Here is a 139,022-nt window from a genome sequence, read left to right on the forward strand (position 1 = left end):
ACCCTGCCCAATGGGCTGGGGGACACAGCACCCACAGGATCCACAGACGAGCCCTCCTCCTGATCCCACAGGAGCCCCCTTGGCCACCACCCTCCCACTAACTGCCCTTGGTGTCTCATCTCCCAACTTGAGCCCTAAGGGCTAGATTAGACTTGGAATGCACCTCTAAAGATCTTATATTCAAGATCACAGGCACCTCACTCCCTGTTGGACTCAAGCAGCCTGATTCATGGGCCTCTAGTGCCCACCCCAAGAGCCAGCACCCTCCTTTCTTCTCCAGGCGCTGGCTTAGAGTGACATGTCCTGATGAAGCTCTAGGAACCGCTCTCAGCTCCAAGATGCTCCATCAGCTGGTAGGCCCGGGTCCCTGTAAGGGTCACATACCACCTGTGGACACAGGACAATCACCATAGCAGGCTGAGATGTGGCCTGGGCTCAGAAGCTGCTGTCACTTCTGACTGCATGTGAGATATGTCCCTCTGTCCCTGCAGTTATCAGCGGGGCAAACATGGGTGCTACAAACAGGAATCAGCTCTCTGTCCCTTTTTTAAAAAAACTTTTTTATTGGCGTATAATTGCTTTACAATGGTGTGTTATTTTCTGCTGTATAGCAAAGTGAATCAGCCATATGTTTATATATATCCCTTATTTTTTTAGATTTCCCTGTCCCTTCTGAGGAACCAGATTTCTTAGGCAGTGGTTCCCAAATGTCAGCTTATGAATCAGCTACATCAGAATCACATCTCAAAAATAGAGCTTCTCAGACCCCACTCACAGATCAAGGAGAAGGCCCAGGAATTGGAATTTGAAAAGCCTCTTGTTCCCACTTAGCTTACTCTGGGCAGTGAGCTTAGGAACCACTGCTCAGGACACTTCATTCACAAAGGGTCAAACATGAAGGCATCTTAAGGACCCTCTAGTCCAGCCCACCCATTGTACAGACGGGAAAACTGAGGCTCATGGAGCTTGTCCTGGGTCACAGACTGACTCAGTGATGGTGCTCTGACTCAGACCCAGGTGTCCTGCCTTCCAGACTAGGATGCTTGCCCTTCTAGGCCATCTGCAGAAATAGCAGGAAAGTCCTTCTAGCTCAGGGCTGGAGGCCATGCTTGGCATGGAGCAAAACCGTCATGGAGAACTATTGGATGGAAATTGAAGAGCATTGAATTGGAGACAGACAGTGCCTGTTTGCTCATCTGTCCCCCTTCTATGTGGTCCTAATGAAGCTTATTCACAACGCTCTGTGAAGCACAACCACACATCACATCACACACACACACATCACACCACACATACACATCACACCACACACACACACTGGAGAGTGTGTGACTGGACCAGGCTGCCCAGAGTTCTTATCCCCCTACTCACTGTGCCCCCTTCTCTTGTATCTGTGAGTAACTGTTTTCAATGGCAAATGCCTCATGATCTCTTGGTCTCAACACACCTAAATAATGATACAACTATACTTTTAAAGGAAATCAACCTTGAATATTCATTGGAAGGACTGATGCTGAAGCTGAAGCTCCAATACTTTGGCCACCTGATTTGAAGAGCTGGTTCATTGAAAAAGACCCTGATGCTGGGAAAGACTGAGGACAGGAGGAGAAGGGGGCAACGGAGGATGAGATGGTTGGATGGCATCACTGACTCAATGGACATGGGTTTGAGCAAATTCTGAGAGATGATGTTGGACTGGGAAGCCTGGCATGCTGTAGTCTAATTTCCACCCAACAATTCTCCATGGGGTCATCATAAAGAGTCAGACATAACTTAGCGACTGAACAATGAAATACTTTCAAACACTCTCTGAGCCTCAGCTTCCCTGTTTATAAGCTGGGGATGCATCCATCCACCCTGCCTCACAGGATCTCAGCAGGAACCAGATGTGATAATGCTGTCAAGAGCCTGGAAACTATAGAGGGCTCAGCAAACAAGAGGAGGCAGGTCCAAACCCAAAGGCAGTCCTTTGAGGATGCACCATCAGCTTGCCTCTGCATGATACCGCTTTGGAATAGGTTGGGCCAGAATGATCAGCCCCCTCTCCAGATAGGTACACTGAGGCACAGTGAGGTCAAGGACTCACCCAAGGACAGGCTGCTGGTTCTTCAAAGATTCAAACTTGAAATTGAGAAAGGGGAGGAAGAGTAATCCAGGCCAGCTGGAGTTAACCAAGGAGAGGGTCTTGAAGGAGGTGGAGCATCATGTAGAGAGACACATGGTGCCCATGTGCACAAGCATACACACACACAGGTATGCACACACATGTTCATACCTGCTCTTGCTGCCAGCCCAGGCAGAATTAAGAATGTAAGCAGTCTCTAAGCAGTCTCTATATGTGGACTTTAGAAAAATGGTACAGATGAGCCTACTTGCAGAGCAGGAATAGAGACACAGATATAGAGAACCAATGTGAAGACACAGTGGGGGAAGGGGAGGGTGGAACGAACTGGGAGATTAGGATTGACATAGATATACTCCCATGTGTAAAAGAGACAGCTAGTGGGAACTTGCTATATAGCATAGGGAGCTCAGCTCAGTGCTCTGTGATGACCTAGATGGGTAGAATTTGGAGGCTGGAGGGGGATCCAAGAAGGAGGGGATATACGCACACATAACTTTGGGCTTCCCAGGTAATGCTAGTGGTAAAAAACCCACCTACCAATGCAGGAGACGTAAGAGATGCAAGTTCAATCCCTGGGTTGAAAAGATCCCCTGGAGGAGGAAATGGCACTCCAATATTCTTGCCTGGAGAATCCCATGGACAGAGAAGCCTGGTGGGCTTCAGTCCATAGGGTTGAAAGGAGTTGGACATGAGTGAAGCGACTTAACACACATAGCTGATCCACCTCACTATACAACAAAAACTAACACAGCATTGTAAAGCAATTATACTAAAAAAAAAAAAAGAGTGTATACTTGAGGACTAGCTAGACAATTATCCTGTCAATCCCACTTCTAATGTCTTCCTCCTTGTCCTTGGACAAAACTAGGAATCTCTTTTATTTTTTATTTTTGGGGGAAGCTCTTTTAGGTTCACAATTCAGCCCCTTCTCCAGCTGGCACTGTTTCCATGCCTTCCGTATGGCCCCTCCTCACCCCATGAGTTTCTGTCACAGCCTTCTCAGCCCAGTGAAGCCTGACAAATCCTTCTTGCAAACTTGTATGTCTCAGGCTCAGCATAACCTCCCAAAATAAAACAAAAACAAGTTTAAAGTGCCTCTGGATAACTCAAAGTGTTCCGCTCATAGCAGCGTTAACAGCATCTGCTTTCTCCCCAACAGCACAAACGCTTCTTGTCTGCAGTAACCGTTCAGGCCCAGTCCAAGGACAGCCAGAGAAGTCTGTTGCCCCAAAGACCCCAGATAACTGGACCACAATGAATAGACTCCCCCTACCTTCCCACCCAGAGGGTGTTGGGAGTCAGAAGAAGGAAGGCAGCTGTTCTCTTGTGCAGACAGAGCATGACAAGAACAATCATAGGAACTGTCAGTGTCACTTACTATGGGCCAGGCACTGTTCTAAGCACTTTGCCTACATTAGTTCATTTAGTCCTCATTCCAACTCTGTGACACAGATATTACTATTGTGCCATTTTACAGATGGGGACACTTGCAGAGACTGAGACCATCTAACAACCCAGGATCAGCCTCATGGCAATCACCACTGGAGCATAAAAATGGCTGCCCCTCGAGGTGGGTGTGCACACTCCACTTTGCCACAGTCCTCACCACCCCTTGTTGTATCACACTTTGTCTGCCTGGCTCATTTAAGTCACTTTCTCCACCCCTGCATGTGTCTGGGTTTCAACTCCGACACTGTACTGTCTCCTCTCCTGTGCTTCCTCCACGCTCATCCAAAGAGTCAGGATCTGAGACCTGAAGATCGGAAAAAAGTTCCACCCTTCCCCTTCCTTTAGACTGACTCCTCCAGGAAGCCTTCTTTGTTTCATCAATTCTGCAGGTACCTGAGGTGAAAGGATTCCTGCAGGTCATCTTTTGGCTTCCCTGGGGGCTCTGTGGTAAATTATCCATCTGCCAATGCAGGAGACATGGATTCAATCCCTGGGTCAGGAAGATCCCCTGGAGGAGGGCATGTCAACCCACTCTGGTATTCTTGCCTGGGAAATCCCCTGGACAGAGGAGTCTGGTGGCCACAGTCCATGGGGTTAGCAACTAAACAATGACAACCCATCAGTTATATATGAGAGACTGGATAGAAAAGAGCCATGAAATGCTGCTCCCTGCCTGCCCCTTCACCCAGCCCCGTCCCACCAACACGGTCTCAACTCCCATTCCTCCCCTTGGCAGGGGAAAAGGGCTGGTGCTGCTCGCAGGCTTATTTTACAAATGAAGGAACTGAGGCAAGACTCTGGGTCCCTCTTTGTAACATACGAGGCAGCTCTTAGGTCCCAGGTCTCCCTTGCCACCCAGCAAAGGCTGTTTTCTCCCTCATCACTCTTCCCCTTCTGACTCTTTTGATAGTTCCTCAGCTCTAGGATCGGGTCTGGGTCCCCCTGGCATTCTCCTGGGCACAGGCCTCCGGGGGCCCAAGCCTGGAGCTCCCACTGAGCCTCTCCCCTGATACTCAGGCCCTCTATTCTGCTTCCTCCATTTACAGTCATCCCAGCCCCTCTTTTCCCATGTTCCCCTCTCCCTTCTGCACGGCCCTCCACAGGAGCCGAGGAGGGACTCTAGGACATCACTGCAATCATCCTCCTGGCTGGGCCTCCTTCCCAGGGCCCCAACCACTTGAGAGACACCCCCTTTTCTGGGGTTGGCAGTGGAGTCTCTGGCCCACCCAGGATCATCATTTCTTCAGAGCCTTTGAAGCACAAGCCCTGGCAGATCACTGAGCTCCTGCTCTCTCTTTCTCCCCTGGATGCTGCCTGTCTCTGGAGCCCCCCAGCATCTCCCAGACAGCTGTGCAGGTTGCGCACAGCAACCCCTGCCCCGAGCAGCCACATGCTGCAGTCCTAATTGTCACTCACTAGGCATCACGGCACGTCCCTCACGTCCTGCCCTGTGCAGCTGCCAACTGGAGAGAGTGCTGCCACGGTCTGTCACTCCTGCAGATGGGGTGGGGGGGTGTAGGGGGGCCTCTCCCCGCCCCCACTGAGCACCCCCACTGCCACCACCAGGCCTCTAAATGCCCTCAAGCAACTGGGGGTGGACCTCAGGGACTGGGAGAAAAGGTCCCCCCAGCTGGGGAAATCTTACTTGGCTGTAATTAAACTCCGCCACCATGCTGGCAGCAGACAAAAAGGAACACATAATGGGATTAGAATTGTCATAAATTAAAATCATAAATTCAATAAACGCCTTATCGGCCTCCCTCTGGAAATGGCTGGCCTACAGCGGCCGGCTCTGATAGGCATAATGGAGACGCTGCGGGAAGACGGGTCAGTGCAACCAGGCGGGCAGCAGGCAGGAAGACTCTGGCCCAGCTGCCAGCCCAAGCTGATGGGGCCTGGCCAGGGGGCCCTTCTCCATAGAACCTCCCAAGAGGGCAGACCACAGCACCTGGTAGTGCTTCAGAACCAGCCGTGGCTCCCTTTTACCCCCACAACATAATGCAGCCTGGCACTTCACCAGCTTTCTGCTTTAAAATCTGCTGACACATGCCTCTGCCACCCACCGCATGGGCATCCATAAAATGACCTCTGACCTCAAATGTGTGGTGTGATAGAAGGACATGTTTTTATGCTTTTTTACTGTGGTAAAAAGTCACCTAATACAAAACATGGTATTTTAACCACATTTCACTGTGCAGTTCAGTGGCACTAAGAACACTCACATAGTGCAACTCTCACCATCATCAACTCCTAAATTTTTCACCTTCCTTAACTGAAACTGTCCCCATTAAACACTAATGCCCATCCCCCCAATCCCAGTCCCTTGAATCTACCAGTTCTCTTTCTGATTCTATGAATCTGACTATTAGAAGGGCATGCTTTGACACAGTCAAGTTCTGGGTTCTGAATCCCAGCTCCAGCACAGGCCAGTGGCATGCTCTCTGAAAGATATCTGCATTCAGGATCATCGAGCTGCACGTAGTTACAGAGTTCTGAATGAGCGCCAGCTTCTGTGCTCACCGTTGGGGAAAACAGCAGTGAGCAAGACACACAGGTCACGGATCTGGCATCTAGTGGGAAAGAGACACATGCTGGTTTCCCGTGTGTCAATCATCAGTTCTGCAGGTGCCTGAGGTGAAAGGATCCTGACATTGCTGTGATTGTCCTTGTCAACAATTTCAGGAACTGTTGTTTTGTCACTAAGTCATGTCTGATTCTTCGCGATCCCATGGACCTTAGCCCACTAGGCTCCTCTGCTAGGCAGTTTTTTTTGTTAACTGCCTAGCACCTCTATAACAGTTTCTTACATTTTTGGCTACATACTGTTGGATTCCCCCTTCACATGTCAAGACTTTGGAATCTCATTTTCAAGAGAGAAGACAGAAAGATAATTCTTTCAGCATGGTTGAATAAAATGCACACACACATATATATTAATCTATACACTTAATAAAGTTTGTTATATGGAATGCATAAAACACAAGCTTCACATACAGACACACTCTTTGTCTGTAGAGCTGATACAGGTTTATGTCCTACTGTTATCTACAGAAAATGCCCCCCCACAAGGATGTCTATGCCCTAATCCCCACAACCAGTGAACGTTTGGTTACATGGCAAATGGGAACTAAGGTTGCAGATGGAATTAAGGTTGCTGATCAGCTGACCTAAAATAGGGAGACTGTCCTGGATTATCCAGATGGGCCCAATGTAATCCCAAGGGTATTAGAGGTGGAAGAGGGAGACAGAAGAGAGAACCAGAGAGATGGCAGCGTGAGAAGAACTCGGCCCAGCATAGCTGGAGGAGGGGGTCACAAGCCAAGGGATGCAGGCATCCCCTAGGAGCTGGAAAAGCAAGGAGACAGATGTTTCTCTGAAACCATAAAGGAATGCAGCCCTGCCCATACCTGGATTTTAGCCCTTGATTCAATCCCTGGTCCGGGAACTAAGATCCCATATGCTGTGTGGTGTAGCCAAAAAAAAAAAGAATCCCAGGAAGAGGACATGGAGGCTTGGGAGTTGGGGAGGATGGGGAGGATGTTATATAAGTAGGACAGATTGAAGGTGGGGCTTGAGGAAGGGGCAATATTAGGAAGATGCCAAGCTTCTGGCTCAAAGACAGGAGGATTCAAAGAGGCAGCGGTGAGTGTGGGGGCTCCAAGAGAGGAACCCTGTGTGCCCACCTCCCCATCCCATCCCCCCGCCCATAGGAGAGAGAAGGGAAATCACTCCTGACTTCCCCTGCAGCCTCCCAAACCCCACATTCAAAAGAGACTGAGAACTTCCCTCTGTACTAACGCTGCCAAGCGACCCAGTGCCTCAGCCCAGGAGGCAGAGCAGAAATCTTGCAAAAACAGAAACGGGGCTCTCTCCTCATGAACCAAGCAGCTTCTCAGGCTCGCTCAGGAGCCCACCCATTCCTGAGCCCAGTGCTCACCCCCCACCTCTCAAGCCCCCGCCCTCTAACCCTCTTGGGGTCTTCATTCCCCAACCTCAACTCTCAAACCAAGCCCAGAGTCATTGCTAGTGCTTATTAAGCCACTAATTAATTGAATTTTTCCCCCTCATTGCATGCTGTTAATTAGTTTCTTGTAGTAACAGAGACTATTATTCTTGGAAGTAATAACTTGGTTCAGGAGGCAGTTTTAATGTTACTTATAATTGCTGGAGGGGTGGGGTCTTGGGCTCAGGTGGGCGGGACTAATTCAGGAAAGGAAGGGAGTAAAACAGACACACTTCTCTTGCCTAAAAGATGACTTTTTCATTTGTCTTAATAGTGTCCTGCCTTTTCCAGTTTTCTCCAAAGAAACACATTATTTTTATAATATCAAAAGAGAAAAACTTAAGGTAGGGAAGGCCTTAGAGTGTCTAGAAAAATTGGGCCTGGGAGAACAAAGCCACAGAGTGCTGGCCTGGAGGGGCCAGAGGGCAGTGGGTTCCCTTCGCTCCCACAGCCTCCGTTCCAGGCTGTCCTTTCTATTCCCTCCCCATGAGCCCGCAGTGAGTCAGCGCCAAAACCAGGGTGCAAACTCAGGGCTCTGCCTCGGAGCCCAAGGACCTAGCACTGATTCAAGCTGAGCTACAAAGAGAAAATAGCTGGGAGCCATGTGTGCCCCAGATCAGGAATCATGAGGCCACAGTGAGGAGATGACAAATAAAACCAACCAAAGGGACTTCCCTGGTGGTGCAAGCTTAAGGCTCTGCCTTCCAATGCGGGGGAAACGGGTTCAATTCCTGGTTGGGAACTAAGATCCCACATGCCACAGGGCAACTAAGCCCATGCACCACAGCAAGAGAAGTCTGAGCTTCTAGATAAAGAAGCCCACATGTCATAATGAAGAGCCTGTATGTGCCACAATGAAGACCCAGAGCAGCCAATTTTTTTTAATATAAAAAATTAAATAAATAAAAGCGTCCAAAATCGCAAAGTCCCTCCATCTTTGTGGAGCTTGGATTTTAGCAAAAGAAACAAAGAAAGAAGAAAAACAGAAAATAAAAGAGAAGATCATGGGTGCAGAGAAACATACTGGAGATAGGATGGCTGGGGTCTCCTAGAGGAGATGCCATTTAAGCTGCAAACAGAAGGATGAGGTGGGGGAAAACCCAATCATAAAAAAAGGTTTTCTAGAGAACGTGTCTGTGTTTATCCCTGAGGAGGGGCCTCAGTGCACTCCCCTCACCACCAGATTCCTGCTTGTCCGCAGAGCCCTGCAAAAAGCTATCACTCACACCAATAAAAGCACCCGTTAACCTTGAGTCAGCCCTCAATTAGCCACAAGGTCTTAACTCCATCATTAGCCTGGGGGTTAGAGGGAAGGGCAGTGAGAACCACATCTGATTCCCGAAATGACCTGTGATGTTGCGAAGCGGCCAAACAGAGGCTGACAACTCCTTACTTCTCAACAGGAATTCATTTTGCTCTTCCTCAGTTCTCCCAGGATGAAGAGGCCACTTACCGGCAGGAGGAACATCCTTGGCAGCTCCAATATGATGCCCATCCTTTGCTACTGTGGCAGGGGACAGTATTGGGCAAGGCGCCTAGGGGCACTGGTGTGCAGATAAATGCTTAACAACCAGCTCTCCAAAGGGGAAAAGCCCTGATTTGCAGCATTTGTCAATTTCCATGTTGTCAATACCCTAGCCAATTTCAAACTACCAAGCTGAGCATCTCTGAACGGAGATGCAGACTGGGGTGAGTCTGCCTGGCACGCCACTGCTTTAGGCATGACCCCTCGGCAAGTCTCCCCATCTGCAAAATGAAGATTAAATGAGATCATGGTAAATAACCATCACCCTCGAGAAGCGTCAACAGAGGTTGGTGCTGATAAAGCAGGGGTTCCCTTCTTCCACCCAAGGAAAGCAGAGGAGTCCTGGCACAAAGTTGAGAAATATCACCTGAGCATTTAGGGATTGAATAACTTGTTGAACCATCTGGGTAGAGATGAGGTGGGGTGGGTTTTCAGGGGAGGGGGCAGGAAAGAGAACATAGAATCAGTTCCCACCCCCTGCCAAGCTCAGTGCAGCGTTTCACCAGCTGAGTGGTAGCAGAGGGAAGGAAAATGTAGCACAACTTAGGGTGCCCAGGACAGGGACTAGGCTTGGCTGGTTTATGCTTAGGGGCAGTCCCCAGTCCAGGGCATAGCAGGAAACACGGCTGTTCAATAAATGTTTGCCAGATGAGCTAATGAATGAATCCCACCATTCTCTCCAAGTGGGGGATGGAAACCTTTCCCCCCTCTCTCTCAGTCCAAGCACATGCACAGCAGGCAGCCTGAATTGTGGTTGGAGCTCTGGAATGGATCACCAGGCAAGCCCCCCACCCCTACCCAGGACTCTGGGGTCTGTGGATGGGCCTGTGGTGCTGCATGAGAGCAGGTTAGAGACAGCCTGTGATTCATTGCAGCAAATGCCCAGAAAATAAATATCACACTGCCCTAGCCCTTCCCACTGCAGCCTCTAATATCGTCTCCGCGGGAAGAGGCCTTATTATTCAGTGCCTGTGGTGACAGCCAACGAGTAAATCAGTGACCTGGAGATTGCTTCCTGGGGAAATTGGATGTGGCTTCTGGTGATGGCCGCTCTGCAGGTGCTGCGTGGGAGGAGGAGGGGTCATTTGGGGGCAGGAGTCAGGGCGGGGTTTTCACGTGGAGAGAAAGTCCCTGCCCATCTTCCTGCTTCCCACGAAGCTCACCTGATTGGGAACTCTGCCCTACCCTGTGCGGTCACTTCCCAGGTTCTCACTGGATCGGGAGTACCCCCATCACACCCCCGTGCTGTCACTTGCCTTCCTGGGACAGAACCAGCTCACAGACAGAGGCACAACTCAAAGGCAACATCCTGTGGTCTTCTGGGCACTAGTCCTTCCCAGAGCCTGTCCCCCAAGCCCTAAACCCTATACCAGTATCCACTCTTCCACACTGGAGTGGGTGGGAACCCAATCCACCAGTTACAATGATGAGAGATCATATCTGTTTCCCGTGTTGACACCTAATTCTTTACTGTTTGCCTGGCACATAATAGCCCCTCAGTAAATATTTGTTGAATGAATAGATGAATAAATGAAGGCCCAAAGAAATGGTTACAGAACAGAACAGGCATGTGTGTGCATTTTTCATCTATTTCTCTGCCTTGTTATGTTCCTAATCTTTTCAAGGACGCACCACCACTTTTCATCACAGCAGCTGTATAATGTACCAGGTCACACTCATTTCTAGTCTCTGGCTTTAAACCCTTCTTAGTTTTTCTTCCTTTCCTCCAACTATCATAATGACACTACTCTGCAGGCCTCCTCCCCCATCCAGATGGTGGGCGTCATGAGCATGGCCCTGTGTCCACTGACCTCCAGCATCATGTCTTCCTACATCCCAGCAGGCTCCCGCGGGACAGACTTCATGGTCAGTCAGATGCTAAGCTAGTCAAGGAACTACTTTGGGGGCAGAGGGCTTTCCTGTTGCCTTGACATTTCAGTGGAGAAGTAAAAGTTCTGGGCACAGTACCCGCAGAGCCACGAACTTGGTGAAGATTAAAGGCCCAGTTCCAAGCTCTCGCCAAGGTCAGCAGGATACAACAGAGCCAGCTCCACTACCTGCCACTCTGGCAAATCTTTCTCCTAATTATACCTGAATTATGCAAATCAATACCAATGCCGATATAGGATTTCCTCTAACAAGTCAAGAACATGCAAGACGTAAAGACCTGGGGAGACAGAAATCCATCTAATTAGGAGTGAGTTTCTCTCTTTTTCTCTTGGCTGTGCTAATAAATGGTTGCACGACAACCCCGGAGAAGAGGTCAGCGGGTAGAGCAAAGCAGGGCAGAGGGCAGACAGAACGTGAAGATGGGGTGTGAGCCAGAGGGGAGAGGACTGGGAGACTGGGGTCACACTGAGAGCATGTTGGATGCAGCATCAGTCACAAACCAAAATGGGATTTTGCAGTCTCTCTTTCCATCAAGCAGTTTAAAATCCGCCAAAGCTGGAAGCTGGGGGCCCAAGGACACAGAGAAGGCACAGTCTCTTACCTCTGGAGACATGGACTAAGAAAGAAAGAGAGAGATAGAGAGAGAGGGAAGAAAGGAGGCAAGGGGGACAGAAAGAAAGAGGGAGGGAGGCAGGGCTTTCATACTGTGAACTTTTGCTGTGTGCCTCTGAGAAGCATTGTACCACCAGGCTCTCATTTAACCCTCAGCACTTTGAGTTAGGTACTGTTATGACCCATTTCAAAGATGCAGACTGTGAGCTCAGAGAGGTGAAATGTCCTGCTAAGTTTCCACGGCTGTAAGCAGAATAATGAGTTTAAGTGCTCAGTCGTGTCCGACTCTGTGCAGCCCCATGGACTGTAGCCCATCAGGCTCCTCTGTCTATGGGATTTTCCAGGCGAGAATACTAGTTCAGTTCAGTTCAGTTCAGTCGCTCAGTGGTGTCCGACTCTTTGAGACCCCATGAATCGCAGCACGCCAGGCCTCCCTGTCCATCACCAACTCCCAAAGTTCACTCAGATTCATGTCCATCGAGTCAGTGATGCCATCCAGCCATCTCATCCTCTGTCGTGCCCTTCTCCTCCTGCCCCCAGTCCCTCCCAGCATCAGAGTCTTTTCCAATGAGTTGTTATTTCCTCCTCCAGGGGGTCTTCCTGACCCAGAGATCGAACCCATGTCTCCTGCATTGCAGGTAGTTTCTTTACCCACTGAGACATTGGGGAAGCCTGTAAGCAAAAGGCCAGAGCATCAGTTCTTCTTGTCCCATCGCACTTATTGCTTCATTATATGCAGCTGGGGCTCAAAGGCAGAATGTGGGCAGGCGGAGAGCTGCCTTTGGAGGGGTGGAAGATAGGACAAGCACACCTATCTTGAAGCTGAAGAAGCCTTAGGCCTAGGCACCCCCTCCAGCAGACCCCTCCGGCAAGGAAGACGCAACAAGGCCTGAGTTTATCATGAGGGCTGGCTTAACTCCCTTTGCACTTTATGCTCAATCATTTTACTATAGCTTGTCTTCCCCAGGTAGACTGGAACACACCTGACAAGTAATTTATGTACTCCATGCTCAAACATCCTCCAAGCTGATGGCCCAGCATGAGGCATTATAGTATAGTGGCTAAGATCTTGGCCTCTGGAAGCAGACTGTGTCTATCCACTGGCTTATAATAAGTTACTCTCCAAACCTCAGTTTTTCCATCTCTAAAATGGGGCTGATGACAGTGCTTCATACATACGAGAAACTATGTTAGCTGTTTTTATTGCTCAAGGCAGGGCACCAGGCCTCAAGATGACCGAGGCACCATCTCTGTCCTTGAGGAACTCCTAATATAAGAAGAACAGGAAAAAGACAGTGCTGTGGTAAGTCAACTATAGCAGTAAGCAAAGGGGCCATGGGAGACCAGGAAGGAAGCCCTTAACTCTGCCTGGCTTTGTCCTTTAGGGAGGCATGTTATAGTCAGGGAAGGCTTCCTGGGAGTGGTGACACTAGGTGGTGGTGGTTTAGTCACTACTTGCAACCAATTTAGTCCAATTCTTGCAATCCCATGGACTGTAGCCTGCCAGTCCCCTCTGTCCATAAGATTTTCCAGGCAAGAATATTGGAGTGGGTTGCCATTTCCTTCTCCAGGGGATCTTCCCGACCCAGGGATCGAACGTGGGTCTCTTACACTGCAGGTGGATTCTTTACCGACTGAGCCATGGTGTTTGCAAGCAGAGGGCTCAGCCTGTCCAAAGGCCTGGAGGCATTCAGAAAGTCTGCAGCAGGCAGCAGCAGCAGCTGAAGCTGGAGAAGTGGGCGGGGCCTTGCCTCCCAGAGATCATGACCACCCATCTAAGAGGTTGAGATTTCATCCCAAAGTGCCAGGGAGACCCTGAAGAGAGGCAGGATGAGCCTTGAACTTTGGAAGGGATGCCATGCATTTGAGTGAAGGCTGGAGAAGAGGTGTAGAGGAGGCGAGGCAGGAAGCTGAATCGTAGCGCCCAAGCCCCCAGCTCCTAGCTCTCAGCCAGACTTCCCTCTGAGGGGGGCCCCTGTGGGAGCCTGGGCTCAGCGGGACTGGGGAAGTTATTAATCGCTCCACGATGCCGCAGGCCATGGTCCATTTGCTGCTTTTCTCGGTCTGTTTTAAAACTGTGAAATGAGCTCCAGTCTTCAAGGCGGCCGTAATAACCACCCCGATTCTGACATTTAAATTACAGATGGCATTTTCAATTAAACAGGCACTCTCAGCAGGTTTAATTTAGCTATCAGTTCTGGTCTGTTCTTTAAGTGCTAAAAAAAAAAAAAAAAAAAAAGCCAGCAGTGAATTCTAGGTCTCTTTCCAGGAGGAGGGAGGGTCTCTGAAATGTGACATAACTCTCATCTTCTGGCTCTCACGGGGACTCGTGAAGCCTCCTGTAGACAGTCACACTCCACTGAATTCACCCTTGTGCACTCCCAAAGGCACTCACAAAACTACACACACACACACAGACTCCCAGCTACAAATCCAGTGGCTTTGAGGGCATCATTGAAATAAGTGTGGAGGGGCTTGTGGCCTGTCTTATCCGATTTAAAAAAAAAAAAAAACAAAACAGCAAGAGATTCAGGAACCAGACAAACTTGGACTGAGATCTTTGCTCCACCACTAACCTGCTGTGAGACCTGGAGCAACTTACTTAACTTTGCTGAGTCTCTGTTTTCTCAGTTGTAAAACGAGGAGGAGGTGGAGGAGGAGAAGGGGACGACCGAGGATGAGATGGCTGGATGGCATCACGGACTCGATGGACGTGAGTCTGAGTGAACTCCAGGAGATGGTGATGGACAGGGAGGCCTGGCGTGCTGTGATTCATGGGGTTGCAAAGAGTCGGACACGACTGAGCGACTGAACTGAATTGAACTGAAAATGAGAATAAAGATGAGACCAAGTTGGAATAAATATTAAAGTGTCCAAAGCTGGTGCTGGCTGACATAAGTGCCAATAATCCTGTGCCTCTCCTTTCTTCTTCCCTTGCTTACGCTGTCACCCATAACTTGGAGCTCTCCCAGGTAAGATTTCCATCTCCTGGGTCTTGGGTCCTAGATGGTGGCAGGTCGCTGTCTGCGGTGCTGAACCACCCTATTGCTTACTTTCAGTTCCTCATGAGTTATCTCCTCCCTCCTGCCTGGTTGGTCTGCTCTGAGAATCTCCCTCAACCCAGGTTGCTACTGCAGGTGAGTTGGGAGGCAAAGGTCCAAATTTTCTCCTAAGGTTCTGCCTCCCCATATTCCAAAGTCACTAAAATCCAGGCTGAGGAGCAGTGGAACTCAAAGAAACAACATGCCTGGACCCTGTCCTCCAACCCTTATTGACACAGAAAATTCTCAGTTTCAGTCAAGAAAAGTCCAGCTGCTGGGCTCCATCAGGTTGTATCTGAGGTTTTTATTGTCCCAAGTTGATCCCTGCTCTATTTTGGGGTTCTGAATAGGATGTAGACAGGCTGCCTTCTCTGAGCATGTGCTGGTTCAAGTACCAGGGAGAAGCTGATTCTGGAGAAGCTGCAAGTGGCCAATTATAGCATATTTGCATGCACTGCCTGTCCCCTCACCCTAGAACACTTGTAATCATGTGGAATTAGGGCTGAGGGAAGGACCAGACAGAGATTATCACCCCTACTTTACAGACCAGCTACCAAAGACCCAGAGAAAACCAGAAATCTACCCAGTGTGAAAGAAGGCAATGGCACCCAACTCCAGTACTCTTGCCTGAAAAATCCCATGGGCGGAGGAGCCTGGTAGGCTGCAGTCCATGGGGTCGCTAGGAGTCGGACACGACTGAAGCAACTTAGCAGCAGCAGCAGCAGCTACCCAGTGTATCAGGTCAGATCTAATTTCCCAGTCAAGCCCAGTCAGCAGACCAGGTGAATGTTCGCCCAAAGAATTAGAAATTGGGGGGTCAGGAGGCTGCAGCCCAGAATCTGGTTAAAACAGTGTTCCCATGGCTGTGTGTTTGGGGCATGGCTGGCTCTCCAAGGGAGAGTTTTATATGAGAGAAAGCTCTTTGGCTCCGGTAGAAACTTATTTGCAGTTCACAAAGCACTTTCTCAACCACTCACCTCCTTGGCTCTGGCAGCAGGCCTGTGCCCTAAGTACTATTATCCCATTTCAAAGGGAAGGAAGCTGAGGTTTACAGAAGTGAAGTAACTTGTCCAAGGCCATCCTGAGAGAAAGCAACAGCATATGGACTTGAGCTCTGGACATGAGAAGCTCCATTCTCCTTGTACTAATGCCCCAGGCCACTTTACTCGGAAGGGAAGGGGAGCTGGCAGGAGCCAGGGGGCCAGATGCCCTCTTAGGAAAAAAATATGGGGACCTGAGATTGAAACTATGGGTATTCAAACCAGACTCAAGAAGGTACATGGGTGCATATTTACCCATATGCTGCTCTCTTCCAGAGGCCTGGAGTCACCTATATGTCTTAGGGGAAAAAAATAATAAAACCTGATATTTGTTTTGAGTACCAACTGTGCCCAGAGTTGCACTGAATGCTTTATGTACAGCATCCAATTTCATTCTTACGACTGCCCAACAAGCTGACCCAACATTTCTTCCTATCTGACAGATAAGTTCAGAGAGGGCCCAGCATCACACCACCAAGAAGAGATGAGCTGGTCACTCTGCAGCAGGACCTGAGCTGGGAATCTTGTGCTCTGCCACTTCTCAGAACCTGACATGAAGTCCATTGCTGTGCTTATCACCACCTACCTTCTGGCTCCTGAGATCCCTTGTCCCTGGTGGACAGGGGCCAGGAAGTCCAATCAGGCACTTGAGGACCTCTGAAAACCAGGTCTCTGCCAGCTCTGCCCACTGTCCTCCCCATTTCCTTCCTGACTCCAGAACCTTCCCAATGTTTCCACACTCCCTCCCCAGCCTAGGTTCTCCTCCTCCAAGCCCTTCCTCTCCACCCAAAGGAAACCAGGGCAGGGATGCTGACCTCCCTCCCCACACCTATGCATACAGCTGATCCCAGAACCGAGATCCGGAGTTGGCAGAATCAGACTGACCCTCAAGAGAGGTGCACATCTGTCCCCTCCCCCAACATGGCCTCAGTTTCCTCACCTGTAACTGGAAAGGTGTGGGGTCAGGGCTAGGGAGTGACTCGAGTGCATACCCCTTAGACAGAAAGAGCCAGCACTCAGGTGGGTGTAAAACAGGACTCTCCTCTCCATCCTCTTCCTCCTCCTTCTTCCTTGATCCCTGGGGGCAGTTGTTTGATTGACAGGGTAGATCTTTCTGGTGTGGTTGGGGGTGGGGAGTATAACATAGAAAGGCAGCTGCAGTATTAAAACACAACTTTACATTGGGGGGAAATAAAACAATACCCAGTGTTCTCACCGTGCAGGATGGAGATAATCCAGCTTGGCAAAATTATCTTGGTCACAGGTGGATCAGACTGTGGTGGGGCAGGAGGTGGGCAGGATTAACTGAGGAGTTGGCAGAACTACTGCGGGGTGAGAGCCACCATCGTGCCCCTCCCCAGGTTCCTGCTCCTCTCTCCTTAGTCAGGCCTCCAACCCCTCAGGAACCCCAGCCTGGATCGGACATGCCCCCTCCCCCTCCCAGCAGCTCCCTTGGCCCCAGCTCATTAGCCCTGAAAAACCTGCTCAAATCCAGGGGGAGGGTTTTTCAGCTAAAATATCTCCATCTCAGGCTAGGTTTTTTCTCTCTTCCCCACATCATTAGTGAAAGTGCAGTCTCTGCAGCTCCCAGGCTGTGTGGTGAAGAATGCCCCCCTCCACTGCTCCCTGGGGACCCCTGGCCAGACAGAGGGCTACATGCTGGGATCTGGCCTAGGGGTGGGCTGGGGGAGTAGATGGCTCTGGAGACCAAAAGGGAGGCAGAGGGAGTCCCGGCAGAGCCCCTTGTATCCTGCCCAAGAGAATGCCGAGGCCCCAGAAAACTGGAAGCAACTGCTATCAGCAAGGTGGTGGCCAACTGAATGCTTGTCCTGCACCAAACACTGAGCCAAACACCCACTCATCCCTGCCCGAGGCTGTGTGGGGTGGGACTCTATGTTAAACTTTCGTTGCACTGCCCAGCCTTCTCCTCTCAGCCCTGTGGCTCTCAGTGACTCCATTCCAAGCCTTTCGCATTAGAATGCCACTCCTCTCACCACAATAATTAGCTCAGAAGTGGGCCTATGAACCCCCTGGACTTGACGCCAGGAAGACACGGGCCTGGGGGTGCTCAAGTCCCTTCTGGGATGAAGCCACACAGAACTGAGAGACAAAGGGAAAAACCCAAGCTCTGGATATACTGTTGGAGTTCCCGGATCCAGCTTTACCTGAAGGAAAGCTATACTGGACTTCTCTGTTATGTGAGCCCCAAAATCTACTTTTTACTTAAACCACTTTGAATTGCATTTCTGTCATTCATAGCTGACAGACTCGCAACCAACACAAACATTTTAGCACACTTCATTTTTTCCATCAGGAAACTGAGGCCCAGAGAGGTTACACTACTTGCCCCAGGTCACACAGCTATCAATCTGTGTGTATCAAGCCAGTGATCTAGAGCTGGGGTGGAGGAGTGGGGTATCTCCCAACTGGAACTTGTTCCCCCTGAGGTTCTGAGAGGAAGGGGGCTGGGGGAGGCTCTGAAGCCATTTTCAGCAGGACAAGGGACAAAAAGGTAACAGGTTGCCATGGTTACTGGCTCACTGTGTGGTCCCAGACAAACAACCTCACCTCTCTGAGCCTCAAGCTGGCAACAAAATGTCTCACCCTGCAGAGTGCAGGTGGCCCTCAGGCAGGCGGGATGACTGCTCTTGTCCCCCACCCCAGAGGTCTGTGAGCTGGTGGCTTCCCCAGCCAGGCAGTGGAGGTTCCCCCCACCCTGAGGTCAGGCACTCCCAACCATACACACACTCCACCTGGCTTTAAATGTCTCTCAAATACCAGATTCAATTTCGCATAACTCCACCAGTTCTGCAGTGCAGAATTCATCGGATGAGGAGCCTGCTTTTCGGGGAATAATTCATTTTTCCGGTGTTGGAGAGGAGAGTAATTGATCCAGGGGGCTGACGCTTCCCTCCCTTTCTCCCTCCTCGGGACCATCTGATTCCAAATGCAGCTCTGAGACTGCTAGGTCAGAGTCAGGGGGCTTCTGCTTTAATATATTGGATTATTCCACTCGGCGGTGACGAAAAACAAGATTTAATTCCCCGAGAAACGCCAGCAGAGAAAATCATTTCCCTGCCTGCTTCTCCCCTCCTTTTTTTTTTTTTTTTCCAGAGACATCTTTGTCTTTGTACAGGCTTTACAGCCTTGCTACAACCCTACACCAGAGACTTCCTGAACCTGCCTACCCCGTCTAGAGTCCTCTTTTCCTGTCTTGAAGAAGATTCAAAACGCTCTCTGCCCACCCCTCCTCAATCAAGGGTCCCTGAGGGCAGGTGTTTCTATTCAAATTTGGGCAACATTATGGTGCTTGTTCAGTCTCTAAGCCATGTCCGACTCTTCGCAACTCCATGGACTGCAGCATGCCAGGCTCCCCTGTCCTTCACTATGTCCCAGAGTTTGCTCAGATTTCTGTCCTTTGACATGATGCTTAGCACGTTGATAAATTACAACAAGCCTGGGGAAAAGACCGCTTAGTACCACAGCTCTAACTGATGGGACAGGAAGCTAAGCTGGCCAAGGAAGTAATTTACTTTCCTACCACCTCTCAGATCAAGAGTCCACTCATTGCCTCCTCCAGGAAGCCTCCCATGATTAAGGTCCAAGTTAGCTATCCACCTGGGGCTCCCAAAATGCAATGGGCTCCCCTCTCACAGCGTTTTTACTATCTGATGATAGTTGCCAGACTTTTATGTATGTAACAAACTGGTCATAGCACTTGCTATGTGCAGGCCCTGATCCACGTGCTTTCCAAATATTAATTCATTTGAATCCTCCTAACAACCAGGAACTATGATCAGCCCCATTTTACACACAAGGAAACTAAAGCACCGACTAATTATGTGACTTGGCCAAGGTCACATAGGTAGGGATGGCGAGAACTGGGGATCCAGGTGTCTCCTCCTTTAGTCTGTGAGCTCCCAAGGGACAGGGACCCTGTCAGTTTGCGAAACACAGAGTCCGCCATCCTCCAACAATCCCACTTCCAGGACAGAAAACCCCGTAACAGTCACATGGGAAAGCCCCTTAATGTAGAGCAAATTCCAGCTCTGGAGTGAGACAGTCATCAGCTAGATTCCAACTGTGCATCCTTGGGTGGGACTGCGCTGCTCTGAGCCTTAATTCTGTCACAGTCTCTCAGACAGGAGTGAAAACAGTGCACAGTGCACTAGGAGGATGAGATAAAGCCATGCACCGATAGGGTTTCGAACACACCTAGCATGTAGTGAGCACTCAGTAGGTGTGAAAGATCCTGGACTCGAAAATGGAGGCTTTGGGGATACACTTGCCACGCTCAGAAAAATAACAAAACCTTATCAATCCAAGTCAATGAAGCAAGCTCTTAAATCTGAGTGGAAGGGTGGATTTTTCTTATTAGTGGCAGTAAGATGGGTGAGTTGCCAAGAACTACCAAGAAGAATTTTGCAAAGCACATGCAATCCATTACTTCTGGGAGTTACTGAGATGTGTGAGAGTCTGAAACAGGGGCTCACTGGACCAGAAACAGCACTTGAGGGGTGTTCCAGGCATCCAGCAAGTGTGTATCCAGTGCCTTGGAGTCATGTGGAGGTGAGAGGGCCACGAGCATTGGGGGCCCTTTGGACCCAGCTAGCTCTGCTGCTGACTGCTTTGTGACCTTGACCGTGAGACCCACCCTCAGAACCGCAGCTTCCTTGTCCATAAATTGGGATGACAAAATGAAGCTTCCCCAGGGACTGCTGTGGGGAGCCAATCACGTAACCAGGGTAGCAGATAGAGAGGGAGTCGTTCCTTCCCATTTCTCAATAACAGCAGCAGCAGTCAGCCCAATCCCATCAACCTCCTATCTTGTGCAGAAAACCTCAGAGGCACAGGGAGCTGGACCTGGAACCTGACTCCTTAGAGCAGCAAAGCAGTGGGCAGGTGGGGTCGCAGGTCCCATTTTATAGATAAGGAGCAAAGGGCTTCCCACGTGGCACTAGTGGTAAAGCCCACCATTGCAGGAGACATAAGAAATGCGGGCTTGATTCCTGGGTCAGGAGGATACCTTGGAGGAGGGCATGGCAACCCACTCCAGTATTCTTGCCTGGAGAATCCCCATGGACATAGGAGCTTGGAGGGTTACAGTCCTTGGGGTTGCAAAAAGTCGGACATGACTGAAGCAATTGAGCAAGCATGTATAAGGGGCACAGCCAAGTGTTTCTGTTCCATGCACTTGACCCTGGACGAGCAGCCTCCCTGATTCCTGGGAGAAGAAGGGAAGACGGAGATCAGGGCTGGGAGGAGGCTGGGGACCCCTGTGTGCAGGTTCACTTATCAAAGGTGACCCCAGAATGGAGTCCATGAGGCTGAGACAGGTCACAGAGAGATCCCCTATGGGAGGAAAAGTAGGGGAGAGTGCCAGGCAGCCTGGGATGGAGACGGGTGAGTGATCAGAGAGCACTGGAGCCTCACAGAGCAAATGCCTGGTGTGTGCAGGGGTCCCTGGATTCCCATGGAGCCTCCCTCTGTGTCTTACAAACATCACCTGGGTGGCTGAGTCCATGCTCTTCATCTCCCTTCTTTGGCTCCAGCCCCTCCCCTGATCCAGGCAGTTCTTCCTTACAGCTAACTGAAACCTTTCATGCTACATCACCAACAGACAGACCCTCACTGAGGCACCAGAAGATGTCCCCAGCCCTGCCTATGCCATCTGCGAGCTGGTGGCGCTCCTGGCTCAGGGCGGTTATCTTGCTGACAATTAATAGGCTTTTGTTAGAGGAGAATGAATACCATCTCATCTTAATCTTCCTCATTATTCTCCTTGTTCAGCAGAGTCAACACAAGATTAGGTTTAATTTATGGGGGAAAAAATAGCAAAGTCATTACTCACCAGGAGATCAGGATTGGATCTGCCTGGGTGTTCTGTGTTCACTGTAAGCGAGGGGCCACGAGGAAGGCCTGGAGTTCTGCTGAGGTAAGGACAGGCTAGGGAGACCTTGGCCCCCAGATCCATTTGGGGCTGGAACCCTGGAGACCACCAGCCCTTTCCAGTCTTACAGGACTCAGGCCTCAGAAGACCCAGTCTCCTACATATTTCTCAGGAGCCTTTGCCATAAGACCAGTCCCAACGGAGGGCAGGGAGCTCAGCCTCTGAGGACCCAGACTCAACCCAAGTCCACGGAAAGAAATCAGGATTTGGATTCAGATTCTGACTTCTGAGACCACTTCCTCTGCAGAGAACTGGCCAGAACCGACCCCGCCTGGGGACTCCCTTGACAATGCTGACACCTAGCGGTGCTTAGAGGAACTGGTCCTTCCTTCCATCTTCCCTCTACATCCCCAAGCAAACCATCAGTTCAGTTCAGTCGCTCAGCCGTGTCCGACTCTTTGCGACCCCATGAACTGCAGCACGCCAGGCCTCCCTGTCCATCACCAACTCCCGGAGTTCACTCAGACTCACGTCCATCGAGTCGGTGATGCCATCCAGCCATCTCATCTTCGGTCATCCCCTTCTCCTCCTGCCCCCAGTCCCTCCCAGCATCAGAGTCTTTTCCAATGAGTCAACTATTCGCATGAGGTGGCCAAAGTACTGGAGTTTCACCTTTAGCATCATTCCTTCCAAAGAAATTCCAAGGCTGATCTCCTTCAGAATGGACTGGTTGGATCTCCTTGCAGTCCAAGGGACTCTCAAGAGTCTGCTCCAGCACCACAGTTCAAAAGCATCAATTCTTCGGCACTCAGCCTTCTTCACAGTCCAACTCTCACATCCATACATGACCACAGGAAAAACCATAGCCTTGACTAGACGGACCTTAGATGGCAAAGTAATGTCTCTGCTTTTGAATATACTATCTAGGTTGGTCATAACTTTTCTTCCAAGGAGTAAGCGTCTTTTAATTTCATGGCTGCAGTCACCATCTGCAGTGATTTTGGAGCCCAAAAAAATAAAGTCTGACACTGTTTCCACTGTTTCCCTATCTATTTCCCATGAACTGATGGGACCGGATGCCATGATCTTCGTTTTCTGAATGTTGAGCTTTAGGCCAACTTTTTCACTCTCCACTTTCACTTTCATCAAGAGGCTTTTTAGCTCCTCTTCACTTTCTGCCATAAGGGTGGTGTCATCTGCATATCTGAGGTATTGATATTTCTCCCGGCATACCATGTACAAAAAAAAAAAAAAAACAGATTTACAAAGTAAATCAGAAAGAGAAAGAGGGACTTTTAGCCATTTCAAAATGGTTAAATAAATGTCCACCAAGAAGTCTAAAAGAAAATTCATCTTATCTTCCCTGACCCCTTCACCAAAATGGCCCAGGCCCCTTAGAAGCCCCTCTTTCTGCCTGGGGCGATAATAAGCAGAGAAGCCCAGAAACCTCACAGTCCTTGTCATTTCCAACTCTTTCCACTTCTCCTGCCCCAACTCTGTTCTCTGGCACATACTCATCTTGGACCCTGTACCACAGTGGAGTAGCTAGGACCAGGTCAACTACTTACTCGTCATATGACCCTAGGCTAGTTACCCAACATCTGAGTCTTATCTCTTTCATTCATAAAATGGGAGTGCCTGTATCTACCAGAGAGGGCCACTGAGCAGATTAAACAAGCCTGTGTGCTTAGCACAGGAACTGGCAGCAGAAAGTCCTTAGCAAATGCCTGTCACCCTCACCACCATCATCACTATCATCCTCTTCATCCTGCTTCTCTGAAAATTTGGTTTCATCCACTAAACTGTAAGCTTCTAAAGGTGGCTCAGTGGTAAAGAATTCCCCTGCCAGTGCAGGAGACACAGGTTCAATCCCTAGGTTGGGAAGATCCCCTGGAGGAGGAAATGGCAACCCACTCCAGTATTCTTGCCTGGGAAATCCCATGGACAGAGGAGCCTGGCAGGCTACAGTCCATGAGGTCACCAAAGAGTCAGACACAACTGAGCACACATGCTCACACCTCTAGCTCCTCATCCCCAGCTCCTGCTAGACAGAAGAGATTTTTTTTCCTTAAGGGACACTGATATTATCTCTGCTTCTTGCAGCATTTATAGCTTATTAGACAGAGCACACGGTAGATGCTTGGGAAACTCTCAGGATCACCTGCCAACGTCTCCAACTTCATGTCAAACCACTTCCCCACTTGTTCACTGAGCTCCAGTCACACTGGTTGCCTTTTAATCTGTGAGTAAGTTCATTCCCAACCCTGGGGCTTTGCATGTACAACTCCTGCAATGTTCTTCCCCCCAGATATCTGGTTTCTCATCACCATTCGAATGTCACTTTCTCAGAGAGATCCTCCCTGATCACCTTGAATGTGCACAGCAGCACTCCCATGCTCACTCTCGACTTTGTTTACTATGCTATAGAGGTCAAGTGCCTAAGTGGCTGGGTAGAACTCCAGTTCTACCACTTACTAGCTGTGTGGCTTCAGACAACTTGCTTTACCTCTCTGTGCTTCAGTTCTCGTAAAAATGGAAATATTAATAATAATGGTTCCTACTTCATAAAGGTATTATGATGAATCAATATATGTAAATCTCTTGGAGTAATGCCTGTTGTCTCTAAGTGTTATATCATGTTGGTGATTATCCTATTTATTTAACTGCATGTATTTATGTTTCTCCATCTAGACTGGCAGAGAGCAAGTGCTTAAAAATACCGGTTGATTAAAAAGAAATCTTAGGGCCAGGCAGGCCTCTCCTTAATCACGTCCAGGTTGAGCTAAGTGGCCAACCAGTCCGCTGTCTCTGGCTTTCACACTCTCAGGGCCCTCGGGCTCCCCCTGCTGGACAGCAAATAGGTTTGTTTTTGTGATCGCAACCTGCGGTAGCGGTCAAATTTCCACGCCCGCGTAGGGGACAGTAAACCTGGCTCTTTGGAGTCAGAGCCACCTGGATCAGAACTTGTGCTTCTCCAGTTATTCTGCACGTCATACGGCAGGAAAGTCTCTCATTCAAGCCTCCTTATGGGCAGAAGGGGGGTAACGATGCGCTTGCCCCCTCCCCCACATCTAACTGGGTTATAGGCAGTGTGGTGTGAGGGTACCCTGTGCACAGGAAGACCTGCAGGCCCCCATACCCCCAGCTTCAGCCCTTGGATGATGCACGAGAAGCCGTCCTGTCTTCCAAAGTGAAACACCACCAGGTATCTGCTGTTTCTCCAGGGACAGACACACAGGGACAGTCTGGAGCACCCCATTATCTGAGCTCCTTGGGTCTCCTCTGTGGGCCCGGTGCCCTGGGAAAGAATCTGGCCTCTGTCCCTCTGGCTGCTTCCTCTGAGAGCTGGCAGTTGGCTGGAGAGTGCCTTCCTGGGCTTGCATCCTCCTATTCACTTGACCCCCACATCCCTGGCTGCTGTCTCCCCCAATGTGGCCTCAGAGGCCAAGGGTTCCCTGCCTCATTCCACACTTGTTTCCAGATCTCACAGTGCCCTTGGCTTTGGCTGAAGACCATAGACACTGCAACTCCTATATTTCCAGCCCAGACTCCTTTTGGCCCTCTTTCCCGAACACCCCCTGGGGGAGTTCTCCCTACCTACAGCATCTTTCATGCCCCCATACCCCTGCCCTGATACCTAGTCTTTTTGGACCCCTGGACTCAGATTCCTGGCCTCTCATACCCACTGCAACTCTCTGTCCAATCTCTTCCCAAACCCCCAGGGTGGTCTCTGGTCCCGACTCATCCCCATCTCGTTCCCCATGTGCCCATCCTATTCCCTCACCCCCAAAGTATCACCTTGCCCTTTACTCCTTTACTTAAAGCTGGGAGCTCAAGGGGTTACCCTCTTCCTTCATGGCTCCTCAGCAAACTGGGTCGCCAAGGTAAGGTATTGCTTACCCTGTCTGATTGACAACTCAGGTATGTGTGAACAACACCTTTCCCATTGGACTGTGAAATCCTCTAGAAAGGGCCAAGGGTGCTCATGGGACAGAGAGCTGTGGCTGCACCTTCAGACTAGGAGTTTTCAGGGATGTGTCTTCCCTATCTGACTGAGGATGCTCCCCGAGCAGGGAGCATATCTCCACCATTAGATTGGATATAGCCCTTCCCCAGATGCCTCATCCTTGATGTGGCCAGGCAGTTGACTTTTCCAGGGACAAAGAGTGTCTTTCTCAACCTTGTAACCTTAGGACCCTGCACTAGGCTAGGCCCCAGGTTGGGATTTCAGGAATCATGGATGAATAAATGAACCAAAGAACAAATGCAGGCAGGCTGCTGCTTAAACTCTGCAAGCCCACTGACCAGCAGGTGGCAACAAGGAAAGCTGGAGGGGCAGGGAGATTTTATTGGTCATCTTTTTGGAGAGAACAGATTTCTCAAGACCCTCAACCACCATCAAGACCAGCAGCTGAGAGTCCTGGGGAGAAGGCTGGGTTTGAGAGCTGCTGGGGAGGCCAGAAAAGGAGTTCCTGGCCCAGAGCCTGGTACACATCCTTCCCTCCACCTCTCCCTTTGAATCAGTGCCAGGGGCTGGCCTCTGGGCAGGGCTTGGAAAATGATCCATGAGACCAGATGTTAATGACTCCTGTCCAGTCCAATACTAGGCCAAGGAAGACAGCATGAAGTGGGTATGAACTGAAGAGGGACACCAAGCTGACCCTTCTTGTGCCTCCCACCTGGTCACCTCCCCACCCCAATCTCCCACCTTGAGCCACTAGCACTAATCATGGGCCCAAGAGAACTGGTACCTTAGGCTAGGTGCTGCCTCACTCACCATCCTGCCTTCAGAAAGGAACAGGGCAGGGGATCAAGAGAGGCCAGGAAGGGAGACCCCACACACGCCCTGTTCTGGCTTCTGGGCAGTTTGGGTGTCAGTCAGGCGCCAGGCTCAGCTCCCCATCCTTGGCCTCACAATCCCAGCCTTTGTCCCGCGGGTCCAGGCCCGGCTGGCTCTGCACCCGCCCAAGGGCCCCTGGAAACCAGAGCAGCTGGAACCCCACCAAGTGTTTTTCCAGACTGGGACAGAGGCCCTCAAGAGATAGAGACTAAGCGAAGGGAGGGCGGTTCATTCATCTGTTTGTTCATTCATTCCTTCCTCCGACAAATAATATTTATTGAATGCCCACAGTGGCAGGCACTGTGCTAGAGGACAAGTGCTAGGGGATTTAGTGGTCGGCCCAGTGCAGACCCACACTCTCACCCATCTTATTTTCTGGATGCAAATATATACCAACAAAACCTCTCTCTTCCTGTGTTGGGGCTGGGCTTAGAGTATGGGACCGAGAGGAGTGCGTGGGGGTGGGGAGGGTGAGGATGCTACTGAGGCCTATCTAACCCCGGGCCTCTGCCCCTCCAAGGCAGCTGGGAGAGGCTGGAGGACAGGTCACTCAGGGCTCCACCCACACACTGCTGTTGGTCACCCGGGCCCCGAACCAGCCCTTCCAGTAGACGCAGTCCTGTCCCCCGTGCTCGAAGCGGACGAAGCGGACGCCGGGGCCATAGTCGGTGAAGGTGTGGGAGATCTGGAGGTGGGGAGTTAGGGGAGGGTCAGACTCAGCGCCCTGGGGCCTCCCCCACCTACCCCCACCCCGGCGCCCTGACTCTCCTCTAGTCCCCTGGACTTTTCAGCGCAGCATCCCTCCTCCGGGTCTCTCCTACCGCCCAGGCTAGCCCCGCCCACAAGCCCCGCCCCTCGCGCCCAGGCCCCGCCGGCCGCCCTCCCGCCGCCCTCGGGCCTCCGAGCTCACCTCAATCCAGCCACCGTCGTCGCTGTCCGCCGGCACTGCCACCTGCCCGCTGCTGAACTCGGCCAGCACGTCCTCGTGCTCCGACAGCAGCTTCACCGTGAGCTCGTACAGGCAGCCGGCGTCTCTGCGGCCCGAGTACCTACCCAGAGGGAGAGAGCGAGCGCCCCGTCAGGCTTCAGCCCTGCTGAGCCGGTACTCTGGGCCCAGCTCTTAACGGAAATTAACCCTGCCGGCCGGTACTACCAATGACCCATTTTACAGATAAGGAAATCGAGGCCGGAGAGAGAAAATGACTCGCTCAAGGTCCGAACCCAAGAACTAAATCCCAGATGGGCCAGACCAAACCTTGGGAGCAAAACCAAACCTGCCGAGAAACTTCTTGTTTGGATCGCAGATGGATATTGAAAAACAAAACCAAAAGAGCTTGTCAACATTTAAAACTCAAGAGGGGAGGCAGATTTCCACCTTCTCCTGAAAACCCGTGGGCCATGTTGTCGCAGCCTCTAGAGTTGGGAGGCAGGGGTCCCTGAAGCGGGGTAGCCAGTTCCAATGGCCCTCGCCCCCACTCCTCTAGCCCCCTGGCCGCTCACCAGTCCTTCACCACGATGGCCGGCTGAGTGGTGTCCAGTAGCTCCTCCCAGTAGCCCTCAGCCTGCAGATCAATGATCTGCGCTTTGCGACACCACCTGGGAGACTGGGGGTTAGGATGGAGTGGAGGCTCTTCCCCTCCCCTCCCCTTCCCATCCGTCCCCCTTCTCCTTACTCGAAGGAGGAGGCGAAGTACTTCTTGACGCTCTCATCATGAATGAATTCCACCCCACAGTCTCCGGGCAGCTCCTCCACCCTCCAGCCGTCCCCACCGTGCTCCACGTCGCACCAGCCCTCCAGGTCCTCTGTAGGAACACAACAGCCCCACGCTGGCCACCCAGTCCCTGCGAGGGTGTGGGGGGACTGGCTCTTGCCCCCATCGTGGAGGGAGGGCGAACGTGGTCCTTGAACGTTGGGCGGAGGGTGGTGGAGGTAAACGGTGAGCGCTTCCTGGTTTTCCCCCGGATTTCCTCACGCTCTCGGGAGGGTCTTCCGCGGGATCTGTCTTGCCCCAGGTTCCCGGGAATGAAAGAACCCCCAGGGAGAGCGGAACCCCCCCCCCACACACACACAAACCTAACCCAGGGAGCAAGACAGAAAGATTACTACAGTATGTATTGGGGATACTCTTTGCTGGGCACAGCGCCAAGCACTTTATCTCATCTACCGCTCAAAGCAGGCTGGCCTCGTTACGGCCCATTGTATAGAAGGGGAAGCTGAGCTCCCAAGGCCAGGGTGACCGGGCGCGACCCCTCACCTTCTCCACACGGGTTGCGCAGCAGGTTGCGCCGCCTCTTGCTCAGGAAGTAGAACTGCTGCCACTGGTCGCGCTCGTCCTCGGGGCCGTCCTGGGGCACCAGCCCCTCCTGCTGGCACTTGAGCAGCCACAGAGGGGCGCCGTCCACCAGCTCCTTCCAGCGCAGGCACACTAGGCGGCAGGCCTGCACCAGCTGGGCGGCCGGCAGCTCGGCCAGCACACGCAGCAGCAGCGGCTCGGGCAGCTCGTCCAAGTATGCCGCCTCCTCCTCCCCCTCGTGCTCGGGCCGCTCCTCCCCGCCGCTCGTCTCCTCCGCGCACGCCTCCTCCTGCTGCTCCTCCGGGCTGGCCTCCTCCGGCTGGCCCACGGTCTCTGAGGGTGGGCGGGGAGGAGGTGCGGCTGAGATTCCCCACGACTGTCCCCCGCCGCGCCCCACAACCTCTATGTGAAGGGCATCGCCTCCACCCACGCTCCGACAGTCCGCAACTGGGGCCGGATTCCGTGACCCGAGAGTAGAGCCTTGTGGAGGAAGCCCAGCGGACCGGGGCCACCGACCAGGCCCAGGTCTGAAGAGTGGCCTCAGAGGACTGTTTCCCTTGCAGGGCCAGTACACCACATACATACCTGAGCCGAGAGCAATAACTGATATTTCTGACACATGGAAGTCCCTTATACCTCTGAACAGCCCTCTGAGATCTCTGTTCCAGTCACCTCCTCAAAGGAGCCCTCCTGGACCTCCCCTATTACAAAGTCTTCTCACCTCACCAATGGGAGTTCCGTCCTTTCTAGCTTTTATCCAAGAATGTGATGGTTTATAAACACCTTTCTTTGGACTAGACTGAGGGAATGAGGCGAAGAACAGGATCTGGGCAACTCACTGCTTCACCCCCAGTGCCTGGCATCTGACATCCTCCCCTGCCCACTGTCAGCAGCTATTGTCTATTGGGCTGGGTTTTCCTGATCGTTTAAACCATAAAGAATCTGTCTGCAATGCAGGAGACCTGGATTCGATTCCTGGGTTGGGAAGATTCCCTGGAGAAAGGAATGGCTACTTATTCCAGTATTCTTGCTTGGAGAATCCCATGGACTGAGGAGCCTTGAGGGCTACAGTCCGTGGGGTTGCAGAGTTGGACGTGACTGAGCAACTAACACTACCAAGAGTTAGGCCCTATTTCATTCTAAGCATTTTAATTGTATTTACTCTTTAAATCATCACAGCATCTCTTCAAGGTTGTTGGTATTATCATCCCATTCCGTTGATGAGGAAACTGAGGCACTGAAAGGTGAAACCACCCAGAATCACACTGCAAATGAGTGACTGGAGCCTGGATTTGAACTCAGGCAATGGAGCTTCCAAGATGATGCTCAGAAAAGAACCCACCTGCCAATGCAGGAGATACAAGAGATGTGAGTTCGATCCGTGGGTCAGGCATGACAACCATGGCATGGCATGGCAACCCACTCCAGTATTCTTGCCTGAAGAATCCCATGGACAGAGGAGCCTGGTCATATGGGGTCAAAAAGAATCAGACATGACTGAGGCAACTGAGCACACCGTCAGGCTCCAGAGCTGCCTTTAACCACCACAGCCTTGAGAAAATGATTCATGGAGTTGGGAGTTATAATTTTGATTTCACAGGTGAAAATGCTCAGGCTCAGAGGTGTGGAATGACTTGCCAAAGGTCACAATGCTGGTATTCAGGCAGGGGACACAGGGACCTGAGGCCTGAAGGGAAGAAGAAACAGGGGCTTGGGGATAGGGGAGGGAGGCTCCTTAAAAGACAATGTGTGTGTCAAACAGGGAGGTGTAATACGTACTTGGGAAGGAGGGTTTCTTCACTCCTTTTCCTATCCCTGGCCCTCAGCTTCCCTGTCTATAAAATAGGAATAATCCCTGCACCAAGGCATTCAGATGGTACTGATGATCACCTCCGCTGAGGAGTGGGCAAGGGCATTCTAAATTATGAGAGGGACCCATGTCAGGAGCTGTGGGCTGAACTCTTTTGGATCCTGGCTGGCCTCAGCTGGGCCATCCAAGCCTTGAATAAGCAGATACTGTGTGCCCAGTGTCCCTGGAGACAGTGAGGAGGAGATGGAGCCACTTTGAGTGATGGGGGAGGCCATTGCTCTCAGACCTAAGAAGGGGTGGGGAGGGTTCCCTAAGGGCTGGGCCCTGGAAAGCCAAGGCAGTGGCGGAGACAGGCCAGGCACCAGGGGAGGAACAGGTAGGGCCCAGACCCAAGGCTGGGGGTTGCCAGAACCTGGCCAGCCAGTCCTTCACCTCCTCACATGCAGCATTCCCCACCCCTAAACCCCAGTCAGACCCCTGAGAGCCGAATCAGGGTTTACCTCTTCAGAGCCCAGAGTACACAGGGAGTCCTCAGTATGTCTTATTCAGTGGATCTTATTAGTTAGCACAGTTCCCTTCATTATTAGCTTTTTGTATTATTATTTTTTGCCACATCTTTATGATATGGTGCTTTACCCACCCCTCTGGCCAGGAGGCAACTGAGGCCCAGAGAGGCTTACTGGCCTCTCCCAAGTCACACCATAGAACGGTGGAGATGGCGCAGAGGAAAATGCCTGCCCTGAAGCCATGTCACCTGCCTGCCCTGCTGCCCACAGCTCTCTGGGGAGCTGGGCCCAGTGTCCTCACCTCTCTACCCCTCCCCCTGCCCTGCCCTGCCCTGGCCCTGGTGGACACCTGATGCTCCCCAGAAAGGTGCACCACGCCCAGTCCCCTCTCCTGGCCCCAGGCCTGGCACTCAAGGCCCCAGATCTGATTACAGGCCCCCCACCCCCTCTGGAGCAAATACAACTCCCCACATTGTTGCCTTCGGAAAGTTATCTGGGTCCTGGAAACTGCCTCCGAGGCTTCTTCACTCACTTGGATTGGGCCCTTGAGTCCGGGGAATAGCTGGGCCCTGAGAAAAATCAGGAACCCATTCTGGGTCCTATGAAAGGTGTGGCAAGGGGGCCATGGATGGGGAGCAAGAGCTGAAGGAGGTAGGATTTTCAGGGCCAGAGGTGGGGGCAGGGCAACTCAGCCACCCTAGTGAGCCTCACTGTTACCCATTGTCTCCCCCAAGCAATGGCCTCTCAGATGGGCCTGATGACAAAGGGGTGAAGGGATCTGGGAGTGGGCAGGTCTTGTTCCCACCCTGACTCAGCAAGCAACACCTCCAGGCCCAGCAGGAATTCCTAGATATGAGGAGGGGGTCTTTGGTGCCAGACAAGATGACTGGGCAGTCTCAAAGGGCTCTAAGCATCAGCTAGAGCTGATGCCTGAACTCTCTCGCCACTGGCCTGGTGCCCACTGGGCATCCAGCCAACCAAATGAGGATAGCCCCTCCAGACAAGGGATCCCAGGAGGAAGGCTTGGATAAGGTGGGGAGAGGGCAGTAACCCCAAGAAATTCGTGGGGATTCAGACAGCTCACGGCCCAGAGTTGGCAAATGCAAGAAGCTGATAGAATAAAAAGGCTTGCGGCCTCTTCCATCGCAGATGGGTCCCAGATCCCGGTCATCAGACCCTTAGGAAGCCAAGAGGAGGAAGGAACGTGCTCCTGTGCTATCTGCGGATTAAATGGGACCCAGGACTCCTCCCTTTGCCTGTCATCTCTCAAGGCCTCCCACACATCAAGATACCAGACAGAAGGCTGTGCTCCTTAGAGACTCTCAAGGGCTCTGCTTGGGTGAAAGTTTGCCGCTCTGGGTCTGGGGGGCCCCCTCGCTCTCTGATGCGCCCTCTCCGTAGCATTCGCCCGCCTGCCCCGGTCACCCCTCCTAGACTGAGCGAGTGGATCCGGTGGCGGAGGCTACCTGGGTCACCGTCTCCGTCCATCGTTGCAGAGGAAGTTCGCGAGAGGAGGAGGACCCGGAGCGCTGCGGGGCTGTCCGAGTCCCGAGGCGGCGGCGGCGAGTCCAGGCGCTGCCCGCGTCTGGGTCGGGTCCCGGCCGACTGAGCCTTTTAAAGGCCCCCGCCTCCGCCCCCGCCCAGCGTTTGGCCCCGCGCCGGGACGCCCTGCAGTCCGGAGCGAGCGGCCAGAGGCCGGAGGCTCCCGGTTCCTTGGCGGACCCAGGAGGCCCGGAAAGGTCGGGTTTTGTTTTTGTTTTTTTAATGTAGGAGGAGGGGGAGCCCAATTCCGGGCGTCTCCCTGCGCCCTCCTGGGGTGACTGCTTGGAGGAGGCGGTGAGGGGGCGGGTAGAGTCTGGCTCACGCAGAGGGTGCGGGGTGCGCGGGCCAGTTGGAGGAAGAGGGCAGAAGCTCCTCCCGGCACCGCCCGCCCCACCCCCGCCACCCCAGGTAATTTTCCTACATCAGTGAGGGGCGCGTCCCAAGCCTAGTGCTCCCCAAGCAGCAGGGACCGGAGCGGGCCGCGGGGGCGGGGCCGGGGCGGGGCTTGGTCGGCCGCGTAGGCGAGGCCGCACCCACCGCGACTGCAGGTCCAGGCAGGCTCAGCCCCGGCTGCCAAACGGGATCGCATAGCGGCGGCCGATCGCAGGTGACTGGTGGGAGTTGGCGCGGGGAGAGCCGGGGCGAGGATGCGGGTTGCGGGGGTCGGGGGCCTCGGTGCTTCCGGGCCCCGCTGCAGTGTGCGGAGAGAGGCCCAGCGCGAACAAGGCCCAGGCGGCTGGGTTGCGCGGAGCGGCCTCGGGCGGCGGCGCGGGCAAGAGCCCCAACTGGGGTCGCCATCGATGGGCAGGGGTCCAAGCCTAGACTTTGAAAGCCACAAGGAGGGATGGGAAGTCGAAGACGCGCGAGGGCACCCGGGCCTGGAGCCCAGCCACGGGGATGGGGCTGGGGGTGTAGGAAAGACGGCTCGCCCTCGCCTACCGCTTCTCCAGTCTCACCCAGGCAGGACATCTCCTCCGTGGTCTCGGAAACGTGGCTTGAGCCCTTTGGACGTCGGTCGAAGACAATGACAATTATGCTTTCCCCTCCTCTGTTTTGAGGATGGGAGAGAGAATGAGAAGAAGGTGCCAGACAGGCTGCGGGGCTTTGCGTTCATATTTCCAGGCGAGACTGGCCTATTGAAAAAGGCTGGCTCTAGACTCAGAAAGGGCTCAGGCTCCTTTCCGTTGCTCCTATCCGTGTGGCCTCCAGCAGATCCCACCTCTTCTGCCTCCTTCGCCTCCCTTAGGGGCTATTGTGAGGTGCCTGTAAAAAAAAAACAGAGCTCACCTTTTACTGAGCTTCTCCTGAGAGAGGTCCTTGAACCCTTTCCAGGAGGTAAGTACTGTTCCTAGCCCCACTTTACAGAGCAGGAAACTGAGGCTCAGAGAAGCCCGGTAACTTTCCTGAGACAATCAGTGGCAGAGCTGGGAGGAGAACCTCCACCACAGGGTGCTGCGAGTACCTGGTCCTCGGGAGGGGGCCAGGTCTGCAGTGTAGCTTGCCAATGCCCACAGGAGAGCTATGGCGGTGGGGAACATCAACGAGCTGCCTGAGAACATCCTGCTCGAGTTGTTCACACACGTGCCTGCCCGCCAGCTGCTGCTGCGCTGCCGCCTGGTCTGCAGCCTCTGGCGTGACCTCATCGACCTCGTGACCCTCTGGAAGCGCAAGTGCCTGCTCGAGGGCTTCATCACCGAGGACTGGGACCAGCCTGTGGCCGACTGGAAGGTCTTCTACTTCCTCCGCAGCCTCCGCAGGAACCTCCTGCATAACCCATGTGCCGAAGGTGGGATGCTGACTGGATCTGACATGCCCCCAAACACAAATACTGTTGTGATGTCAGCTAACATTCATTAAGCACTTACAATGAGCCAGCCAGGCACTTTAGAGGGCTTAATACCTTTCATTCTCTCACAGTAATCCTAAGAGGTAAGTGCTGTTAGGCACCCATCTTTCAGATGGGAAAACTGAGGCCAACAGTGGCATTTCCTATTCCACTCTTAAGGTTATTTCCCCAGTGACCTTTCTGAGAAGGAATGTTGGCCAGTTGGGACTAATTGTGCCCAGGACACAAGACCCGGAAGTCAGAACCATATTTTCTTGGCCTGGTTCCCAGACTCCAGGATTAAGCCTACTAGGAGTGTCCCAGAAGACAAAGGTGACTTTGCTCATGAAAGAGGGAGTGATCTAATCTTTCCAACACATTCCAGCAGCAGGTGAAACATGACTTCTGTGGTTATCCAGAGGCCCCCCTTTCCGTTGCTGTGTTGTAACTGATTAATTAGACATTGGGATGGGATGAGAACCTCATTCTCCATTATGTGGTCAAATTCCGGAGTGAAATAATAAAACTACCCAAAGCTGTCCAGAGCTTTCAGATGCCTCCTCGCTTGACTCCCCAACAGCTATGTCCTGGACCAGCAGTTGACATACTAGTTCATAGGCCAAATCTGGCCCAGGAGCTAAGAAGAATTTCTAAGGTTTTATGTGATAGTCAATATGTAGCCCACAAAACTTGACACTTTGTGGAAAAAGTTTTCCAGTCTCTGTTCCTGACCCGTTTACAGAGGATGAAACCAAGGCTCAGAGAGAGAAAGCAGCTTGCATAAGGTCACAGAGTCCAGTATTGGTAGAGCTGGGACTAGATCCAGATCTGCCTGGCATCAGAGCATTCTCTAACAGAAGTCATCTGGTCATTCCCACCGTCAGGATTCCCAGTAGAAGTCAGTCATGGTGGTGCCTGGCACACCAGATGTGCAGGGGTCCCCAGCTGGAGGCTTGAGGGAAGCTGCTGAAATCCAGGGAGAGATGCTGGGAGCAAGGGGCGCTTGGGCGCTGACCACTAGGGGGCCTCCCTTTGATGTGAAATCTGCTTTCCCACCAGAGGGGTTTGAATTCTGGAGCCTGGACGTGAACGGAGGTGATGAGTGGAAGGTGGAAGATCTCTCCAAAGACCAGAGGAAGGAATTCCCCAATGACCAGGTCAAGAAATACTTCGTGACTTCTTATTAGTAAGATCCATGGGGTCTCCGGGAGGGGGGGAAGCCCAAGTCACTGCACCTTGAGGCCTCTCCTGCTCTGGGAAGGGCAGGCCTAGCCCTAGAGGGCCCTCCCTGGTGGCAAGCCCCAGCCCCTCCCACCCCTCCACCTACCCCCAGCACCTGCCTCAAGTCCCAGGTGGTGGATCTCAAGGCCGAAGGGTACTGGGAGGAGCTGATGGACACCACAAGGCCAGATATCGAGGTCAAAGACTGGTAAGTGCCTGGGGCGAGGGCATTAGGGGGGCCTGCCACTCAGGTGCCCCACCCCTACCCTGCCCTGCCCCCCATCTCCAAGGCCCTAATGGGCCCTCCCACTGCCTGCAGGTTCGCAGCCAGGCCAGACTGCGGGTCCAAGTACCAGCTGTGTGTTCAGCTCCTGTCGTCAGCACACGCACCTCTGGGGACCTTCCAGCCAGACCCAGCAATGATCCAGCAGAAGAGTGATGCCAAGTGGAGGGAGGTGTGTGAGTCGTGAAGGGGATGGGGGCATACTGTCCGAGGCTGAGACCGCAGTCACACCGACCTGGGTTCAGATCCCAGTTCCACTGCTTCTGACCTAGGCTTTGGCTGCTCTGACCTCTAAAAGACTTCAGTGAAATGATGCTTGGAAAGATGTGTTCAAAAAGGTTGACTACTACTAATTACTACCAGTTATAACTATTGTCTAGGTCAGGGTTCAGTGATCTTTTTCTTAAAAGGCCAGATACAAATAGTTTAAGCTTTGCAGGCTGTACTGTCTCTGTCTCAACTACTCAGCTCATCAGCTCTGCCATTGTCATGAAAGCAGCTTTAGCAAACGGGCATGCCTGTGTTCCAATAAAACTTTATTTATAAAACCAGGTAGTGGGCCCCTAGACCAGTTTCCTAACTCCTGATCTAGACCAGAGATTTCCAGAAGAACTTTCTGCAGTGACAGAAACAGTCTGTCTGCCCTGTCCAGTTTGATAGCCCAGAGCCACATGCAACAACTGAAAACTTAGTAAGAGCCAGTTTGTAGTGTAGCTGAGGAGCTGAATTTTTAATTTTATCTAATGTTAATTAATTTTAACTTAAATAGCCACATGTGCTCAGTGATGACTGGACATCTTTTGGCAGCTTGCAAAGTTTCTTTCAGTTCCTTTGAGCTGCACTTAGATAATCCCATGGAGTGGATCCAGCAAGATTTTGCTCCATTTTACAGATGAGGAAATTGAGGCATAGACAAGGGAGGCAGTCTGCCCAAAATCAGAGTAAGGACTCAAATTCCATTCTCCTGACACTGGGTCAAGCACTAAGGCCTCAGCCCATCCTGGCCCCATCACCCCCTCAGGCAGTGCCACCCTCAGGGTCAACTCCCCTGACCACTCTCCTTCCCTCCTCTGCCCCACCCCACCAGGTCTCCCACACTTTCTCCAACTATCCGCCCGGCGTCCGCTATATCTGGTTTCAGCACGGCGGTGTGGACACTCACTACTGGGCTGGCTGGTATGGCCCAAGGGTCACCAACAGTAGCATCACCATTGGGCCCCCACTGCCATGACACCCCCGAGCCCCCAGCCTCCTAATCCCAACTGAAAAACTGCTGTCAGAGAAGGGCTGGGCTTGGGAAAGGGAGGTGGAGGCCAGGCTCCTCCAGACCTCCTAGTTAATCTTTGCCCCCAGCTCCCCAATTGCCACTTTGTGGAGCCTCTTTGTTTGTGCAGCCTTCGTATGTTATGGGTAGCTAGTTCTCTGTCAGGGGTCTCAGTCTGAATGATGGGGCCCCTGAGGTTAGGGAGGTACAGGTCATTCCCCCAGGCTCCTCCCCCATCACCTCTGAGGGAGGGTCTCCAAGCTCTGCTGGTAACCCAGATCTGTGTGTCTACCTTCTCTCTCTGGGCCACTTTCTCACTGTCTTCTTTGAGGGCCCTCAGAGCAGGGACAGTCAGGACTTCCGGCAAGCCTGTGACTGCCCTACATAGTACAGATGCTGGGAGGTGACCGTGTAGCTCAGACAGGTCTAGGAGTGGAAAGAGGGTTCTGCTGGTCCATCCTCTGCCCCCTTCTCTACCACCCTCAAACTCTCTGACTCTGTGCCCCTACTCAGGGAGGTGGCTTTGGCCCAGAGGCTCAGGCCTGGTCTGAGATAGTCAGGCCCAGTGGGTGGGGTCCTGGCCAGGTCTAGACAGTCTTCACTGTCAGGGAAGCCCCAGAAGCCACATAGGTATTAAGTGGGGGCAGGGCTCTCCAAAAGACCCCTTGGAATTCTGTGCAGGGTAAGCCAGGGCAGGTGGGAGTGGGGGTAGTGCCAGGACTGGTCCCTGAGAACTGGGATATGTGAACCCTGAATGAGTAGGATAGGGGTTTTCAAGAACCACCTGTCTACCTCCATGCCTAGACCACACTCTCTGGAGCGTGGAGAGCATTCCAGGCCCCCACCCTACCCTCAGAACTACCATTCCCAGGACCTTCCCACCCTGTCTACTCACGTTCCCACCTCTCCCTCCTGCTGGAAAGAGAGCTGTGCTCTGGTCCTACCCCTGCTGCATGTGGCCAAATAAAAGGTATTCCCAGCCCAACATGTGCCCTGTGTTTTCTGGGGGAAAATGGCAAACTTCATGGGAGGTCCTGCCTCTGGCCTGCAGAAGGTACAACTTGTATGGCTCTGTCCAAGGTACAGAGAAGGGATGACATTTCAGGAGCCAGACTTCAAAGAATGAGGGTCCTGGGACAGACCGCTGGAAGAGCTGCTGACCCCCACAGCCCAGCAGCTTCCTCTGGAGGCTTGGCCACCAGCTGGGGAGTGAGGCATGCAGGTTTCTTGGGCAGCTCTTGCCTACACCTCTTGCTGGGTCAGCAGTACCACCACAGGCACTACTTACTGCTGTTTTTTTCACTGCCCAGAGCTTTACTGACACTGGATGAAGCCTAAGAATTTATAGTGGCTCAGCTGGTCAAGAATCCACCTGCAATGCAAAAGACCTAGGTTCGAACCCTGGGTTGGGAAGATTCCCTTGGAGATGCAAAAGGCTACCCACTCCAGTATTCTGGCCTGGAGAATTCCGTGGACTGTATAGTCCATGGGGTCACAAAGAGTCAGACACGACTGAGTGACTTTCACTTTCAAGAATTTATAAAGGTGCCTGGCACACAGTAGGTGTTCAATAAGTACTGTTAAGTTGCATTATCTTCACTCAACAGTTAGCTAAATTAGGGCCTCAACCAGGGCAGGGACTGTTACTGACCAGGGTTTTTGCCCTCCTTAGCAACAGAAATTGATAAGATGCCAGATAAGAAGTTCAAGTAAGCCTTTATTGAGACCTCCACTAGAGTAGGAAGGAAAGAAATCCAAATAACAGGTTTCCTTGCTCCCTGGCTAGCTCCAGGAGTGCAGGGGTGGGATCAGGGGTAGGGGTGGGGGGACTCAGCTTGGTGAGCTGGTTCCTTACATAGGGTGACGGTAGGGTTGTTAGGGGTGTGTTCCAGGGCTTGTGCTGGAGGGGTGGCCTAGGTAGTTTGCCCACCCCTTTGGTGATGTTGTCTGCAAAGGGGCATCTGTAGTATTTGCTTTTGCTCCCAGCTCTTCAGAAGTGACAACTGGGTTTTCGGTCTTTTGTATCTAGTCCATAATCTCCCCCAACTTAGCATGCAGGCACTTATTTTCAGTCTCTTATAGTTTCTTTGTATTTTGTTGCTCAAGGGGACTTCTGAGCAGGTGCAAGCCCTGCAGCAAAGAGTCCCTGGTCCCACCCAGCCTGTCTCAGAACCATCACCCAGTTAACTGTACGGCAAGTTAGCAAAGGACACTCTGTCTTGGAGGAGACACAGCCCTGAGTTAACAGCCTAGCCTGAGTCAGGCCCCCCCGGGCAGTGCGCGGCCTTTATGACCCTTTGTGATTACCTGAAGTGTTGTTCTTCAGTTGCTCGGTCATGTCCGACTCTTGAGACCCTGTGGACTGCAGCCCCTGGGCTCCTCTGTCCATGGGATTTCCCAGGCAAGAATACTGGAGTGGGTTGCCATGCCCTCCTTCAGGGGATCTTCCCAACCCAGGGATCTAACCCAGGTCTCCTGCTTGGCAGGGGGATTCTTTACCACTGAGCCACCTGGGAAGCCGAAGCAACAGTTAGAACTGGACATGGAACAACAGACTGGTTTCAAATAGGAAAAGGAGTACGTCAAGGCTGTATATTGTCACCCTGCTTATTTAACTTCTATGCAGAGTACATCATGAGAAATGCTGGACTGGAAGAAACACAAGCTGGAATCAAGATGGCCGGGAGAAATATCAATAACCTCACATATGCAGATGACACCACCTTTATGGCAGAAAGTGAAGAGGAACTTAAAAGCCTCTTGATGAAAGAGAAAGAGGAGAGTGAAAAAGTTGGCTTAAAGCTCAACATTCAGAAAACGAAGATCATGGCATCTGGTCCCATCACTCCATGGGAAATAGATGGGGAAACAGTGGAAACAGTGTCAGACTTTATTTTGGGGGGCTCCAAAATCATTGCAGATGGTGACTGCAGCCATGAAATTAAAAGACGCTTACTCCTTGGAAGAAAAGTTATGACCAACCTAGATAGCATATTCAAAACAGAGAAATTACTTTGCCGACTAAGATCCATCTAGTCAAGGCTATAGTTTTTCCAGTAGTCATGTATGGATGTGAGAGTTGGACTGTGAAGAAGGCTAAGCGCCGAAGAATTGATGCTTTTGAACTGTGGTGTTGGAGAAGACTCTTGAGAGTCCCTTGGACTGCAAGGAGATCCAACCACTCCATTCTGAAGGAGATCAACCCTGGGATTTCTTTGGAAGGAATGATGCTAAAGCTGAAACTCCAGTACTTTGGCCACCTCATGCGAAGAGTTGACTCATTGGAAAGGACTTTGATGCTGGGAGGGATTGGGGGCAGGAGAGGAAGGGGACGACCGAGGATGAGATGGCTGGATGGCATCACTGACTCGATGGACGCGAGTCTGGGTGAACTCCGGGAGTTGGTGATGGACAGGGAGGCCTGGCGTGCTGCGATTCAAGGGGCCGCAAAGAGTCGGACACGACTGAGCGACTGAACTGAACTGAGCCACCTGGGAAGCCCCTTTAGTAGGTGCTTGCTAATTATTTATTGAATAGAGAAAGTGAAAGTCGCTCAGTCGTGTCCGACTCTTTGCGACCCCATGGACTATACAGTCCATGGAATTCTCTAGACCGGAATACTGGCGTGCCTAGCCTTTCCCTTTTCCAGGGTATCTTCCCAACCCAGGGATCAAACCCAGGTCTCCCACATTGCAGGCGGGTTCTTTACCAGCTGAGCCATAAGGGAAGCCCTGAATAGAGAAAGGAATTAACTTAATCCTAACAAAAAAACACAGAGCGGATTACCTTTGAGTTAATTTAGGGCTACCCGAGAGATGGTAGGAGCCAAGCTCAAGGCCAGAGTTTCAGCAGTTTCCCTCCAGATCAACTTCGCTCCCGGGGTCCCGGGATTCCGGGTAGATGTCTGAGTGGCCCCAGAGGGGAGGAGCTGAGTCAGGAGGCGGCTCCGGCTTCCCCGGAAAAAGGAGAGAAGGTCGGTCCCCGCCGCTAAGCCGCCCGCCGCCTAGAAGGGAACGCTTGCGGTCTGGAGCTCCCCTGACGCGGCCCCAGCCCCGAGAACCCCAGACTCCCTGGCACACCGTCGGTGAAGGGGTTCCGGCGCTGCGTTGGCGAGGTCTAGGAGCGGCCCAGAGGGAGGCGGGCGGAGCGCGGCGCGGTGACGCAGGCGCGGGGCGGGGCGAGAGCGCACGGCACCTAGGAGGCCGCAGGCTCCATGCCGATCCCGAGCTCCGGTCCCGCGGAGCGCGCCGCCCGGTGCCCAGGTCTCAGCCCAGCTGGGGGACGGGTAGGGGGGCGACAGGCGCGGGAGGGGGCTTGGATGTCAGGCGCTGCGGGTCTCTGGGTCTCTCAACGTTGACCGAACCCGAGGACGCCGTCACTGGCGGGCCGACACCCGCGGCAGGCGGAGAGGGACAGAGGGAGCCGCTTGGGGGCGTGGCGGGGGCGGAGCCAATCGCCGGGGTCTGGTCGCCGCGGCGCTTAATCTTTCGCCTCCCGGCCTGGCTGTCCCGAAGCATCCTCGGCTTCCGGGGCCATTGCCGCCTCACCTCCAGAGCAGCGCCCTGGCCAGGAGAAAGTCTAGGGACTCTGGGCACCGTCACGCCCGCGGGGCCTGGGACGAGGCCAAACTGACCCAAGCCTCAGCTTCCGCTTTCGGAAATGGACTTAGTAACGGGGTCTCAAGGGGTTCTGGGGAGAGTCTATGGAGAAAAGGCTAGTGCGTGGCTTCTGGACTGGTACGCAGGAAGCCCAGTAGGTGCGAGAGGCTGCTTCGTAGCGCTGATGTAGTCGTTTACGCTTAAGAGTGCCCCACGATGACCTTCACCCACCCAACATCCCCAGCTACCCCCTCTGCAGTCAGGCTTTGGGGGTGGGGTCCAGTAATAACGTGGGTTGCCATGCCCTCCCTCAGGGGATCTTCTCGACCCAGGGATCGAACCCGCGTCTTTTATGTCTCCTGCTTTGGCAAGCAGGTTCTTTACCGCTAGTGCCGCCTGATGTTAGTCACTCAGTCATGTCCAGCTCTTTGCAACCCCACGGACTGTAGCCCATCAGTCTCCTCTGTCCATGGAATTCTCCAGGCAAGAATACCAGAGTGGGTTGCCATTTCCTTCTTCAGGGATCTTCCCGACACAGGAATGGAACCTGGTTCTCCTGCATTGCAGGCAGATTCTTTACTGTCTGAGCCACCTGGGAAGCCCAATATGGGACCAGACTTTGGACCACAGGTTAAGACACCTCTAACTTGGAGATCCAACCAGTCCATCCTAAAGGAGATCAGTCTTGGGTGTTCATTGGAAGGACTGATGTTGAAGCTGAAACTCCAATACTTTGGCCACCTGATGTGAAGAGCTGACTCATTTGAAAAGACCCTGATGCTGGGAAAGATTGAGGGCAGGAGGAGAAGGGGACGACAGAGGATGAGATGGTTGGATGACATCACCAACTCAATGGACATGAGTTTGGGTAAACTCCGGGAATTGGTGATGGACGGGGAGGCCTGGTGTTCTGCAGTTCATGGGGTGGCAAAGAGTCGGACACGACTGAGCGACTGAACTGAGCTTTGAGCCCAGGGACTTTTACTTCATCTAGACAATGCTTTTGGAAGTTACCAACTTTTAAAAATCGACAGATTTCATGTTTTTTTAAAAAATGTTTAAAATTTCTCCTGAAAAATGGGAAGACCTGGCCACAAGGAGTCTTTTTCCATCACTGCCCAAGGGACCAGGGGACCATAGGAACCAGGCTCGAGGCCAGAGTTTCAACAGTCTCTGTTCAGACTGTCCAGGCGGGGGCTCACCTCCCTCCCTGTATCCAGGAAACCAGGGTAGAGGTCTAGGGAGTGGCCCCGCAGGGCAGGGGCTAGGTCAGGAGGACTCTGGCTTCCCAGAGGGAGGAGGAAGTAGAGACAAGGTGAGTCCTTGCAGGAGCTACATGTACTTTGTGGTGGTAATGGTGGTTGTGGTTTAGTCACTAAGTTATGTCCACCTCTTTGCAACCCCATGGACTATATAGCCCACCAGGCTCCTGTCCATGGGATTTACCAAGCAAGAATACTGGAGTGGGTTGCCATTTCCTCCTCCAGGGGATCTTCTCAACCCGGGGACAAGTACCTTATTTATCTGTTTATTTTTTTTTCTGCTGCTGCTGCTGCTAAGTTGCTTCAGTCGTGTCTGACTGTGCGACCCCATAGACGTCAGCCCACCAGGCTCTCCTGTCCCTGGGATTCTCCAGGCAAGAACACTGGAATGGGTTGCCATTTCCTTCTCCAATGCATAAAAGTGAAAAGTGAAAGTGAAGTCGCTCAGTCATGTCCGACTCTTAGTGACCCCATGGACTGCAGCCCACCAGGCTCCTCCGTCCATGGGATTTTCCAGGCAAGGTACTGGAGTGGGGTGCCATCACCTTCTCCGACTTTTTTTTTTTTCTCTAGTAATGGTAAAATCCTTCTCCCTGGGCAGGTGCCAGTGTGCCCACCCTCTTTTTTTTATGGGATGAATGTGTTTAGAAGACTGTGAACTGTGTGAAAATTAATAAAGGGAAACTAATAGTACAATCCCAGCATTAAGAGACATACTGGGCATTTCTGGCAGAAACTGACAATACTGCTGCAAACAGAAAGCAAAAATGATCTTCTCCTCGCTTGGCAACAGCTCAGCCAATGAGAGACTAACAACTCAACCAATGAAAAGCCATTATGCTTCCAACTCCTAGTATCTTCCAGTGAATTTTTTTTTATAACAGCCCCACCCAACTTTCCCTTCTCCTCTATAAAAAGAGTCCCTTCTCCTTTACTGAGTAGAACTTGTAAGTGGTTTGCTGAAGTTGCACAGCCTGAATTGCAATTCTTTGCTGCTCCAAAATAAACCGGTTTTGCTAGTAAAAAAGCGACCATTTTACTGTTTTAGGTTAACCCTACACAGAGGTTTCCACGGAGGTTTCGCAGAGATCCAGAGAAGACCTTCCAACAACTCCAAGGCTGGTGAGCAAACAAGTGCCGCAATTCAAGGAACACACTGGGCTCACTACTTTCTTCCCAACCTGGCAGTTTGAGGGTAAGTTTTTCTCCTGGATCTGAGCTCCGCCCCTTCTGTGTCTTGAAGCTCTTCAGGCTTTATTTGGGGGCTTCCCTAGTAGTTTCAGATGGTAAAGCATCTGCCTGTAATGCAGGAGCCTCGGGTTCGAACCCCAGGTCAGGAAGACCCCCTGGAGAAGAAAATGGCAACCTACTCCAGTATTCTTGCCTGGAAAATCCCACGGACAGAGAAGTGTGGCGGGCTACAGTCCATGGGGGAGCAGAGTGGGACACGACTGAGCAACTAACACACAGGCTTTATTTGGAATCAGTTTGAAGGTGCCGTCCTTTTTTATTAAGGCGTTGTTTGTGAGTACTTGGTTAGCTCTTAGGCCTCACTCCATGTTGAAATCAGACTGTTCCTAGTGTAACTATGCTAGCTTCCAGTCCAACTACTTTTGGAACCAGGCTTTTCCTATTGAAACTGTGCTGATATTTGGCCTGGGGGCTGTTTAAGAATGATTCTTTTGCTCCAGAGAAAAAGCCCTGAAAAATAGGATCCTAGTTATATAAAAATGTTTTGAGGGTGCTCCCCTTTTCAGGGACCTGAGACAATTTTATGTTAAAAGAAAAAAAAACCTGCTGTCTCTCCTTATAAGCATTTTTAACTAAATGGACCAACTGAAACAGATGTAATTTAGAACATCAGTGACCAATGTAGGAAACTTTTGAACTCCCCAAATTGCCTCTCTTAAAATTGTTCAAAGTAACTGAAGCAAACATTAAAGACAAAACAGTTTCTGAGGTCTTTTTTTCCCTACCCCTTCTTCTTTGTCTGTGGATGCTGGCTCCCTGATGCTCCCTTGCTCAGAACCTATCGGAACATGCTCCTTAAAGTTAATCTTCTGAGGATTGAAATAAATCCCAGATTACCTATGTTCCCTGGACCAATTGTGAGCCATAGTTAAAGTGTTTCCTAAAGTAACTGAGGATCCCCCATAGGTTTGCTAGAGATTTTAATACAGTTTTTCAAACCTGCCAGTCTGTTTTCTCAGATTTATATCAGTCCACATGCTTGTTGGTGAGTGTCAAGTAAACACTGGATGAAAGTAGCCCTATGGGTATATTCTGGAAGGGTTTTAGTAGAGCAAACCCCTACCTTTTGGCAAGGGGCTAGAACACTCATTGAAAACCTCCATTGAGCAATGACAGTAGCTTTTCCTAAGCCTGTTGATTGGAACAAAATGCAGCCTTACACACAAAAATCTGATGATTATTCTGTTCATGATTAGTCTAATCGACCTAAGGTTAATTTTTTAAAATATATGTATTTTATTGACGTATAGTTGACTTACAATGTTCCAGGTGCACAACAAGGTTGTTCAGTTATACAAATACACATATTATTTTTGAAATTATTTTCCATCATGTGTTATTACAAGATATTGACTATAGTTCACTATGCTATACAGTAAACCTTTGTTGCTTGTTGCATATCTATTTTTTAATTAAAAATCTAGCATTCTATTCATACTTAGTCAAACAAGTGGAATCAAAATGTCATAAATTTTTTAGTTAGGCAAAAATTCATAAGTTTTCTAAAATATATATAATACATATTTGTATATGTATACAAAAGCTTTTCTACTACACTTGATAAAGGCTTGAGAAAGAACGTCAAAAAAAAAAAGAGATGGAGATATTGGAGAACATAAACTAGATGAAATGGGAACACTGAATATGAAATAGAAAAAGTGAAACAAACTGAAAGTAAAAGATCATCATATAGCCCAGTTGTTTTTAAACAATGACTGCTCATTAGAAGCATTTCTGGCGCTCTGGAGGGAAAAACCAATCCCTGAGCATTTGTATGATTTCAGGTTATTTTTAAAGAAATATTCAGCTTCCTTCAGATGTTGAGTCCCCTTGGGTAACCATTACTTCCATGTTTATTAGTGGACTGAACTGGGGTCTTTTTCTTTTAGTTAAAAGCATGAGAATGGAATGGGAAACTGTGTCCACTCTTAGATTCATTTGGTAAATCAGATTACTTGCTCCCTAAATGAGCCACCAGAAAGAAAGACTTCTAAAATTCTTAATCTTCAGCTCCAGCAAGTGAAGGTCCCTAAACAGATCCAAAACCTTCTAGTTTCTGGTATTGCAGAGAATCAGGGTATCAGAAAAAAAGATTTTTACCAATTTAAGCATTTCAGGAGCTTCCAGTCTTCTCATCAAGTCTCTTATCAGCCTTTCCAGTGTCCTTCTAATGCCCAGTGAGAGGGCTCTGAGAACTACAGGGGCCCTTCCCAATCTTCCCTGTTGATCAGCTCGAAGAAACATCTCTCCAGATTAGGAAGGAATTTCTGTCCTTACTGAGAGCAGAGCCACACTCTTGGTGCTCAACCCCACTGCAGAGAACTAATACAGTTCAGATAGGGGATCTCTAATAACTCTCAATAGGCTCCTCTCTCCAAGCCTTCTCCCTTTTGTTTGGGCCTTTTGAGAGATACACACCCGTTCTCTTAGCTCCTCCAGCTCCATTCATTATTAGGTTAAGGCTTCTTGAAAGAATATTATACCAGAATTTCTTCCTCCCAAAAGGAGGAAATAATTCTAGAATTTGACAGTAGCCATCAAAATAGCCAGCCAGGTAAATGAAAAGACCTTTTGACATCTTTTATTTGTTCTGTGTCTAACACTACAGGGGCTGATTCTGGAAATACCAATTGTTTGTCCCTGATGAATCAACTACCACCCTCCTTAAGGGCTAAATCTCAAACTGATACTGGAAAAATTCACAGTGTACCTCCCATTAAGATTCAAATAGATCCCTCTAAACTCTCCAGAATTAATCAATAGTCTATAAGTAAAAAAGCCCTTCAAGGTGTAAAGCCCATAATAGAAGATTTCAAGGCTTATGGTCTCATCATCCATTGCAATAGTCCCTGTAACACCCCTATTTTACCCGAGGGGTAAAACCCAGGTGCTGAAGATGGTTTGTCCAGGACCTCCAAGCATCAAACACTATCTCTCAACACCCAGTTGTTCCTAACCCCCACATGCTACTGACATCTGTTCCCTGTGGAAGCAAGTTTTTCACTGCAACTGATCTGTGCAGTGTATTTTTCAGTACTCCAGTTGATAAAACTAACCAGTAATCTTTTTGCCTTCACCTGGAATGGACAGCAAAACACATGTACAGTGATGCCCCAGAGTTTCACAGAAAGTCCTTACTTTTCACATATCTTGAAAGCTGATGATATAAAGTTTTCTACAGATTCTGCTTTGTTAAAATACATAGATGACTTGCTCTTGTGCTCTCCTTCTCAAACCGCCTCACAGGAAGACAGCATCCACTTGCTAAAACTTTGAAACATAAAGTCTCCAAAGAAAAACTGCACTTTGCTCAAATTCAGCTTTGATATCTAGATCACGTAATCTCAGAACAGGGACTATGTTTGGATCCAGATAGGCTCCATAATGGGCTTCCCAGGTGGCACTGGTGATAAAGAACCCACCTGCAAATGCAGGAGATGGAAGAGATGTGAAGTTCGATCCCTGGTCGGGAAGGTCCCCTGGAAGAGGGCATGGCCACCCACTCCAGTATTCTTCCCATAGACAGAGGAGCTTGGCAGGCTACAGCCCATAGGGTTGCAAAGAGTCGGACAAGACTAAAGTGACTTAACACACTTGCACAACAGGCTCCATGACATCCTAAACTTCCCCAAAGCAAAAACTGAGCACCAGTTATGAGGCTTTCTCAGCTCTCTAGTTACTGTTGAAATCAGATCCCAAATTTCTCTCTATGGCCCAGCCCTTACGTGATTTATTAAAAACCGGTAAAGTTGACTCCGTTAATTGGAGAGGTCAAGATGATACAGCTTTTGAAGACTTAAAGAAAATCTTAATGAGAGCACCTACCCTTGAACATCCTAATCACCAGCTTTCCCATTTTCCTCTTTGTGTATGAGAAGGCACGGACTATCCTCAGAGCACTCACCCAAAAACATGGGGACCATCATCGACCTGCAGGGTTTTGTAGCCAACAGCTGGACCCTGTGGTGCAGGAATACCTCCCCCAAACCTCCACTCATGCCTCAGCTGTTCCTGCCACTGCCCTCTGCTTAAGGCCACTGAAGAGATAACCATGGGATCCCATTCAACCACGGTTGTACCCCAGGCAGTGGAAGCCCTCCTGAATTCTCATCCACTCAACACTTTTCAGTCAGTGGCCTCACCTCGTATGAAATCCTTTTGCTGACTGCTCTCCACATAACCCTTTCACATTTACTAACTTCAGCCCAGCTGCTCTTCTCCCCTCCTTCACCACGAAACCGCTGCACTGCCTGACCCTCACAGGTCACTCTTTGACTCCACATAAACATTTAGAGGAGATGTGTCTAATCGCTGCAGATTTTTCATGGTTCACTGATGGTCCTTATTTAAAGGGAGAAAGTGGTAAATACTGTGCTGTATATGCTATTACAACTCCTTTTGATATTGTTGAAGCAACACCTTTGTCCATCGTTCAGTGGCTAAGTCCTGTCCAACTCTTTGTCACCCCATGGACTACAGTATGCCAGGCTTCCCTGTCTTTCACTGTCTCCCGGAGTTTGCTCAAACACATGTCCATTGAGTCAATGATGCGATCCAACCATCTCATCCTCTCTTGCCCTCTTCTCCTCCTGCCCCCAATCTTTCCCAGCAACAGGGTCTTTGCATTAGGTGGCTAAAGTATTGGAGCTTCAGCATCAGTCCTTCCAGGGAATATTCAGGGTTGATTTCCTTTAGGATTGACTGGTTTGATCCCCTTGCAACATCTTTACCTGTGGCTTAATTACCCTACAGGCTAAACTATATATTCTCACGGAGGCTTCAGAGTTTAGCCAAGGCAAAACTGCTTACATTTATACTGACAGTCAGTATGCCTTTGGAGCAGCCTATGAATTTGGGAAAACATGTGATCCCCTGGGCTGTAGCCTGCCAGGTTCTCCTTTCCTTAGGAATTTCCAGGCAAGAATCTTGGAGTGGGTTGTCATTCCCTCCCCCAGGGGATCTTCCCAACCCAGGAATCAATCCTCCGTCTCCCATATCTCCTGCATCGCAGGTGAATTCTTTACCACTGAGTCACTGTGCAAGTCCCCACAGTTGATAAAAGGAGATATATTTTAATATTGTGTGTGTTAGTCACTCAGCTGTGTCCCACTCTTTGCGACCCCATGAACTATAGCTCGCTAGGCTCCTCTGTCCATGGGATTCTCCAGGCAAGAATACTGGAGTGGGTTGCCATTTTCTTCTCCAGGGGATCTTCCCAACCCAAGGATCGAATGCAGGTCTCCTGCATTGCAGGCAGATTCTTTACCATTTGAGCTACCCCAGGAGCTCAGAAAAACAAAAATCTAAGTACATCAGCTACTGGAATACTGGAGTGGGTTGCCATGCCCTCCTTGAGGGGATCTTCCCAACTCAGGGGTCAAACCCAGGTCACCACACTGCAGGCAGATTCTTTACCATCTGAGCCACCAGGGAAGCCCAAGAATACTGGAGTGGGTAGCCTATCCCTTCTTCAGGGGATCTTCTCAACCCAGGAATCAAACCAGGGTCTCCTGCATTGCCTGCAGATTCTTTACCAGCTGAGCTACTATGAAGAACATTGCTCTACCACAGCGTTGTTATTTTTAATGGAAGCAATTAAGCCTTTATTATAAAATCTTCTTCATAGTGTGCTCTTGGGAGATGAAGACCTTAAGTATCACACCTTTCAACCTAGAGATTTCATCTATTGGAAAAGACACCTCAAGAAGGACTCTCTTCAGCCTCCCTGGAAAGGCCCCAGCAGCTGCTAACCTCCTGTTGTGCTGCCAGACTCCAGAGAACAGACTCTTGGATTCATGTGACGCATCTAAAGAAAGCGCCAGACCCTGACTGGACCTGCACACCATCTGGTGACCTGAAGGTAAAGATTTCTGGAATTGAAGCAGATGACATCCAATGAGGCGGCTTGCCCCAGATGTCTAGACAACCTGTTAGAAGGTTCAGTATTCACAGATGTGGCTGTCTTTCATCTAGACTATAAAACTGACCCTGGATTCTTAGCCAAATTGAGTCTCTGCATTTGCAACCTACAATCTGTATCCCTGATGAAACATCTGATTCTGAAGAGTTTCTTTGGAGATAACAATACTGTCTAATTACTCCATGTTTATTCCTACACTGAGTCATTCCAAAGTTCTTGTTAATTCCTTCAGTTTTGAGCATAACTTTGCTTCCCAGTTGGCACTAGTGGTAAAGAACCTACCTGCCAATGCAGGAGACAAAGGAGATTCGGGTTCAATCCCTGGGTGGGGAGGATCCCCTGGAGGAGGGCAGGGCAACCCACTCTAGTATTCTTGCCAGGAGAATCCCATGGACAGAGGAGCCTTGTGGGCTACAGTCCATAGGGTCACAAGAGTTGGACACAACTGAAGCGACTTAGCAACAAATTGCTGTATTCACTCTTATAAGATACAGACTTTTAGATGGGAAATTCCTGAGAGATCTCCTCCTGCCCACCCTCCCTTCATACTTCATACTTAAATGTGACCACAGTGGGTGTCCAATATGTGGACTTTCCCTCTGACATAGGACAAGACATTCAGGAAAGGTCCTTCCTGGCATCCAGAGACAAAAAGTGATTGAATGCTAGTTAAAAAAACAAAAAACCCTGAGTCTTGATCAGGGATGCTCTTGGAGAAAGATCTTGATCAAAAGGGAGAAATGTGAAAATTAATCAAGGGAAACCTTACTAAAATAGACTGCGGAGGACAGAAAGGGGAGTACTTGACAGTCAATACACATCCCAACAGGAAGAATCAATACAGATCTCCAGCAGGAAGTAACACTACTAGTGCCAGCAGAAGGAAGAAAAATTTTCTCCTTTCCTGGCAACAGCTTAGCCAATGGGAGACTGTCACAACTCAACCATTGAAAAGTCAACCATATTTGGAACTCCCAGTTTCCTCCAGCTTTATAACTGTCCCTCCCGACTTCCATGTCTCTTCTATAAAAGAATTCCCTCTCCTTTGCTTGGGCTTCCCTTGTGGCTCAGCTGGTAAAGAATCTGCCTGCAATGCAGGAGATCTGGTTCTGGGTTGGGACGATGCCCTGGAGAAGGGAACGGCTATCCACTCCAGTATTCTGGCCTGGAGAATTCCATGGACTGTATAGTCCATGAGGTCACAGTCCAACTCGACTGAGGGACTTTCATTTTCACTTTCTCCTTTGCTTAAGAAAATTTACAAGTGTTTCACCAGTTGTAGGTCCCAAATTGCAATTCTTTGCCAGTGTTAGTGTTAGTCTCTCAGTTGTGTCCGACTGTTTGTGACTCCACGGACTGTAGCCCACCAGGCTCCTCTGTCCATGGACTGTTCCAGGCAAGAATACTGGAGTGGGTTGCCATGCCCCCCTCCAGAGGATCTTCCCAACCAAGGGATCGAACTTGAGTCTCCCACATTTCAGGCAAATTGTTTACGTCCGAGCCACCAGGGAAGCAGTTCCTTGCCACTCCCAAATTAATCTCTTTTGCTGGTAAAATATCTGGCTGTTTTATTGTTTTAGGTTAACAACTGCTTTTTTGGCCAAAGTCACAATGGAAACTGAGAAGTCTCCCAGTGTCCCTACATGTGGGAGGAGACTATTCCCTCCCACATGTAAGCAGATAAGGCCCTGAGTGATAGTAGCTATAGGCCCACCCCACCCCCACTCCGAGGGAATCCATTTAGACAGCTGGATAACCACGATCCCCCCAGGCAAGATTCAGGCCAAGGTGGTTCAGTTCAGTCCCTCAGTCGTGTCCAACTCTGCGACCCCATGAATCGCAGCAAGCCAGGCCTCCCTGTCCATCACCAACTCCCGGAGTTCACTCATACTAACGTCCATCGAGTCAGTGATGCCATCCAGCCATCTCATGCTCTGTCGTCCCCTTTTCCTCCTGCCCCCAATCCCTCCCAGCATCAGAGTCTTTTCCAATGAGTCAACTGTTCGCATGAGGTGGCCAAAGTACTAGAGTTTCAGCTTTAGCATCATTCCTTCCAAAGAAATCCCAAGGCTGATCTCCTTCAGAATGGATTGGTTGGATCTCCTTGCAGTCCAAGGGACTCTCAAGAGTCTTCTCCAACACCACAGTTCAAAAGCATCAATTCTTCGGCGCTTAGCCTTCTTCACAGTCCAACTCTCACATCCATACATGACCACTGGAAAAACCATAGCCTTGACTAGACGGACCTTAGATGGCAAAGTAATGTCTCTGCTTTTGAATATACTATCTAGGTTGGTCGTAACTTTTCTTCCAAGGAGTAAGCGTCTTTTAATTTCATGGCTGCAATCACCATCTGCAGTGATCTTGGAGCCCCCCAAAAATAAAGTCTGACCCTGTTTCCACTGTTTCCCCACCTATTTGCCATGAAGCGATGGGACCAGATGCCATGATCTTCGTTTTCTGAATGTTGAGCTTTAAGCCAACTTTTTCACTCTCCTCTTTTACTTTCATCAGGAGACTTTTTAGTTCCTCTTCACTTTCTCCCATAAGGGTGGTGTCATCTGCATATGTGAGGTTATTGATATTTCTCCCGGCAATCCTGATTCCAGCTTGTGTTTCTTCCAGCCCAGCGTTTCTCATGATGTACTCTGCATAGAAGTTAAATAAGCAGGGTGACAATATACAGCCTTGACGTACTCCTTTTCCTATTTGGAACCAGTCTGTTGTTCCATGTCCAGTTCTAACTGTTGCTTCCTGACCTGCATACAGATTTCTCAAGAGGCAGGTTAGGTGGTCTGGGATTCCCATCTCTTTCAGAGTTTTCCACAGTTTATTGTGATCCACACAGTCAAAGGCTTTGACATAGTCAATAAAGCAGAAATAGATGTTTTTCTTGAACTCTTTTGCTTTTTCCATGATCCAGCAGATGTTGACAATTTGATTTCTGGTTCCTCTGCCTTTTCTAAAACCAGCTTGAACATCAGGAAGTTCACGGTTCATGTATTGCTGAAGCCTGGCTTGGAGAATTTTGAGCATTACTTTACTAGCATGTGAGATGAGTGCAATTGTGCAGTAGTTTGAGCATTCTTTGGCATTGCCTTTCTTTGGGATTGGAATGAAAACTGACCTTTTCCAGTCCTGTGGCCACTGCTGAGTTTTCCAAATTTGCTGGCATATTGAGTGCAGCACTTTTACAGCATCATCTTTTAGGATTTGAAATAGCTCCACTGGAATTCCATCACCTCCACTAGCTTTGTTCGTAGTGATGGTTTCTAAGGCCCACTTGACTTCACATTCCAGGATGTCTGGCTCTAGATGAGTGATCACACCATCGTGATTATCTGGGTCGTGAAGATCTTTTTTGTATAGTTCTTCTGTGTATTCTTGCCACCTCTTCTTAATATCTTCTGCTTCATACCATTTCTGTCCTTTATTGAGCCCATCTTTGCATGAAATATTCCCTTGGTATCTCTAATTTTCTTGAAGAGATCTCTAGTCTTTCCCATTCTGTTCTCTTCCTCTATTTCTTTGCATTGATCGCTGAAGAAGGCTTTCTTATCTCTTCTTGCTATTCTCTGGAACTCTGCATTCAGATTCTTATATCTTTCCTTTTCGCCTCTCTTCCTTTCACAGCTATTTGTAAGGCCTCCCCAGACAGCCATTTTGCTTTTTTGCATTTCTTTTCCACGGGGATGGTCTTGATCCCTGTCTCCTGTACAATATCACAAACCTCATTCCATAGTTCATCAGCCACTCTGTCTATCAGATCTAGGCCCTTAAATCTATTTCTCACTTCCACTGTATAATTATAAGGGATTTGATTTAGGTCATACCTGAATGGTCTAGCGGTTTTCCCTACTTTCTTCAATTTGAGTCTGAATTTGGTAATAAGGAGCTCATGATCTGAGCCACAGTCAGCTCCCGGTCTTGTTTTTGTTGACTATATAGAGCTTCTCCATCTTTGGCTGCAAAGAATATAATCAATCTGATTTTGGTATTGACCATCTGGTGATGTCCATGTGTAGAGTCTTCTCTTGTGTTGTTGGAAGAGGGTGTTTGCTGTGACCAGTGCATTTTCTTGGCAAAACTCTATTAGTCTTTGCCCTGCTTCATTCCGCATTCCAAGGCCAAATTTGCCTGTTACTCCAGGTGTTTCTTGACTTCCTACTTTTGCATTCCAGTCCCCTATAATGAAAAGGACATCTTTTTTGGGTGTTAGTTCTAAAAGGTCTTGTAGGTCTTCATAGAACCGTTCAACGTCAGCTTCTTCAGCGTTACTGGTTGGGGCATAGACTTGGATTACTGTGATATTGAATGGTTTGCCTTGGAAACAAACAGAGATCATTCTGTTGTTTTTGAGATTGCATCCAAGTACTGCATTTTGGACTCTTTTGTTGACCATGATGGCTACTCCATTTCCTCTGAGGGATTCCTGCCCACAGTAGTAGATATAATGGTCATCTGAGTTAAATTCACCCATTCCAGTCCATTTTAGTTCACTGATTCCTAGAATGTCGATGTTCACTCTTGCCATCTCTTGTTTGACCACTTCCAATTTGCCTTGATTCATGGACCTGACATTCCAGGTTCCTATGCAATATTGCTCTTTACAGCATCGGACCTTGCTTCTATCACTAGTCACATCCACAGCTGGGTATTGTTTCTGCTTTGGCTCCATCCCTTCATTCTTTCTGGAGTTATTTCTCCACTGATCTCCAGTAGCATGTTGGGCACCTACTGACCTGGGGAGTTCCTCTTTCAGTATCCTATCATTTTGCCTTTTCATACTGTTCATGGGGTTCTCAAGGCAAGAATACTGAAGTGGTTTGCCATTCCCTTCTCCAGTGGACCGCATTGTGTCAGACCTCTCCACCATGACCCGGCCGTCTTGGGTTTCCCTGCGGGCATGGCTTAGTTTCATTGAGTTAGACAAGGCTGTGGTCCTAGTGTGATCAGATTGACCAGTTTTCTGTGAGTATGGTTTCAGTGTGTTTGCCCCCTGATGCCCTCTTGCAACACCTACTGTCTCCCTTGGGTTTCTCTTACCTTCAGAGTCGGGTATCTCTTCACGGCTGCTCCAGCAAAGCGCAGCCACTGCTCCTTACCTTGGAGGAAAGGTATCTCCTCACCACTGCCCTTCCTGACCTTCAACGTGGGATAGCTCCTCTAGGCCCTCCAGCGCCCTTGCAGCCACCGCTCCTTGGACATTGGGTTGCTCCTCCCGGCTGCCGCCCCTGGCCTTGGGTGCGGGGTGGCTCCTCCCAGCCACCCCTGACCTCTGACACAGGGTAGCTCCTCTCGGCCGCCGCCCCTGACCTCAGACTTGGGTAGCTCCTCTCGGCCGTTCCTGCGCCGTCGCATCCTGGCACTCTCGGCCGCTGCCCCTGACCTTGGACGTGGGGTAGCTCCTCTTGGCCGCCGCCCTTTGGGCATGAGGTCCTCCCGGCTTCTGCCGCTGACCTCGGACGTGGGGTAGCTCCTCTTGGCCGCCGCCCTTTGGGCATGAGGTCCTCCCGGCTTCTGCCGCTGACCTCGGACGTGGGGTAGCTCCTCACGGCAGTGCTTATTGCGCCGGTCGCTGCCGCCCGTGCTTAGTGACACCACTCTAATTTTCCCAGAACCCTGTGCAATTCAGGGCTTCCCTGGTGACTCATTGGTAAAGAATCTGCAATGCAGGAGATCGGGGTTCAATTCTTGGGTCGGAAAGATCCTCTGGAGAAGGAAATGGCTCCCCACTCCAATATTCTTACGTGGAGAATCCCGTGGAGAGAAAAACCTGGCAGGCTACAGTCCACAGGGTCACAAAAGAGAGGTGGACATGACTAAGCAACTAAACGAGAACAAAAGAGTTAATGATGCTTTGGAGCGCTTCTCGACCAGTTGTGCTCAATGCTTTACTTGTACCTACTCAGTCCTCGCAGCCCTACTGAGGTCAGGACATTTACTATCTCCATCTGGGGCAGTGTGGGGGGATTACCTTCCCGGGACAGGGAAGCCTGGTGCGCTGCAATCCATGGGGTCACAAAGAGCTAGGCATGACTTAGCAACTAGACAACAATCTTCCCAGATAGTCACTGAAGCCACAACTAAAACAGAAGCGATGTTGCATCTTCACCCTCAATCTGCTTTTCAGTTTCTGGGCATTTTGGAGTGATCTGAAGCCCAAGCCAGAACTTTCTGAGGGCGGGGGTGGGGGAGGGGGGGCCCTCCTCAAGGGGACATTTTATCACATTCGTTTTCCAGGCTAAAGTGAACAATTTGGGGAGAGAAGTTTGTTATCTCGGGACTAGCCCATTACTTAAGTTGTGAGCTAGTCTGTGGATGCGATAAAGATTTTATATTCTAACGGTGAATCATTAAAATATCACTGAAAGCTTTTGCAGAGCTTACAGACAACAGCATGGTCTTGGCAAAATCTTACAGTTCATCAGGCCCACCAACTAAAAATTAAGCCATTAATTTTTAATGGGGGGATGGAGCCTCTTAAAAAATTAATCCCTGAAGGCTTTATCAATATTATTGTGCTCTTTCAAATGTGCATAACGTGACCACTTTATTGTGAGGGGCTGCTGCTGCTGCTGCTAAGTTGCTTCAGTCTACCATATATTAATGTGTATACTCAGTTGCTCAGTCGTCTCCGACTGTTTGCAACCCTGTTGACTGTAGCCCATCAGACTCCTCCGTCCCTGAGATTTCCCAGGCAAGAATATTGGAGTGGGTTGCCGTTTCCTTCTCTGGGGGATCTTCCTGACCCAAGCCCAGATCTCCTGCATTTCCTGCATTGACAGGTGGATTCTTTACCACTGAGCCACCTGGGAAGCCCACCGTGTACTAGAAGGGGGCTCAGATGTTTCCTGGCCTGGGTCCCTGGGGATCTGTGGGGTCCACCTTCCTGGTCTGAACTCATGATGACTGTTGCTCCCCACAGGCCTGTGTGTGCACCTCACCCCCCGCAGCCATGGCCCTGGTCAGCATCAACCAGCTGCCCGAGAACATCCTGCTGGAGGTGTTCACACACGTGCCCGCCCGCCAGCTGCTGTGGAACTGCCGCCCCGTGTGCTGCCTCTGGCGCGACCTCATTGACCTCGTGTCCCTCTGGAAGCACAAGTGCCTGCGGGAGGGCTACGTCACCGAGGACTGGGACCAGCCTGTGTCCGACTGGAAGGTCTTCTACTTTCTGTGCAGTCTCCGCAGGAACCTGCTGCGTAACCCGTGTGCCGAAGGTGAGCAGAGGCTGCTTCCCTCCCTTTCCTGAACCTCAGGACCTTTGCACTTGCTGTTCCCACACTACCTGGACTGTTCCCTCACCCCCTGCCCCAACACCTGTCACGCTCCCTTGGTCCTTCTCATCCATCAGATCTCAGTTCAGAGATGTGCCCTGATCCTGCATCTGAAAACAGTGCCCCCACCTCTGTCACGTCGCCCCATTTCCTTCCTTCATTGCACCGGTCATAACCTAGAATGACTCAATCTCTTGTGTTTTTTTTTTTTTCCCTCTGCTACAAATTTCAAATTCCTGGGGCCTGACAGATCTTGCCACTTGGCACCCCATGCCCACATAGCAAGTGCTCAGGACACATTGGTTGAGTGAATGAGCATACACCCGGCCCCCTTTCCCATCTAGTTCAGTCTTTGCTGCCTAAGAGCTATGTGCAAGCTGGCTGTGTACCTGGTCTGAGTCATTATCCTCCTGTCACCTCATGATAGAGAGGAGGAAAATGAGGAATTTTGAGAGGTGACTACAATCACGTGGTTTGAGGCTCCAGTTTTACTTACGTTCTCTTATATTTGCCAGGGTTTGTTTATTTTTCCCCTTTGTTAGCACCTTCATTTCATATCAGGCATCATGCTTCCTGCTGGGATATAGCAGCAACTAATCAAGAGGCCTAGTCTGTACGCTTAGAATCCTTTTCATGCTTGCTTTCTCTGTTCTCACGAGCATCACGCAGGTTAGCCAAAGAAAGGTAGGGTCCATTTTATAGCTGGGGAGTATGAGGCCCCCCAAGATGAGTGTCTTGCCCAAAGATCTAGAACTGCCCAGCTTCTGGAGTCTGGTCCTGACTACTAAAGGTCCTCAGGCCCCATAGACAGCGCCCCACTCAGTCTCCTGGCCTGCCCCAAATTCTGCTCAGAAGCTGCCCAGCAGGTCCAGGCCACCAACTTGGCTCATCCAGCCCTGCAGAGCCGGCCACCCAGCCTTGCTCAGCTCTCCCTGTGGGCCTGCCCTGGGCAGTAGCCCAGCTCCTGGATTTCTGAGTTCTTCTGGTTCTCTGCTGGGGGTGCCCCCAGGGAACCTGGGGAATAGATGTAGGCTCCTAGTAGAGGGAGTAGTGTAATAGTGTTAGTGGCTCAGTCGTGTCCGACTCTTTGCGACCCCATGAACTATAGCTGGCTAGGCTCCTCTGTCCATGGAATTCTCCAGGCAAGAATACTGGAGCGGGTTGCCATTCCCTTCTCCAGAGGATCTTCCTGACCCAGGGATTGAACCCAGGTCTCCTGCGCTGTAGGCAGATTCTTTACAATATGAGCTACAGGGAAGTCCTAGTAGAGGAAACAAAGGTGTAATTTGGAAAAGCTCCCCTGGTGATTGTTCTGGAAAGCCTGGAGAGGAATCACTGTTTTGAGGGAGACAGAAAGGACAGCCTTATGCCTCCAAACCTACTCTGCCAACCTGGTGGGGAACCTGTCCACAAATAGAGGGTTACTACACGGCACCAACCCAGAGGATGCCCGGCCCCCGAGTCCTCCATCCTGCCCAGGGCAGCAGGTTCCCACCACCTACCAGCAAACCCCCTTGGATCTCAGTTCCGTAGTTGACCTCCCATACGTCAACATCAGGGGGACTGCCAGAAAGTGGTCACACTAACCGTTCAGAACAGAATTACCCTCACGGGACGGGCCCTGCGTCATTCAGTCGTTTGAGAACTGAAACTTAGGTATTTCCTAGCGCCCCCCCACCAATATGGAAGTGAGGAAAGTGTGGTTTAGAATTTCTGCTTATACTTTTTTTTTTTTGCCCCTAGCTTCATGTCAGGAATTTAGCCAGTCAGAAACAAAGTGGGAAAGTGGGAGGGGAGGGTCTCGGATCAGAGCTGATGTGATGGGCACAGGTTGGAATGTGGAGCAGTGGGGGGGTGGGTCTTTGCAGGGTGGCTTCAAAGTGGCATGGGGGGCATGCCTTGAGATCTGAGCCTCCCCAACCCCTGCCCCACCTCCGAAGACCAAGTGGAGAGGGCCAGGCTGAAAGCATTCACACAAGGGATCTCACTGGGGCTTCTGTTTTCCCTAGAGGATATGAGATTCTGGAAAATCGACTCCAACGGAGGGGACCAGTGGAAGGTGGAGAGCCTCCCCGGAGCACATGGCACAGGCTTTCCTGACTCCAAAGTCAAGAAGTACTTTGTCACGTCCTATGAGTAAGACACAATGAGCCGAGAAGCTGTGTGGAGGGAGGAGGGTCCAGACAACTTCTGCCAAATCCCAAGGCCTGAGGGCCTGCCTATGAAGCTCCAGGGAGGGGGTTCCCCAAACCAGCTCAAGGTCTCCTGCTGCCTAGAGCAGGAGTCAACTTAGCAGCCACGTTAAGAGACAGCAGGGGTGGAAAGCAGTTTGAGGAGGCAGGGAGCCCGTTTGGGTGGTGAGGCTAAGTCAGGGCTGATACAGACCTGAGTTTACAGGTGCCCTCCTTAGGGTGCTGGGAGACTGGGCCTAAGGACTGGGATGGATGCAGCCCAACACAAGTGGGTCAGGCTCCCCACATGTTCCCCACAGGGCTGCCAGGAAGCAGGAGCCAGAGTCCGCAGCAGCAGTGACTGGCCTGCAGTGATCAAGTGGGGACTGCTGGGCCCCTTGAACTACCCCCCTGGGTCCAGGCCATTCCTGCAAACACATGCCTTTCCCTCTGCTCCCCAGCATGTGTCTCAAGTCCCAGATAATAGACCTCAAAGCCGAGGGCTACTGGGAGGAGCTACTGGACAAGTTCCGGCCAGACATCGTGGTTAAGGACTGGTGAGTGGGGGCCCCCACCCGAGTCTCACACTCTGCAGCCCTCCCTCTTCTCTTCCTGAGATCCCCTGTAGGGAGTGCCTGCTGAACCCGGCAGTGTCCTGGGGCACGGGCTGCCCTCCTTCCTGCTGACAGAGCCAGCACTTACTCATTCAACACCTGCCTCCCACCACCACCACTGCCTTGCACCAGCAGATGTTAACCCCAGTTTACAGATGGGGAGACTGAGGCCTACAGATGTGTTGTCACAAACAGGCACGGGAGCAAAAGACACCAGAACCCAGCCTCCTTGGACCTCACAGATACTCACATGCCTCCTTGCCTGTCTGACGCCCCTGCCCCTTTAACCTTTCATCCCACGACTCTTTCCCAAGCTCCTATTCTGTGCCCAGTGCTTTGCAACACTCTGGCCTGGCTCAGGGCAGAAGCTGAGCCCCAGTGCCAGCCAGGCCCACCACTCTGAGGGTGGAGGGTGGGGTTTGAGGTGTGCAGAGCTACAGAGGTTTCAGAGAGTGCAGTGGGGCTGACCAGAGGCTGAGCTCTGTGCCAGCCCCATCACACAGGCCCTCCCTCCCAAACCTCCATTAAAATGTACAGGTGACACGTATCTGACAGCCCAGGCCTTTCTCTCTGTAGAGAGCCTGTCGCTTTTTAGGTTGAAAAAAAAGATTACTTTGAAATCTCCACTGGAACACCCAAGAAGGTTGTTGCCCCTTTTCTCAGATGGGCTCATTGAGGCCCAGAGCAGATTGTACTCCCACGGGCACAGTGGGGCACAGGGAGCACTACAGCCATCTGGGCCTCACGGGCAGAGCAAGGCAATGAAACTCGGGCCCCCCAGTTAATGGGCCTGCTGGCTGCCTGCTTCTAGGGCCGCCTCTGTCTTGGGTTCCCAGTCCTGAGCCCCGCCCTCCCACAGGTTCGCCCCTAGAGCAGACTGTGGCTGCACCTACCACATCCGAGTACAACTGGCCTCAGCCGACTACCTCGTCCTGGCCTCCTTCGAGCCCCCGCCGGTGACCATCCACCAGTGGAATGATGCCAAGTGGACAGAGGTGAGGCCTCACCTGCTTGCCCCTCGCCACCTGCTTCTCCCAAGGCCAGGATGACAGGAAATCAGGGGCAGCCCCAAGGCCCGGAATGCCCCAGTCCACTGCCTGGAGCTTCTGCCTTCTGGCCTGGAGGCTTTCCCTTGCAGGACTTGGCTCCACACTTCCCTCTCCAGCTCAGCCATCATCGCCTCTCCAGTCCTAGTGATTGCTCTCTCTCCTCTCCCCCCAGGTTTCCCACACCTTCTCTGATTACCCGCCAGGCGTCCGCCACATCTTCTTTCAGCACGGGGGCAAGGACACCCAATTCTGGGCAGGCTGGTATGGGCCCCGCGTTACCAACAGCAGCGTTGTCATCAGCCACAGGGTGACCAGGAACCCGCCCCACACCGTGGCGCAGCCCTAGACCTTGCAGGGGCCAGAGGAGGCACCCCACCTGCCCTCCGCACTCCATCTCCACAAGCCATCTCTGACTGTCCTCTGACAGCCATCTATCCGTCCTCTGCCTGGGCCAGCCAAGTGCCAAAGGTCCCTTGCAGGCAAGAGCTGAGCCTGTAGGGGGCAGCCCCAGCTCTGACCTGGGGCTTACTGTCACATAGCTCTGACTTTTTGTTGTAATAAATGTTTTCAGCAAAACTCACCTGGGGCTGGGGCTAAGGGTGGGGCTACAAGGTCCTTCGTGCTTGGGCAGAGAAGCAGCCCCTTCCCTCCAGGTAGTGACAGCGCAGCTCAGCCCTGGGAGCTCTTTATTGAAACAACTCACAGCACAGCATTTGAGACAGACAGCGTTGGCCAGCTGAATCCCAGAAGGCTGAGAAACTGAGGTCCCAGCATTCTTCCCTGCCCTCCTGGCGGAGAAAGGAGCGATCCTTCCACGAAGGCAACCAGGCCTGAGCAGCCCGGGGCTGGAGGCAGGGGTGGTCCATACACAGAGACAGTAAGAGCACTTGGAATCGGAGGCCCTGCAGCACGGCCCCCAAAGTCCGGCAGTCGTGGCTTTCCTGGGGGGCACTGGGGAGGGCAGGCGCACCCTCAGCTGCTTTTATGCGCCCGCTCTTCTACGTAGAGCTGCATCTGATAGACAGGAACAGACACCATAGTCAGACGGACAACCAGGGCACCTCCTTCGGGGAACCCATAGGGTCTCCGCCCAGGGTGGGGCTGTGTGGCCACCACCAGGGGTTAAGAGAAGAGGGGATTGGGAGCCTTATGCCAGGCATGCCCTGTCATTTCCCCTGAGCCTTTGTCCACAAGCCATCTGGCGAGGCCTCAGCACAGGGGCCCCAAGTGGCTCACCTTTAAGATGTCTGATGTCATGGTCTTTAGAGGTATCAGTCGGGGGTCGTGCATGTGGACATCCTGCTCGTCTGCCAGGATCCAGGGGAAGTCCTGGGGAGGGGACCAAGGGAAAGGTGGCAGGGGGCCGGCCCATTGCCCATCTTCACTTTGCTCCCCGCTCCCCTTCCAGAATTGGCATCCTCAGACCTCAGGAAGCATCAGAGCCACCAGGTAACTGCCGTTGTGCAGATTCCCAGGTTCCCCCACCAGAAAGGCTTAGTCTGTAGATCTGAACTGGCCTGGGGGCCCCAGTGACTCAACATGCCCCAACACCAGTTCAGAAACTGGATCGAGGCTCCTCTCCTCTCAGCGCTGAGTGCCCAGGTGGGGCCCTGACGAGGTGGTGACCACAGAGCTGATGCAGGAGAGCTACTCATGCCAGGCACCGCCATAAGCAGTGTGCTGAGTACCCTGCTGAGGCAACACCCCTGCTCACACAGAACTCTGATTCTCAGCACCTCCCAGCTGTCTCTGCCCACCCTCCTAGACCAGTCCCATCTCTCACCTTGATGACCTGGATCTTCTCCATGTTGCGAGTGGCAGCTTCTCTTGTGTGCACCAGAACGGTGAAGGTACAGCCTAAAGAGGCCAGAGTTCGGTCAAGCCTGGGCCACCCCATGCCTGCCACTGGACACAGCCTTTTCCCACACAGCCTAACTGGCACGGCAGCCCCACAGAGCAGAGTGTGAACCCAGTGCTCAGACAAGACACTCAACAGGGAGACTTAACCCCAGATGGAGTCAATCAGGGAGGCCTCCTCAAGTAGGAGGGTTAAGAGGGGTTCTAAGGCAGGAAGAGAGGAGGCTTGGTGCAGCCAAGTAGGGACCCAAGGACACAGGCCAACAAGGAGCCATGGAAATGCCCCGGGAGGAAGGGGTGGGGACGAGCACACCTGGGGGGTTGTGGTCCAGAACAGCATCACACACACTGATCTTCAGGATGAAGGCTCGGAGCAGCTGCTCCACGTGAGACAGCAGGGAGTCGGAGCTGGGAAGAAGAGAGGAAGAGAGTCTCCCAGCACATGCGCAGCCCCCTCCCCCTGGCAGGCAATCAACCCTGGAAGCAGCCCTGGGGGTACAGAGGGCCTGGTGCTTCTGAGGGCCTGCCTACTTGATTCCACATGGTTAAAATCCTCTGGGGAGTTTAAAACCAAAGCCTTGTCCCATCCCAGGCTAATTAAGTCAGAATTGGGGAGGGGGGAGGGGGGTAGGCGGCGAGCATAAGGAACCCTAGTAGGTGGTTCTAATGTGCAGCCCAGTCTGAGAACCAGGACACCAGGCCAGGAAGGGACAGGGCTTGCTTGAGGCCACACAGCAAGTAGGGACAGATTCTAGTGCCCTGACCTTACCACAGGAAGCCAGCAGCTGACCAGCCCAACACAGCCACCCAAGGTCAACTTCTAGTTGACTATGGACTGGATGCTTGACTGGGAAGTCAGGAAACTGGGTCTGTGTCCTGGCTCTGGGTGACCAGGTCAAGATCATCTGAGAACCAGGACACAGTTGATTGATTTATGCATCTATAAAATGAGGTTGGGACCAGGCATTTGCCAACGCCGTGATTTTCCAGGTGTCATACAGGAGGGTGTTCTGTGTAACCTGTGTGACGTCCACAGAGACTGCTGGGTGGCCAGCTGTGCCTCGGCCACTAACAGGCCTCGTTAAGGTGGCACACCTCACCACGTGTCCTCCCGGGCCTTTAGCAAGGCATTCAGGGGTTGCCTTAAAGGGGTTAGAGTAGGGGTATTGCTAGGGAGCCTGTGGATGGGGAACAAGGCAGCGCACCTGATGGACAGCAGCGGGGGCTGGGTGATTTCAAAGACGAATTTCTCCACTGGGCGGTGCTCCTTGTCCAAAATTACCACCACCACTTTCTCCACATCATTCTGCAAGGACAAGAATCCCCTCCTCCAGAGCTGGGTCCCCGCCTCCCCCTCCCCCACCCACTCCCCTCCCTGCCACCTGCTCCCTGCCCAGGGAAGGTTGGGAAAGACACTCGCACTCCTGCTCAGCTTCCAGGCCCAGAATCCCTGGGATCCCAGAAAGAAGTTGAGCAGGCACCCCAGTGGTACCCATGGAGAGGAAAGGATGCTGGGTCCCATTGTGATGCTAGGATGTCTCAGGGAGCAGAACAGATGGGGGAATCCCTGAAGGGCCAAGCCCAGACAGAACTTGGGGCAGAGGGAGAGAAAGGAGCTTGGGTGAACGACCCCAAACCCTCAAGGCCGGCCCCACTCAGCGAATTCCAGGAACAAAGGCCCAGCCCCAGCATGCCTTGAACATACCCACATGCCCTGGGGCCTGCCCTGGGCAAGGGTGGTCTCCAGAGAGCAGGGAATAGGCTTCTGGGTGTTATTAGTCATATGGGCCTGAAAGGGTCCCAACATTGCCCCATCCTGGAGCATGGAGGGGCACTGGAGGCAGGGTAGGCTGGCGGCCTGGTGTTCTCACCTTCTCCAGGAGCGGCTTGACGCAGTGCAATGTGTCCTGGATATACTGGTTCAGCTCCGGGTGACAGGACATCTACACACAGCCCCCACGATGGCTGGTGAGGTTGCAGCACTGATGGGGGGAACCCTGACACCCTCTCCAGCTGCCCAAGGCCCTGCCTGCCTTTGGAGAAAGGCCCAGCTGTTCCCTAGGGCTCCCCACCAGGAGACAGACTCCCATCATGAGGCTAAGAATTGAACTATCCACAGAGGGGAAGGAGTTAGAAGATCCTAAGAATTCAGTTCCAACATTAGCATTTAATACAGCATTAGGAGCTCCTAAAGCAGGGCCACTGAGCTCCTCCAGAGTCTAAGATGTCTCTAAATTGTGGAGGTTTGAGGATACAGGCGTTTTTCCAGAGAAGGGATTCAGGAATTTAATCCATTTTCAAACATTAAGAATCTGGAACTAAGGACCTGAGTGGCCTCAGGCTTAACTCCTCTTTCCTTACTTCATCTGTGGAAGATCTCATTTAAAAAGAAAAAGGGAGGAGTAAGTGAGGCAAGCACCTAGTATACAGTTTTGTTTAGTTGTTAAGTTGGGTCTGACTCTTGCGACCCCATGGGCTGGAGCCCACCAGGCTCCTCTATCCATGGACTTCTCCAAGCAACTATACTGGAGTGGGTTCCCATTTCCTTCCCCAGGGATTGAACCCAGATCTCCTGCATTGGCAGGTGGATTCTTTACCACTGAGCCACCAGGGAAGTATGCTACACAGTGGGTCCTCAGTAAGTGCTGATTCTTTTTTTTCATTTTCCCTATATATCTTTTTGCTTGTTTTTTTTTTCCCACCCCCCTACCTATATCTTTTAAGCTTCCACCACCTTCCAGTGTTCAGTCATTTGTTCTAATATTTACTGAGTGCTTTCTAAGGGGCAAGAACTTCTAGAGGCTGGTGATATAGTCACATGTATTTACTGCTTCCTCTGCCTTTTAACCTAAAACAAACTGTTACTATTAGGGTAAATGAGAGGAGAGAGAAGGTGCCTGAGCTTATAGGAATCCCCTCCAAACTAACCATTCATCAGCTTCAGGAGACCGCGGCGGGGGGGGGGGGGGAGGGGGGGTGGACTCTAATCAGAGGACCTGGTCACTAGCTGCTGGCAAGGGGAATTCCCAGTTCAGAGAGGAGGGAAGGAGATACCATGGCAGTGAGGGATGGGAGGTTGTGGAGCTATCAGCTGCCTCTGTGAACTAGAAGGCAAGGTCAAGCCGCTGAGGAATGAGGGCGCTGAGCCTGAAGGTGGAAGAGTTAAAAATCCCCTCTCCATCCGCTCTGTCATTCGGGGGTGACCCAGTGCACCCAACCTGGCTGTGGGGGCTCACCTGGACAGGCACGTTGTACTTCTTACGCTTCTGGAAGATGCCCACCGGGTAGACCTCACGCACGTAGAGGATCAGGTGCACCGCCACCTCCAGGAACTCGCAGAGCACATCGGCCACCACTGAGAGAGGGACAGAACCCGGTGCGCTCGTGAAGGGGGGGCAGCCCGCTAGCCCTGGCCCTCCCTCGCCCCCTGCCCCAGGTCCGCAGGTCCAGCCTCCCTACCTTGACCAAAGTTGAGGTCCTGTCTCGTGAGCGTGGTCATCCTTCCCGACACCTGGGGGGTGGGGCAGGAGCTCGTTCCAGAGGCCCAGGCAGCCGCAAGGCCCGCCCACTCCCGCTGCCCCTCTCCTCGACCTGGGAGGGAACCCGGGTAGGGCTGCCCGTCCCTTCTCATAGAACCAGAGCAGCTGGGAAAGCCCAACGTGCCCCCCTCTCCGACGCTTCCCCGCCCCACGCAGGTGTTAGAGCTGGGAGGCAGCCTAACGCCTGCGATCAGCCTCCGTGCACTGGCCGCTTCGGCCTGCAGTCTCGTGGCGCTAGAAAAGGCCAGAGTTGTGCCCGCATAAAAGGGCACAGCAGCGGCCGCAGAGGGAACAACTGGATGCGCAGGGCCGGGAACGTAAAACTGGACACGCGGAAAGCGAAACTAGGCTGGAATTAGGACTTCACCCCCTGAGAGGCTGGATTCCTCCCCTGCTAGAATCCCGCCCCTCCCCTCTCTCCCCGTACCGGCTTCTGCCTCGATTCCCGGCTAGGGGCCCGGCCCCCAGCGAGGGAGACCACCGACCGGGTTACTCCCGCGCGCCTCCCGCTCAACCCGCGGCAGGGGCGCCGCTCCGTGACGTCCGCGGCTCTCCGCCGGGTCCTAACGCCGGGTTCAGCCACGCCCACTCCCCGCTCAGCCAACCACGGGTGCGGGAGGGAGGGGCTGTCAGAGGGGTGGGCCCTGTCAGGGCGCCAAAGTGATCCCAAGTGCGCTGATGCTGCGCCACGCCGCTTCCTTCCAATTAAAAGTGGGCGCAAAAGAAAAACACACACAACTTTGATCTCCACATTGGATTGCGACATATTTTCCTCCTCAGGGGATTTCTCCCGCTTTAGGACGTAAGGGACGAGGGCAGGTAGGTGTTGCTGGTGAGAGCCACTGGAGGTCACAGACGGGCACTCTGGACAGCGACATCTACCGCTAGCTCCAAAGTCACCATCCCCGGAATCTCAGCTGCCCAACCGAAAGCGAATCCGCCGGCTCCGGGGCGGGGATAGGGGAGGGCCGGCGAACACCTGGGACGTCCCCGTTCCCACCCTCATCTGGAGCCTAAATGCAGCCAGTCTTTACCTCCCAAGAAGAAGAAACCTCCCGGGATATGCATCGTAACAATAGCTGACATTTATAGAGCCGTTTCCCAGGTGGCTCAGCGGTAAAGAATCCGCCCGCCCATGCGAGAGACGCAGGAGACAGGGGTTCGATCCCTGGGTGAGGAAGATCCACTGCAGGAGGAAATGGCAACTCACTCCAATGTTCTTGCCTGGATAAGCCCATGGGCAGAGGAGCTACAGGCTACAGTCCATGGGAAGGGGTCTCAGAGTCGAACGTGACTGAGCAGGTACACAAAGCACAAGAACAAGCCAAGTGCCAGAGACTGAGCTAAGTGAACCAGCTCACTAAATTCTCAAAACAATTCCACTGCAACAGTTGCTATTATTGTCCCCATTTTACAGATGAGCCAAACAAGGGTCAGAGGGGTGAAGTAACCTGCCCGAGTTACCTAGCTACTGGGGGAGGGTGTGGACACAGATGTCTTCTGCCACTTCACTTTATAGCCCGAATGTTCCCCAGAGGCATGGACTCTGGAAGGGCTGAGAGGATCCTGGGAAATAATATTAATATTAAAATAATTACTGACATGAACACCCACTATGTTTCAAGTACTGATTTCTTTAATTTTCTCATTAACAATAACAGCCAAGCCTCCATTTTACAGTCCTACTTCATAGATGGTAAAACTGGCTCAGAGATGTTTCCTAATTTGCCCAAATCACACAGCTGGAATACAAACCCAGTTCTGACTTCTACTCTAACTCCAGGGCTTCACCTTATTTTCAACTCCTTTATTTTACAGGTGGAAAAACCAAGGTCAGGGAAGTGGCTGTGGAATTATGGACAACAGACCAGGGACAGAAATCTGGGGATCTTGTCTTTGACCTCCAGGAACACAAAAGCTTGTTATAAATCACGCCCATCTGTTGGTACACAGATCTAGCCAGGAAAGTTTACTGTTTACTGCTTAGTATCAGAAACCTGCACCACTTTCACCCCAGATGCTTTCAAACCTGCATTCACACATTTCATATGGCAGTGGTGATGGGGGAGAGAATAAGTAGCTGGCCCATTAAGCCAAAAATGCTAGCAGAGCATTTCTCAGAAGCAGTCCCAGGAAATCTGCATCAGAATCCCCAGGGAGCCTGTTAAACACTTGGAACCTGGGCTTCCCAGACCTATGAGATCAGTCGGGGTGCACAACAGGGCACTGGCCCTTTAACAAGCTCCCAGGGGCCTGATGCTGAAGAAGGTATGGGAATTGCAACCACCCTAATTGCTTAGGGAAAGTCTGCATTTCATAAAATTGCAATGTTTAACCCAATAGAATGAAGGATTTAATTTAGAAATGGATGTGCCTGGCAGCATATTCTGGGCACAGCAATCCTTCCCAAGATCTGGAGACCCCGCCCACATCACATAGGAGAGGACCATTTCCACATGGAGCCAGCTGAGCAGCTCACTTGTGTGTAGGCAGGTGTCCCCTGGCTCCTTGAGACTTAATCACTGTGGATACTTGGGAAACTGGGGAAAATGAGTGTCCCTCTTTGCCCCTCCCTGAAGGCTGCTCAAGCAGAATTTTCATTGGTAACAGAAAGTGGCAGTCTTAAGGGGGCAATTCCTTGTGAAAAGTCCCTTAGGATGGAGCTCTAGGTAGCAGAAGCTCAGAGCCCAGTTACTCCTTCGGGGTGGCCTCCAAGGCACAATGTAAGTGACCTGGGGACTCATGCCAGTGTTCCTTCCATTGACCCTAAGCTCCAGCCCCCTGCCCTAAGAAGACATAGTGCAAGCCACTCAGAGGTCTCCTGCCACACATGGCTAAAGAACTTCAGAGAAACCTTGGTAGACAAACACCCCAAAACTCACATTTTTCCAATGGGGACACTGAGGTCCAAACAGCTTTGTCTGACCCTGGGGTACCTACCTTGTCAACTAGAAACTGCATAAAAATACCTGTTTGGGGCTTTGGATTCAGAGCTAGCCATAAACAGAGGAAGGGGGGGCTAGGAGACAGATGAGGAGGGATCAAACTAATCTGACTCCATCTCCCAAAAGGCCTCCATCTCATTTGTGAAATGAACAGGCTGGACAGATGTTCACTAAACCTCTGATGACCTCGGGGTTCCAAAGGGGCCAAGACTGGGGATAGGCAGGGGCAGGGGGCCAAATCAGCATGGGACCATGAGAGAGTGCTGTGAGAAGTCATCTGTCACTTCTGTCCACGAGGCATCTGATTTTTCGTATCTTAATCACATCAGCATGATGGATGGTCATGGGACCTAGATTACATTATGGAGTTAATTTATTACATTTTTGAATACCCATTTGCCGGGAGTCTGTTTTTCAAAGTTATTTCCATATTCTTCACCATAACAACAAGATGTAGGAGGGAAACTGGGAAGGAAGGGTAGACATTTAGGAGGAGAAAGAGCTTATTTGCCAACTGCAGCAGGTTCCTGAGGGTCTTCAGTGGGAACAGAAAGAAACTCACTCCCTAGAGACATTTAAATTGAAACTGAGAGAAGATGAGATGTAAGAATTTTGCCAAGACTGCACAGACAAAGGAAGATTCCTGGGGTTCACTGAACAACACACAATGAACGAACAGGGTATAACAACAAGCAATGAAGTGTCCAGACCCCTAAGATGTTTCCTCTCGTTCCCACCAGGATGATCACAGGACATAGCATCCATCCCATCCCTGACTAAGGTTCCCAGGACACCAGACACAGGAAGGCGGGAGGAGCCACAAGAGAGTCAGCCAAGTGTAGCCTGGTGACAATCCCACTGTCACCAGTGGACAGTGCTGACAGTGGGATTCACCGCAATGTTCAGGAACCCAGCCAGCTGGGACGCCCCCTGAGCAGAGGCCCAGTCTCATTCATTCTCTGGGTTCAGCACCTCCCCAGTGCCTGGCCAGATCCAGGTTCTAAATGAACGTGTGTCCAATAAGCGAATGGAAGAATCTGAAGGAATGAAATGATGGTGGATAGTGACTCACTGACACTTGCCTGACGTGAGTCCTTATTGAGTCCAGATGAAGAGCAAAGGCCTTTGATTTCAGTGGATGGGCTCTAGGTGGTGGTATGCAGAGAAGAGCTGCTTTCACAAACAAGCAAGAGCTGCAGAATGCACTCCCCACAGTGCCCCTCACACCCTGCTGCGAGAGGCTGCTGCTTCTCTCCCTACCCCTGCCCCTTAACCAGATGAATCTCGATGTCTTCATCTGTAAAATGGGATCGTGGTAGCACCAATTCCATAGAGTTGAGCAAGGAATACGTGTGATAATGTTTGTAAAGACACAAAGTGTACAACGTCTGGCACGTAAATACCCAATTAATGGCTGTGATGACAATGATATTAAGGTTGACACACACACACCACCTAAGCCCCTAGAGCAAACACTCTGGACCAGCCATCATGCCTTTCAAAACCCCATCCAAAACATCCATAGCTGTGACCCTCTTGCTATTTCCATTTCCCCAGGCAGCCGGCAACCCCCCAAATGCCCTGAAGGGGGACGTGCATCCTCATGGCCCAAGATGCCTAAAGATAAGGAGCTACAGCTGAAATCAGCACCTCTCCCTACTCATCTGGCCTTCTGGTGTGAGGCCGGACTATACACCTGCCCCAGATCCTGAGGTCCACTGCTGACCTCAGACTCAGGGCAGAGCCCTGGCCTTAGCCCAGCAGCACTGGATGGCTTCCAATACATCATCAACCAGGGCAGAGCCCCCACGCCATTTCCTCCCCAAGGTTCTGCTGACTTTCTAGTGTCATTGATCCCCTTGTTGGTCAGGGGGACCTTACAGATAATTTCATCTTGAACTTTGAAACTTTATTCACAGAAGTGCACAGAGACACTAACTGTTATTCACATTTTAGGGATTGCCGGGCCCTCTGAAGTCATCCTGGACCACAGGGTAAGAGATCTTGATCCAGCTCAATTGCAACTTTTTAAAAATAACTGCTTTACTGAGATATAAGTAAATAAATAATAAATATAATTCATTAAAGAATCCTTTTTAAAGCATGCAATATGGTGGTTTTTAATATAGTCACAAAATTGTGCATCCATTGCCAATATCTAATTCTAGAACATTTTCTTTGCTCCAAATAGAAAAACCCACACACATATTGGCAGCCACTTTCCTACTCCCGCCTTCTGCCAACTCCTGGCAACCAACCCCTAGTCTACTTTCTGTCTCTATGGATTTGCCTATTCTGAACATTTCATGTAAATCACACAATACACAGCCTTTTATGTCTGGTCTGTTTCACATAGCATACTGTATTCAAGGTTCATCCAGACTGTGGCATGTATTGGTACTTCATTCCTTTCTGTGGTCAAATAATATTCCACCACATGAATATACCACATTTTGTTTATTCACTCATCAGGCTATGGGTATTTGAGTTGTTTCCACTTTGGCCATTCAAACATGGAGAAACTGAGCCCAGAGTCACAAAACCTGGATGGGACAGGATTCCAGACTTCTAACATCTACCTTTCCCCACAGCATCACTCTGGGAGGGCCCAGAGAACAGAATCCAAAAGATCACCCTACTGATGAATATCCATCACAACAGCATTGGAAACAGAGAAGCCAATAATTCACTTCTGGTTCAGTTAATGCTGGGCCACAGCTTCATCCTGGACAGGGGGAATCATGGCCACTGTCCTCCTCCCAGGCCCAAGCTACCACTGCCTCTTTTCTGCCGAAGTTTCCAGCTGGTCTCCCTGCTTTTGTCTTTGCCAAATGCAGTCTATTCTAAACTTTGGGAATCAGAGCCAATTAGTTAAAACCTAAATCAAATCATGCAGGGTTTCCTTGGTGGCTCAGCGGTAAAGAATCCGCCTACCAATGCAGATTGTATTCGGGTTCAATCCCAGGGTCAGGAAGATTCCTCTGGAGAAGGAAATGGCAACCCGCTCCAGTATTCTTGCCTGGGAAATCCCATAGACAGAGGAATCTGGCAGGCTATACAGTCCATGGGGTCACAAAAGAGTAGAATATGATTTACCAGCTAAACAACAAGTCAGATCATGTCTCTGCTCAGTTCATAACCCAATCCATACTGGAGCCCAACAGGCTGATAATATTCCTATTACAATAACAACAGTCGATAATTTTTCTAGATCATATCCTGTGGGGCCAGGACCTTAGGAACATTATCTCCTTACACAGCCACTGCACTTAATCCTTGATTCTTGAGAGTTAGGGCTAGCGGTGAGCTCAGAGAGGTTAGGCCACTTGAAGGAGAGGGGGAATGGCATCAGAAAAGGAGCCCAGGCATCTAGCCTGACTACAGAGTGAAGCTCTTAAACCTCTGAGCCATAATTTGCCACCCTCCGGAGAAAGAAGACAGTCGAAATAGAGGCCGCTGGGACAGCTCTGGGGGCCAGGCAAGACTGATGCTTCGCGCAAACCGGGCCCGCCCCACCGCTCTTTGATCTTTGGTGTGCTGGTGGCTCCACTGACCCCGCCGTGAGTTATGGGGGCCGCGGGACCATACATAGCATTCCTGGACTCCCGGGGTCGGCACTCTGTGAGTGATGAATGAGCCGGCCCCGAGCGCTGGCTTTGTCCTGCCTGGACCGGGTTTTGGAGCGTCAGACCTATTTTGGACCGGGCGTGGCAAGAGGCGGACTGTGTGTGTGTGTGTGTGTGTGTGTATGTGTGTGTTTGTGTGTGTGTTAAGTAGGGGGACTGTCTTTTTCCCCTTCCCTCCCAGGGTGTGAGAGTGGGAAAGGGGCTCTAGTCCAGCTGTCACTGCGCCCGAGTCTCATCTGATAACGCTTTGAAGACCCCCTAGAATCCCACATGGAAGAGCGACCCCTCCCAGAACCTCGCCCCCAACTCCGCTCACTTTCCGAGGCTGCAAAGGCCCCGCGGTGCCTGGTTCCGCCTTCCTCGTACCGGGCGTTTCTTCCGTCCCATTTGACAGCCTAGGCGGAATAATCCTTTTGGAGAACCGCCGGCCCCTGCTCGGCTAGACTCGCTGCAGCTAAGCGCTCAGCCCCAATTCATTGTTGGGGTCCGCCAGGGACCCCCTGCCGCGGCCCTTTGTCGCCCGCTCCCGGACGGGCCGCTCCAGAGGCGCCACCGCTGCCCGCGCCCCGCCCGTCCCACGCGCCCCGGGCCGCGCCGAGGCGGCTCTTATGCACCGGGAGGAGTGGGCCCGCCTCTCCCGGTGCCCGCAAGGCCGCCCGGCTGCGCCCGCCTTTGTCTACCTTCTTTGTCTGCCCCGCGCCCTCGCGGCGGCGGCGGCGGCTAGGCCTCTAGGGAGTCGGACCGGAACGCCGAGCGCAGCTGGCAAGGGCGCGCTGACCGGGAGCGCGCTGGGCCCGGCTCGGCCCAGGGCTGCCCCTCGGCTGGGGGCAGCGGAGCCCTCTCCCCGCCACCCCTCCCTCTTCCCTCCCCGTGTTCCCGCCCCCTTCCCTCCCGCCCGCCCCCCTCCCCCTTCCCTCCAGCCCCGCTCAGCCTCGGCACATCCTCCTGCCGCCCGCGCACCTCTCCTCGAGGTCCTGGCTTCGCGGCTCTGCCCTCTGCTGCGCTCGGCTTCCGCAGGCGCTCGGCCCCGAGCCCCTCGGCCCCCGCCCCGCCGGTCAGACAGGTAAGGCATGGCCTTGGCCCGCCCCCGGCCCCGCCCTCCCGCCTCACCTGGTTGCGCGCCCGGACAAAGGTGGGCTACCTGGAGCGCTCAGGAGCCAGGCGCGCTGGGGACTGAGGCTGGAAGTGAGGATGCTGCTTTCTTCCCTGTCCTCCTGGCCCTCGGACACGTCGGTCGGTGGGTCCGCTGCCTCCTCTCCTCGACGCGTCTCCCCTCAGCTCCTGGCTCTGCTCCTTGGCTCCTCGTCTGCCCACCTTCCTCCGGTCACCGACTTTTCCACCTTCTGACACTGCCTCGTGTGAGCCCTCGCCTCGCTCTCCCGGACTCATTTTTCGCCCACTCTCCTCCTCCGCACTAGCCTTCTCGCTGTGGGATCCGGTCTCTCTTTGTCTCTCTGTCTCTGAGTCTCCGGGTGGTCTCTCGGGCTGAGGATCCCAGTCTGACGTTGTTTGAAGAAGCTCGAAAGACTCCCCGAGCCCCGGGCAGAGCTGGCAGGAGTGTCCTCGGCTTTTAGCGAGGCTACCTACGGGGCTGGAGTGTGCGCAGGGAGAGGGAGGCTCTAGGTGCGCCCCCGCCCCGGCCAGCACTGCGGGTGGTCCCGCGCCCTCCCCGACCCGGGTCAGTTCCACGCCCTAGTGATCCCGACGAGGCTGGGCTAGGTCTTCTGGCCTCGGTTCAGGCCCTCTCCCTGCCCACTGCCTGCTTTTCTCCAACCGCGCACCGGGGTCTCAGACCCCTGAGGGAACCAGGTTTGAGACGTGAGGCCTCTTGGGTTTCCCGCTAAGTCCTCCCTTGCTCCACTGGGTGCTCCCTCGGGCCTCGCTTCGGTCTGCTCTTTCTTGCTCAGAGCACTCTTCCAAGCTGCCCACCTCCCAGCCTGGTGGCATGGAAGAAGTGCCCTAGTGTTGGTTCAGTACCCCTCCGGAGTCAGGCAGACGGAGTCTGAGGGACAAATCCTGGACAAAGGAACGTACTTCTCTGAGCCTCAGTGTCCCCTTGATAACTTGGGGATAATAGCACCTACCTACAGGGATGTGTGTGGAAACGGTGAAAAACCGTATGGAATGTTAGTGCAGCACGCACTTGGTGGCCATGGGTGATTCTACAGTCTCTGGGTGGGTGGGGAGGAGGCTCCACAGAAAGGGGGAAATGGATCCAAAATTCAAGGCTTAGAGACCCTGAAAAGAAACCTGACTATGGCCCCTCCCCTATCACAATCACCTCCCCCTACACACTCTTCCAGGCACTCTTCTCTCTTTCTCTCCCTCCTCTTCTCTCCTTGTCCTAAAATCAGAGCTTAAAAATCAGAATAAAAAGGGCCTCTGCTTTCAAAATGAGATCAGTGTGGCTGTTGATGTTGCCAACAGCTGGTCATTGATTGAGAGACATCCGTGTGCCTCATTGCCAATTTCGAATCTCCATCTTGCACCCATTTCTTTTTGTTTGTTTGTTTTTAAAAAATATGTATTTATTTGGCTGCACCAGGTTGCAGTTGCAGTATGTGGGATCGAGTTCCCTGACGAGGGATGGAACCTGAGCGCCCTGCACTGGGAGTGCAGAGTCTTAGCCACTGGGCCACCAGGGAAGCCCCTCCATTTCTTTTTCAGTGTCTCTCACTCACAAGCCACTTCCTTTCCTCTGGGGGGATTGTCTTTTGGACCCTGAACCTGCTGGGGAATCACTCAAACCCTCTGACCACCTGTGTCATCACGACAGGTGGCACACGACTCCCGGAGTCAAGCAGTGATGTGGACTTAGTGGCATAATGCGGGCAACTTTATAACATCTCCTGACTGGCAGGTTCTGGATTCTCCTAGCTGAGTTTTTCAGCCCCAGCCAGGACTGGCAGCCAGAGCCTTTCTCTTTAGAGAGGCAAGAATGGGACTGAGAACACACACACCAACACGTATACCGTCCAGATTCCTGTTTACCATCCTTCCTGCCACTTTCATTGCCTTCCTCACCATTCAGTTCACCCCTCTCCCTATCCCTAAACCCCTCAATGGCTCTTTGTTTCCACTAAATTAACGACCTTGCCTGCCTCCCACCACGTCCCCATCAGCATCAGAGTTTTCAGCCATGATAGAAGGCTGATCATCTCCATGCCCTGATGGACTCCGAACTCTTCCCTCTATCTGAAATGTCTCCCCTTGCAGGCCAAGGTCAGATGGCCCATCCCGGGGGAAGCCCTCCTGCTCCCCCTTTGCCTCCCTGTCTCTCCTGGGCTGCACTTCCCTGGGCGGGGTGGGTCTTGTTCCACTTATGGTCCCAGTGCCTGAGACACAGCAGGTGCTCTGTCCATATTTGTTCTGATGAATGGAATCCTTGGCTAAGGGGACAGGGATGAAAATTGCAAACCACAGGTTATCCCTGGGTTCCACTGGGTCCTGCTGGCCAGGCCAGGGGCAGAGTGGGCTCTAGAGCAAAGGACCAGAGCTGGGGCAGTTGGAGAGGGAGCAATTCTCCTGGAAAGTCCTTGTGGCACCAGGGCCTCTGCGTGTCTCCGAAGTTGAGGATGATTTTTGTGCCTGATTGTAACAGAGGAAATAGACCAGACAGGGAAGCAGCTGCCTGAATTCAACAGACTAGCTTAGCAGCTCTGTGGCCTGCACCTTCACTTGTTTCAGCCAGAGACGTGACAGAGCAGAGATTTTGCATCCTGGCCTCCCTGATTCTGCGTTCTGGGGTAAGCAAGAGCTGGGCATGTTCCTGGGGTGGGGAGGAGTCATCGGGCATCACTCCAGTCGCTCCTTCAGGTGAGATTCCCTTCTCTTGTTGCTCCATGCCCTCTGCTTGTCCAACCCCAGCTCTTCCTCTCAAGGGGGCCAGTGGAGCACACGTCTCCCCAGGAAAGACCCTGCCCCCACGCCAGGTCCCAGCTTTGGCAGCCACTCACCCCCAACTACAACACCATGGCCTGGCATTGACTGTCTGAGACACTTCCCTGAGTGGGTATGGGGGCACAAGTGCTAGAATCCAGAGCAGCTAGGATGATATAATTGCAGACCTCAAGTTTTTAGGAGCCCCCTCTGTGCCAGCCTCTGGGGTAAGGCCCCCATTTTGTCATATCTAAAAGTCACAGCATCGGCACTGGTATTAGTTACTGAGTAAGCATGAGACATCATGGTCAAAATGTGGCCTTTGAAATCAGGTGGCCACAAGTTCAAATCCCCACTCTCCCATTCACTCTACTGTGTAATCTTGAGCAAATCCTTCAAATCTTTGTCCTGATGTTGATCCACTGTTACTGTCATTATTACCTGAAAAATATTGTCCACTTCAAGGGGCTAAATTAGATAATACACATAAAGCCCTAAGTCTTAAGAATAGTCGATGCCCTGTAAATAATACCCAAACAAACACTGACTTTTCAGATGTGGGACTGAAGCCCAGAAAGGTTAGTTGGCTTGCCCAGGGTCACACAGCTATTAAATGCTGGAGCCAGGATGCACAGCCAGGCTTGCCTGACTCCAGGTGTCTTCCTACCCGACACTGGCCTCTTCCAGAACTGACAGCAGGCATTTTATCACTTGCTGATTAAGTGATGGGTCCAACAAAATTGTCTGGGAAACAAGATAATGACAATTGGGGGATGATGGCACCAAGGAGATGGCTTAGGAGAGGAGGAGGAGGGCTGGCCAGTACCTGTAATGTAGCAGGAGATAGGATTCCTCCCACTTTCCCCCAAAATAATACCCTTATATAGATTTTTTTTGAGGTGTGAGGCCTTGGGAGGGTGGGAATTCCCAAGGCTGCTGATGGAAAAAATAAAAGCAGATGGAGCTGCCCCTGTGGGGAAGCCAAACCTCATTTGCCAAGACAATGGTCCCCTCCAGGCGGGCCTGGGCCTGTGCTGACCTGCCCCACCGAAGCCATCAATCACCCCACTGAGTTCTGAGGACTCGGCTACCTGTGTCCACCCCCCGCACTTGCAGGCACAGATGCACGAACACTTCCAGGAACCCACCCCCATGCCCCACGCCCGCTCTTCCCCCTCCTCATAATAACAGCAGCTACTGTTTATTGCACCCTTACTGTGTACCACTCACTGTATACCTTTACCTCCCTTCATTCTCGAAACCTCCAGCATTTTACAGGAGAGGAAACTGAGGCTCAGAGGGGTTAAATGACTTGACCGGGGTCACACAGCTCTTTTCGCTCTGTTGAGGGGGCTCTCCCATGGCTCAGATAATGAGTTTGGATTGACATGTGTGTGTTTGAATCAGTAATAATTATGTCTGTGCCTCCCTCTGTCACTGGGTCTGCGGCCTCCCTGCTGGGTCAGAGTGGGGACCTCTAGATGGCAAAGACTGTGTTTTTACCAAGATTAGAAGCTCCCTCCAGCAAAGTTTTCCCCATGTCCTGGGAACATCTGAGGCCAGAGTTGTGGGTCCCCTTGCAGACTGGGAAATCCCTAAGGGAAGCAGTCAGATCTCCCCCCATTAGACTGGAGGCTTCCTGGGGCAGAGGCTGCTTTTCTTACTCAAACCAGAGCTCCCTGAGGACAGCAGCTGTGTCTCATAAGTCTTAGAGTCCTCTAAGGTGAGACCTAGATCTTCCCTGTTAACCATGAGAGCTCCCCAGGGCAGGGCTTCTGTCCCAGTCAGAGTTTCCTGGCTGTTTCCAGAACCAGGGACCAGGTGTTCAGACTGGAGCATCTTCCCTTGCATGGCACCCAGGCTCTGCACCCAGAGGGGATCAGCAAGTGTTGACTACCTGATGTTACTCTCCATCCTGGTGCTGCATGGTCAAGAAGCAGAATTCTCTGTGTGAAGCCGGGTTGGCAGATCTGTGAGGGATGGGTGGGGTCTGGCTGTTCTGAGGCCTGGGGAGGGGCTGAGAGGCTCCTTCCTGTTGAACAGGTGTCACTTGAAGGGTGCAGAGCCTCAGAGAGGCAGGGTAGATGGGTAGGGACTAGCTCAGCACTGTCAGGGTCAACCTGCCAACAAGCACCCTCCACCCAGGTCAGCTGTTTCAAGTCTCACCCCCAACACCCCCCAGTAAGCTCATCTTTGCTACCTTCCCACCCACCTACACTGCCTGAGTTCCTTCCGTACCTAGAAATGTCCCCTCCCCCAAACACACAGAAGTTCTAATTTCCTAAATAGTCAAATCTCATGACAGGTTAATAATCCCATTTCACAGACAGGGAAATTATGACTCATGATGAGGTGTGATGGTGGGAGGGATTGTGGGAGGGGCTAGAGAGGCAAAATCTGGTCCGAAATTGCCTTAGGAGGAGCCCAGCTGGTGAAATTAAGATCCAGCTCCCCCTCCTCCACCCTCCCTGAGGACAGAACTATTTTGTGACTGTTTATTTATTTGTTTATTTTTGGCTGTGCTGGTTCTTTGTTCCTGCACAAGCTTTTCTCTAGTTGCGGCGAGCAGGGGCTACTCTCCAGCTGAGTTGTGTGGGCTTTTCATTGCTGTGACTTCTCTTCCTACAGAGCATGAACTCTAGGGCAAGCAGGCTTCAGTAGTTGTGGCTCTGGGCATTAGAGCACAGGCTCAATAGCTGTGACACACAGGCTTAGTTGCCCCAAGGCATGTAGGATCTTCCTGGACCAGGGATCGAACCCATGTCTCCTGCATTGGCAGGCAGATTCTTTACCACTGAGCTACCAAGGAAACCTAACATAACTATTTTGATTGAACAATTACAACTTCTCATTTTCCAGCCCTGGGGGAATCAACTCCCCTTAAAGAATACAGGAATCTGCTCCTAGGGAACCAGGACCTCTAAGACCCCCACCCCCAACTGGAATTCCAGATTTGTGGAGCTGACTGCCCAGGAGCCCCACTGTTCTAAGCAGAAGTGGGGACTTGGGGATGGCCAGCTCCACTGTTCAATTCCAACCATTCCAGGAAGTGTATGACGGAGTCATGAGGAGGCATCAGAGGGAAGAGTCTGGCCGATCAGTCCCAAGTTAGAGCATTCCTTCTAACAAAGTCTGTCCTGAGCACTACTGAGTTGGGGTTCTGGGCTTACAAACACTGCCCCTGGGGCTCCCAGGTGTGAGAGTGAGGCGAAAGTTCTTTGTGTATAAAGGAGCTGATCTCTGTCTGCTCTATGTGTTGTGGAAATGTCCCCTGAAGAGTTTTAAGCTGGAAAGCTAGTGATCCGATTTGCCCTTCTGATCACAAAGCTGAAAATGTTTTGGTGATAAGCCAGGGCCAGGGCAGACAGCAGCAAAGGAAGTTGTCTGGGTTATCGGAAACATGGCAGGGAACGTGGCATGGCAGGGAACGCGGCACCCACTTGGAGCCCAGTCTGACCCGAGACTGCTGCTCTGAAGGACAGAATTCAGCCCTTTAGGGTCAGGGTCCCCAGAGGGGAATGGTGAGATGCCCAGAAGGCCACAAAGCCCCAGACCCACTTCTCCCGTGAGCTGGGAGGGCTCAACACCTGAGCCCAAGAATACTGACTCCCAGACTACCCCAGAGTAAGGCTGGGTTCTCTCAAGGGAACAAGATCCCCATGGAGATGTTTCTTGACTTCTCAAGGATAGAGGTCTCTTCTAGTCCAGGTTTAGCAGAAGGCAGCTACCTTCCAGTTTCTTTCTTTCTTCTGTTTATTTTATTTAGTCTTGGCTACACTGGGTCTTTGTTGCTGCGTGCAAGCTTTTTCTAGTTGTGGCGAGCCGGGGCTTCTCCCTAGTAGCAGTGCTCGGGCTTCTCATTGCAAGGGCTTCTCTTGTTGCAGAGCTTGGGCTCTAGGGTAGGCGGGCTTTAGTAGTTGCACCTCGTGGGCTCTGTAGTTGTGGCACACAGGCTTAGTTGCCCTGTGGTGTGTTGGAACTTTGTTCCCCGACCAGGGATCAAACCTGTGTCCCCTGCCTTGGCAGGTGGATTCCTAACTCGACCACCAAGGAAGTCCCGACCTTCCAACCTCTTATGAGTTAAGGAGGGTTAGAATGTTTCTGTGTGGAGCATCATTTTAAGACCTGAGCTGTGGCCAGGGATGTGGCAGGAATTAGAACCCTTCTCTCTCCATTTCCCTGACCCCCCAGGACTGTGCACCCCTTTCTGAGGAGCCTTTGAAAGATAGGTGTGCCCTAGTCATCCCAGAGACCCCAGTGCTGGTCTCAGGATGTCCATCCCGGCAGCTCGGTGGATTAGGATCTCACCTGTGCTGGAGGTTAGGCATGATTGGAGAGGTGGCCAGAGCAAGGCAGAGCTTCTCCAAAATCAAGTGAGAGGGAGGGCTGGCCCAGGAGTGAACTTCTTATCATCACACATGATTGTGTTTTATTTTCTCTCTCTCTCTTTTCTTTTTTTTTTGGCAAGGAGCTTGTGGGAGCTTAGTCCCAGCCAAAGACTGGACCCATGCTCTCTGAAATGAAAGTGCAGAGTCCTAACCACTGGACCATCAGGGAAGTCCCACATATTGTCTTTGAACATTCACAGATATGTCCTGTGAATTCATGCTACTTTGACACTTGTCCCTGGCCCCTGGGGGCTCACTCCAGAACCAGGAGGATATGAGATGTCATCCCTTCCCACAGGGGGCTGTCAGTTGGACGGACAAACAGATGGAGGATCTTGTCACCATGGATCATAAATTCCCAGGCTCCCTTGGCAGAGGGCCCTGAAGACCATTTAATCTAACTAATCTACTAATCCAGTAGTCTGCTTCTGCTATACTTCCCATCTGTTTTATTTATTTATTGAGCAGCACCGATCATTTCCCATGAAATCTTATCCATAATCCCAGATGTTCAGTTGCTGAGTTGTGCCCAACTCTTTGTGACCCCATGGACTGCAGCATGCAAGGCTTCCTTGTCCTTCACGATCTCCCAGAGTTTGCTCAAGCTCACGTCCACTGAGTCGGTGGTGCCATTCAAGCATCTCTTCCCCTGTTGCCCCCTTGTCCTGCTGCTCTCAATCTTTCCCAGCATCGGGGTCTTTTCTAGTGGGTCGGCTCTTCACATCAGGTATCCAAAGTATTGGAGCTTCAGCATCAGTCCTTCCAATGAATATTCAGGGTTGATTACCTTTAGGATTGACTGGTTTGATCTCTTTGCAGTCCAAAGGACTCTCAAGAATCTTTTCTAGCACCACAGTTCAAAAACATCAATTCTTCTGTGCTCAGCCTTCTTTATGGTCCAGCTCTCACATCCATACATGACTTTTAGAAAACCATAGCTTTGACTATATGGACTTTTGTCAGCAAAGCAATGTCTCTGCTTTTTAATATGCTGTCTTGTTTTGTCATAGCTTTTCTTTGTCTTTTAATTTCATGGCTACAGTCACCATCCAAAGTGATTTTGGAGCACAAGAAAATAAAGTCTGTCACTGTTTCCATTTTTTCCCCATCTATTTGCCATGAAGTGATGGGACCAGATGCCATGATCTTAGTTCTTTGAATGCTGAGTTTTAAGTCAGCTTTTTCCCTCTCCTCTTTTACCTTCAACAAGAGGCTCTTTAATCTCAGTACTAAGACCAAAAAGGCATGATTTTAAGAGCAGTGTGGCACCCCACCACCACCACTAATTTCTTCCCCAAATCAAAAATTTTTTTCCATCTCATGAAGATACAACTTCAAGCCCTACTTTCACCAGACTGTCTTCAGCCTCTCCTCCCTGGAGATGCAGTGCAACCTCTGTGACGCCCAAGGTACCATATTGCCTACTTTAAAGTAAATCAGTGACAAAAAGAGAAGCTATCCTCAATGGCGTAAAAGAAGACAGTGGATGTCAGTTGCATTTGTCAATATGAAGTGGAGCCTCTAACTGGCTTTGGTCGTTGGTGCCCAGAAAATCCTGGAGGGTGTAAATAAGTTGTAGCAAATGTCAACAGTTCTTTTAAACTGCTCACATTTCATCCCTGGAACTCTCTTCACTGACCCAGGAGAAGCCCAAGTTATGGTGGGGCTGTGCCCGAGTTAAAATTGGGTAGAGAACGCATTTGAGAGTGGCTGTTGCTTCCCAGGTTATGCTAGTGGTAAAGAGCCTGCCTGCCAATGCAGGAGACAGAAGAGACGTGGGTTGGATCCCTGGGTTGGGAAGATCCCCTAGAAGAGGCATGGCAACCCACTCCAGTATTCTTGCCTGGAGAATCCCATGGTCAGAGGAGCCTGGCAGGCTACAGACCACGGGCTCACAAAGAGACGGACACGACTGAAGTTTACCTACAGTATAGGCTTCCCTAATAGCTCAGTTGGTAAAGAATCTGCCTACAATGCAGGAGATCCTGGTTTGATTCCTGCGTTGGGAGGATGCCCTGGAGAAGGAGTAGGCTACCCACTCCAGTATTCTTGAGCTTCCCTTGTGGCTCAGCTGGTAAAGAATCCACCTGCAATGTTGGAGACCTGGGTTGGGATGATCCTCTAGAGAAGGTAAAGGGTACCCACTCCAATATTCTGGCCTAAAATTCCATGGACTGTATGGTCCATGGGGTCACAAAGTGTCGGACATGACTGAGCGACTTGCAGCTTGCAAAATAGTTTTAAAACATTTAAAAATTAAGGCTAGAATCAAATGCTTAGAGAATCCCTGAAACATGTCTACGAAATATGGTGACTCAAATGTGTCACTTTCACACTCAAGATGGAGATCCAGGGTGAAAAGATGGGGGTTGATAGCTAAGATTTCTCAATGGGTGGTTGTCTGGCTCACAGCCTGGACGGAGTGTCATAACCCCTCAGCTCCATCAGAGCCTCACTGATATCCCTGGCTTGGGATTCCCATCTAACCCTCTTCAGCCAGCCCTGCTCCCACCTCCCACCCCCAGCCTGCCCCCCTCTCCCCTCCAACCCATCAAGCACTGGGTGAGCTAATCAGTAAAGGAGGAATTCAGGCCCCACAGTTGTCTGCCAGGCGGGTAGGCAGGAGGCTCCGCCTAGTCTCCTGGCCCCTAACTGCAAGGCTGTTGTGGGGAGAGGGGGTGGGGGCTCAGGAGTCAAAGCAGGCTCCAGACTCCATTAACTGCCTTCATTTGCATGTGACACTGCATCCCTGCGGGCTTCTGGATGGAGACCTCGCTGGCAGTTTAACTCCACACAGTCTGGGGACAGGATGAGGGCTTGAAACAAACCCCTTCCTCTTCCCTTGTCAGTTTCCTCTTCTCAGCTGCCAGAGCCTGGCCTGGCTCCTGGGCACTGACTGCACTCACAGCAATGGCAGGAGATTACATGGGAGAGGCAAGCAACCCCCCACTGAAGCTCAAAGGAGGGGTGAGGGGGTGCAAGGACTGACTGCCTGTGTGTGCTGGGTGCAGACCCTGAGGTGGGGCTTTGTCACTCACCAGCGGTGTCACCTTGCTTGTGGCTCACTCTCCCCGAGCCTGCGTTTTCTCATTTTAAAAATACGGAAAACAGCCTGCCATATGCAGGGCAGTTGAGAGGATGCAATAAAAAATGGATGAAACAAGCTTGTAAGAGCCTGGCTTCCCAGCCGCTCAGGGAATGGCAGCTCCTTGGTGACAGTTGCTCTAGCTTCGTTTAGTTTTTAAGGAGCCACCGTTAGGTCTCTGTTGTAAGAGAGCTGTCTCTGGGTGTGGATGGTCCTTCTGTCCCTCAAGTGCTGCTGAGTGTCCCTAGTCCTAAGTAAACCAGACCCAGGCCCAGAAGAGTAGGTTTTGTGTGCAAACCACAGGCAGAACCATCCAGGGCTGATGGGGACCCCGGGGAGACAGGGCACCTGCTGCCGCTTCTCTCCTGGCTGCTTGGTGCCTTGGGAGGCAGCCTTCAACTGGCTTCCCGAGCGGCAGAAATGGATCGGAGCCCTCATCACTGTGGATCCTTGGCACGACTTCTGTAGCAGCCTGCGTTTCCTAAGCAGCTCTTTGCCAGATTGGCATCTTGGCTGCTGCACTGTGCCAAGATTCAAGTACAAGAGGACTCCATGCTGTCTTCAGGGCAAAGAGGCTCCGGGATCCCCAGCTCTCAGTCCAGCATGCTCTCTCTCTCTCATTCTCTGAGATCATTTCCTGCTGGATGAATCCTGCTGTCACACACACACACACACACTCTCAGATACACACACACTCAGACACACACACTCAGATACACTCACACACACATATTCAGACACAAACACTCAGACACACACAGACACAGACATACACACTCAGACTCACACACACACTCAGACACACACATTCACACAAACACACACTCAGACACACACACTCAGACACACACACACTCACATACACACACACTCAGACACACACAGACACACAGACACACTCAGGCACACACACACTCAGACACACACACTCACACACACACACTCACACACACACACACTCAGACACACACACACACACTCAGACCCATACACACACTCAGACATACACACTCAGACACACACACTCAGACACACACACTCAGACACACACACACACACTCAGACACACACATTCACACACCCTCCCTGGGAATTTATGTATGATCTTGGGCTCAGGTATCAGTTTGATTCCATTCTGATCCTTAGCTGTTGTTTAGTCTCTTACCGTGTCCAACTCTTTGTGTCTCCATAGCTCGCCAGGCTCCTCTGTCCATGGGATTTCCCAGGCAGGAATATTGGAGTGGGTTGCCATTTCTTACTCCAGGGGATCTTCCTGACCTGAGGATCAAACCCACATCTCCTGCATTGGCAGGTGGGTTCCTTACCACTGAGCCCCCAGGGAAGCCCAAAGTTATAAGTGCCTATTATTTGCAGAGCCTTGTAAATGTGACAGGAACAGAGGGAAAAGGGGGACAGAACTTCCTGTCTAGTTGGGGGTCTGATTGGTCCAGCAGGAAATGATCTGGGCAGAGCTGTGTGGCATCCCTGAGGAGGGAACTGTATCTCAGTGGGGAACTAGAGAAGGCTTTCTGTCAGAGGGGACATTTGGGACAAGTCCCAGAGGACAGGAAGGATTTCCATAGAGTAGCATGAGCGAGAATAGAGAGACAAGAAAGATTCGGGGTGGGGGTGTTCGAGGCCCAGGAAATAATCTCTATTGGCTGTGATGGGGAGGAAATAGAAGGCAGGGCTGCACAATTAGGCTGGGGTCATGTTACACAAGATCTTGAGTGCCAGGGTGAGGAGTCTGTGGTTAAATGGGAAGGGAACTGGGAGCCAGGGACAGTTGTAAGCAAGATCAGAGTAGCTTGGCAGCAGTATGGGCTGGGGCCAGGGGCAGGATGGTACTGATAAAAGTCTGAGGAAGGGGATGGCCCGCATGCTGAAATCCTCCCTTTCCTGCTTCAGGTTGGCCCCATACATGATTTGTGGGGTGCAAAGCAGCAGGGAACAAAGATGGCACTGAAGTTGGGGTTCCTGGGTACAGTGAACAGACCCATGGTCACCAGCAAGGGCTTGGTATCAGGACTTCATTGGGAGAGATGGCAACTGTGGATAGGGTCGTGATGCAGGGGGTTGTCTAAGGTTGGGGTAGGGCTGGGCTTCAGCTCCTGGCTCTGCGGGGGAGATGCTGTCCTCTGGAACTAGTGCCAGGGATGGTCACTGAGCACTGAGCTCAGAGGCTAGTTCTGAGTCATTGATTGGCCTCATGTGTGTCCGCAAGGACAGCAAGCTGCCCCTGCCTGACATGGGGCTGCTCACTCCTCACCCCTCTGCCAATACTCATCTGGTCTCTTGCCTGCACTGTTTGGGTAACTCACCTTGCTCCTCTCTACCTTCAAGATGGAGGGATTCGACTCCTTCCCTAATGTCCCAAAGGTTCCCTGTCGATGAAGGCGCTCTGTGGGTTTCTCCCAGGCTGTCCATGTGATGTCCCCGCAGGACAAAAGTGGAGGCTGGGTGGTGGACAGCATCCAACACAGACTCCACCTCCTTCAGTCACAGGGAGAGGAAGGTGGAGTCTGGTAAATGCAGCCTGGCACCTGCCTGAGGCTTGGAAATAGGGTTTGAAGGGTCCCCCGGAGCAGAACAATGCTTGACTGACAAGCTCCTCAAAGGGCCCCTCCTCCTCCCACCTGGCTGCCTCTGGAGTGCAGGCCCGCCTGAGCACCGGCCTCCAGGGCTCTCATTATGGAAAGGCTAGGGGTGAGGCTGGCGGGGCAGAGCCTAGGGCGGTGGAGGCCAGGGCCCGAGCCTCCCCGGGGACTAGGACATGCCAGGCGGGAACGAAGGGAAGGAAGGGAGGCCAGTGACCAGGCAGAGTGGGGGAGGAGCCGTTTCTCTCCCTCTGCTTCCCCTCGACTCCTCCCCACGCAGGTCAGCCTGCCCCCACCGCCCGCTTCAAGGGCCCCTCACTTGGGGTTAGCTAACGGTGAACCTGGGACGGGATGGCCATGGCAGAGGCTGCAGGAACTGAGGGGGCTGGAGGGAGAGCTGCTGGCCGAGGTTCCCAGGCCACCAACCTTTCCTCAGCCCTGGGCAATTACAAGGCCACAAATCACAAGGAGACGGTTGTATAAGCACATTTGCGAGCTTAATGGAATACGCAGGCAACCTGGGGAGGCCGTAAAAATTCAATCAGCCCAGCTAACCTGGTGCCCAACTCATCAGGGATGTGGTGAGGCTGGTGGGGTCGAGGGGAGAGGGGAAGACTGTGGGGGAGGGGAGGGGACATCCCCGCTGTTCCCCAGCCACACTTCTCCTGAGCCTTAGCTCCAAGTTCTTCTGGAACATTCGGGAATTTTGACTCTTCCTCCAGTGCAAAAAGGAGAGCAGTGAGGTCCCATGAGATGCCCCCACTTCCAGTACAAAAGGACAGGCTGTCCCCAGGGGAGGTCAGAGGTAGTTCACCCCACCCTGCAGGGTCTGAGTCCAGCCTCCAAAGCACCCCCTGTCCCCCGGCTCCGGGAGGGACAGTTCCGGCCCTGTCAGAACCTGCCTGGAACTTGGAGGAAGAGAGAAGGCAAGGCTGGGCTGTCTGGGAATAGTACGTGGGGGCTCAGGGCACAGGCTTAGCAATGACTAAATGTCACTTACTTCATGTGACTCAGCCTCTCTGAGCCTTAATTTCCACTTCAGAAAATAATAGGCGCCACTTCAGAGAGTCGGCAAAAGGACCAAGTAATAGAAACGCACACCAAGCACAGAACACGATTCTTTCTTACAGCATGTGCTCAAATTCTTTTATTTCATTTGTTTGATTTTAGGCTTTGAGTCAAGTCTCTGGGACTATAAGCCTATTTCTGAGCTTGGAGGGACTCAGCTCATTCCTGGGATCTTAGCCCAAGGCAGAGGTTTGCACAGAAGAAAGGAATCTAGACTGGAACCTGGGTGTTTCTTAAAACTACTGAAACTCAGGGATTCTCAGCTTCGGCACTGTGGTCTTTCTAGGCCAGGACAGCCCTGTGCATTGCAGGGTGTTTAGCAGCATCCCTGGCCTCCACCCAGTAAAGTCGGTAGTGCTGCCTAGTTTGGGCCACCTAAAATGCTTCCAAATGTTGCCAAATGTACCCTGGGTGGGGGGAAGATCAAAGTCCCCCTCCATCCCTGTTGAAACAGATTGGGCTATAACAGTGTGAGTTAGGAGGGGACGGCCCTGGTGGTCCAGTGGTTAAGACTGCATGCTTCCATTGCAGGGGGCATGAGTTCGATCCTTGGTTGGGAAACTAAGATCCCATATGCCTTGCGGCATGGCTAACAGATAAATAAATAAAAATAAATGTAAGTAAGCAACTTATAAAAGAAGAGTGTGAATGAGAGGACTGTGGATGTGGAGGAGGAGGGCTGAAGAGCTGCCCCCTCATGGTCCTACTTTTCTTGCAGGAAGAAGCCCTCAGCTGGGCCCACCACCCACACTGCCCCCATGCTGCTCCTCACCCTCCTCCTGCTCTTGGAGCTGAACCTGGCAGGCTCCCTGGGACCTGGAAGCTCTGCTCAGAACCTCCCGGAGAATCACATCGACCTCTCGGGACCAGCGCTGTGGACGCCTCAGGCCAGCCACCACCGTCGGCGGGGCCTGGGCAAGAAAGAGCAGGGCCCAGGCACACCTGGCTGGACCCAGGATGGGGCTGTGGTCACTGCCACCAGGCAGGCCTCCAGGCTCCCAGGGGCAGAGGGGCTGCTGCGTGGGCCGAGTCCTGCAGGCCTGCTGCAGGACAAAGGTCTGCTCCGGGGGCTGACTCGGCCCTACCCCGAGAAGGAGAGCCGGGCTCCAGGGTCAGAGAGGGTGAAGAAACGAGGCAGGGAGCACAAGAGACGGAAGGAGAGGTTGAGGCTGCACAGAGGTAGCTGGAGGTCTGCGAGGGGGTGGGGCCCTGCAATGGGGGAGGGGGGCAGTAGGGGAAAGGGATCAGACCCAAATGACCAAGGGGACGGACCTCAGGTGACGGACTTGGAGGCTGGAGGTGGGGTCAATGGCAGGAGCTTCCTGGGAGGACAACTGGATGCCCCAAAGAGGGCAGGTAGTGGACCCTCAGAGGAAGAGAGGGGTCTCACTAGATTCAGAGGGATCTGGTGAGAAGAGGTGCTGGGAAAGGCTGGGGTCAGGGTGGGGCAGGGGAAGAAGAGAAGGATATGTGGCCACAGAAGCTCAGTCTTATCCATAGATCATCCTCCTGATTCAGGAAGTTCTACCTAAATCCATCCTATTGTAAGTCCTAAGCAGACATGGGACAATTCGGTGCCCCCCAAGCACATCACTTAATTAGCGCTGAAACAGAGCAGAGGCCAAGAGCTTAGACTCTGAAGACAGATTTGCCCCAATTCATATTCTGGCTCCACGACTTCCTGGCAAGTCACCTTTCTGTGCCTTGGTTTCTGCAAAGTGAAGCCAAGGCCCCCTCTATCCTCATGGTAGACTCAGAAATTTTGCTATCTGGAGTACCTAGAACAGTGTCTGTCATTTGGCAGGGGCCGCAGCAGTGGTTGTTTCTATTCAATAGTTAATTCTCAACTTTCTCTCGATGCTGAATCCATCCATGTCCTCTGACCTGGACATGGCTGACCCAAGGAGAGCGGTCACGTCCTTATTTCTCCTGCCTCTGCCCTGTTTGTTGATGGAGTTTCCTCCCCATCTTTCTTTGTTGTTGTTGCTCAGTCACTCAGTCATGTCCAACTCTTTGTGACCCCATGGACTGCAGCATGCCAGGCTTCCTGTCCTTCACTATCTCCCAGAGCCTGCTCAAACTCATGTCCGTTGAGCTAGTGATGCCATCCAACCATCTCATCCTCTATCATCCCCTTCTCCTCTTGCCCTCAATTTTTCCCAGTATCAGGGTCTTTTCCAGTGAGTCGGCTCTTTGCATCAGGTGGCCAAAGAATCGGAGCTTCAGCGTCAGCATCAGTCCTTCGAATGAATATTCAGGGTTGATTTCCTTTAGGATTGACTGGGTTTGATCTCCTTGCAGTCCAAGAGACTCTCAATAGTCCAACCTCCTTACCTTCCTTCATGTTCCTTTCATGTTCCCAGATCCCCTGTGAGCTCCAGACTCCCCTGGAACAACATGTTTCGGCATCTCCACCCAGCTGACCCCTCCTCAGTCTCCCCTGGCAAGAGCCCAGGCAGGCAGCCTCAGCTTCAAGTCTCTTTGTGTGACAAGACTGCCTCTAGGGGCGGGCCAAGAGCCGCAGGCATAGATGGGGGCGGGGTTCTGCAGGAAGTGGGTGATGGAGCCTCAGCCCCCTTTTCTCCTGCAAACAACTGAGGCTTGTTTCCCTGCCAGGCCCACTGAAACCCTTCAGGTGGACAGAACACAGTCAGAAGAGGGGGGCCCAGCTTACATTCTCAGCCTCCCACCCCTGGGGATCACGTGTCAGGTTGGTGTGAGGGTGGTAACATCCTTGATGCCAAACTGGAAGGCATACACCCTGCATGGACTCAGCCCAGCCCAGCTCCAGTCCTGGCTCCAGTGGACCAACGGGGCCCTCCCACAAGAGTGAGTGAGTGGAGGAGGGGACAGTGGCCATCTAGAGCTCAGGCTGGATTTATCTCAGGAGGGTGGGGTGGCCCCAATGGACCCAACCAACCTTAAAGTCAGCTCTTGTCTGAGAAAAAGAGGCAAGCATAAGCGTGGGCCCTCTAGCTTTTCTTGACACCTCCTGGCTCCTGTGTGCGTGTATGTGTTAGTCACTCAGTCGTGTCCTAGTCTTTGTGACCCCATGGACTGTAGCCCAACAGGCTTCTCTGTCCATGGAATTTTCCAGGCAAGAATCCTGGAATGGATTGCCATTTTCTTCTCCAGGGAAACCTCCTGACCCAGGGGTTGAACCCAGGTCTCCCGCATTGGAGGCAGACTCTACCGACTGAACCACCAGGGAAGCTGGTTCCTGACCACCCCTCAACCCTGCACACTTTCCCCCTCACACTCATCCTACCCCATGCCCGTGTAACTTGGAAGGCGGCATCAGTGGTTAAAAGTATTGATTCTGCATTAGATGGACCTGGGTTTAAATTCAGATTTCAATACTCACTGGCTGTGCACCCTCAGACAAGTCACCTAACCCCCTTGTGCTTTAGTTTCCTTCCCTGTAGATGAGACTGAAAGAGTACCTACCTTCCAGAGCTCCTGCAAAGGTTAGGTGAAATAACGCTTGTAAAGCAGGACCCAGCATGCAACATGGTCCCAGCTGCAGCATGTGCTCAGCAAGCAGGGTCATCATCACCACATAGGGAGCTCTCACTTCCCAGCCTTCTCAAAGGCCTCTCCCCTCTGCAAAGCCTCTCAGCCTCATCACCTTATTCCCCTACTCAAACTTCACCTCCTCCGGGAAGCCTTCCATGGTTAATCCTACAAACTTCTCCTCCTCCAGGAAACCTTCCATGGTTCATCTTACCGGTTTCCATTCGTTGCACTTACATCCCTGGCTGCACTCCATCAAGCTGAACTTGGAGTTGCTGGAATGTTGTTTTAGAGGGAGAATCCCCAGCAACACTGCAAGTTCATCCTAGACAGTCCCCCTTATCATGCCCCCAGCCTCCTGTTTCCAGGCCCCTCCCCAGGAGGGTGGGCAGCAGGGATGCTGGTTGAGCCAATAACTTGTTCTATGATTCCTGCTGCCCCCTAGCTTGCAGCAAAAAATGCAGGTCCTGCTGTGGGCTGATAGGGAGTGATGAGCAGATAAAGTCGCTGTGTTCCCTGCTCCTTGTCTCAGGCCGAGCTTTGGTCAGAGGCCCCAGCTCCCTGATGAAGAAGGCGGAGCTCTCAGAAGACCAGTCCCCGGATGCTTCGATGGAGGAATCCTCCACCAGCCTGGCCCCCACCATACTTTACCTCACCACCTTTGAGGCACCTGCCACCGAAGAGTCCCTGATCCTTCCCGTCACATCCCTGTGGCCCCAGGTAAGGGGCTGGAAGGGTCCTTGGGGTGACCTCATGCAAACCCCTCCTAGTACCTTTAGGGAGACTGAGGCACAGGGGCAGGAGGGAGTTGGTCCAGGCCCATGAGGCTGGATGGAAGCCTGTTCTCCTGATGCCCATCCAGCCCAGCTATGGCCAGCCGGCCCACATCCAGGGAGTGCTGCCACTGTCCAGGCAGTGGTCCAGGGGCTCATTCTATGGAATTGCCAAGGAATCAAGTGCCAGCTCAGCACACTGGTCTCTGAACCTAGAAAAGTCAGGCTTTGGGGGAAGAATTTTGTACATCCCGCAAAGGACAGAGAATAACAATGTCTAAAACCATATCCCCAAAATCCAGAATTAACAAGCTTTAGTTAACATTTTGATGCATCTGCTTCAGACCTTTAAAAAGAGAGGGAGCAAGCAAGCAAATGTGGCAAACACACCAACCATTGGTGAGTCTATGGTAGTTTAGTCGCTAAGTCGTATCTGACTCTTTGCCACCCCACAGACTGTAGCCCACCAGACTCCTATGTCCATGGGGTTTTCCAGGCAAGACTACTGGAGTGGGTTGCCATTTCTTTCTCCAAGGGATCATCTTAACCCAGGGATCGAACCTAGGTCTCCTGCATTGCAGGTGAATTCTTTACCAACTGAGCCACCAGGGAAAACCCCTTGGTGAGTCTAGACAAAGGGTATTTATTCTTGCAATTAACATGAAGTGCGTCGTTGCACCTCTTCAGTGGCTTTGAACATTTTTTCAAAATAAAATCATTAAATATGACCAATAAAATAATTCATGTAGAAGAAGTAAAACTTTTTTAGCAGGAGATCTTCCTTATTCTCTTTCTGGGTCTTGCACTCTCTTGAGATCCTGATAAGCCATCTCCAACAAATCCCACGGTTATCTATGCCATCGAAGGGCTCCCCGAAGCCCATCTGTTGAGGATCCAGCCCTATGGCATGCTTGCATGCTCAATCACTTCAATCATGTCCCACTTTTTGTGACCCTATTGGCTGTAGCCTGCCAGGCTCCTCTGTCCATGGCGTTCTCCAGGCAAGAATACTGGAGTGGGTTGCCATGCCCTCCTCCAGGGGATCTTCCTGACCCAAGGATCGAACCCAGGTCTCCTGTGGCTCTTGCATGGCAGGCAGATTCTTTACCGCTGAGCCATTAATGCCCATGTTCACAGATCCAGCCCGGAAACCACAAAGGGTGCGGCCGGGGGGTCTAGAGTAGAACTGAGCTATGGGCGTGGCCTCAACAGTGCCATGCCATGGAGAGTGCCATGCCATGGAGAGTGCCATGCCATGGAGAGTGCCATGCCATGCCATGCCATGACATCTGTAGGGGAGAGAAGGGACAGGGGAGTGAGCAGCTGGGTTTCCTCCTGAGCGGACATGCTGCCTCCCCAGCCCCCTCCCACACAAAGCCTGAGGACTGCAGCCGCTGCCTGTAGGTGCTGTCCTGCCTGGGGGTGGCTGCTCTGGGAAGACACTGCTCAGGTAGCTTCTGGAGCCCGAGTCCTGGAGGCCATCTCGAATTCCCTAGGCTGAGATTGCAGGCTTTTCAACACACCATGAGCTGGCCTAGGAGCCCCTCCTTTGCCCTCTGATCTTGGGGCCCCACATTTCTTCCACCTTTTGGGATCTTTAGGTTCCCTCTTCTCCACCCTCCTCTGCAGGCTCACCCCAGGCCTGATGGGGAGGTGATGCCCACACTGGACATGGCTTTGTTCGACTGGACTGACTATGAAGACTTAAAGCCTGAGGTCTGGCCATCCACAAAGAAGAAAGGTACGTCTGCCCACCCCTCCATGCCCCTGCTGGGCTCCTCCCCTCCCCCACCATGCCCTGAGATAGGAGCCTGGTGACCCCAGCCTGACTTACAGATGTCCAAGTTGGGGAGAGGGGCATGGAGTCTATAAGGGAACAGATACCTGAAATAGACATGTTGCTCTTAAGTGCTCATCACACACTGGACGGATTCCAACTAGCTACTCCTTTAACCTGAAGAAAATAAAAACAGGTCTGTTCTGCTGTTGATCCCCTCTGCCTTTTTAAAAAGTATTTTAAAATTTTGTTTGTATTTATTTATTTTGGCTGAGTCTTTGTTGCTGCCTGGGTTTTTCTCTAGTTGCAGAGAGCGGGGGCTACTCTCTAGTTGAGAGGCGGAGACTGCTCACTGCGGTGGCTTCTCTTGTTGGGGAGCACCGGCTCCAGGACAGGCGGGCTCTGGTAGATATGGCGCCCCAGGCTCTAGAGCACAGGCTCAGGAGTCGTAGCACACCAGTTTAGTTGCTCCGAGGCACGTGGGATCTTCCTCACCCAGGGACTGAATCCATGTCTCCTACTTTGGCAGGTGGATTCTTTACCCCTGAACCACTAGGGAGTGTGTGTTAGTAGCTTAGTCATGTCTGACTCTTTGGGACCCCATGACCCTCCAGACTCCTCGGTCCAAGGAATTCTCTAGGCAAGAGTACTGGAGTTTATTGCTGTTCTCTTCTCCAGGGTATCGAACTTCCCGATCTATGTATCGAACCCAGGCCTCCTTCATCGTAGGCAGATTCTTTACCATCTGAGCTACCGGAGAACCACTAGGGAAGCCCCTCCACACACACTTTTTTTGTCCACTCCTTGTGGCATATGGGATCCTAGTTCCTCAACCAGGGATAGAACCCGTGCCCCTTGCATTAGGAGCACAGAGTCTTAACCACTGGACTGCCAGGGAAGTCCCCTGATCCCATTTTAGAGAAGAGAAAACTAAGGCAGAGAGGCTTCATGTCTTACCCAAGCCACACTGTGGAAGTGGTGGTGTGAGCACTCTGACCCTGGCATCCAGTGCTTAATCTCTGCTCTGATGAGCCTCAGCCTCTGACCACACGTCCTGTTTTCCCCAGAGAAACACCACGGCAAACTCTCCAGTGATGGGAATGAAACATCACCGGCTAAAGGGGAGCCCTGTGACCATCACCAGGACTGCCTGCCAGGTACCAAACCAGCATCGTGTTCCAGGCAGTAGACTGGGCACTGGGGGAACCATTGTAGGGGTGGGAGCGGGTGGGTCTTCCCAGACACGTGAGTAGGATCCTTTAGGGGTAGTAAATAATAACAACCACTTTGATGAGAGTTGCTGCCATACTTTATTCTATTTCATCCTCACAGCAACCCAGACAGAGAGGGACCCTGTCATTCCTAATTTTCAGGCAAGGAAATTGAGGCTCAGAGAGGCCAAGTGTTTCAGCTGTGATCACAGAGCTCGGAAGTGGCTCAAACTTGGGTCTGCTGGTTCTGAACCACTGCCCCACACTGCCTTAAGTCAGGATGACCCTTCTCCTGACTTCTCCCTAACGTCTTGTCGGGCTTCATTCTGTCTTCATCCTGTCGTGACACTGCTGGGCTCCTGTGGGTGCTTTGATAACATCCTGACCTGTTCAGCAGCTGAGCCCATCAATACAGTCTGAGAACAGGGGTCTGGGGTTTGGATGGATGGTCTAAACCACTGGCCCCCGACTGGGTCACTCGGGACTTCTGGGAAGCCGAAACCTAGATGGAGTTAAAAGGGCAGGAGGTTTCTGGGGATGGTGGGGCATAAAGCCTGTGAACAATGAAAGCAGGAGGAGGGAGGAATGGACAGGAGTCTGATACAATCTCAGCCAGCCCAGTGGGCAGCTCCAGAACAAAGACTCCCTGTTAGAAGAGGCCCCCACTGGGCAGAAAGAGCCAGGCCCTGGCAGCCAGTCACTGCCTGGGCTGTTCTGCTCAGGCCCAATGTGACATCATCAGCCCAGGAGGCTCCTGCAGGTGTTAACAGTGGGGGCTGGTGGCTAACTGCTCTCCTGGCCAGTGGACTGCAAGGGCAGAGACTTGAGTGGCACACCTCGGCTCTTGTTAATTCAGTAACCAGAATATTCTACAAAACAGCAACCAAACCATTTGGCATTGTGTAAGCCAGACCACCAGCTCCCTGACAAGCTGTTTCCCTTCCAAATGGTTTTTCCACCCAGAGCAGGAAGGAAAGGCTCAAGTTTGGGCCAACTGAGTGGCTCTGAGAGCTGGCTTTGTGGTGGGCGAGGTCGTGCCTGGGGCTGTGTCTCAGGGGCTTCTGTTTCCCCATCTGTCAAAAGAGGACGTTGGCGTCCATGATCCCTGTAGCCCCTTCCAGCCTCACACTGACTCCACACCTGGCGGCCCCCTAGCCTTTCCACCCAGTGGGGAATCAACAGAGCCTTTCCTCCTCCCATGATCAATTGCCCATCTGGGGCGTCTAGGATCTCAGCCGCCTGCCCTCTGGGGACCTCGGCCAGGACATCCGTTGGTGGTTCCGGCTGGGAGGCTTGTGCACCAGATGGTCCACCCGGCCAGGGGCAGCCCCACCACGGAGATGATGGATCTCCTGTCCAGCGGGAGCATGTATGGGGTGGCAGGGGGGGTCTGCTCGGCACGGCTGACCGCGTGTGCTTGCCATGTGGGCAGGGACCTGCTGCGACCTCCGGGAGCATCTCTGCACGCCCCACAACCGAGGCCTGAACAACAAATGCTTTGACGACTGCATGTGCGTGGAAGGTGAGGCCAGATGCCGGGGGCTCCCTCGGCACCGAGAACCTTGCCACCTCCCATTCTCCTTGAGGCAGGGGTGGGCAGAGAAGGGGGTGAGAGAATCCCTGGGAGGCTGAAGACACCAGCAGGAACAGCTTTGCTCAGTGCTTTCCCAATCTGTGAATTCATTTAGTCTCCATTCCTGGCATCATTGCTCAGATTTGCTTTTCTCACCTCTTGAAATACAAGCTGGTATGATCTCCCATGATCTGGAGATGGGAGAAGGGAGGAGAGAGAAGCATATCTTTTAAAAGAAGACCAAACTTGAGAAGGCTGGTGCTTTCACACCAGAATTCTATTCCAGGGGAGACATTCCAAGTGTGATAACAAGGGGTGGGGAGTGAATTTCCCAGCGCTTTCCCAAGGAAGGAGGCTCTTACCCAGGTGGCCCCCTCTTTACCTCCTCTGAGCTCCCACCTGGAGCAGTGTGTGCCCTTCTGCCCAGGTGTGCCTCGATGTACCCAGCTCTGTGCTAAGCACTCTACCTGTTAGCTCCTTAGTCTTCATAACCATCTCATAGGGAGCTATCATTCTCCCCATTTCACACAAGAGTAAACTGAGGCACAGAAAGGTTAAATCACTTGCGCAAACCTCTGTAGCTAGAAAAGTGGTGGAAATATTTTAAACTGTGTATTCTGAAAATTTTCAAATACATATTAAAGTCGTCAGAATAGTATAAAGAACCCCCATCTCCTATCATCCTGTTTCAGTAATTCTCACTCACGGCCAATCTGTGCTGTCCCCACCCCATCCAGTTCCCCCACTGCAATAGGATTTTTTTTTTTTCTTGGCAATAGGATTTTGAAGCAAGTCCTAAGAATTTAGATATTTTACCTGTGAATATTTCCATATATACATCTAAGAGACAAGTACTCTTTTAAAAACAAAATACCAAAAATGCACAATAATTATTGGATGTCATCCCACCTCCAAGGTTCACTTCTCTGGCGTGAGGGGTTTGACCTTTGTCCCTTTGTGAACCGTCCTGAGGTACACGCCCTATTTTTGCTCACATTAGCCTCAAAAGTTATCTGCTGTGAAAGCAATGAAGCTGCTTCAGTCCCATTATTCATTTGTCCAGTTGGTCAAGACATATTTCCTGAGTGCCTACTATGCGCCAAGTTCTGATTAAGACATTGGGGATTCAGGGGTGAAGAGAACCAACAAGTTCTCCACCCATGGATTCCATTCTAGAGATGAGCGACAGTTAGCAAATAACTAGGGAAGCTCAGATGGTAAAGCATACACCTGCAATGCAGGAGACCGGGGTTCAATGCCTGGCTTGGGAAGATCCCCTGGAGAAGGAAATGGCAACCCCCTCCAGTATCCTTGCCTAGAAAATTCTCTGGACAGAGGAGCCTGGCAGTCTACAGTCCATGGGGTCGCAAAGAGTTGGACACGACTGAGCAACTAACACAGACACACACACACACACACACACACACACACACACACAAGCAAATAATTAGATGTCTGTAAAAAGGAGTAGAACTGCAAAGACAGTGATTCAGGCTGGCCTGGGAGTTATTTTAGAAAGGATCGACAGGAGCGGACAGCAGAACTAGCCACCTGAAGATGAGAAGTGGGGCAGGAAGGGAGAGTCCCAGACAAGCAGCAGAGCAAAGGCAAGGACCTCGGACAGGAGTAAGGCTGGCATGTCCGAGTGCGCCTGGCACACAGCAGCCACACGGTGGCACAAGAGGAGGTGGGAGAAGCAGGAGGGTAGGATCAGGACTTCATTTACATTATCATATTGGCAGGTTGTTTTTTTTTTAGTATTTATTATTTGGCTGCATCGGGTCTTAGGTGCTCTGCCACGTGTGGGATCCTTATTTGCCCACCAGGGATCAAACCCATGTCTCCTGTATTGCAAGGCGGATTCTTAACCCCTGGACCATCAGGGAAGTCTCTCAGCAGGTGTTAAGAAAGGGAAGGACCTGGTCTGACTTTTGAGTATACCATCTCACTCTGGCTGCAGGACTGGAGACGCAGGGATGAGCTAGGAGGTGAGGGGATGGAGGCAGGCAGGGGTGGAGATGCTGAGAAGCCACCTTCTGTTGCCTGTGTGCAAGGTGGGGGCCCATTTGGCAGCGGAGGAGACTGAGGTGCATAGCAGGCTGGAGGGCACTCCAGTCCAGGGAGCCTGGAATTAGCACCAGGGCCTCCAGGTCCAGCCTGCCCAGGTGAGGAGGATGTGGCCCTACTGCTGCACATGCCCAGGTGGTGCCCTGCTGGATGCTCAGTGGGCAGCCCTCTGCCAGGGAAGCCATGCTTCCCTCTACCCCTGGCCTCAGTTAGGACGGGGCAGCTTTCCAGGCCTTCAAAAGATAACCGTGCAGCCAAAGCCCCATCTGCTCATTTCCCTGGTCCCTCCCATCCTGGTCAGTCCCGCCAAAACTCTCATTTCCTCCCGGCAGACTCAGACTCGGGAAACAAAGAAATTGAGTGGAAATGACAGCTCCTTAAAGATGGCCCAGGAAGAGATTGTCGCCCAGATGCTACAGCAGAGGGATCCAAGTGATGCCAGGAACCCTCATGAGGACCAAGAGTCCTGAGGACTTCTGAGAGATTCTGAAATGTTGGATGCAGCTCCCAGAGCTGAAGTCCAGCAGTCTAGGCCAGCCTGGAGGGTTCCAGAAGGGCTTCTATGGCTACCGTCCACTCCGATTCATGGTCCCCTGCCCCTCCCAAGTGTCACTCGTCTGGCCACACATCTGAAGGCTCAGTGATCCACATGTTGGTTCTAGACCCCTAAGCACAGACTTCACAGCAATTTCTGTATTTTCTTGACAGTGACATAAACAGATCTTGAACTGGTGATGGCCCCTCTCCCTATGGCCACTCGCAACTGGAAATGTAGAGATTGCTCTGACTACTGACATCTCCTTCCCTAACTCCCGACCCTGAATCAGGAGGATATGGCCTTGTTTTTTTTGGCTGCATTGATGTCTTAGTTGCGGCACACACGATCTTCATTGTGGCATATGGACTCTCTAATTGTGGCTCTTAGACTCAGTAGCTGCGGCGAGAGCTTAGTTGCTCCATGGCATGTGGAATCTTAGTTCCCCAATCAGGGATCAAACCCACATCCCTTGAACTACCACCAGGGAAGTCCCGGGAGGATGTGGCCTGAAATGAAAAACATGCCTACCCATGTATGCCAGGGAATGTCTATCATGGGCCATGATTTAGCCCAAGCAGGAACCCCTCCCACTGGTGGGCCAAGAGGGCCACGCCTGCTCTAATTAAGGTGGTCAGGGAGGGTCCCTTTGAGAAGGGACTGTGAAGGAGCAGCTATGTCAAGAGCTTCAGGAAGGGATTTCTGGCTGCGAGAACAGCAAAGGCGCTGAGGCTGGAAATGGTGGGGTGAATGAGGAAAAGTGCGAAGACTAGGTGTGGCTGGAGTTAGAGTGAGGAGGAGTGGGAGGTAAAGAGAGCAGACAGGGGGCAGGGCAGGCCCCAGAGAGTCTTGCAAGCCAGGGGAAGCAGTTTAGATCTCCTTTGGAGTGCAGTGGGGAGCCACGGGAGGTTTTATAGGGAAGGGCAGAATCTAAATCTCTTTTATTTATTAGTATTAGTTGCTGTGCTGCATGGCATGTGGGGTCTTAGTTCCCTGACCAGGGATCAAACTCAAGCTCCCTGCATTGGAAACATAGAATCTTTACCATTGCACGGTAGGGAAGCCCTGCATCCCTTTTAAAAATAATTTTAATAGACTATTTTTAGAGTCGTTTTAGGTTTACAGGAAGATTAGACAGAAAATACAGCAGTCTCATATGCCTCCCCCCGTTTCCCCTGTTATCTTACATTAGTGTGGTACACGTTCTAAGATTGGTGAACCAATAGTGGTACATTCTTAAGTCCATAATTTACATTAGTGTACACTCTTTGTGTTGCACATTCCTTGGGTTTTGACAAAGACTAAACATGTACCCACCATTATAGATAGTATCGTACAAAATAGTTTCGTGGTCCTAAATATCTCCTGTGTTCCATCTGTTCACTCTTCTCCGTCTGTGATTCTCTCTTTTAAACCCATTCAGGCTGCTGTACGGGGGATGGATTGGTTGTAGGGCAGAAAAAAAGAAGGCAGTGATAGTGAAACGGGGCGAGGCCAGGCGGGGGTGAGGGGAAGGGGCGGGTACTGGCTGGTCTCACGTCTGACCCACCTTGCCTCTCTCCGCTCAGGGCTGCGCTGCTACGCCAAATTCCACCGGAACCGCAGGGTCACCCGGAGAAAGGGGCGCTGCGTGGAGCCCGAAACGGCCAACGGCGACCAGGGGTCTTTCATCAACGTCTAGCGGCCCGCGCGAGGCGCCTCTGCACCGGCCTGGGGACTGGGCTCCGGAGGTTTGGAGAAGCCGGGCAGTTTGTTTATAACTAGCGGTGGCAGATCAAATGTGGGACCAGCTGACTGAGGCTGCAGGCTCAGATCCAGGACGCTCCGCCCCGAGCCCTGGACGAACTGCCCCTGCCCAGGAGCAGCGGCACAGCTGCACCCACCCCTGGGCGGACGGGACACCCACACCGCCTGCGCATCCCCGTGTCCGTGTTCTCCGCGATGGCAATGTCGAGAGTGCCCTCTATCGTCCAACAGCAGCACTGCAACGGTTTCAAGTTTCAAAAGGAAGAGGTTTTTGAGCGGGAAAAGAATGGAAACTTCTGGAGAGATAGGGGAACCAAAAGGCGGGAGATGAATACTGAAGCACCCTCTATGTACCAGGCACTGTGCTAAACGCGGCCCATACGTTATCTCGTTTATCATATGACCTTTTAAAGTAGGCATAATCAGTATTTTACAAGTGAGGAAACTGAGGCAGGCTTAAATGATCTTGTCCAGGGTCCCAGGTCAATGCTCCTCAAACCTTCACCTTGTGTAAGAATCCCCAGGGATCTGGTTAAAAATGCAGATTCCAATTCAGTCGATTCTGCATTTCTAACAAGGTTTAGGGCTTGCTGATACTCCTGGCGACCAGGGACCCCACTGAAAGCACCAGGTCCCAGGGAGTCAGGAGTGGAACCAATGTCTGAACCTGGGTCTGCTCTGCTCCAAGGCTCACATCCTTGCTCTTCCACAACCAAGGACTCATTCCAAGTTCTCCATGGCTTTCGGTGAGAGATGTGTGTTCCCTGGTGGTTCCTTTTGCTGTGGTGAAGGTCGGAATAACAGACAATTCTCTTCCTTCCCTGGACAAAGGTGTATCATTTAAAAGAAAAAAGAAAACGTGCATTAAGCACCTGCTTGCTTACAAGGCAGGATTTGGGCAGATTGGAGAACTGGTGTTCTGAGACAGGAAGTGTTTAAAGGAAACAGTAAAGCTGTTCCTGATGTCTCTGGCCCTGCTCACCCCGTCCTGAGATGTGCACTTTGGAGGGGCCTGAAAGCTGCCACCGCAGGGGTTCTTTAGCTTTTGGAGTTCATGACCTTTGAGAATCTAATGCAAGCAGGGGCTCAAAAACACTCATTGCCAGTTGGCACCCACTTTGTATACATCTTTAGTGGTTCTAGGTCCCCCAGAGACCATCCCAGGTCTACACTTCTTCAACAGAGTGTACTGAGGAGTTTGGGGGCATCTCTTCTAACTGCATCCATCACAGGCCAGACCCATGAGGCCCACCCGAACACCTTTCTGAGCTGATGTGACTCTAGCAGCCAACTCAGGAGAGTCACTGAAATCCTTCCACCTGGCATCTCACTCCTGACCAACTGTCCGGTCCAAGGCAAACAAGGTTGCAAACCTTCCCTCTCTAGACGCCTCGCTGGCCCGGACCCCAGCCAGAGGGACCACGCCCACAGGATGCCAGGGCTGTTTACTCCATTGGGAAAATCGGCTGGGGGAAAGGCTATGACACCGAGGAAGAGAAACAGATCTAGAAGAAACCAAATACACCGGCTCTTTTCTCCTTATTCAAGTTCAAAGGGCATGGGAATCTTAGGGAGGGGAGGACCACAAGAGATCAAAGCCGGCTATTTGAACATTGAATCCGCCTGCAGTTTTGTCTGTTTGAGACCAGACAAGGCCTGTGCTGTGTGCCTCATATGGGGTGGCTGATTTGAGGTCATGATAGAACCCTAGCGGGGGTGGCTGCAGGCATAGAACTCAGAATTGCTTTTGTCTGGCAGGGCAGGGGAGTGCGGTGGGCAGTGGTGAGGGTGGCCCCGGCCATCAATGATGGAAACACAAAAAATTAGGACAAAGCTGGAAGGCTCAATGGAGCTATCAGTGCCTACCAAGGGAGCTCCACGGCTAGAAATTCAGGGCCTATCTCTTTGCCCTAGCTACTTCCATTTTGCATTTGCAAAGGCAAAGTGGGTAGAATTCTCTTAGCTTCAGAGTTAGGGGTCCCAAAGCCCCCTCTGTGTTTAACAAACCTCTCTGCCAGAAGTTCTTCCTTAGGTCTGCCTTAAATTTCTTTTGCTGGTGCATAAGCCAATATACTCAAATCCAGGGTTCAACAAACTTATCATAAAGGGCCAGATCAATATTAATATTATAGGCTGTGTTCCAGTGAAGCTATTTATGAACACAGAATTTCAGATAATATCACTTGTCACAGACGATTATTCTTTTGATTTTCTAAAACACATTTTAAAATGTGAAAACCTCTTAACTTGCAGACTACACAGAAACAGGCAGTGGGCTGGACTTGGAACCCTGGCCATGGTTTGCCAATCTCTGCTTTAATCTGCTGGTCTCAGCCTTGGCTGCACATTAGGACAGTCTGAGGAACTTTCAAAGATTCCTGAGCCCACCTGCAAAGATTCTGGTTTAATTGCTCCAGGTTGTGTCTGGGCATTGTACTTTTGCAAGGCATCTGGGTGGCTCTAACATGTCACCCGGGCCTGGGCCTGGGACCCCTGCCCTCATCCTCATGCTGGAGTGCAGCTGCTGACAAATGGCCTGCTCCACCACTCACTACCTTGGTGACCCTAGGAGACTTCATTAAGGTCTCTGTGCCCGGATTTCTTTATCTGTAAAATGGGGCTAATCACTCTTCCTTCATAGGGGTGTAGTGAGATGTAAATACAAAATCCTAGCAACATACTTGCTACAGTGCCTGGCACATAATAAGCCCTTAGTGTTAGCTAATTTATTTTCTAGGATGATTTTAGCAGGTGTTCTGTTTTTTGACAGTGATCCATCATGTTCTCAGAAATCAGTTCAAAGTCACCATTCAGGATCCTTCCTCAAAGCATGTTCCCTGGAACATGGGGCTGTGAGATGCTCCCTTAGGAAAGAGGGGATGTGGTTCTGTGGTCAAAGAGGTTTGGAAAACTGTTCTGGACTCAGCCCGAAGCAGCATGTACAGATTCTGTCCACTAAGGCAGAGCTGTGGATGTCAGTGGCTATGCACCAGCAGGATCAGGAGTTTCTAAGTATATCCCCCCTCCTCACCCTGAGGCTGGGAAGAGCTGAGCAGGAGGCCAAGTGGAAACCAATAGCTACTGGGACGATCACCTGTGCCCCCTACATTCCTCCTGAGGGAGCTTTCCAGCCATTCCCCAGAGATACTGCTCCCACGGGGCTGCCTTTCCGTGACTTGTCTGGTGATGCCAGGAGTGGCTCCTGAGCCTGCCAGAGATGGGCGAAGGGTCAGAGGACACGAGAACCATGCCACATGGGAATGTGACAGCTTCACCTGCCCCCTGAGGAATCACCGGGCCCTATGTCGTGTCCCAAAGCCAAGACCCCTTCAACCACCTAGAAGCTACAGGTGGAGCCTTTGTTGTTAAATCACTCAATCGTGTCTGACTCTTTGGCACCCCATGGACTGCAGCACACCAGGCTTCCCTGTCCTTCACCATCTCCTGGAGTTTGCTCAGATTCATGTCCACTGAGTTGGTGATGCCATCCAGCCATCTCGTCCCCTTCTCCTCCTGCCTTCAATCTTTCCCAGCATCAGGGTCTGCCTTACTTCAAGCCATATTCAACACATCCAATATGATCTGATGTCGAGATGACAGGCATCAGCTTCCTGGAAGGGATCCGCTTTGCAGCTGGAGAGACATCTATGCAACCTGCAAGGAACATGTTTGTAAAACAACAGAACAGCAAGAAAAAATGGGTGCTGGGAGAGACAGCAGGAGAGGCCAACTATTTAGCCTCCTCACTGGGGGTTGCATGCGGTTGACAGGGACACCATGACCTTCATGGTGATCGTCACTCCTGTGGGAGACAGGAGGGCAAGTGCTGGGGAGGGCATGGTAGGACTTGCCAATCTGAAGAGCCAGGGGCTTCCATCACAGGGAGTCTATTTACTGAATCCTAAATCAGGATGGTGGTCTGGTGGAGGATAAGCAGCCTCTTCTGGATGCAAAAGACTTTCTGGTCCCTCCGTCCTTTTTTTTGTTATTGTTGGGACAAGGAATAGCAACTTTATTTGGAAACCCAGCCCACCCCATCTTGCCTGAGTTAGAGTTCAGGCTCCTTTTATATTTAAAGGGGAAACTCAAACACTTTCTGGTTCCCATCAGCCTTCATCTCTTCCTCCCTTCAGTCAGTCATTCACAGGTGGACCTGATCAGGATGTTCCTTTTGTGCTAAACAAAGATATTTTAGCTTAATGCTCATTATCTGGGAAGCAGGGTTCCCAGGAATGGGCCATTATGTGTAATTTAAGTTTATAGGCAATGTCCCTGTAGTGATTAATTTGTAATAGGATACAAAAGGTCTTCCCTATCACAATTCCCATTGTCAATGTCCGTTCCACAGTCTTGTGGGTGAAAGACCTGGGAACTTGGCAGAAATGTGGGATCCCCACTGGGAGCTACTGAATCAGTATCTCTAGGGGTGGGTTTTCACAAGTTCTCCAGGCTGTCCTAGTGCACAGTAAAAGTCCAGAGACACAGTAGATGCAGAGAGGGAGACAGGATGGTCAGACGGCCAGGGACATTTGGATGATTCAGGGGCGTTTGCATATGAGTGTGAGGTTGACCAATCTGAGATCCACTTTGCCTGGTTAACAACCAGCAGTGACCAACTTGCAGGCTCCAAGGCCCTGCCTGCTGGGCTGGAACTGGCCTTTATTTTTAGAGGAAATGAAGTGGAGCATCTGGGCCTGGGGCCTCAGTCGTTGGGTTTTCTGGCTCTTGGGCACTTCCCTGGGGGACTATGGTTCCTATTTATAAAGTATGGGGGCAACAGGGAAGTGGGGAGGTGCTACGTCCTTGAGTCCCATGATGGCGTGTTGCATGTGCTCTCTCGAGCTGTAAATAAAGAGATGGTGGTTAATAAGCTTCCCTGTTGTCTCTCTCTGCACCTCCAGATGGTCTGTCTTGCAGAAAGGGAGCACTGTCAGGGTGTTTTGGGGGAACTCAGCATGGTATTTCTCCAGCTACTTATTCATTCACTCTGCACCTTGGATTAAGCATTCACTCTGAGCTAAGCAGAAGAGAGTGGCAGAGGATGAGATGGTTGGATAGCATCACCTATTCAATGGACATGAACTTGAGAGAACTCCGGGAGATAGTGAGGGACAGGGAAGCCTGGCGTGCTGCAGTCCATGGGGTCGCGAAGAGTCTGACATGACTTAGTAACTGGACAACAAAACACTACACAGGCAGGTAGGGTCTCTGCCCTCACCTGGCCTGCATCCTGGTCCTTTAACCAGACCAGTGGGGGGGAATTTCATATTTTTATCTTCTCTCACTTAAGGGTTGGGGCAGCTAAGGTCCCAGATTACAAGGCTGGCCATATACAAGGCTGGCAAGCACATTGCAGTCAGAGAGTGCTGAGAAAAGCAGGTGCCCGCTTGGGCAGAATGAGGAAAACAAAGCACCGCCACCTAAGGCCAGGCCTGGGCAGGCTCAGACGCCGTCTTGGGAAAGGGCATGAACTGGCTGGCGGTGGACTGTCTTAGCACCAGGAAGGACATCTGTTATCTCAGTGGCAGCTCCAGCCAGCACCACCCAGCTGTGCAGACCAGACTCCCTCCAAGCCTAGTTGATCAGAGCAAGGCTATGTTATGGCTCTCAGGGGCTCTGTGTCCTAAAGCCAAGGGAGGGTCCAGACCCTCCTAGGAGCCAGAGTAACCACAGATGTGGGAAGCCCCTAAAGGCCTAGGGTCCTTGTGGAGATTTCCCTGCCCAGGCACCACTGAGGGACTGGCTCCTGCAGCCTGGACAGGGAAACCTCCCTAATCCAGGGTTTCTATAACACAGGCCTGGGGTGCCGGTGTCAGGATCCTCTGAGGGGCAGACCCACGGTTCTGAGGCTACCCAGGCCCCTGACTCGATCTCTAGGGGTGGGCTTGGGAATCTGCATGTTGATAGGTACCCCCTCACCCCACCCCCAGTCCTGAGAACTACTGCACCAAACCTTCCTGAGAACTCTTCCCTGCTAAGGCCCCAGGCAGCTGGCAAACCTCCCACTGAGGGTGGATCCCAGGAATCAAGCCCAGGAGGTCCCCCTTCATGTAAGCAACTGCTCAACTTAGCCATTGTAGTGCAAAAGGCTCCAGAGACAACACAGAAATAGATGAGCACAAATGCATGAACATGGTTGTGTTCCAATAAAATTTTATTGACACCAAAGGGCAGCAGGCTGGGTCTGCCCTTGGTCTGTAGTTTGCCAGGCTCTAGTTGTTACTGCTGACGCCGGGGTCAATGGTTATAGAAAGGCATGCTGGGCTTCTAAAATCTCCCTTTGTTGTGGAATGTCAATTCAAACCCATTTCTGCTAAGGAGGGTCTGAGCAGTCTGATGTGAAGGGTCAAGATCCGTTGAACCTGAGGCCATGGGGACTTCGATGCTCTGTGCTGGCAGCGTGCATGCAGCCCTCAGGGGATCAGGTGGCTGGATTGGCAGTGTCTCAGGGTTCTCCAGAGAAACAGAACCAACTGAGCATTTGTACTTATGTATCTTTAAGTGTCTATGTATTTACTTTTTCTTTATACATGTATTTATGGCAATAGCAACCCACTCCAGTACTCTTGCCTGGAAAATCCCATGGGCAGAGGAGCCTGGTAGGCTGCAGTCCATGGGGTCGCTAAGAGCCGGACACGACTGAGCAACTTCACTTTCACTATATAAAGAGATTTATTTTAAGGAATTGGCCTACGCTATTGTAGGAGCCATCAAGTCTGAAATTTGCAGGGCCAGCCAGCAGGTGGGAAAATCAGGCAGGGCTCAATGTTGCAGGCTTGAGGCCATGTTTCTTGTTCCCCAAGAGCTCAGTTTTTGCTCTCAAGGCCTTCACCTGATCGGGTGAGGCCCACCCACATGCCTGCGGGTCATCTCGTTTACATGAAGTCAGCTGCTTGTTGATGTTGACCACATCTGCAAAATGCCTTCACAGCAGCATCTGGAGCAGTGTGTGAGTAAATCTTTGGGTACAACAGCCTGGCCAAGTTGACACAAAAATATAATCACGGGGGCGGGGGCAGGGGGAGCTCCTGGAGCTGGGCTTCCGAACTCCAGATCCAGATCACAACACTTGGGTGTGTGGTAGCGTTGTTTGTGATGTATTATGAAGCTCTAGGCCTCCTTGCTCCATTTGCCAGCTTTAGCATCAGGTGGCAGCAGCTGCGGTTACCATCTGTTATGTATGTGGGCATGGGTGCTTTGGTGTGCCCAGAGGAGTGTCTGGACCTGAAATTCCACTTGGGGTGGATAGGATGCAAGGGTGCTGTGAGTGGACCCATGTAGGCAAGTGGCTAACAGGGGCGCTCCTTCCTTTCATCGCACCCCCACCCCCAATGCCGTATCCTGAAACCCACCTGTTTGTGCTGGGAGGCCAGCCTCAGGACAACTGGGCTCCTTCCACACTGGTGATTGGTCAGTGCAGTAGGGCTGGGTAGTCAATTCTGCACATTGTGGTCCCCAAATGTCCCACTGTGTTCCCACCCTTGACCTTGCGTCAGCTCCCTGCACGTAGAGAAATCCAGGGTTAGCAGAGTAACACATACATCTGAACCTGCCCTGACCTCTGTTTACTTAGTTCCTCTGTAACTCCACTGCATGAGGCACACACCCTCTGGTGTAGCTGGGAGTTGTCGGAGCCCATTTTGCAGAACAGGAGAACTAAGGCACTAAGAAACAAAGGCCACTTGTCCAAAGTAATGTAGTTACTTAGTGGCAGAGCTAGGGACAACTACCCAAGTGTCTCTGAGTCTAAAACCTAACTGTGGGTAATAATTCCCTGGCATTCTAGTCATTAAGACTCCACACTCCCCTGCTATACAGCACAGGGAGCCCAGTCTGGTGCTATGTGACCACCAAGAAGGGTGGGATGGGGGTGGGTGGGAGGCAGGCTCAGGAAGGAGGAGATATATATATATATATATATATGGCTGATTCGAATTGTACATCAGAAACCAACACAACATTGTAAAGCAGTTATCCTCCAATCAAAGGAAAAAAAGAAAGAAAGATTCTATGCTTCCAATGCAGAGGGTGTGAGTTTGGTCCCTGGTCAGGGAACTAAGATCCCACATGCTGTGCAGTGTGACCAAAAATTAAAATGAAACCTGATTATGTCCACCAGCCTCACGTTCCTCTCAAAGGCCACAAGTTCACTGAGCACCTACTAGGAGTCAGTCACCGATCCTCACCCTTGGGCTTATCCACTTGGCAGATCACAGGACTGTGAGCTTACCCAGGGCCATCAAGGCTGCTGTCGGGGCCAGCAGGGGTGGGGGGTGGGACAAGAGCTCTGCCCACAGGTCCCAGCCTTGGGCTGCCTGAGCCAAAGCTCACCCACTCACCTTCAGGCCGCCTCCTGGAGGGCTCCTCAGAGAGAAAAGGGGTCGAGATTCCTCCCAGGGGCTTTCCAACTGATGGAATCTGAGGAGGCACCCTGCCCAGGCCCACCACTGCTTCCTCATTCTTCTTTTATCTCTCCGCCAGCTCCTTAGTGACCCCCAGCATGTGAGCTGAGACCTCGTGGAGCCTGCAGCGGAGACTGAGAGCCAGTGAGCAGGCAGCAATGGGTGAAAGCAAACACCAAGATAAACCCCGCCTCAGATAGGCATCCAGGGCGCCACAGGGCTCAGCAGCATAACCGACCTTGTTTGTGTTTCTGAGCAATCACCGAGGAGCAGCCAGAGCTCTCATGTGCCTCCTTGGACTCCAACCCCATCCACGTGGAGAGATGGGAGGCCACACAGAGAAAAGGAGGCAGCAGCCTGAACTCAGGACAGAACTGGGACAGGCAGTGGAGGCGAGAGGCAGTCAGCATGTTTAGTGAGGGGCCTGTGAGATCAATCCGCCTGCCACTGCAGGAGACATAGGTTCAATCCCTGGGTCAGGAAGATCCCTTGGAGAAGGAAATGGCAACCCACTCCAGTATTCTTGCCTGGAGAATTCCATGGACAGAAGAGCCTGGTGGGTTACAGTCCATGAGGTCACAAAAGAGATGGACAACAACAATAACAATCTCAAACTCCCAATCCAGCAATCCTCTTTATGTCACCAGGTGTATGCATGCATGTGTGTGTGTGTGTGAGCACATGTGATCTCACAGTTATTGTTCAGTTGCTAAGTTGTGTCCAACTCTTTGCAACCCCATGGACTGTAGCATGCCCGGCTTCCTTGTCCTTCACCATCTCCCAGAGTTTGCTCAGATTCATGTCCATTGAGTCAGTGATGCTATCTAACCATCTCATCCTCTGCTGCCTCTTTCTCCTTTTGTCTTCAGTCTCTGGGATTAGCAGATGCAAATCACTATACACACACGCACACACGCGCGCACACACACACACACACACACACACACACACACACACAATGGATAAACAACAAGGTTCTATTGTATAGCACAGGGAACTTTTTTCAATATCTGGTAATAAACCATAATGGAAAAGAATATGATAAAGAATGTATAAATGCATATTGTTGGTGTTTAGTTGCTAAATCATGTCTGTCTCTTTTGCAACCACATGGCCCACGTGGCCATGTAGGCAACCAAGCTCTTCTGTCCATGGGATTCTCTAGGCAAGAATACTGGAGTGGGTTGCCATTTCCTTCTCCAAGGGATCTTCCTGACTCAGGGATCAAACCTATGTCTCCTGCATTGGTGGGCAGATTCTTTACAACTGAGCGAATGGGGAAGTCCACATATATTATATACATACAACTGAATCACTTTGCTGTTCAGCAGAAATTAATACAATGTTGTAAATCAACTATACTTCAATAAAAATAAAGAGGATTGCTGGAGAATAGATGAGGGGAATGAAGAAAATGCCATAAGACTGAGAGTTAGAGTGCAGCTGAGGGGCTGGACTTGTCTTGGGCAACGGCCAGTTACATTGCTTTCTTTCTGGCTGACACCTCACATGACCACTGGGACACAGCAGAGCACAGGCAGTTTCCTTTCTGCCTTCTCCACACTCACTATGGGGTCCATAGCGCGTTGTGATGAGTTCTCTGATAGCTGACCTGAGCACTCGGGTGTCTGGAGGCATGGGGAAATATTGCAAAGAGTTCAGTGAGGCTGTCCCAGGATGGGGCCCACCCAGCAGTGATTTTCATAGGGCCCCGAGGAGCTGGCGAAGCAACTGGAACATTAGAAATTATTGGCTGCATTTTAGGGCTCAAGAAGGAGTATTCAAGGAGACTGACTGGGGCCTATAAAAGTTAGTGATGGATGCTGCCGTAAGTCTCAATTCTGTGCCATTGGGATAATTGTTTCAGAATCAGTCTCCCAAAATGAAGGGCATTATTATAATAAAACTCCTCGCATTTGCACCTACCTTTATATATATATATAGGAATAAAATTGATAAATTGTCTCTGTTAATGATAAATGTTCGTCTATGTATATATGAACCAATTTAATAATAATAAAAAAAGAATCAGTCTCCCTTTCTTATGACTAGTGATACAAACAGATGCCTCCCTGGAGAGGAGGCTCTTGCACCTCCTGGCAATGTCCAGGCTCCTTCAGAAAACCCAGGAAGAGAAGAGCAGAGTTGCCCACCCTAACATGCCCCCCCAACCCCTGGGGCACGTGCTTCCCCAGGAACCATCCCTTGCCTGGCTCTGAGTGAGTGATGCCAGGAACACAGATGATCTTATTGACAAGTCACAATGACCTTCGATACTTTCAGAAAGTTAGTATCAACCAGAGACCAGGCCAAAGGATCTGGGAGCTCAAGAAAGCCATATTGACTCCAACCCTACAGGATTCTACTCAAGTTTCATCACTTCTGCCCGTCTCCCACTGTCTTTGCTCAGAAAGAAAGAGATCATGTCCTCATATACAAAGAACAACCCTGACTGATCCTGAGTGGCCTTAGCCTGCAGCAGCTTGAAGCAGGACTTTGGTTCCCGGCCAGAGATTGAGGTAAGGTCTCAGCAGTGAGAGCACCAAATCCTAACCACTAAAAAAGAACCTTGATGCTGGGAAAGATTGAGGGCAGGAGGAGAAGGGGCAAACAGAGGATAAGATGGTTGGGTGGCATCATCAGACATAATCTGAGCGAACTCTAGGAGATAATGAAGGATAGGCAGGCTGCAGCCCAGGGGTGGCAAAGAGTTGGACTGAACAACAAGACCAGTGGTCAGTGACAAGGCCCTGGCCCTTCAGCTTTGCAGAAAAGAATTCCCACAAAGACAGAAAACAGCGAAACAAAGTCTTTATTAGGAGGGAAAATGGAGTACAGTTTTTCCAGATATACACAAGGGCAGGCTCAGAGGGAGAGTGTCCTCGTGGTAGTTTGAATCACTTTTATGGGGCATTTCTTCCAGGTTTCCTTTGCCTGGTTCTGAGGCTGCACTGGTTTAGTTCAGGGTCCTCCCACATGTGCATGCCCATCTCTTAGCCAAGACGGATTTTAGTGCAGATGACAGTAGGTAGGTAGACATCACTTACTATGAGGTGATGCCCTCTCCTTTTTTGACCTCCAAGGAGCCTTTCTGCGCATGTGTAGTTGGGGAGGTCTCCTTAACTTCGAGTATGAGGACGATGTGGTCTTTTATCTCTTATCTGGCAGGGCCCAGCTTCTTCCATTATCTTCCTTGTAGGGAGTTTCTATTATAACTGCGTCCCCTGTGGCTCAGAAGTAAAGAATCCATCTGCAAGTCAGGAGCCACAGGAGACGTGGGTTCGATCCCTGGATCAGGAAGATCTCCTGGGGAAGGGCATGGCAACCCACTCCAGTATTCTTGCCTGGAGAGTCCTATGAACAGAGGAGCCTGGTGGGCTACAGTTCATAGGGTTGCAGAAAGTTGGACACAACTGAAGCAACTTAGCACACATGCACAAACTGTTATGAAGTTTCTGTCCACAGGGGAGAAACTCTTCCTAACCCTAACCGACCCCCCTCAACAGGGGCCCCATCTATCTCCTGCCTCATGACCAACGAAACACCTCGGCCTTCCCCTACCCTGCCAGACCTTAGGCCAAGAAACACAGAGCTGGTGTGTTTCTCAGCTTCTCACAAGCTGAGAAGAAGCACTGGGGCAGAGGTCTCCAGATCGAATCCGGATCCAGCATGAATCCTGGTACCACCCAGGGGCCACAGCTCAGCCTTTCGGGCCCTTCCCTGATGAGCTTCCTGGGTAGGGCCTGCTCTCTCACAGGTGCCTGCGACTTTCGGACAATATTTTGGTTACTTTCTCTGTTTTGTTTCTTTCTGTTGATGTCACCCACTTGCAGAAGGAAGTGGCCGGATCACAGCAGAACTGTTGAGTGTCCAGTACATTGTGGCCCAGAGGACAGTTAAAAATAATTTCAAAGCCTTATTCAGTGCCTCCCACAGCCTGGGGCCTGTTTATCACTCTCTCCACTTTCGAGATGCAGGAAGAAATTCAGAGAGATTAAGCAACTAACCCAAGGTCACACAGATATAGATTGGCAGCACTGGGTGGGGACGGGCGAAGCAGGGGTACAGTAAAGGCTGGGGAGGCAACAGCATGCTGAAACACTGAGGTCCATCTCCAAGGCTTTGCTAGTGGGAAAGAGGTATAAGCATCTCCCAGTCCAAGGGGCCTTTCCCTGCTGCTTCAATTCAACAGACATGTATCAGGGGCCAGGAGCTGCTGAGAGATGCCAGAATATGCTATGGTTTTTTCATAGCAGTACAGCAGTGATTTGCTTATTGAGCACCTACAAAGTGCCAGAAGTTATGTCAAGCATGCATCACCCTAAGGTTTAAGATCACTCTGCTAGGAGGCAGGGCAGGGATCCAAATAATATCATTAAAGAACGCAAGTGAGCATGGGGAAGAAATGGCTGTGGCTGCTTCATTGGGCATTTGTATAACCAGCAGCACTGAGTGGCTTCCTGACAGAATCTGGATTATTCCAAGGACAAGTGGGTGGCAGGTTTTCCCCCGTGCCCATGATGGAAGTCATGCCAACACACTGGTTTAGCTGGCATATTCCCTGAACACTATGTGCCAGGCAAGTGTGGAGGTGGCAAGACCCTCCCAGGGCTTGCAGTCTAGATTGGGGAGGGTGAGGGGGGACAGACAATAAATATGCAGATGACACTTTTTTGGGTTTTGTTTTGTTTTCAATTGTGGTAAAAAGAAATAAAGTTTACCATCCTAACCATTTTTAAGTGTACAGTTCCAGTAATGTTAAGTACAGGCTCCCCTGATGACTCACACAGTAAAGAATGCTTGCAATGCGGGAGACCCAAGTTTGATCCCTGAGTCAGAAGATCCTCTAGAGAAGGGAATGGCAACCCACTCCAGTATTCCTGCCTAGAGAATCCCATAGACAGAGCTACAATCAGAGGTCGCAATGAGTCAGACATGACTGTGCAACCAACACACACACACAATGTCAAGTACATTCGCCTTGTTGTGCCATGTCATTTACTTTTCATCCTGAAGGTACTGAGGATAAAACTCAGCTGAGACAGACAGAATTGGTGAGGGACATGAAAAATTTAAACTTGACTTCCAGAAGTGTACTCCCTAAAAAATATGGCCCCAAAGCCTGTGCTTTGTAAAGGTCCACTTGTCCTTCCATAGTCAGAGTGGGTCCTGGCAGGAACTCTGGCTCCTTTGAGAACAGTTTCACTTTCTTTTGTCCCTTTGGGCTCCCTCCCCACCCCTGTTGGGTCTGCCCCACCTCCACTTTGCCCCAGAGTGCCTCTGGCCCCAGCTGGTCAGATGAAGGCAGTGTCACAGCAGGGACATTCCACAGATACAGCCTTGTGTTTCATCTGGCTCCAATCTATCTTCCCCTCCTTGCCTCACTCCATCTTTGCATCTCAGCCCAGGCTGTATTTTCCTGTGAAAATACGGTGGAGCTGAGTGGCTACATGTCACAGTCCTGAAACCAGACCTCTTTGGTCCCCAGCCCAGTTTCATACCAACTAGGGATATGCCTTTGGGCAAGCCCCTTAACTCCGCTTAACCTCAGTAATCTTACGGTAAATCAGGATAAGAATGGCACCCACACCATGGTGGTTGTTATGAATATTTATTATGAGCACTTTTCACATTGTCTGCCACAAAATTGTACTTAATAAATGTCAGCTGTAATCCCAGGAATTGTTTGTTTTGTATTTTCTCCTTACAAGGTGATCAGTTTTATTACATACCTACATGCTTGGATTAAACACCTCGACGACTGAGTGACTTCACTTTCACTTTTCACTTTCTTGCATTGGAGAAGGAAATGGCAACCCATTCCAGTGTTCTTGCCTGGAGAATCCCAGTGACGAGGGAGCCTAGTGGGCTGCCGTCTATGGGGTCGCACAGAGTCGGACATGACTGAAATGACTTAGCAGCCGCAGCAGGATCCAGGGTTTATAGGAGACATCTCTTAGAAGGAAACAATAATGTTATAATATCCACTAGTTATTGAGGAATTCCTCTTTTCTAGGTACTATGCCAGTAACAATAATTAATGATAATTAACTAATAATGAATATCAAAACAGTAGCAAGTCCTGATCAAGGGCTGTCTGCCAGGCAATGTTCTAAATGTTTTTACATATTAACAAATCCTTATTAACAAATTCAAAATAACCATCCTTCAAGGAAGATACTATTATTTCTCTCATTTTACAGATCAGAAAACTGAGGCACAGAGAGGCAAAGTGACTTGCTCAAGCTGAACCAGTAAGTGGACAAAGTTAGGACTCAAACTCTTTTCTCTGGTCCAGCTAGTCCTCTGGGCTCTGAATCCCAACAATCGTGCCCAGTGTAGCCTTCTGTCCGGTCTCTGAAGCTTACCAGCTCTCTGTTACTCTGGCAGATGTGCTATTCTGCTCAGGGGGCTGGACAACTGTGTCTCCAAAAGGGACATTCAAATAGGCCAGCGGACTCCGAGACCCTGCAGAAGACCCCACTGCTGCTGCTGCTAAGGCGCCTCAGTCGTGTCCAACTCTGTGCAACCCCATAGACGGCAGCCCGCCAGGCTCCCCCGTCCCTGCGATTCTCCAGGCAAGAACACTGGAGTGGGTTGCCATTTCCTTCTCCAATGCATAAAAGTGAAACGTGAAAGTGAAGTCGCTCAGTCGTGTCCGACTCCACACCCACCTGGAAAACTCCGCTCTTTGTATCCGGAGAGAGTCTGTATCTTGATAGGATCATAGGACCCACCCAGGCAGTCTTTCAGGATTCCACGTGGTCTCTCCCCTCCTGGAAATTAGAATAAGCACTCAGAGGGACGGGCCCAAGGGGATCCCAACAGTCTTGAATAAGTCTTCCTTACCTTTAAAGCAAGTGTCAGTATCATTTTTTCTTCAAACATGAATTAGTTCATTCATCCTCAGAAGGATTCTATGAGGTAGGTAACCGTCTTCACTTTCACTGGGGAAGGAGGGAGGAGAGACTGTGCCCTCAGGGATGAGACACCAGCTGTTACCACATCTGCAGGTTGTACTTGGAGGTTCCCCCAAGTTCTCCTGGCTGCAGGTGGTCCCGTCAGCCCACCTGCTGGGATTTTAACTCGGCGAGACATTGCGCCCTTTGCGACACAAATCTGGATATTCTCCAGCCGCCCACCACCCCGCCCTCGCCCTCGCCCCCGCCCCCGCCCCCGCCCCCGCCCCCGACCCCGACCCCGCCCCGTAGCTACCTGGACAGTGGAGCGGTGAAGGCTCACGCAGCACGACGCCGTCTCCTAGATACCGGGCAGTCGTCACATGACCTACTCACGTGTCCCCCCAAGCCCAGCTGGGGTTGGAGCGCTGGCAGAGGGCAGCCGGCGGGGCGGGGCTGGGCAAGTTTGTTTCCCGAGTTCGGAGACCAGGAGCCCCCGCGGTTGTGGCGCAGGTGCTGTCCGGCTGGGTCGCGATGGAGCTGCCAGCCGTGAACCTGAAGGTGGCGATGGGCGGGGCGGGGGTGGCGCTGGGCGGGTCTCCCGGAGCGTGTTGGGTATTTGCGCTTTTAAAGTAGGATTTTAGAGGTGGGAGGACCGAGAATCTGGGGAAAGTGGAGTGGTGGGGAGAAAGAGAACGAACAGAGACCAGGTGTAAGGAGGTGGGCGGATAGACCATACCAGGGAGACAGATCCAGAAGGCCAGCAGGAAAGACCGAGAGGGAGCTGGAGGTGGGAAGCGGCCGTCTCTTCCCTAAGTCAGACCGGTTCAGCTGGGAGCGCTGAGCCCCTGAGGCTCACTTTGGCCTGCGCGCCCAGAATTTCTCTGGAGAAAGAGGAAAGCGTGGCGGGGAGGGACCCAAGGAGAGCCCAAGGCTGGACTTGGAGGCAGGACACCTCCCCTCCACCGAGAGAGGGGTAAAGCTTTCACCTGGACCCCCAACACTGCCCTTACCGCCTCTCTTGTTGGGAAGATCAAATTAAGGAAATCAGATGATCCCAGACAGATGGTTTTTCAGTTGATAGATTCAGCGTCTTTATTTCTTAAGCAACACAGACACCAATAGAATTTACTCAAAAGCAGAACCCCCCAACTTTGCACATTTAGGAAAACACTGTAGGTCGCTGGGGTGTCTTCATTTCCTGAGTTGTAAGAATGCCAAAGGCTGTTCTTCTTTTTCTCCCCGCCCTCCTCCAGCCCAGTGTTTCTTGGCTGGGTTTGCCACTGAGAGGCTGAAGCCTTTAGCTTTGGTCAGAAAGGTTTTAACCTTGGACCAGACCTGCCATCTGCGGTCTGGGTACAGTTTCCTTTGAGATTGTATGCAGGAGTACCCTCTTACTCACCCTTGACAAAGCATTATGCACCCATGGTGTCTGGTACTAAAGTAAGAGATAGATGACTACAGAACAATACATCATCCATATTTGGATTATTAGACACGGTCTGTGTTGTAACTTCACGTGGGCACATTTCCTTAATATTGAACACTTGCTTCAGCAGACCTCTCCGAGGCTTCCAGTCAACTGCTGCAGGGGGAGAGATGGCTGTGACAAGGGAATGGGCTTGGATTGAAGGTTTAGCAGGGAAGAAATTTACACGAGGGCAACTGAGGTTCATTGGTATCAACATTCACTCTGTTCCAGGCCATGTGCAGTTAATGCCGACTACCTTTTCTCTGATTAGAGATTTGCCTAAAATAATTATTAAGGGGGAAGGAGGAAAGGGACAGAGGAGCAGGAACTGACAAGGGAGTGAGCCCTCATTCTTGGGGCGTCTGTGGTGTGCCAGGTTATTTATTTAATCGCATCAACCTTCTGAGATTTTTGTAGCTGAGCCAACTTCAGCTCAGACCAGATAGGTAACTTGTCAAGGCCCCACAGAGATTAAGTGGCAGAGTCAGAATTTGAACCCATCAGGGTCAGACTTCAAAGCTGTGTCCTTTCCTGGCCACCATTAGTTAGGGCCAACTTCTGCTTTGACAGTTAGTGCCCAGTGGGAGGGCTTAGTCTGTTTGTGGCCTTTATTATTTTTTTTTTTTTGGAGAAACTTTGTGGGCCTCACAGGCCACACGTGACCACAGATGTGAGCTTTGCTGGCTTTCAGTGCCCACAGTGAAATAGCTGGTCCTTTCTTTGACTTGGGAAATAAAACACCATATCTCTAAGGGTCTTAGCTGCTACCAATCAGAGACAAGTAAGTGCTGAGAGGTCGTGAACAGCTAGGGTTGCCAGGTGACATTGAGGACATCCAGTTGAGTTTGAATTTCAGATCAACAATGAATAAATTTTTTAATCTAAGTATGAAAAGTGAAAGTCATTCAGTCGTGTCCAACTCTTTGTGACCCCAGGGACTGTACAGTCCATGGAATTCTCCAGGCCAGAATACTGGAGTGGGTAGCCTTTCCCTTCTGCAGGGGATCTTCCCAAGCCAGGGATCTAACCCAGATCTCCCACATTGCAGGAGGATTCTTTACAGCTGAGCCACCAGGGAAGCCCCAGGATACTGGAATGGGTATCCTATCCCTTCTCCAGTGGACCTTATATCCCAGGCAATATTTGGAACAGTCTAGAAAATTGTTCATTATCTGAAATTAAAGATTAACTGGGGGTTCTGTTTTTGTTGTTGTCTTTTCTGGCCTCCCACAGGAGTCTAAGTGGGATATTCTAAGTGAGATCAGAACTCCTTGGGAGCTCAGAAAATGCCCAACCCCCCAACCCTGCCCTACTTTCACACATTCCTGGGGCATTGGCTCAGTGCCTGCTTGTGCCCAGCCCACCCACAGTAGGCCGTGGTGCCAGGTGAACAGAAGTAGCTGCCCGGGGCCCTCTGGTAGTTCCTAACCCAACGCCACACATGAGGCAAGTCCCAAGCTGAAGGAATGTCATTGTGAGAGTTTAGAAAGTTCTAGACTTGGGTTCATGAGGGCTTGTGAGAAAAGGCCCTTGGGAGGAGGGTGCAGGGAGTTAGTATAGCATGAGGGTTAAGAATTCCAGAACCTGACTGCACAATAGTCAGAGACGGCCTTGTCTCAGGGCTTCCCAGGTGGCTGAGTGGTAAAGAACGCACCTGCAATGCAGGAGACATGGGTTCAGTCCCTGGGTGGGAAGATCCCCTGGAGTGGGAAACAGCAACCCACTCCAGTATTGCTTGTCCATGGACAGAGGAACCTGGCAGATTACAGTCCACGGGGTCACAAAGAGTTGGACACGACTGAAGCAACTGAGCACATGCACAGCCATGTCCCGGAGGCTGAGTACCTAGCAGGCAGGGTGTTGAATGTTTCACACACCACTCCACCTCTCCATAGCCACACAACATCCCCATGGAGCATTATTATCCCCACTTTAGAAGAGCAAGTGGCACTTGCGAGAGCTCAGGTGATGGCACGGAGTCACATAGCTCTAAGTCATGGAGCTGGGGTCTGATCCACATACTTGGCTCCAGCAGCCACATGGCCAACTACTGCCTGCCTCTGCCTCCCCTCTCTGGCAGCCCTGACTGCTGCCTCCTGGGCTCAGCCCTTGGGGATCCCTGGGGATCTTGCTGCCTCATTCAATAGGCCACTGAGTGTTTGCACAGGACTAAGAAATATATTCTGGGTTTTTTGTTTGTTTATTTTTTGTTTTCGCCCCACCACACAGCTAGTGGGATCTTAGTTCCTTGACCATGGATTGAACCTGCACCCTTGGCAGTCCTTACCACTGCCCTGCCAGGAAATTCCCAGGAAAAATATATTCTGTATATTAATGTGTATGGAGGGGGATTCCCTGGTGGTCCAGGGGTTTGAACTCCATGGTTTCACAGCTTGGGGCCCAGGTAAAATCCCTGGTCAGGGAACTAAGATCCTGCAAGCCATATGGTGTGGCCAAAGAAAAAAAACATTCTTTATGGTAACCTCAAGTCTGTCAACCACCTGGCTAGGCAGTCCCAGCCCCACTGCCATGGGCCCTCCAGTGATAAATGAAGGGTCTGAATCCTGGTCCGAGGACCCCTCGGTTTCCCCTTAGCCTTCCTTCCTCCTGGTCAAACTCATTTCCATCCACCCTTCCCTTGCTCTTCCAGATCCTAGCACTGTAGTACAGTGGGTAGAGCACAGGCTTTGGGGCCAATCAGATCTCCCTCTAAGGCCAGGCTTTGTTGCTTACCAGCTGTGTGACCTGAAGCAGGTTTCTTAACCTCTCTGAATATCAGTTTCTTCACAATAAAAAGAGAATAAAGATAGTCCCTAACTTCTAGGATGATAAGAGGAGGATCCAGTGGTTCAGGAGGTGATGTAGCTTCACAGTTTTGTTGTTTTTTATTTTAATCTTTATTTTATGTGTTTATTTATTTTTGGCTGCACTGTGTCTTTGTTGCTGTGCAGGTTTTCTTTAGTTGCAATGAATGGGGCCCAGTCAGTCTCTAGGTGCGGAGCGTGGGCTTCTCACGGCAGTGGCTTCTCTTGCTGCAGAGCACGGGCTCTAGGGTACATGGGATTCAGTAGTTGCAGCACATGGGCTCAGTAGTTGTGGCCCATGAGCTCGGTTGCCCTGCAGCACGTGGGATCTTCCTGGATCAAGGATCGAACCAGTGTCTCCTACATTGGCAGGTGGATTCTTTACCACTGAGCCACCAGGGAAGCCCGCATCATGTTTTTATTAGCAGAAAAACTCAGACCCAAGCGACTGATTCTGAGATTTGCATCTAGGCTCTCTTCTCATACATAACTGTTTGGGCCAATGAATCTCTCAAAGCCTCAGTGTCTTCATAAGTGAAACATAAGGGTTAAAACTCTACCCCAGACAGTCACAGGGATGACATGGGCCAAGTGTTCAGGGCAGTGTAGATATGTGGCAGGCACATCTGTATCAGTAGCAGGGGTTGCTGTAGGTGACATGATTCCAGGATGACTGTCCGCAGAGGTTGTGGTTGTTGTTGTTCAATCGCTCAGTCATGTCCAACTCTTTGTGACCCCATGGACTGTAGCCCACCAGGCTCCTCTCTCCATGGGATTCTCCAGGCAAGAATACTGGAGCGGGTTGCCACTTCCGTCTCCAGGGGATCTTCCCGAGCCAGGGATCAAACTCGCATCTCCTGCATTGGCAGGTAGATTCTTTACCACTGAGCCCCCAGGTAGGTGCTTACAGCTATTTCGTGGAAACATCCAGTGACTATCAGATGCCTGTCTCTTTCTGGTTGAGGCGCCCCTGTGGGACACGAGGGTGATAGATGCTGCCTCCGCGTCACCAGGGAGGAACCCAGGGCTCCAACATAAAAGGAGGGGCCCCTGGACCAGAACTCAGGTCTCCTCCCCCGAGTCCAGCATCTTACAAGCCCCTGCTGCCGTGGCTGGTCTCTCTCTCCCCTGGTCTTCTGACGCATCAAACACCGGCTAGGAAAGGGCCAGGCAGCTCCACCGGGCCAGCCGCTATATGAAGTCCAGGAGCTCAAGTCTCTCTCCTCTTGCCCAGCCGGGAGCAGTCAGGCCGCCGGGGCACATGCTGGGCACACGCGCCCCTCTCTCCCCCATCTCTGGGGCCGTACCTGAGACTCCCCAGCATTCTCTTGGTGACCAGAAACCTCCCCCAGAGCCAGCAGACAGTTCTTTTGTGCTGAGATAAGGGCTGTGGGAGAGGGCAGGGCTGGTTTGGCTGGGTTTCTTTTTCTTTTTAAATTTCTATTGAAATGTGTTCTTTAATCGCTAAGTCATGTCTCTTTGTGACCCCATAGACTGCAGCATGCCGGGCTCCCCTGTCCTTTGCTGTCTCCTGGAATTTGCTAAGATTCATGCCCATTGAGTCTGTGATGCTATTTAGCCATCTTATCCTCTGCCACCCTCTCCTTTTGCCTTCAATCTTTCCCAGCATCAGGGCCTTTTCCAATGAGTCGGCTCTTCACCTAGCCAAAGTATTGTAGCTTCAGCATCAGTCCTCCCAATGAATATTCAGGGTTGATTTCCTTTAAGATTGACTGATATGATCTCCTTGCAGTCCAAGGGACTCTCAAGAGTCTTCTCTAACACCACAATTCAAAGTGCTCAGTTCTTCAGCACTCAGCCTTCTTTATGGTCCAACTCTCACATCTGTACGTGACTACTAGAAAAACCATAGCTTTGACTTCATGGACCTTTGGTGGCAAAATAATGTCTCTGCTTTTTAATACACTGTCTAGGTTGATCATAGCTTTCCTTCCAAGGAACAAGCATCTTTTAGTTTCATGGCTGCATTTATTGAGTATAGTTATTTCCAATGTTGTGTTACGTGTGAAGCAGAGTGAGTCAGTTAAACATATGCTTATATTCACTCTTTTTTAGAGTCTTGGCTGGGTTTTTTGTTGGAGCTTTCCTGTACATTCGACCCCTCTGGGCCCGAGTGGGTGTGCCCTCCCATAACAAAGATGGGGAAACTGGCCGAGGAGGCTAGTCTTCATGGATTTCTTTTCCCGCGGCTGAGACGTGCTCCACTGGTGCTAAGTTTCCTAAATATTGAGCAAACAAAAGTGATGCCGCACCGAGGGGAGGTGTGTCTGCTAAAGGCCCGCAGGATTTCCAGGTCATGCTGTTTTCTTCCCCAAAGAGAGGGCCTAGTTTGGGGGCTTAGCCAGGTGCTCACTCCATATTACAGGCTTTTCTGGCTCCAGGAAGTACTTTATCCCACAGGTTATAGAGTGGTTTCCTCACAGGCTTTCCTGCGTGTCGCTGCCTTTCCTTTTCTGGGCCGTGCAGGCCAGGCCTGGAAAATCCCATGGACAGAGGAGCCTGGTAGGCTGCAGTCCATGGGGTCACTAAGAGTCTGAGCAACTTCACTTTCACGCCTTAGAGAAGGAAATGGCAACCCACTCCAGTGTTCTTGCCTGGAGAATCCCAGGGACAGGGGAGCCTGGTGGGCTGCCGTCTATGCGGTCGCACAGAGTCGGACACGACTGAAGCGTCTCAGCAGCAGCAGGCCAGGAGCATCCCTTTATTAAAGACGTGCTGTGTGCACAGTCTAGAGGTGGGAACCAGAGCATTTGGGAATGAAGACTGTTTCTGAAATAGAAGTTGAGGGAGGGAAGGACTCAGTGTTGATGTTGGGGAGTGGAGAAGTGATATGACTGTGACTCCTTCCTTGGTTCTTGTCTTAGTTAAAAACCCAACACCAAGACCACCTGGCTGGCTGAGTGTGGCAGGTCCCTTCCCCTCTCTGGGCAGGACTTCCTGTCAGAGGGGACTGTGTTTTGCTCTCAACATAAAGATCAGAATTCTCTCCCACACCTCCCAGGCTCAGCCCTGCCCCCCACCCCCACCCCAGCTTCCTGTCCCTCCTCTACTCTCCTCTTCCACTCCAGCCACATGGGCCTCTTTTCAGTCTCCAGAAGGTTCCATGCTCCCTTCCATCACAGAGCCTTTGCAGGCGCTGTCGCTTCGGCTCGAAATGCTCTTCTTTCCCCCTCTGTCCCTGGTTAACTCTTTGCTCACCCATTTCATCTCCCCTGAAACATCATCCTTCAGAGAAGCCTCCAGTGCTCCCCTCCTCTGATCGAGAATGAGAGTCCTTTTCTTTGCTGTTACTTCCTTCTCAACAGACTGGCTGTTCGGACCCCACTCTCCTTAGGTAATTTTTTGGTTAGCAGGTGTTCCCCCCGCCCCCACTCGGACTGCCAGGTGTCAGTTCTGGAAGGGCAGCCTAGGACTGCATCTGCCCAACTTACCTTTGAATCTGCAGGGTGGAGGCCAAGCAGGTGTCAGCGATGCCAACTTAACCTGTAAATGATTAAGTAACCTGGCACAGTTTGATCACCCTTCTTCAGTCCCTGTAGCATCCTGGATGGCTCAAGTGGTAAAGAATCCACCTGCAATGCAGGAGTCATAGGAAGCATGGGTTTGATCCCTGGGTTGGGAAGACCCCCTGGTGGAGGACATGATAACCCACTCCAGTATTCTGGCCTAGACAATCCCATGGACAGAGGAGCCTGGCAAGCTACAGTTCATGGGGTCTCAAAGAGTCGGACATGACCGAGCACACTCATTCTTCTGTGTGCTTAGTCAGTCGTGTCTGACTCTTTGCAACCCCATGGACTGTAGCCCACCGGGCTTCTCTGTCAGTGGGATTCTCCAGGTAAGAATACTAGAGTGGGTTGCCATGCTCTCCTCCAGGGGACCGTCCCAACCCAGGGATGGAACCCAGGTCTCCCGCATTGCAGGCAGATTCTTTACCAACTGAACCACCAGGGGAATCCACTCACTCCTCAGTCCCTGGGGAAAACCTCAGAAGACTAGTTCTACTCTGCCTCGGTTTCCGCATCTTCATAATAGGAGGGCACATCCACTCAGGCCCTGGGTGGAACAACACCTGGCTAAGTTGGGGTTGAATCCTGGCTCTGCTCTGTGACCTGGAGCAGATTACTTACCGTTGAGCCTTGGTTTTCTCAACTGTAAAACGGGGGAAATGGTGCTTCAGAGGATTGTAAGGATGAAACACGTTCACAGGCAGAAAAATCTTATCTTGGTGCCTGACACATAGGAAGCACTCATTAATAAAGGTAGGTGGTGACCAAGATTCCTTCCAGAGCTAGCCTTCTGTCATATTGTTCTTGTTTGGTCTCTCAGTTGTGTCCAACTCTTTGCAACCCTCTGGACTGCAGCACGCCAGGTTTCCCTGTCCTTCACCAACTCCTGGAGTTTGCTCAAACTCATGTCCATTAAGTCGGTGATGCCGTCCAACCATCTCACCCTTTGTCTTCTCCTCCTGACTTCAATCTTTCCCAGCATCAGGGTCTTTTCTGAGGAGCTCTTCACATCATGTAGCCAAAGTATTGGAGCTTCAGCTTCAGCATCAATCCTTCCAGTGAATATTCAGGATTGATTTCCTTTAAGATTGACTGATTTGATCTCCTTGCAGTTCAGAGGACTCTCAAGAGTCTTCTACAACACCACAGTTTGAAAGCATTAGTTCTTCAGCATTCAGCCTTATTTATGGTCCAACTCTCAGTCATGTAGGCTCAGCTTTTTTGGTGTCTTGAGACCTCTGTAAAGTCAGGTGTGTTGGTCCTTAAAGAGCCATTCTCCTAGTCCTTTGTAGCTGGAAGAGGAGTTCTTTAGGGGTTGGGGATCACAGTCTGGACTTGGTTCACTTAACCTGAGCACTGGGGGCAAGGTGGGGTATCCTGGCCATCTGCCCTGGATGTCTTCTGCCCCCTACCCTGTGTGGAAAACATCCATGTGTGTCCAAGCCCAAAGAGCTTCTCTCCCTAGCCCAAAGGTTAGGAGCCCTAGTTTTTGAGTCAGACTTACCATTTAATTACAGTTTTGCCATCAGTGGAGTCATGATCAACTTAATTTACCTCTGAGCCTAGTTTTCTTGACTGTAAAACGGGAATGATTCTAGTATCTGCTTCAGGAGCTCAGAGAAGGTCATGTGAGACATTGGGCCCAGGGCCTGGCACATTGCAGATGTGCAATAAATAATAACTCTCTCTCTCTCTCTCTCTTTTTTTTTTTTTTGGCTATACTGGGTCTTCATTGCTGCGTGCAGGCTTTCTCTACTTGCGGTGAGCTGGGGATTCTCTCTAGTTGCCACACTCAGGCTTCTTGTTGCTGTGGCTTCTCTTGTTGCACAGGCTCTAGGTTTGTAGGCTCAGTAGTTGTAGCACACAGCACCTAGTTGCCTCGTGGCATGTGGGATCTTCCCAGACCAGGGATCGAACCCGTGTCCACTACATTGGCAGGTGGATTCTTAACCACTGGACCACCAAGGAAGTCCAATAGTAATTCTTATAGAAATGCAGCCAGAGTTCCTTGCTGCAGGTGGCATCCTCTCCTTAACACCCCCACCCCCCTGAGCACAAGACTAGAAACCTGGGCCTTTCACTGCAGTCCTTGCTGTGTCCGCCCTTGCTCTCTGGGCCCAGCATGCCAATGCTGCCTCAGGCTCTTGGCATCCTTGGACCCTTGGTGCCTGGAGCAAACTCCCTTAAAGATCCTTGTCCACCACTGGACCCTACTCCTGCCATCTCGCCACCACCCCTGACCTCAACCCCATCCTGGCCCTCCCCCTCCTCAGGGCTCTGGGTGTTGTGTCCTTGCCTATGCTTCTGGGAGTCCACCCTGGAACACCCCACTCTCCCTCCCCTGTGCCTGGCTGGTCCCCAAGTCCCCTTTAGCACCAACTCCAAGTTCCCCGCTTCTTCCCCCTGCCTTCCCCATAGCATCCATCTGCTCCTTTTTTTTTTTTTTAATATTTATTTGGGACTTCCCTGGTGGTCCAGTGGTTTAAGAATCCACCTGGCAATGCAAGGGACGTGTGTTCGATCCCTGATCCAGGAACTAAGACCCCACATGGCTAGTGAGCCACTAAGCCCTCGCCCTGCAACTAGAGAGCCTGCATAACACAATGAAGATCCCACGTGCTGCAGGTAAGACCCGACATAGCTAAACAAACAAATGAATAAATATTTACTAACAGAGATCTTTAGTTGCAGCATATGGGATCTAGTTCCCCCCGATCAGGGATGAAACCCTGGACCCCCTGCATTGGGAGCACAGAGTTTTAGCCACTGGACCACCAGGAAAGTCTAGTACTATCTTCTTTATTTGCTTTGCAATCAGGACTCTCTTGATTTCCGGGAATAGAGACCAGTTCCAGTAAAGAGGGCTGTCTCTGAAGGACATATGTGGCAATAAAAAGAGTGGGACAGTGCATGGACTTAACATGTTACCTTCCTGTAGAAAAGCTCCTGGTGACTTCTTCAGCACCCTTGAGATGAAGTCCATACTCCTTGCCGAGGTCCTCCAGGCCCCCCTTTCCCCTCTGGTCTCCTGCCCCCGGGCTGCTCTCCCATTCCTTGGATGCACTGGGCATCTGCTCAGCCCCACACGGCTCCCCAGCTCCAGTGTACTGAAATCAGCCTCATTTGAGCCCCTCCCAGCTGTCAAGGCCTCCTCTGGTTTCAGAACAGATTTCCAGGTTCCCCAAAGGAGCCTCCAGCTTTGGAAGCAGGGAGGGGTGTGGGTGTCAGCTACCCTGAGGGACTGGGGAGGGATGACCTGGCAGTGTCCTCTGGCCTGACCTGTGTTCTTCCTCCTCCTCTGCCACTGTTGGGGGCCACTCTCTTGCTGGTGTTTGAGCAGACATCCCTGAAGCCCTCTTAAGTCCTAGGCAGGGGCTTCTGGTGTGTTTTGGTTCCAGAAGATTTGCTGCCCACTCATCCTACCACCATGGTGGTCACAGTCGCAGTTCTCTTCTTTACCCCGCCCCCTCTCTTTTTGTGCCACAGGCGATCCTCCTGGTTCACTGGCTGCTGACGACCTGGTGAGTGAGTGTGGGTGTCCAGTTCTGTGTCCCCTGGTATCCCAAGATCTGGGTCCACATGTCTCTCTGGGGTCTTGTCCACGTGTATCCTGGGTCCTATCCACATGTATTCCTGGGGTCTTGTCCATGTCTCCTGACCAAGACTAAATAGCTCATCTGTCAAGATCATCATCAGCAAGCTCCTGTGTCCCAAGGATGTTGGAGGGGCAGGTGGTACCCAGAGGCCTTTGCCATCACTGACCCTAGGAGCTTCTAGCCCTCATCCTCAGGAAGACAGCAGCCTGAGGGGCAGTACTGACAGCTCAGACCTTTCTCCAGACACTGCCCATGCCCTTTGGGGCTTGGCATCCCTCTGGTTCTGCCCCTAGGGCCTTTGCATCTGGGGCTGTGAGGTGCTGAAGCCTAGGGCCTGGCCTCTCATACCTTGCTGGGGTGGATGTCTGGTGGAGCTCTGTGTGTCTGTGACCTTGGGTGAGCCACTCAAACCCCCTGAGTCATTTTCTCACCTATAATGTGAGAGTATTACTGACCCTCCCACTTATCCTATTAAGTCATCTGAAGGTGAACACACGATTTCTGAAACCATAATTGCTGACATGTATTGAGGGTGCCTTCTGGAGGTTAACTCAGCAGCTCAGCAAGTAGACACATGATGAACCTGAGTACAAGGGTGAGGTCACTCACTTAGGGGTGGACCCTCACTCTCATTTCATACCCCCTGCCCAGAGACAGTAGGCTCAGGATTTAGGCTGACCCTGGTCATGTCCTGAGCCCTGCCATGTTCCAGCCAGGTCACCTTGATCAAGTGACTCCACTTCTCAGTACCTTTGTTTCCATCTATAAAATGGGTGCAAGGATGCACGGCCCTCAGGAGCTGTGAGGGAGAAGCATGGCCTTGCTCTGCTCACCAGACACTGCCCAGGCCTACGCAAGGGAGGCCCGGGGACTGCAGGGTGATTTTCATCATTACCTTCTGCTTTATCTGTTGAGTTTCTGGGGAGATTTTTCTGCCTGACCAAGACTGGAAACCACTGAGCTCACATGTGCATTTTGCAGATGTGGAAGTGCAGTGTACGTGTTCATGGGTATGAATAATGGGAGCAGTGATCATCATGGTTAATGGCCTTGGGGAGCAGAGTGAAAATCCAGATTTCTCAGGCACACTCCCTGAGACTGAGTTAATGAATCCAGGCCGGGCCCCCAGCACTTGCTTTCTCAAAACCAAAAAATGAGATGACTGATTTCCAAGTAAGCCCCACGGTGCTCTGCATTTAACTGCTTTGCTCATGTTTTCCATATGGTATACTTCAGGGAATGTCATTTACATTTGTGAAGCACCCCACTCTGTGCTTGGGACGTCCAGGTGGGTAAGAGCATGGCCTCTTGAGCCAGACTGCTGCTGCTACTGCTGCTAAGTCGCTTCAGTCGTGTCCGACTCTGTGCAACACCATAGACGGCAGCCCACTAGGCTCCCCCGTCCCTGGGAGTCTCCAGGCAAGAACACTGGAGTGGGTTGCCATTGAGCCAGACTGCCTGGGTTTAAATCCTAGCTCTGCCACTTAGCAGCTGTGTGACCTTGGGCAAGTTCCTTGACCTCTCTGGGCCTCGGTCTCCTCATCTATAAAATGAAGATGACCGTAGTGCCTCTTTACAAGGATTGTTAATGCATATGCACATAAATGAACCCATTTAAAGCACTTGTAACTGTGCCAGATACTAGTAAGGGGTCTGGGTTAACTATTCTTTTCTTTGAATTGACAAACAGTTTAGTTAGTAGCAATGCGCTACAAAATAAGAGAGTGGGCATGGTGTTAGAAGGTGGTCCTTACAGTGGGGCAGTCAGGGAAAGAGTCTCAGAGTTAGCATATGAGCTGAGGCTAAAATGACAAGAAAGGACCAAGTGTTCAGGTAGAGGGAACAGCAAGGCAATGGATGGGAGGTATAGGCTGGGCTGTGTCATCAGACCCCACAGGGCCCTGTAGACCATGATCAAGAGTCTGAATTTTATTCCAAGAAAGTGTTGGAGGACTTTTAGCAGAGAAATGGCATCCCCTGATTTACCTTACTGGTTGCTGTTTATGGAGGAGTTAGTAAGTGTCTCTAGTGGTGAAGAATTTGCCTGCCAGTGCAGGAGACGTAAGAGACATGGGTTCGATCCCTGAGTCGGGAGGATTCCCTGGAGGAGGGCATGGCAACCCACTCCACTGTTCTTGCCTGGAGAATCCCGTGGACAGAGGACCCTGGCAGGCTACAGTCCATGGGGTCGCAAAGAGTTGGAAACGACAGAAATGACTTAGTATGCATGCAAGCACATTTATGGAATGACCAGGACCGGGCAGGAGTGGAAGTTAGGGGAACAATGGGGAGAGGTTACAGCGAAACGATCAATCCCAGTAGGAGAGGATGGTGGTTTGGACCTGGAGGGATATGGCCAGATTCCGGATCCATTTGGGAAACAGCCGATGGGATGTGCTGACATTTTTGGCGCATGGGTGGGAAGTAGGGGAATGGAGAGGGAACGAGGCCAAACTGTGGCCTCTACTCGTGGGGGCCCTGAGACCTAGCGCCCCAAGAGGTGACCTGTAGGAGGGGTGGGCACCTAGGGGCCACCTCTTGACTCAGGTGCCTCCTCCTGCAGGGGCTGCATCGTGTTCCAGGGCCCCTATGCCTGGACCAACTTCCCCATCCTGGCCTTGGGCGTGTGGGCCGTGGCACAGCGGGACTCTGTCGACGCCATAAGTATGGTAAGCTGGGGGAGCTGCCAGGGAACCGGCTTCAGGGTGGTCGTGGGCCCAGCTCCGTCTTCCCCTTTCCCTGTCCTGTCTTCTCTGCCTTCTTTTTTCCCCATTTTCCATTTTCTAGAGTCCAGGCACCTAGCCCACATGTATCTTCACTAGCCTGGCCTGCTGCTCTGCCTGCCTGGCTCAGAGAGTCTCCTCATTTTTTTCCCCAAAAAGGGCATAGGGTGGACTCCCACCAGTGCCCCATGAGATTGGCCATTCCTGGAGGGCAGTAGGGCATGTGCCAGTAACCCCCTTAAGAGCCCCCCTAATAGGGAGGGCCCCCCATGAAGAGGGAGCTCCACCACTTTGTGAGGTCAGAGTGGACACAATCTGGCTAAACTGTCCTACCGGGAGCCCTTGGACACCCGCCCAGACCCCATGGCTGTGAGTGCCAGCACTGGCCTCTCAGGATGGTTAGAGATGGATTTCTTCGGTGGTGGAGATGGAACCAGTGAATTCCAAGGGACGTTCTATCTTAGAGATTCTGAGCCCACGTCTTGTGCCTCATCATGGCCTCAAGGATGAGAAGAGTTGGGGGAGAGGACTCTGTCAGAGCCGGCAGGCTGGGTCCCGATAGGGACCCCATCCCTGCTCTCAGCCCTGCAGTCCCCAGTCGGGCATCTAGTCTGCAGAGCCCCACCTGCTGTCTTGGTCTGTCTTCCAGCAAACCCCAAGGATACAGTAGAGCACAAATGGAGCTTCCGATCTGGTATATTTGGTGGGGGGATGGGGTGACAGGGCAGCAGCGTGCTCATCAACCCTAATGACACCGTGGTCACCCCTCGGCCCTGTGCCTGGCTGTCTTGCAGTTTCTGGGTGGCCTGGTGGCTACCATCTTCCTGGATGTGATCTACATTGGCATCTTCTACCCGAGGTCCAACTTCTCGGACACAGTGCGCTTCAGCGCAGGCATGGCCATCCTCAACCTGATCCTCAAGCCGATCTCCTGCTTCTTCGTCTACCACATGTACCGGGAGCGTGGGGGTGAGCTCCTGATCCACGTTGGTGAGGCCACTACCTCCAGCCAGCTCCCCAGTGCCCCTCCCACTAGCCCCGGTGCTGGCATTGCTGTCTTCTCTCCTCTCCTCAGTCTCTGCCTTGCCCGCCCCCCCAGCCCCTGCCCCAGGGAGCCAACCTTGCCCCCTGAGACAGGGATTCAAGGTGCAGGGTGGGGCCTGGTGTGGGCTCTGGGCACCAGGCTGAAAGGTGTGCAAGTTTCTGGTCTCCTAGAGGAACCCAGGGGTCCCCTGGCCATCCGTGCCTGGCTATGGTGCCATGTTCTTCTCTCAGCTTAAACATGGGTGCGACTGGGGGCCTGATCCCATAGGTACCTGCAGGGCCAGCTTCCCCTCTCAGCTCCCTCTAGCCCCATCGCTGGAACCCCCTTTCCTGCCACCTATGGGGTCTGGGCGACCAGGGGAGAGCCAGTGCTGGCCTGGGTCCTGGGGGCCCCAGCCAAAGCCAGCCCTGAGCTGGAGCCCTGCTTGTTGCAGCCCTTCCCCAGCCCCCTGTGACACCCGTTCTCATGTCCTTTCTGAGAGAAGTGGGGAGAGCTGTGGTCTTCTGCCTTTCACTCTTAAGAAAAGTGGCCTGAGACCTGCTGGGGGAGCAGCTGGGTTGAGGACAGGAATGGCCCAGGGCCGCCCACCCTTGGCAAACTGCCAGGCTGCCCAGACCTGTCCCGGGTTAGGGAGGAGCCAGCACCTTCCCTCCATTAGACAGATGAGGAGACAGAGGCCTGGGGCTTGTTCAGGAGCACAGGACAGATGTGGGGAGTGAGGATGGGAATGAGGGGTACGACACCCAGAAGCCAACAGCCTGCCTGGCACCGTCTGGGCTCTGCAGCTGTGCCAGCCCGGGGGGCCTTCTGGAGGCTGTGCAATGATGTCCACTGTCTGGGAGAGGAGCTGGAGGGGAGCCCGTGGGTCCGGGGCTGGGCATCCCTCGGCCGGATTCCTGAGCGCATACTGCATCGGTTGGAATCCTAGTGTCCTCTGCTTCAAGCTTTATAATCTCAAGCAAGGCAGTTTATCTTTTTAACACTCGGTTTCCTCATCTGTAAAGTAGGGACAAAAAAAATACCCTGCTCTATAGGGTTACAGGAGGATTGAATAAGTGATACATGCTAAAGGCTTGGTGCCTGGGGCTGCTGCCACTATCTGTCCTGGGTGCCTGGATGCCCAGCTCTGGCTTTTCTTGTTGGGGTGGAATGGGTGGTGGGGAGTAGGGGGACCTTGGTTTGGCCTCGTGGAATTTCCTAAGTCTTGACCCTTCATTTTTTTCTCTCCAACCCCCCAGGTTCCCTTGGGCCCTCAGAGGAGCGCAGTTCCTACCAGCCAATCGACTCCTCAGAGGTGCCTGCTGACCCTGAGAGCAAGGCTCACATGACCCGAGGATACTGAAGCCCAGCCCAGGGGCCAGTCTGACAAACTGTGGAGCCGGCAGAGAGGAGGCCTCATCACCTTCTTTGTGCCTTGGACATCATCCTAGGGGGTGCTCCTGACCGCCCCCTGCTTTCTGAGAACTAATTTGTGTCCTCCAGTTCCCCATCTCAGGGATTGCCTGAGTCAAGTGCCCTAAGAGGCCCAGAGCCCCTATGCACACCTGTCCCCAATTCCTCGAGCCCTCTCCTCCCTTCCGGGTAGCCCACTGGTCCCAGGCTGGGAACTCTGGTTCCTTTTGTCCCCTCCACCCTTAGCTGCTCCGTGCAGGCCCCAGGCCGAGCCATGCCCGAGCCTGGCAGGATCAGGCCTCTAGGGGCTAGTGGTGCCCCCAACCTCTGCCTCTCCTGAGGTTGGCCATGCCCTTCCGCAGGAGCTCTGAGAGCCTTGGGTCCTGCTCACTGCCAGGAGCACAGGGGTGAGGACCCCTGGCTTCTCACTACCTGGTCAGTTGGTGCCTGGGGACCCCAGGGCTGGAGGCAAGAGGGGTCTGCCACCCCTCAGACGTTCATCAACCTCCAGCTGCAGGCCACAGCATTAAAGTTCAGGGAATTCTGCAGCCAAGTGTGTGTTGAGCCGTGTTTCAAGCCATGTTTCCTCTCCTGTCAGAGCTGGGGCCTGAACTTGCCATTCCCAGGAAGATTTCTCCTGTGAATCTCCAGGGTGCTAGGGCTTAGGTGCTTGTTTTCTTGTGACAGGAGGAAATGGGGGCTCGTGACCAGCTGGGCCTGCTGGGTGCTCAGCTCTGGCCTAGCCGAGGCCCCAGGAGAGGAGGGCACTGTCCAATGTGTCAAATAGGTATCCATGTCTCTGAATTAAGTGACAGGTATTGATTTGAATCCTGCCCTGCCACTGATTGTGTGCCTTTGGGCATCTCAACCTTTTGACCCTGTGTCTGCTGGAAGAGGGCTAATAACCTGCCCAGAGAGAAAGAGACGACGCAGGTGAAATGTACAGTGCCTGACCTTCAGGAGGGCTTCCTAAATGACAGCAAAGTTTTTGGTGGGGCTGCTCCCTAAGCCCATGCTGATGTTGGTCAATAGTCCAGGGGTGGCCTCCCCTTGGCAGACCTGGTATCTTGGACTCAGAGCAAACTGGGACAACTGTCCAGAAGCTCCAGGGGTTTCGTGGCCAGGACCCTACCCCGCCCCTACTGGGATGGGTATTGACCACTGGGCCCCCGGCATCTGGACTTTGTCAGGCCATCCTGGCTTGCTTGTCCCTGGCACAGAGAGGTTAAGGCTGGGTGCACAGCCCCCACTGCCCCATTCTTCCGTATCCATCCATCCAAAGAGGCTGAGTGCCTGACAGTGCTGGGCATGGGCCTGGGGCTACGGGGGTGACCTCAGGTCCCACCCTCAGGGTAACAGACACTGGGAGTCCTCTGTCAGGAGGCCCAAGCCCTGAAAAAAGGAACATGGGCCTCTGAGGAAGGGACCCAGGAATGCTTTTGGGCCCAGGAATGCAGAGCAGCTGTAGCTGCAGAAAACCAGAAACAGTCTCATAGTCAGACGAAGGCAGACAAATAAGCCATGGTTCATTCATTCTAAGGAATACTGTTCAGCACTTCAGATGGATAAACCAGACCTATTTCTATCGATGGTGGTCCCCCCAAACATTGGTTGCAGAGTGGCACATGCAATATGAGAACGTTAGTGTGAATTTTAAAAGCTCATAGAAAAACTTTGTATTGTTCATGGGTGTGTATGTGGTAAGACATAAAAGCGTTGACTAGAAGGACCAGTCTTAAGTTCATGATTGTGGCCTTGGGTGGGAGAGAGGTTCCAATTCTCTCCCCCACCCCCTCCCCACCCCACCCTTTAAAAGATGCACTGGGTCTTCATTGCTGCACACAGATTTTCTCCAGTTGCAGAGTGGAGGTTACTCTCTGGTTGCAGTGCATGAGCTTCTCACTGCGGTGGCTTCTCTAGTTGCAGAGCACAGGCTCTAGGTACATGGGTTTCAGTAGTTCTGACGTGGTGTACTAGGTATACCACTCTCAGTGGTGCATGGGCTTAGCTGCGGCATGTGGAATCTTCTGGGACCAGGGGTCAAACCTGTGTCTCCTCCACTGGTGGGCGGATTCCTACCCACTGTACCTTCAGGGAGGTCCCCAATTCTCTTGTTTATACCAGTTCCTGGCACGCGGGAGGCTGGCAGTGTATGTGCTCCTTGAACGTATCAGGAGGCCACCATGGCTGCAGATGAGGACAGGAAGAAGGAATGAGGTCAGGGAGGCAGCAGGGGCCAGATGATGCAGAGTCAGAAGGTCATTTCAAGAACTTTGAGTGAGACAGGAGCTGCTGGAGGGCTTTGGGCAGAGTTGGACATGGTCTGATTTATGGTCTAGAAGGACAGTGTTGGACAGAGAGGGGGTGGTGACAAGTGGTCAGGCCAAGCAGAGCACCAGGCACCAGCTATATCAATCTAGGGGAGTTCTTCAGGTACTTCTGCCTGATAGGGATAGAACAGGTCAGGAGTAGGTCGGAAAGATCCCTTAGAGAGGGAAATGGCAACCCAGTCCAGTATTCTTGCCTGGGAAATCTCATGGACAGAGGAGCCTGGTGAGCTACAGTCCATGGGATCACAAAATAGTCGGACGTGGTAGCTGTAGAAGTTCTGGTAGGGCACTATAGATAGGGAAACCTAGGAAACGTTGGGAGACCACTGTAAGTTAATGATCACTCAAGAAAGCTCTTGGAAGGTAGTGGAATTATAGCCTTGCTAAACCATAAAGTCATAAATAAAGGCATGAGATATGCCCCAAGCCATTGTGTGTGTGTGTGTGTGTGTGTGTGTGTGTGCACTGTAAGTTAATGATCACTCAAGAAAGCTATTGGATGGTAGTGGAATTATAGCCTTGCTAAACCATAAAGTCATAAATAAAGGCACGAGATATGCCCCAGGCCATTGTGTGTGTGTGTGTGTGTGTGTGTGGTAAGTAGCTTCAGTCATGTCTGACTCTTTGCGACCCCGTGAACTATAACCCACCAGGCTCCTCTGTCCATGGAATTCTCCAGGCAAGAATACTGGAGTGGGTTGCCGTGCCCTCCTCCAGGGATCTTCCCTGACCCAGGGATTGAACCCACATCTTTTATTTCTCCTGTATTGGCAGGCAGGTTCTTTACCACTAGCATCACCTGGGAAGCCCCAAGGCCATTAGGTGAAAGAAAAATGTCACCTCTTTTCTTTTGATATAATCCTAAGAGGTCAGGAAGAGATGGCAAGAATACACAGAAGAACTGTACAAAGTCTTAATGACCTGGATAACCATGATGGTGTGGTCACTCGCCTAGAGCCAGACATCCTAGAATATGAAGTCAAGTGGGCCTTACGAAGCATCACTACAAACAAAGCTATTGGAAGTGATGGAATTCCAGCTGAGCTATTTAAAATCCTAAAAGATGATGCTGTGAAAGTGCTGCACTCAATATGCCAGCAAATTTGGAAAACTCAGCAATGGCCACAGGACTGCAAAAGGTCAGTTTTCATTCCAATCCCAAAGAAGGGCAATGCTAAAGAATGTTCAAACTACCACACAATTGCACTCATCTCACATGCTAGCAAGTGCTCAAAATCCTTCAAGCTAGGCTTCAACAGTATGTGAACTGAAAACTTCCAGATGTTCAAAATGGATTTAGAAAACGCAGAGGAACCAGAGATCAAATTGCCAACATCCGCTGGATCACAGAAAAAGCAAGAGAATTTCAGCAAAACATCTGCTTCGTTGACTACGCTAAAGCCTTTGACTGTGTGGATCACAACAAACTAGAAAATTCTTCAAGAGATGGGAATATCAAGCCACCTGACTCCTGCAAAACGTGTATGCAAGTCAAGAAGCAACAGCTAGAACCAGACATGGAACAATGGACTGGTTCGAAATTGGAAAAGGAGTACATCAAGGCTCTGTATTGTCACTCTGCTTATTTAACTTATATGCAAAATGCCTGGCTGAATGAAGCACAAGCTGGAATCAGGACTACCAGGAGAAATATCAACAACCTCAGATATGTAGATGATACTACCCTAATGGCAGAAAGTGAAGAGGAACTAAAGAGTCTCTTGATGAAGGTGAAAGAGGAGAGTGAAGAAGCTGGTTTAAAACTGAACACTCAAAAACCTAAGATCATGGCATCCAGTCTCATCACTTCATGGCTAATAGATGGGGAAAAAATGGAAACAGTGGCAGATTTTATTTTCTTGGGCTCCAAAATCACTGCAGCCATGAAATTAAAAGATGCTTGCTCCTTGGAAGAAAAGCTATGACAAACCTAGACAGCTTATTAAAAAGCAGAGACATCACTTTGCCACCAAAGGTCTGTATAGTCAAAGCTATGATTTTTCCACTAGTCATGTACAGAAGTGAGAGTTGGACCATAAAGAAGGCTGAGTGCCTAAGAATTGATGCTTTCAAACTGTGGTTAAGAAGACTCTTGAGAGTCCCTTGGACAGCAAGGAGATCAAACCAGTCAATCCTGAAGGAAATAAACCCTGAATATTCATAAGGACTGATGCTGAAGCTCCAATACTTTGGCCACCTGATGCAAAGACCTGACTCACTGGAAAAGACTCTGATACTGGGAAAGATTGAAGGCAGGAGGAGAAGGTGATGACAGAGGATGAGATGGTTAGATAGCATCACAGACTCAATGGACGTGAATTTGAACAAACTCCAGGAAATAGTGAAGGCCAGGGAAGTCTGGCCTGCTGCAGTCAATGGGGTCAAAAAGAGTCAGACACAACAACTGAAAAAAAAAGAACAATCCCTAGTTTGACCTCAGGTCAGACACTCTCCTGACTGATAGGAAGGAGAAGCTCATGATGTAAGCTTTACACCTTCTGGAAGAAGGTCGTCTTTTCCCTTCCCCTTTTCCTTTGACAATAACATTGTAGTCTACTTAATCCTGGAGCAGAGTTCCCTCACCTGCCCACCTGCATCTCTTACAAGCATCCTATGTTAATAAATCTGCTTCTTGCCTATCACTTTGCCTCTTGCTGAATTCCTTCTGTGCTGAGAGACAAAGAACCTGAGCTTCATTAAGTCCTGAAACCAGGTGTGTGATCTTAGTTGGAAGACTGTGGGTTTTGGCTGGGTTCAAGTCCCAATCTGAGGTGAATGGTTTCATGCCCACGGCAACTTGGTATTGGAGGCACCAAGGAAAACACCAGGCACTCAAGCACTGATGGACAGTGCTGGACTCATGCCGAGAAGAAGCTGCATGATCAGCATCAGTAGTGGTCATCACTTTGCCAATAAAGGCCTGTATAGTCAAAGCTATGGTTTTTCCAGTAGTCATGTATGAACGTGAAAGTTGGATCATGAAGAAGACTGAGCACCAAAGAATCGATGCTTTCGAGCTGCAGTGCTGGAGAAGACTCTTGAGAGTCACTTGAGTCCAAGTGAATCCTAAAAGAAATCAGTCAATCCTAAAAGAAATCCGTCCTGAACATTCATTGGAAGGACTGATGCTGAAGCTGAAGCTCCAATACTTTGGTCACCTGATGTGAAGAGACGGCTCATTGGAAAAGACCTTGATGCTGGGAAAGGCTGGAGGAGAAGGGGACGACAGAGGACAAGATGGTTGGATGGCATCACCAACTCAACGAACATGAATTTGAGCAAACTTCAGGAGACAGTGGAGGACCAAGGAGCCTGACATCCTGCAGTCCATAGGCTCACAAAGAGT

The 139,022-nt window shown here is 51.5% G+C and overlaps 6 protein-coding genes across 18 annotated transcripts; 4 read left to right on the forward strand and 2 right to left on the reverse strand.

Annotated features, from left to right (window-relative positions):
• Positions 1–25,834: 25,834 nt before the first annotated feature.
• On the reverse strand, positions 25,835–32,970 carry FBXO2 (F-box protein 2). Its single transcript, XM_040263428.1, has 6 exons — positions 32,492–32,970; positions 28,671–29,042; positions 28,089–28,218; positions 27,916–28,011; positions 27,326–27,464; positions 25,835–27,100 (listed from the first exon to the last, which is right to left on the reverse strand). The coding sequence occupies exons 1-6, from the start codon at positions 32,511–32,513 to the stop codon at positions 26,966–26,968; spliced, it is 894 nt and encodes a 297-aa protein (XP_040119362.1). The 5' UTR covers positions 32,514–32,970; the 3' UTR covers positions 25,835–26,965.
• A 97-nt stretch (positions 32,971–33,067) lies between these two features.
• On the forward strand, positions 33,068–38,145 carry FBXO44 (F-box protein 44). 4 transcript variants are annotated; one of them, XM_040263429.1, is made up of 6 exons: positions 33,068–33,174; positions 34,082–34,353; positions 35,452–35,578; positions 35,726–35,821; positions 35,933–36,068; positions 36,984–38,145. In XM_040263429.1, the coding sequence occupies exons 2-6, from the start codon at positions 34,089–34,091 to the stop codon at positions 37,125–37,127; spliced, it is 768 nt and encodes a 255-aa protein (XP_040119363.1). In that variant the 5' UTR covers positions 33,068–33,174; positions 34,082–34,088; the 3' UTR covers positions 37,128–38,145. The 4 variants fall into 4 exon arrangements, 2 of the variants coding, with proteins under 2 accessions (XP_040119363.1, XP_040119364.1); XR_005724982.1 differs by adding an exon at positions 33,518–33,902 and having other exon boundaries at positions 33,092–33,174; positions 34,164–34,353; positions 35,452–35,821; XM_040263430.1 differs by having other exon boundaries at positions 33,092–33,174; positions 35,452–35,549; positions 35,745–35,821.
• Positions 38,146–41,326: 3,181 nt separating this feature from the next.
• On the forward strand, positions 41,327–61,885 carry FBXO6 (F-box protein 6). 7 transcript variants are annotated; one of them, XM_040263434.1, is made up of 9 exons: positions 41,327–41,422; positions 43,319–43,542; positions 44,069–44,215; positions 49,946–50,208; positions 57,120–57,414; positions 59,481–59,607; positions 60,104–60,199; positions 61,116–61,251; positions 61,478–61,885. In XM_040263434.1, the coding sequence occupies exons 5-9, from the start codon at positions 57,150–57,152 to the stop codon at positions 61,649–61,651; spliced, it is 798 nt and encodes a 265-aa protein (XP_040119368.1). In that variant the 5' UTR covers positions 41,327–41,422; positions 43,319–43,542; positions 44,069–44,215; positions 49,946–50,208; positions 57,120–57,149; the 3' UTR covers positions 61,652–61,885. The 7 variants fall into 7 exon arrangements, with proteins under 7 accessions (XP_040119368.1, XP_040119369.1, XP_040119365.1 ...); XM_040263435.1 differs by having other exon boundaries at positions 41,329–41,422; positions 43,354–43,542; XM_040263432.1 differs by having other exon boundaries at positions 41,335–41,422; positions 49,898–50,208.
• Positions 61,886–61,974: 89 nt separating this feature from the next.
• On the reverse strand, positions 61,975–67,245 carry MAD2L2 (mitotic arrest deficient 2 like 2). 2 transcript variants are annotated; one of them, XM_040263438.1, is made up of 9 exons: positions 67,129–67,245; positions 66,622–66,673; positions 66,399–66,517; positions 65,034–65,105; positions 64,368–64,468; positions 63,476–63,570; positions 63,089–63,162; positions 62,542–62,634; positions 61,975–62,319 (listed from the first exon to the last, which is right to left on the reverse strand). In XM_040263438.1, the coding sequence occupies exons 2-9, from the start codon at positions 66,659–66,661 to the stop codon at positions 62,278–62,280; spliced, it is 636 nt and encodes a 211-aa protein (XP_040119372.1). In that variant the 5' UTR covers positions 66,662–66,673; positions 67,129–67,245; the 3' UTR covers positions 61,975–62,277. The 2 variants fall into 2 exon arrangements, with proteins under 2 accessions (XP_040119372.1, XP_040119373.1); XM_040263439.1 differs by having other exon boundaries at positions 67,139–67,223.
• Positions 67,246–89,026: 21,781 nt separating this feature from the next.
• On the forward strand, positions 89,027–101,726 carry DRAXIN (dorsal inhibitory axon guidance protein). Its single transcript, XM_040263441.1, has 6 exons — positions 89,027–89,468; positions 92,335–92,522; positions 94,205–94,316; positions 95,420–95,509; positions 96,996–97,085; positions 101,307–101,726. The coding sequence occupies exons 1-6, from the start codon at positions 89,048–89,050 to the stop codon at positions 101,417–101,419; spliced, it is 1,014 nt and encodes a 337-aa protein (XP_040119375.1). The 5' UTR covers positions 89,027–89,047; the 3' UTR covers positions 101,420–101,726.
• A 15,455-nt stretch (positions 101,727–117,181) lies between these two features.
• On the forward strand, positions 117,182–133,899 carry LOC120880226 (angiotensin II receptor associated protein). 3 transcript variants are annotated; one of them, XM_040263444.1, is made up of 5 exons: positions 117,182–117,346; positions 128,077–128,111; positions 130,750–130,855; positions 131,704–131,803; positions 133,193–133,899. In XM_040263444.1, exons 1-5 carry the CDS (start codon positions 117,320–117,322, stop codon positions 133,294–133,296), a joined length of 372 nt encoding a protein of 123 aa, XP_040119378.1. In that variant the 5' UTR covers positions 117,182–117,319; the 3' UTR covers positions 133,297–133,899. The 3 variants fall into 3 exon arrangements, with proteins under 3 accessions (XP_040119378.1, XP_040119376.1, XP_040119377.1); XM_040263442.1 differs by having other exon boundaries at positions 117,198–117,346; positions 131,704–131,899; XM_040263443.1 differs by having other exon boundaries at positions 117,198–117,346; positions 131,704–131,878.
• The last annotated feature ends 5,123 nt before the right edge of the window (positions 133,900–139,022 follow it).

The sequence above is a fragment of the Oryx dammah genome, unplaced genomic scaffold, assembly GCF_014754425.2.
Source record: "Oryx dammah isolate SB20612 unplaced genomic scaffold, SCBI_Odam_1.1 HiC_scaffold_21, whole genome shotgun sequence".
Lineage (NCBI taxonomy): Eukaryota > Metazoa > Chordata > Mammalia > Artiodactyla > Bovidae > Oryx > Oryx dammah.

Bases quoted from the DNA above. Each gene is read 5' to 3' on its own strand.
- FBXO44 (XM_040263429.1), top strand. From the start codon at position 34,089: ATGGCGGTGGGGAACATCAACGAGCTGCCTGAGAACATCCTGCTCGAG. The intron at 34,354-35,451 runs GTGGGATGCTGA...CTTTCCCACCAG, and splicing joins GCATAACCCATGTGCCGAAG to AGGGGTTTGAATTCTGGAGC. The intron at 36,069-36,983 runs GTGTGTGAGTCG...CCACCCCACCAG, and splicing joins GTGATGCCAAGTGGAGGGAG to GTCTCCCACACTTTCTCCAA.
- FBXO6 (XM_040263434.1), top strand. From the start codon at position 57,150: ATGGCCCTGGTCAGCATCAACCAGCTGCCCGAGAACATCCTGCTGGAG. The intron at 57,415-59,480 runs GTGAGCAGAGGC...TGTTTTCCCTAG, and splicing joins GCGTAACCCGTGTGCCGAAG to AGGATATGAGATTCTGGAAA. The intron at 61,252-61,477 runs GTGAGGCCTCAC...CTCTCCCCCCAG, and splicing joins ATGATGCCAAGTGGACAGAG to GTTTCCCACACCTTCTCTGA.
- LOC120880226 (XM_040263442.1), top strand. From the start codon at position 117,320: ATGGAGCTGCCAGCCGTGAACCTGAAG. The intron at 117,347-128,076 runs GTGGCGATGGGC...TTTGTGCCACAG, and splicing joins TGCCAGCCGTGAACCTGAAG to GCGATCCTCCTGGTTCACTG. The intron at 131,900-133,192 runs GTGAGGCCACTA...CCAACCCCCCAG, and splicing joins TGAGCTCCTGATCCACGTTG to GTTCCCTTGGGCCCTCAGAG.
- DRAXIN (XM_040263441.1), top strand. From the start codon at position 89,048: ATGCTGCTCCTCACCCTCCTCCTGCTCTTGGAGCTGAACCTGGCAGGC. The intron at 89,469-92,334 runs GTAGCTGGAGGT...TCCTTGTCTCAG, and splicing joins GAGGTTGAGGCTGCACAGAG to GCCGAGCTTTGGTCAGAGGC. The intron at 97,086-101,306 runs GTGAGGCCAGAT...CTCTCCGCTCAG, and splicing joins CGACTGCATGTGCGTGGAAG to GGCTGCGCTGCTACGCCAAA.
- FBXO2 (XM_040263428.1), bottom strand. From the start codon at position 32,513: ATGGACGGAGACGGTGACCCAG. The intron at 28,219-28,670 runs GTGAGGGGTCGC...GTGTTCCTACAG, and splicing joins GCGCAACCCGTGTGGAGAAG to AGGACCTGGAGGGCTGGTGC. The intron at 27,465-27,915 runs GTGAGCGGCCAG...CCCTCTGGGTAG, and splicing joins GCCATCGTGGTGAAGGACTG to GTACTCGGGCCGCAGAGACG.
- MAD2L2 (XM_040263438.1), bottom strand. From the start codon at position 66,661: ATGACCACGCTCACGAGACAGGACCTCAACTTTGGTCAAG. The intron at 62,635-63,088 runs GTGAGAGATGGG...TCCCCTCCCCAG, and splicing joins AGAAGATCCAGGTCATCAAG to GACTTCCCCTGGATCCTGGC. The intron at 62,320-62,541 runs GTGAGCCACTTG...CCTGTCTATCAG, and splicing joins TGACATCAGACATCTTAAAG to ATGCAGCTCTACGTAGAAGA.